Raw genomic sequence first — 129,474 nt, 5'->3', positions numbered from 1 at the left:
TTTTTAACAAATAAAAAACTGAAAAATTGGGCGTGCAAAATTATTCAGCCCCTTTACTTTCAGTGCAGCAAACTCTCTCCAGAAGTTCAGTGAGGATCTCTGAATGATCCAATGTTGACCTAAATGACTAATGATGATAAATAGAATCCACCTGTGTGTAATCAAGTCTCCGTATAAATGCACCTGCACTGTGATAGTCTCAGAGGTCCGTTTAAAGCGCAGAGAGCATCATGAAGAACAAGGAACACACCAGGCAGGTCCGAGATACTGTTGTGGAGAAGTTTAAAGCCGGATTTGGATACAAAAAGATTTCCCAAGCTTTAAACATCCCAAGGAGCACTGTGCAAGCGATAATATTGAAATGGAAGGAGTATCAGACCACTGCAAATCTACCAAGACCTGGCCGTCCCTCTAAACTTTCAGCTCATACAAGGAGAAGACTGATCAGAGATGCAGCCAAGAGGCCTATGATCACTCTGGATGAACTGCAGAGATCTACAGCTGAGGTGGGAGACTCTGTCCATAGGACAACAATCAGTCGTATACTGCACAAATCTGGCCTTTATGGAAGAGTGGCAAGAAGAAAGCCATTTCTTAAAGATATCCATAAAAAGTGTCGTTTACAGTTTGCCACAAGCCACCTGGGAGACACACCAAACATGTGGAAGAAGGTGCTCTGGTCAGATGAAACCGAAATCGAACTTTTTGGCAACAATGCAAAACGTTATGTTTGGCGTAAAAGCAACACAGCTCATCACCCTGAACACACCATCCCCACTGTCAAACATGGTGGTGGCAGCATCATGGTTTGGGCCTGCTTTTCTTCAGCAGGGACAGGGAAGATGGTTAAAATTGATGGGAAGATGGATGGAGCCAAATACAGGACCATTCTGGAAGAAAACCTGATGGAGTCTGCAAAAGACCTGAGACTGGGACGGAGATTTGTCTTCCAACAAGACAATGATCCAAAACATAAAGCAAAATCTACAATGGAATGGTTCACAAATAAACATATCCAGGTGTTAGAATGGCCAAGTCAAAGTCCAGACCTGAATCCAATCGAGAATCTGTGGAAAGAACTGAAAACTGCTGTTCACAAATGCTCTCCATCCAACCTCACTGAGCTCGAGCTGTTTTGCAAGGAGGAATGGGCAAAAATTTCAGTCTCTCGATGTGCAAAACTGATAGAGACATACCCCAAGCGACTTACAGCTGTAATCGCAACAAAAGGTGGCGCTACAAAGTATTAATTTAAGGGGGCTGAATAATTTTGCACGCCCAATTTTTCAGTTTTTTATTTGTTAAAAAAGTTTGAAATATCCAATAAATTTCGTTCCACTTCATGATTGTGTCCCACTTGTTGTTGATTCTTCACAAAAAATTACAGTTTCATATCTTTATGTTTGAAGCCTGAAATGTGGCAAAAGGTCGCAAAGTTCAAGGGGGCCGAATACTTTCGCAAGGCACTGTAAGTAAAAATTTGTATAGTAGCTGGCCTTGTTTTTTTTTTCCATCCAAAACTGATAAACTGAACACTATCTGACAACGCGATGGAAAACAGCACACAACAGGCACCGCCTCCCTCATCGATCCTGCGTTTCGTGCAAGATCTCTCGATATGCTGAAAATAATTGTGAAAGCTTATAAAACAAAGCAAAAGTTGTTTAATATCATATCAGTGTTTACAAAGACACCACACATCTGTTTTTATTAGGCTATAATATAAAACATATTTTGTCGTGTTTATTTTTTATTTGTGACCTGCTATTTTGTCTGATTTAAAATTATTTTTTGTATCCATTTTATTGCTTGTTTCTTATTTCTGTGATCTGTGATGTCTGTATGGTATTTATATTTTATTGTAAAAGAGCTTTGGGATACTGTGTGAAAAGAGCACAAGTGTTAGGCTAATATTGTCAGATTTTTTAAGCCTTCATTTATAACCCTTGGACACAGGAAAGCAGGCACTGTTGCTCCACATTGCGTAATCCCATAGAGTCCACTCACTATTTTCTGTAGGAGTCTAACCCTCGGTGGCGGTATTGTTTGAAGGAGCAGCTCCCTCCTGAATTTCAGCAGTACAGGAATGTAAACAAAGACACATTCTAAACTATTCCCGGTAAGCATGTTATTCCACTCATGTTATCCCACTCGAGTGGGATAACAAAACATTACACCATGCTAAATATACCCACACTTGTGGTATAAATTGAATGTATCACTGTGGCAGGGCAGAAGAAAGCCCTACACATAATTAGAGGGGGCAGGGCAAAACCCTGCATGTATATAATTGTATTTGTATATGTTTATGATTTGAAAAAGCATGGGTTATTGTGATTTAAAATATATTGTGGTGCATTGTATTATTATTTAAGAGAAATGTATTGTTTATTTAAATGGGTGATATCAGTGTGTTATGATTTAAAAGGTATTCTGTGTTTATTTAAAATACAAAGTGTTTTTGTTTTTTATTGTGTTCCAGCATGGATGGGATTAAAAGCTCCATCCCACTAAACCTGAGTAGAATGTGGCTGTCTCAGAATTAATTAATTGGTTGTTATTTTGGAGATGGCCACGTGTATATAAACATGTGTGTGTGTTTGGGGGTGGGTGTTCAGGAAGGAGGAACGGGAGCGAGCGAGAGAGAGACAGGAAAAACGTAACAGAAAGAAACAAAAACAGAAGTAAAAGTAAGAAGAAAAGAAAGAAGGCAATTGCTACTCGTGCTGGGCAGACCAGCACAGTATTTGTTTGGGTGTCAGGAGATTTTGTGTGCGTGACCTGTTTTTGTTTAAACCTTTTATTTTGGCTCTGTGAGCTGTGTTTTTGTAAATCCTGTTGATTTAATTCTCTTTCAATAAAAACAGAGCACTAGTGCTTTTTCACCCGCAAGTATCAGTGTGTTTCTGTCAGCTGTCTGTTCCTGGGACGTCATCACTCGGCCTTCCTGCCACAATCACCATGCCAATGCCTTTCTTTGTTACCTGCTTTTTTTTTCAAACATAAGTACCAGGCTTTTCTAAAAACTAGATTGAACTATGGATATATGTGGTACTTCAGTTTCAAGCCAGCAAAGCCATTGAAAAGTTAACATAAAAAAATGCCATTGCTTTTCAGCATTCAGTTACAGATTAATGGCATGTCATTATTTCTTTGTGATTGGGTAACTTTTGTTGCAGTGTGCATTCCTGCTCAGATGTAATCAGACTATTAATAGCAAAGCAGATTGTAAAACATGCTGACCTGCAGAACCATTCTCTGCTTAAAAGCATGGTTTCCAGCTCTTTATAAATTCATATACTGTAACTTTAAAAACCTCTCCAATTATTCATTGCTCCACAGAATCCCACTGGGGACAGTTGGATAAATATTTGGCTTGGGCTAGCGTGGCTAGTCTGTTTAAATAAAGCATGTCCAGCTTTGCCTTATTTTTATATTAGATAATTTGAAGTAGCATTGTTACAGAGCAGTATATATAGTAGTATATAGTGTATCTAGACTATATATAGTAGTTTAAAATAACTCTACTTCAAATGTAGAACAATCTTGAGAGATCTCTAAGGAGGTTGTTCTTTCATTGAAACCCTGGTTAGGAATGTGTAGACATGCTGGTTAAAAGCCTTGAGCAGAGGAGATGGTCATGGATGGTTTCATTATGGATTGTTGTAATAAATCACATGTCAGTGTATACTCCTGAGTTCTTAAAACAAAACAAGTAGTGAGGAAAAAGGGCACTTTGATGACAAAAATAACTTTATATTTCTATATATTTTTGTAAGCTTTTTAATAAATATTTGTAATAATCTATTCATTATGTTTAGTGGGTCACAGTACATAAAAAGGTTTAGTTTCTGTGTTAACCAGTAATGATTCCGCGGTAGCCGGATGTGGCTCCATGACACGGCTTCTGTGGATAGAAGTTGTGGCCTATAGTGAAGGCTCTCTCTGAGGAGGCAGAGAGCAGTAGCATCTGGCTGGTTGAGGAGGAAAGAGGCTGAAACCTCAAAAGAGGTGATGGAGGAAGTTAATATCAATGAAAAGGAATGGTTGGCTAAGGTAAGTGCCCCACCCAGCACATTCCAGATAGTTGCCATGCTGAGTCGCTAGGGAGGCCGCACTTTGGTTGATCCCTGGAGCCAGCATCGCCGTGCTGTGTGTGTTGATGCACCAGGGAGGCCACAAATAGGCTGATCTACTGGGCCTAAATAGTCAAATAGTCAATGAGTGTAATGGAAATGCATATAGTACATGTGTATGAACTGTACTGTTTGTACGTCTGTTAATCTAGCAATAATCATTACATATCACATGTTATTAAACCTTGACTTTAAAATCTGTCTTGTTATTTATTAATACACCATTACATGACAGATTATACACTATAGCCCCGAAGCCCTTAACACCGGTCTGTATTCACAGCAACGGTACATATTCTCATTGCACCGCTCTGACCTAGACTGACACGCTCACCTGTCACATCACAAAAATATGTCGGAAGCACGTTTTCCTCAGTGTTATGAAAATAAGCTTCAACAAATTCTAAACAAAAAGACACTAAAAACACAAAAATTGTAATAAAAAACATCTATCATCATCCTTCAGCAATACCTCCAATGTGAAAAAACACAGCCATGGAGAAATATTTCAGGTTTTATAGAAAACTGTTATCCCCTTGTGTTAAATGAGTGTCCTCCTGGAGACATTGTAGCCCTCAGCCTTTGGCTTTGGGAAAAGTAATCCCCTATAAGACACTATATCCTTCTTCTGGGACAATAGTTTTCCACTATATGCCTCAACTCCAGTCCATATTTGTATAATATGTTATTTTCCACTATTATGCCTGATCATTTGATTTAGGAACTGGTAATACATACATCTAACAAAGAAGATTTCTGTATGTTGTTTTCATATCATGCTGATGTGACGGTTAGATAAAGGTTTGAATTAATCTCTACTTTTTAAACTACCAATGAGACTTATTGTGTTCCACTACAGCTGACCACAGCACACTACAACAACAGCACTCAAGGGAGGCTCCCTATGTTCTAGCACCCTCCCACCTTTAGGGACCATAATATTCATGAAGTGTGTCTGCAGTCCCAACCCACTGCTGCTGGGCAGCTCCATTGGAAATCATTGGAAATGGCAGTGGCACATATACATACAGCACCACTCTTCAGATTCCTCAAAATCCTACTGGCTAGTTATTCTCTGGCAGATTCTGGGTAACTACAGGTGGAATACATGGAAATGACCTGTGCCATGATGTTACCATGTAATTACACCAGGTAACAAAATGTCCATTTCCATGTAATTGCACAGTAGTAACCAAGTATGAACAGGAATCATTGGCAATTACCTTTTTTTTTTTTTTTTTTTACAATATGTTATATGGATATGAAAATACTGTAATTGTAGCTCAGCCCACACAGGAAAAAAAAATAAAAAAAAACTCTTAGTAGGAGATGCTATGTCAAAAGTTATAATTAAGCGATGTGAAGACACATTACCAATTTTGTTTGATATAAACCTTGCAAAAACTACAACGGGTACAATAAAGGAACACCAGACACCCCTGATGCAATTATAACCTTGTAATTCACTGCTGTCCATCTATTATTAATTACATGGCTATTGCTGGGCTGTAACTTAAAGTGCTACCATTATTTTCTTTAATAACAACAGACATTAAAACAATTATTATTTTATTATTAACTATCCCATTTTTTTGATTATCCTGCTGACAATTAAGACAGTGTCTAATAAAATGTTGTGTCAAGAGTGTGCCTAATTAAAAAAAAAAAAAAGCATATTAAAGGCGTATTTTGTTGTCTGTATCTGAGACACAATGCCACAAAAAAAATCCTGCTGTGAGGAGCAGTGAGATACCACAGCATTTCCATCATTATCACAGATAAAAGGCTGTCTCTATTATCTGAATAATAAAACAAAATAACCTGGGGCTGAATACTACTTGTCTTCCCATGGCAGCTGCTTCCAGCTGACCTAAATGTAGCTGCTTATCTATTCCTCAGTGTTTGCAGGCTGATGTAACTTTGATCCTCTAATATTAGATGACTACTGTGCTGTATATAACTGGATTTGAATGTGAATCCGTTAGACAAATTCCCAGCCAGAGTACATAATCCAAACAGATAGGTGAGTACCTGAGTCAACCTACTCATGTGTACTGGGGGCCAAACATAGTTACCATCTCCAGAGCCGGCAGGTTCATGTGACATGGCAAGCACATGGCTTTGCCCTAAATATAATTTTAATACCAATATGGAGACACCAGTATCAATCCTTGCATTTTCCATTTAGACAGGAATAGATTGCTATCATGGTTATGATGCATTTAATGCCTAGGTTTACATTTAACATCTAATAAAAGTCAAAATCTGTAAGCAATATAACCTAGTTCTGAGATAGGGCATTTAATGTTGATGCTTAAATCTGAATTTATTGGCAACTATATTTTTTTTACGGTGCAGAGATAGTGATGCAGAATAACATAACATAATGCAACTGTATTGAGGTTCCCTTTCAATTCGAAGACGACCACCAGTATACTTTTGGGATATGCCTGCCATAGGTCAGGTATTTATGTCAGAGCTACCTCCCGAGGGAACAAATAGTCACTTCACGGAGCTCACTTCCTCTTTTGCTTCTCACCGCGGTAAGGTAAGGTACTAACCAGTTGCTGTGATTGAGTCTATATGAAAGAGCTCTCACTCGAGTTTACTGGAGTTCCTCTGCTTTATTTTTAAGAAAATATTGCTGGAAGTCGGCTTTCCACTTCCCTGGAATCAGCAACTCAGATTCTGTGAACTGAGCTATAATCGTTGCGTCACTGCACTTCGTTAAATCTTTCTATTTTTCACCAGTCTGCATCCTTTTGCGTCGCAGACTGCTTTCTAACCCCGCAGCATCTGCTGTTGTGTGTGTATTTCTCCTGCTATTGCAGCTAAAAAAAAAAAAAAGTGACGTGTGATTTCCTCCACTGGGGCCGGGCTCTGCCACGTCCCGCTGTTGAGTTGATTCCGCTGGCTGTCTCGGCCTGCCCACCTTGGTGCGTTGGGCCTTCAAAAAAAACAAACAAAAAATGGGAGTATCTTCTTTTTTTTCTTAACTGTCTCTTAGCAGTTCAGCCCACACCTACCACAGCTCTTTGAGCCTGTGCTCCACTCTGGTGTATGCTGTGCATTACCCAGGTTGTGTGACTGCACGCGGTCAAGGCCAGGCTATCGCCCGCGCTGCACCCTGGTGCAGCACCGTGAGCTTCTCTCTGTACTCCTGTTGCCTAACTGCAGCCACTGGAGCCTGTGTATCCACCCTGGCATATGCTACGCACTACCCCGGGTTGTGTGACTGCACGCGGTTAAGGCTAGGCACCTGTCAGTGCCCTCGTGCTTCGGTGCTCCAGAGTTTAGATACCCTCGGTGCTCGTCACCCCTCGATGCTTCAGCGCCCTTGGGGCCTCAGAGTCTTGATGCACGCGGTGCCATCATTGCTTTGGTGCCCTCAGTGCCACGGCACTCCAGAGTCAGATGCCCTCGGTGCTTGTCTCCCCTCAGTGCTTTGGCGCCCTCAGGGCCTCAGAGCCTCAGTGCCCTGGGTGCCTTGACGTACCGCGTTAGATGCACTAGTTGATCAGCACTAGTTGATCAGCACCCTCAGTGCTTTCAGACTCCCCGTGCTTCAGGGCCTCAGTGCCTCAGAACCTTGGTGCCCTCACTGCTTCGGCGCCTCTGTGCCTCAGCGCTCCACTGGTTAACGCCCTCCAGTGCTTTGCACCCTTGGGCCTCAGAGCCTCAGATCACTGATACCTTCGGTACATTTGTTGCTTCGCCGCCCCCAGGGCCTTGGTGCTTCCATTTCTGGACACCTTCGGTGCTTGAGCAAATGATTTTCTCGCTCGCTGGTGCCTTGGTACTTGACACTTCGTGCACGCGGTGTGACCTTGACGGCAAGCATGTCTAAGTTTCACGCTTGCACGTCCTGCGGAGTGACACTAACGGTAGTTAGTGGGACGGTAGTTCCTTCCCTTAGGATGAGGAGGAAGGAGATGTCCAGGAGGTAACCTTCAGGTTGGGTCCCAGCTCCGAGGCAACCTCAGACACTGGGCTTGAGAGGTAGTTGCATTACTTCTCAAACAAACCACCCGCCTTGTACAACCCACCTCCCAAGAGGAGGGGCTCTACTCAAGGTACTTTCTGGTGCCGAAGAAGGATGGCGGCCTTCACCCCATCCTGGACCTGAGACACCTCAACGGGTTCTTGAGGAAGAGGAGGTTCCAGATGGTCACACACCATCACATTCTGAGTCTGTCTGGCCGGGCGACTGGTTTACCACTGTGGACTTAAAGGACACAGTGGTAAACATCCCTATCCCTATTCGTCCTGCGCACAGGAAGTATCTCTGCTTCGCCTTTCAGGGAACCGTCTTCGAGTTTTCTGTGCTGCCATTTGGCCTGCACGTTCTCAAAATGAGTGGTTGCCATCCTGGCCCCCTTACGGCTGCAAGGGATCAGGGTGTTGAACTACCTGGACGACTGGTTGATCTGTTGCCAGTTGCAGGAAGGAGCAGTGGCCCACACGGTGATCGTGACGGAGCATCTGTTGAGGCTGGGTCTCACACTCAAACGATGCCAAAAGCCAGTTAGTACCGGTGCAAAGTACTGTTTACTTGGGACTCCGGCCAGACTCCATTGCAATGCAAGCCTACCTGTCAAACAACAGAGTGGCCGCCATACAGAATTGTCTCTCCCTGTTTAAACAGGGATCGATAGTACCTCTGGTGTTGTGTCAAAAGTTGCTTGCTCTGATGGCCGCAGCCTCATCAGCTCTCTAGCTGGGATTACTCCATATGCGCCCGCTTCAGGCGTGGCTCAATGCCTTCCACCTACATCCCAAATGCAACAGACACCGTCGGCTACTGTGTCTTCCGCATATTGGTAAGCCTCTCACCTGGAGGTGATCCACAGCCATCAGGTGGTGACGACAGATGAATCCAATTTAGGTTGGGGAGCAGTCTGGGCCAGCAGAGTTGTCCGCGAGTCCTTGTTGGCCTGTTGGACATCCCTGCATATAAATGCGCTGGAATGGCTAACGGTTCACCTTACTCTCCAGCATTTTCTCCTGGTCCAGACAGACAATATGTTGGTAGTGACGTATGTCAACCGCCAGGGAGGTCCCCGTGGTTACATCGCATAGCCTTCTGACTATTGACTTGGGCACAACGGAACCTGCTATCCCTCCGGGTTGTTCATCTTTCCGGAGTAGTGAATTGGGTGGCGGACCTCCTCTTGAGGGAGGCTCCTCAACTGTCAGAATGGGAGCGTTATGGGTCTGGCCCCTGAACAGGACCGTCTGTCCACTTTAGGGCTCTCAGACACGGTCGTAGGTACACTGCAGAACACTAGGGCCTCCTCCATAAGGTCATTGTACACATACAAATGGAGATATTTTCACGATTGGTGTCTTACCTGGGGTCATGACCTTATCTCTTGCCCCATAACAACTATTCTTCAATTCCTGCAAGAACTGCTGGAAGCGGGTATCCTCCTCTATGCTGAAAGTGTATCTGGCAGCCATATCTGCATGCCATGTCCCTGTTGACTCAGTGTCCCCAGGCTCCCATTTCCTGAAGGGCGCGCGGCTGTTACGTCCACCTAGAAGGGACGTCCTCCTCGAGTCTAGATGTTGTACTGGAGGCTCTCACTAAGGCCCTGTTTGAGCCTATACATTTCACAGAATTAAAATACCTCTCTATGAAGGCAGCCTTTTTGTTAGCCATCACCTCTGCAAAGTGGGTTAGTGAGCTACAGGCTCTGTTGGTGCACAGCTCCTGTATGCACGTCTGGGATGACGGTATCGTTATGCACGAACCCTGCATTCCTCCCTAAGGTGGTCACGGCTTTCCACTTGAATCAGTTAGTGGAGCTAGAGGCTTTCCATCCCCCTCCTTTTTCGTCGGAAGAGAATCAAAGACTAAACTCCCTCTGCCCGGTTCAGGTATTGAGATGTTATGTTGACAGGACGAGAGCTCTGCGTCAGTCTGATCAGCTCTTCGTCTGTCATGGTGTAAAGACCCTGGGTCAGGCTCACTCAAAGCAGCCTCTTTCTGACTAGATTGTGGGCACAGTTTTGACTGCATATACTAATGCCAGCCTACCCCCACCTAGGCGGGTGGCCGCACACTCTACCAGAGAAGTGGTTACATCATGGCCCTCTTTAGAGGAGCCTCATTGTCCGACATATGTACTGCGGCTAGCTGGGCTACCCTGCAGGTTCTACCGACTTAATGTGGTAGATCCCTCTATGCCTTCATTATGCACAAGGGTCCTTGAGGTTGCACGCTCGCACCACTAACCGTGGTTTTGCAGTCTTGAGACGTCACTCCTCTGATGTCTCAGCTCACGCTCCCCCGCGATGGCTTTGGTATACTTTTCCCAAAAGTATTGTTGGTGGCCGTCTTCTCTTTCAGGGAACCAGGGTTACATCCGTAACCTAACGTTAAGGTGCTGTCCTAAGTAATTTAATTCCCAATTTATTGCTCTGCAATTTTTCATCCACAAACATTACATAACTGTGTGGTTAGTATCTTGTATTTAGCAGGGTGTCTAATTTCTTTATTAGGATGACTCAGATTGCAAACGTAGCTTAAGATAATAATTGCCTGAGACATTTTGAATATTTGTTACAGAAGAAATTGGCTTCAAAGAAAAAAAATTCAGTGCAGACAATAAAGCCCCACAAAATACTGATATTGAAGTGTTTACCAAAGCATGACGTAGTGTATTTCAAATCAGTAAAATTGGTATACTACTTTATATGCTTTTTTAATAGCCATAATAATATTTTTTTTATTATTATTATTTATATATAGTCAATAATATTTATAAATCAAACTCTTTTAGAATCTGTTATTAATATTCATATATTCCCTTACCAGGAAAGTGTCTTATATTTAGTCTGTTAGAGAATACAACCCATTTTCATTCCATATCTATATAACTATGTGTATGGTGTACTATTACTGCAAGCACACTTCATTTTGCTTATTGTTGTGTATTTCATGAATTGCACTAGACTCATGTTGTGTATTGTATGACATATATTGGTTACATAAAAAATAGTCTATATGCATGATGAATTAACTTTGACTTTTAACCTGCAGAGGAACATTTTGTTAAACATACCTGCTGCTCATTATCAACGATGAATTTATTGATCCATTGTAAATGTTGAACCACTTTCAATCTTTTAATTGAATAAACTTAAACATGGAAGGCAGGGCAGAATAAGAAAATAACTAATAGGAGCAGTTTGAACATAGCTTGATAGGATATTATTTAGAGATAATATATTTAAGGGCAGGGAAACATTTGATTGTTTTAGCCAATTTGACAACCTCAGTAAGATCATCTGTATCCAGTCAAAGCTGCAGATGACGTGCATACAGGTGAAATGTTTGAGGCTGCCATTTTAAGCACAACATAAAATATCCCAAAATGCCACAGCTGCGTCGATGTAATATGATAGAGGAAGTGCAGTTGGTTGCTATGGTTTCCTCTCTCTTGACGTAAGAAAAGTTAAGGTGAAATGAGTCATCCATTTCAATGTCCAAGGTTTTTTTTCTATTGATTGCATTTCTCTGATAACAATGGTAGTATTAGTGTGTGCAGTATTCAAATGAGCTCACATGCTCTGTTTGATTTGGAGGGGTTTTATTTTCATGTATGCAAGGGAATGATTACAGGAAATAATAAAATAGTAACATTTACAATAGAGCCTCTCAATGAGTTACAAATAACAGGGTTTCTCAGAAACCCATACCAATACATCTTTATTATCAAGGCTAGAGAACAGTTAGGACGCTGTAATTCTGTTTTTACACAGCTGCCTAGTGATCTGTGAAATATATACTAATTATGAGCTGTTTTATTAATACATATATTGGTGACTATTACAGTTTTCCATAGTTCCAGTTTAGCTTTGAAGAAAGTTGAACTTGTGAACATCTCTAAGCTTAGAGATAAGCTAAATAATTTAGCTTACAAAAACAAACGCAATGGATAGTGTGCCATAAATGCATCACCTAGAATTTTAGGATTGAGACATGATTCAAAAACAAAATGTCACATTTTTCCATTTTTGTCAGTTTTTCATGAATATACAGAAAACTACAAAGTGGTATGCAATTCAATATGTTAACGTAACATTATTGAGCAGGTTTCATTCGACTGTAAGAAGCACAATGTGTTAATTCTATAGAGTGAAAACGTGTGGCCATAGCTGTAGGTGCATTCTATCAGTGTGTGATATATTATAGCAGGAGCAATATTGTATTATCTTTGTAATAAATGGATGAATAGCAGCGTGGCACAGATCCTGTTTGCTGGTACTTGATATGCTGTGTTATAAGTAGTGTGCTATTGCGTTGCAGTGCTGATTTGGGTAATTTTTCAATGAACACTAGGGATTTACTCACAAACCACATGTGGTCCCTGGAACCCCTGCGGTATACGTCTGTCTTCTGTAGTAAAATGTGTACCAGTTGTCTGTTTTGTCTTAATGTCTGAAGTTCATACTGTGTAAGGGGGTGTAATGTGAAATTGAATGGTTGTCACACCACAGGAACTAGTGGTGGGTAGTGAAAAGTTACATTTGTGTAAATAGCCTGTGCCTAAACTTTGAAGTTATTTAACTGCTCGAAATGTTTACATTTTATACTAAAAGGTATTTTAGTGCTACAGTATGTTATTTATATTTTTTTATGTGATAAAATTAATTATGAGTTATGTTTTGTATATACTATTATTAAGTACTTTTAATTTCATGTCAAAAAAATAAAATAATAATAATAATAAAAAAGCTATTCATGGGTAGAACCTGAACAAGGTCTCTTTGTACATTAATTACTGTAATATAATTAAAGCACCAAATCCTTGGACATTTCGTTACAGTACATCTTATGTGTTTTTTTCATTTTTAAAATCATTGGTGACAGTAAATTGCTGCTGATATAGATTGCAGTACACATGGTTATTGTTTTTTGTTTTGTTTTGTTTTGTTTTTAATACCAGCGTAAACAACTACAAAATGAAACCATTACCCTCTGCATTCATCACCACTGCTGTCTGCTGTCTTGGCATTTATTACAAACTTTAGCGGACCAAAATGTATTTTATAGCAGAACTATCATTTGCTTAATAAATTGATACAGTTAAGCCAATAACTATATAAATTAATAAAACCTGATTCCCCGTAGTATTGTTATTATTGAAATAGTGCTCCAGATCTACTTGCAACAAATTATTCTGAACTGACACATACAAGGCAGACTTTTAGTGATCGAGTTGTAATATATACAAATTTCTCATTGACTGGTTTAATTAACTGATCAAATTAGGTCATATAGTAATTGTATTTAGAACACTTTCAAATTTGTATTAAATAAACACCTTTGACCTACATGACCTTCTACTGTATATGAATATGCTTCCTAAACTACCAGAATACAGCTTTCTTGTAAGGGTGTCTCAATCAGTAATTTTACAGAAAAGATGCATTAGACTCAGTTACACATAGTTCATTCATATTCCCATAATCATGTCTAATATGCATCCCTTGTTAATGCACTACAATTCAGCAGACCAAGAAATAGAAATTACAAAGCAGAAGGGACAAATAAACCCTTTGACTAACTGAAAAAAAAAACATAAAACAATGGAATTGAGCTGATAGTGGGATCTTTCAAAAATACAGTAATTTGCTGTGTGAGTGCCATCTTGTGCATTATTAGAACATTGCACAAGAAGTGTCTTTGAGACATCACATCGAACTTCAGGTTTCCTTTTTCCTTATTCATAAAATGGCTGCTAAATAGGCAGTTACATTTGTATTTAAAACTGGCATTTGTAGCTCATTTCCTAGAAATAGACCTCCGAATGCTCTATATGATTCTTTGATTATTCACATAGGGAAGCTAATGGTATTTATACATTTGTGTTATTCCACTTCAGTGGGATAACGAGTGGGAAAACATGTCCTTACTGGAACTAGTTTTGAATGTGTCTTTGCTTACATTCCAATCCAGTGGTGTTCTGCTGAAATTCAGGATGGAGGTGCGCCTTGGTTGTTCAAACAATACTGCCAAATTTCTATTGTTGTTTTGATTTTGACTCCGATTTCCTTGAGAACGAGTTTAGTCAAGAAATGGCAGTGACCAATCTGCCTGCGTCTGACTTATCTGAGCATCCTGTAGCTCTTTCTTAACACTGGTAACTGTTGCAAACAACAGAGAGGCTGCAAACTGACAGACTGAGCTCAAGCTTCTATCTAAAAAGATGGTTGTGAAGCGGCCATAAACTGGGTTCAAAATGAATCTGCGTCGAAGCATAGTCTGTTGACAATGAAAGATCTGCGAGTAGAATAATCCATGAATTAATTGATTTACTGTAATATAAAAAATGTACACATTTTATTGCTAGTTATTTTAAATATATACTTGGAGGAGAAACAGAATACCCAATGACTATTTATGGTATATGGTTTTTATTCGTCCTTACATAAACAACTCGCCCCTCTCAGGGCTCATGTTTTACTCCGAAAAAAAACTTAAACCACAAACAATCATTCAGTATCCTCTCTCTATATAATTACCAAATATTAACACTCAACTTTAACTGTCTTTGGAATTGGAGGGATACATACAAACTTTGATACCTTCTGAATAACAGTCAAAAGGAGCAAGAAAGCGTGAGGGAGTGGCAATGAGTTCTATAAAGGGTAAAAAAAAGTTCAATTTCAGAATGTTTTTTTTTTTTTTTAGAAGGGGCACACAAATATTTATTATCTTTTTACTCACAAAAAGCAGCCTTTTGAAGAAGACATGCTGGAACATGTGGAGTTGCATAAAGGAGGGGTAAATATATTGCTGTTTCCTGCTTGGGTTATACCATTTCCATTATTCCTCCTTAGCCTTTGGTTAAAAATGGGGTCCTACAATTATCTCACTGCAGAGTAGACAACGAACAGATAATGTGTGCTGTGTAAGAATACAACTTTTTTATTTTAGTATTATTATTTTTAAACACATTAGTGTTCAGTGTTAATTTATTTGACTCAATTACTCATTTACACATTTTTTTCATTCAGTATGATCGATTGAACCCACAACCATGGATAGACGTTAAAGATGCCATTAAGAAGCACTGCCCCAAACATTAATGGTCATCAGTTAGAAAAATGAACCACAGCAGGAAGGGGAACCAAAACCGGCAACCCCAGTTTCTTCTGTTTGTGCTTACATAGCCACAAACGGAAGATTTTAATAAGAAAATACAAAATCTATATAGGTGGAATGAACCATAAATCCAAGGAACCGCATGCTGACCACAGTTCGAGTCTAACCTGCATTGTACAGGCAGCATGCACACCAGACAGGGCTACGGTTACAGGGTCTTCAAAAGCATATTTTTATTGAGAGTTAACGGTATAGTCAGAACAGGTGCGCTGTGTCAAGTGTTTTGCTTTTTAAAACCCAACTTTTAGAAACGAAATGTAAATTCAGAACAGATAAAGAAACCTCTTCAGTCGAAATGTCACTTCTCACTGCTTGTTAAATATGAATAGAAATAATAAAGTACACCTGAAAAGTATTTGGCATCATTCACTTATGTTGTAACATCATGTCTCTTAATAAAGCAAATCGAGCTGGAAAACAGTATATTGGGTCAAACTATTAAGAAATGCAGTCAAGAATATATACTGACAAAGGCACCTGCCGAAACTAGAGGTCTACCGAATAAAATGTGGGAATGACTTTGTTTGTATCTGCTACCCAACGGAAATAACAAGGATTACACAACAATGCTTTTATTTAAAACATAAATATCTACAATTAGATAGCCATTGCAGCTAGTTCAAAAGGCAATGGCAACTAAGTTTGGTCATTTCCAGTTTCATTTCTGCATGAGCTCAGTTTAGTGTTCTGTTGCAACACATAACGAAGAATCTTTTATGTCTTGATAATCAGCTTGTGTTAGTATAGCATTGCAATTCCATGTAGTTTGACAAATTCGGACATAACTCATACAAAGGCAGTCTGTCTAAAAACATGTGTTGAAACATTAGGGGTCCAGTGGCTTTGGAAGAAGATGAAATTACCAAAAGCATAAGGTCTGAGCTTCAATTCTTCAACAAAAGAGTAAGGACACATAAGGATACTTAAGAACATTTATTAAATATGACTGGCCTGTTCAAAGTTCAAAATTGCTTTGTCTCCTTGAAAACAAAAGTCATGCCTCAAAGATCATCTGCAATGGAACCCTAGGTTTATAAGTTTGCCAAAACTTTATAAGAGGCTTATCATTGTGTGAATAGTATTATTTATTATATTATTTGTTTATTTAGCAGACGCCTTTATCCAAGGCGACTTACAGAGACTATGTGTGAATCAGATCATATTGGATAAAGCAAGTTCTGATACAGTTTGCTCTAGAGACTTTAACCAATAGGAAGGGCCAGAAAGGGTGAAATAGAGCTCAAAAAATAAGCAACACCGTTTCACCCGTATTTAAACTATATTAAACAGAATTCAATTTGTTGAATTTCATCATTTCGTTTTGGTAACATGTATTTTTCCTTTGTAATTTCCTCTTTAGTATTTGTCTGGTTTATCTTCTCTTCAACTTCTCTTTTAGGGAGGTAGTATATTTTAAAATTTAAAAAAAGGTTGGGTCATCAAAAACTCGTCCTGAATCCTAGATTAACAACTGATTCACTTATCATGACCCACATTTGACCCAACACACTGTAAAAAGGTTAGTCACATGTAACTTCTGTAGCCCTTTTTATTTCTTTGATGGCCAATTATAAAGTCAAATGACCGGAGGGTCGTGGGTTCAGTCCCTTGTGGGGGACACTGCTGCTGTACCCTTGAGCAAGGTACTTTACCTAGATTGCTCCAGTAAAAACCCAACTGTATAAATGGGCAATTGTATGTAGAAAAATAATGTGATATATCTGTATAATCTGAAATAATGTATAATGTGATATCTTGTAACAATTATAAGTCGCCCTCGATAAGGGTGTCTGCTAAGAAATAAATAATAATGATACTAATGATTCTGACAGCACACTGCAGATATGTCACCATGCGTGGTGCTTTTTTTGCAAAACAGCCCTCAGGCTTGCAAAGATCTTGTGAACTCAAGTAATGTAGCAACCCAACCACACAGGACTCTTGGAATATGATATAGACTTCCAATACATTTCCAGTAGTTTATACTGGCAGCTGCTACACTGAATAATAAAAGAAAGATTCAGTCACATAGGTTAACAATTCACTGTAAAGTTATTTTGGTGACTACCTTAGTAACTTAGTGAATGTGAATGTAGGGCTGTTACATTGGTAAATTATAATTTCTACATACTTTTCAGATTAACTTTCTTTTTCCAGTTATTTTATTGGATCTGTCTTGCATATTTATCTTAAAAAAATCTCTCTCTCTCTCTCTCTCTCTCTCTCTCTCTCTCTCTCTCTCTCTCTCTCTCTCTCTATATATATATATATATATATATATATATATATATATATATATATATATATATTAAAAGCAAACAAAAGCAATATAACCCCATTTGCACATAATAATATTTGTTTTGTATTTGTTTTTGTTATTGCAAAATGGAACTGAAGCTGGCATCTTTCGGACTCCCGCCACCCTGTACTTGTTGTAATGCACCCATGGACAATAGAGTAGGAGAAACAGTTGTAAAATGGCTTAAAGATGGAACTTGCTTTAAATTAATACTGAAAATTATGTTATATGCTCTTGTCAAATTCAAATTATGAATAGTTTTGGGAGGGCTACATAAATTCTGGCCTGTGCAAAGTATTTCTTTACCCACAACTTCACAGCCGTGCTCCTTGTTTTCTGGCTGCCTAACAGCCCTGTCCATCTGCAAGCAGAAGCATCTCACCATACACAACATACGCCACACACAATGAATGAACATGACGTTGACTCTTTTACAATATGTACACTGAAAAACTTAGGGACGTTCCCCAATTATAGGGCACTATGACAGAATGTGCAAAGATGAATCCCTTCATCCTGAACAGTGCCCTAGCTAGCTGGAATCAACAAAGTGCATTGTGCCCACCCGGGCCATTGAAGGAGCTCAATTCGAACGTGTTTGGTAATGTTTGTTCCTTTCATATTGTACATTGCTGATGAATTAATCTGTGTGTATGTTGACCTGAATCCAAGTTTAAAACAAACTGAATGTCAGACTGCAAAAAACAAACAAACAACAAAACCCAACAACCCTGAAAAACTGGTAACGCTAACAGTTTCAAATAAAGTTTGTAGATTTAGAATGACATACTGTAACTGGCATGAAAAAGACATCAGGCCACGAAAGAGAAGAATCATGTCTTTTCAGGTTTTGTGCAATACCTTGCATTGTGTTTGGATATTAATTTAAATGCAACTCAGAATTATAGAACATCATCAAGATAGATGAAGAGTATGAACTACAGTTGTCAAGTCAGTAGGTTTTCAAAATTCGTACTGGTAACACATTGGGTCAGATGTACAAAGCTTTACCTCTGGAATTCTGCAGTTGTAACATAATTTTTCCACGGTTCCAATGAATTTACCATTTACCATACATCTTATGCTTATGCTTTAATTAGTTTCTTTTTTTAATGTATTTAACTGATATTTACTACACTTTTCAAATCTTTAATCGTGGCAAACTTTATAGACTGCTCAGAATCTTTCAGCCAGTCAGAATGCATGTTTCACCTTCTGTATTCCACGCCACATCACAGAGAAACCCTATTCATGATGTCATTTTTACTGTGCTGTAGTATCCATATCAGTGTGGTTGACGGCACCTGCTTTAATAAATCATACCTGAGGCACCTCTCGGAATTCCATTTAACTGTGAAGTCCATATAAAATGGTAACATCCCAATCGCCCACATACCTCAGCCACCGAACGGTATTCTCTTCTCTCTTAGATAGTGTTATAATATTTGAACCGGAGCTTAAAGAATAAGTAGCGGGGTTCCTAAGAATATTGTGTTATACGTGTTGCTACAACAGTTTCAATAATGTACCTGTAATTTTTCTTTTCGTTGTTAACATCCTGACAACTTTTTACACTTATAACTTTAAAGTCTGTTTCAAAGATATTTTCAAAATGGCCGCTGTAGTGCACTGGGGTTTGAGATTTGTTCCATACTACAAATCTGTTTCATACCACATCATGGATCGTTATTGCTGTGTTACCTGTTTGACAATGTGTTCAATAATCCTTACACTATCAGTGCACTAGAGCAGCCATTTTGAAAAGAGCTTTGAAACAGACTTTAAAGATATAAATTTAAAAAGTTGTCAGGATGTTAACAATGAAAATAAAAATTACAGGTACATTATTTTTATTTCTTGGAATCCCGCTACTTACTCTATAAAGCTTAGTAAATCAAATGTTTTTGAAATCGCAAATGTTCATGATAGCATAACATGTGATATGCATATGCAACAGTCATAGCTTTTGACTGCAGCATAGCCTTATAATAAGCTAGAGTCCTAAATGTAAGAACAAAATGATTAACTACAATGTACCAAATACAAAAGATCATTATGAATTTACATGGTTATTTTGCATTTATATATGTTAGGATCCCAGGGCAAAAATACAAAAATACATTGTAGATGATGAAAATATGACCTAATCTAATAGGTGTTAAGGCTTATAGCATTTTCTTCAGCTTTAAACATCGAGTCTGTGGGGTTATATTGTATTTCTACTTCGGATCCTAACATATGTTTATTTATGCTTTTTATATTGCACATATGATGCTGTCTAAACAAGAGCTTTAGTTTTTCTGCTTTATAAAGCAAGTTCACGAATAGTGTAGTATCCATGGTCACCATCAGAGGGCAACATGTTAAAGCAGAGAGTTATGTTTTTTGAAGCGCAGCAGCTCCTCTAGTGGCAGAGAAAGTAAACCACAGCTGCTATAATAAAGAAATCTGGAATAAAGGACACAGATTCATGTTCTTTCATCTATTATTAGGAATTATTAGGACATCTCCAAATACATTTCAATTTAACATTGTTCTTTAAAGCAACACCGTTTCCAGATTTGAATCTCAACATTTTCTTTCATTCTGTGGCTACAGATATATTCTCAGTTATTACATGTCAAAGTTAAGTGCTATAAAATGAGTATTACAATAATCAATATTTTTAGGCAATTTTGTAATTATTTTGTTAATCAAAAATACATATATTTGGCTTTTTGTTCACCTTTTCTCTCTTAATATTACTTTAAGAATTTATTGTAATGATAAAAATTATTTATATCTTCTCACCGTAAAAAAACCCCCAAAAAACCAGAAGCTGAAAGTGACAGTTGAACCGTTCTTTATAAAAAAGACCCTACTGTTAACAAATAATAAAAATATCCTATAACCAGGAGTAACAGGTGGTGAAATCGAGCCCCTGCTGCACCACAAGCATGAGGTGCTGCTCCCTGCCCTGCAGCTTCTTTGTATAAAAATAGGATCTGCGTGCCAGTTTTTTTCTTTTCACACAATATTTGGCTGAGATGGAAACATAAGGGTTGATATCACCTCAAAGCAGGCTGCTATCTTCTGACCAAACCTAATGAGCAAGGCTAGGCTGTGGCTTCAGCTACCGGCAGAGTGAGGCCAGATGAGATGACTGTAGACTCCCACAAAGAGTGGCTTGCTTCCGGCAGATGTCCTAGATATCAGGCCAGTGGATCCTACCACAAAAAGTTGCGTAAAATAAATTGTATTGTTTCTAACCTGAGAAATAGACGGACTCTTCCGTCGGCCAGGTTCGTGGAGACATTTTAAATGAAATGTGGTTTACATTCAGAAACCATCTTTTTTTTATGGAAAGCAGAATGTATGACTGAAACCAAATTTTTAGTTTATAGACTTTTTTAGAATTTAAAGTAGGTATTTCTAATAGAATGTAAAATAAACTTAGAATAACAACTTCATACAATGTGTTTAGTCCCCATGCATTTTCCATTAAACTCCATCAGCATTTATTGTAAAAACTCCTTTGAAGAAAATTGTCCATGTCCACATTTGTAGTCAAATTGCAGAATTGACATACTAATTAGAGAAAACCATGTCATACAAATATTAAACAAGGATATAACATTGTCAAGGCTCTGAACCTCTGTATTCTACATTTTGGTGGATTAAAAGCCACCTTGATTGCTGTGGTCCTGAGTACCTGCAACAAACCTAAAACATCAGATTGTTAGAATGGCCAGTAGTATATTGTAGGGCAGCAACAAGTCCTCTAAGTATAGGAATGTCGCAGACTGCTTGAAGCTGCAGCTATTAGGTACCTGTATCATGATATTCAATGATGCTTTTGTCTAAACATTTTGAAATTGTATAACCCAAGCCTTCCAATCAAAAACATCTCAATGAGGGCCTTGGTTTAAAAGTTGCAAGATCTTCCCTGGTGACAGACATCTTTTAGATTTTCAAGCTGAATCCTTCATTGACATTTCTGTATATTTACAAAAATGATCAACACTGTGCACTGGTATGGTGCATTGCTCTGGGAACTCGGTTTGATGTGGAACAGTTGTTCATTTAGCCAGGACACTCTAGAATGTCTAAGGTGGGCCTCATTGAGTAACTGTTGAGTTTGTCAATCATGAGGAGACACAGCTGGTTAGTCACAATAAAAATACATGTTGAAAAAGTTGAAAAATAGACCATTATTTGCCATATTGAGCTACAATACTGTACAATACAATGCAGAAACGTTTTGTAGGTATAGTTTGTCTGACGTTATCTTTAAAACCATAGTTATCTCACTTTAGTTGTCCAAAACCCATTAGCCACATTCTTTGGCATCTCTTCACTTGGTTTCAGAAAACATACTAAGAATGCCGCCAGCCACGCTCCCAAATCATTTTTTCAGACAACTGTTCTCCACATCACTTGTCAGACGAATGATGGCTAACGGCTAAAAGTGAAGAAATTGACCTCATGGCAGCTACAAAATAACCACTTCATAAGGGCACCTGCATTCGAAGTAGAAGGCTTGTTTCCGGAAAGTGAGCTGCCGGAAACCAGTTGTGGTTCTGACCTGCTCCTCTCTTACAGTGCGTTACCTCTCTGGTAGTTTGCCATGTCTGCCACTAGTGTACATTCACCCTTGGTCTATTTACAATTTACATGGTGCCTTAAAAAAAGGATTTAATTATGAATAAGCAAATGGTTGTGTAAAAAAAAAAATAGTGTTAATTACCAATAGACAATGTACGTTTCTAAGGTGGAGGGGTGTTTTTATTTGCAAAAAGGAGATAAGAACAATTTGTAAAGGTTTGATGACACTCATAGAGCAGGTATACAGCTTGCAGAAATGAAGCATTCTGTTACTATTCTCAAACTCTTGTATTTGTAGTAATCAGCAATCAATACTCAAGCATCTTAAAATGTACTATTGACATACAGTATATGGCTGTGACAGGACAGAAGCCCTGCACATGTAAATGGTGTTATTTTGGTACCACTTCATTTCCATGTGAGAATGTGGTGGGGATTGAAGAAAATGTGGACCTTGATTGGTGCTCCAATTAAATAATAATTGAATTTGTGTAATGATGCAGGTGTATAAAAGGCTGCACCGGGCCTGTGAGTTCAGCCCTGTAGAGACTGGTCCTTAAGGAGCGCCAGTGGGTTGCTACCAAAAGTACCCTAAAAAGAGGTGGCTGTGTATTGTTATTTGTTTTAGAATAATTTGTTTTCATTAATTGTTGTAAATGCTTTATTTACATATTTATTAATATCAGCACAGAATAGGAAAACTCTTCCAATAAGTTCAGTATTGAGATGTTGAAAGCAATTTATTTTGGCCAGTAGGCTACTGTGTCAATGTACATTTAACATACTGTAGTCAGTACCTGCAATAATTCACTGAGGGGTAGACTCAGTCATTGAATGCAGAACTGCTACATTGTTTTTCTGGTATTTGGTGCTATTTGATCACATTTCCTGGCACAAGACATTGGACACATCCAAAGACACAACTTCATAATATAAGTGTATATATACCATGTTTGGAAAGTTTGTTTTCATCCTAATAAGATTTAATTATGTTTTCAATAGCTTGTGGCTGTTAAATTAAAGGTATTTCCCTGTAACAGAGAAGTTCGCTGAATTACCGCGATGTAGTTTGATCTGGAGAGTTAATGTATGCATGATAGCTACTGTACCTTGAAGACTTTTGGAAAGTCACACAAAAAATGACTAACTACTGTCATCTAGTGGCACATTGTGTAATAGAATACCAAGGTAATGCATCTGGTGCTTGTGGTGTGAGTGTAGATTTCTGCTGATTTTGTTGTTATTATCGTTTTATTACTGCTTAAATACAATCTGGTGTTTTTTGCTGCAAACTGTAGGACAAAAGGCATAGTCAATAAAATGAATCTCATTAAATAACTATACTCTTTATGATAATCATAAACCATAAAGTTGACTTGCAACAGGGATACTAGAATAATGTCACAACTAATGTGAACTATTATTGACCAAAAAAAAAATCTCACCCATTTGTTTTGCTTTGGTAGTAAATGGATCCTGTGTAGTGTACTGCTGCACTTGTCGTACAGATTTCACATTACATCTTTTTAATTTATCTGAATATGGGATAATGATCTTTTCATAATTCCAAGATATATTGTTAAAAAGCGGTCCTAGTGGAGTCGCTGTGCATTATGTAACTGTGTCTCATGTGTCTTGTAGTTTTGAGATTCGCATGGTCGTCTCCTGTCTTCATTTAGTTCTGACTGCCACCTGGTGCTTGTTTCTTGTGATAATGGATAGCTTTTGGAAAATACATGGCAACCTACAGGGAAAAATTTAATATCACTATGGCATCTTCTTCCAGTCAATGAATATCAAGATTCATTGACCACTTTGCTACTAAAATATCTTCCTTATAAATGACCAATAAGACCATGTAAAGAATGTTTGATTTTTTTTAAAGAAAGGGTTACACTTACTTTGGGGAATTTTAACTTGTATAAATCACTAGACAGTTCTTTTGGTGGGTGTTTGGCTGGGGTGTGAAAGTGCGTGCACCATCTCTTTGTTAATCTCATTGGTTAAACTGTTGCTTCACTACAGAGCTTATCTTTTCTTTCTCCCCCTCTTCCTCTCTGCATCCTCTGCAGCAGCATCTTCCTTTAGTGGTCAATGGGTCCAACCCCCTGACTTGGTTGGTTTCTGCTGATGTCCACCCTGAAGGTAACATATCCTTGAGCAAATTGTCTAAACTATTCCCACATACAAATTCACAAATCCTGGTGGATTCAATCCTTAAATTATGTATTTAAATACATAGGATAATCCATTGGGACTTTTCCAAGGATAACCTTGACAAAATATCTCATAACCATTTTGTATACACAGCTCTGTTCTATACATAGAGACAGTACCCTTGATTTTGTATACGCAGCTCTGTTCTATACATAGAGACAGTACCCTTGATTTTGTATACACAGCTCTGTTCTATACATAGAGACAGTACCCTTGATTTTGTATACGCAGCTCTGTTCTATACATAGAGACAGTACCCTTGATTTTGTATACGCAGCTCTGTTCTATACATAGAGACAGTACCCTTGATTTTGTATACACAGCTCTGTTCTATACATAGAGACAGTACCCTTGATTTTGTATACACAGCTCTGTTCTATACATAGAGACAGTACCCTTGATTTTGTATACGCAGCTCTGTTCTATACATAGAGACAGTACCCTTGATTTTGTATACACAGCTCTGTTCTATACATAGAGACAGTACCCTTGATTTTGTATACACAGCTCTGTTCTATACATAGAGACAGTACCCTTGATTTTGTATACACAGCTCTGTTCTATACATAGAGACAGCACCCTTGATTTGTATAAACAGCTCTGTTCTATACATGTCTTAATTAAGTTGCATTACAGGTGTTGTCTAGTACAAAATGGCTGTAACAATTTCACTGCAACTTCGTTTTAACCTCTGGCCATAACAATGATACAGACAACAGTTTTGATTTATTCAATAGATCTACAAATCGCCACTGAGATAATATGCACTTGTGTCCCACGGTCTAACACTGCATGCGCATCTCTTTGGTGCATTTCTATCTGTAAACATGTTGAAAACGACTGGGAGAGTCTTTTTTGTGTGATTTAAGGTCAGTACTAGATCTGCCACTTTCTAGATCAATTGGTATACCATAAGAAAGGCTGTCCAGTACCAATGAAGTGATCTAATGTAATTATTTTTTGTTTCTGCAAATTATTTTCTAAACTGCCCCTTCAAGTGTTAAAAATCTATTCCTTTGAGACAAATGCTTTTAAATGTCTTAGTCATGCACTGGTAAATGCAATACAATTCTTAAATTATATATATATATATATTAATCATCAATGGAACACAGACATTATAACAGATTAATAAGTCATTTTTAGACACATTTTATTTTATCAAAATAAATTGACAAAAACTGTTTGTTTTTAGTCACACACGTACATTAGTTGCTAATAAAGAGCACCAAACATTTCTTACATATCAAAAACACATGCAATGCCAATCATGTAAATGAAACATCGCTCTAACCGAAGAATGTTTTTTTTTTATATATCTTTACTGTAAAACTCTTCATAGTTAAGATAAATAGATCTCAGAAAGCATATATCCCCTTAATCAGATATTCAGGCACAGTTTTTTTTCAATTTGACAAAGGTTTCCTTTTAAGATCTGTAAGTAGATGAGTGTGTACAAATGAGCTGACTTTCCCTGTGTTGTAGTTGTCTGTTTGTGTGTGTGTGTGTGTGTGTGTGTGTGTGTGTGTGTGTGTGTGTGTGTGTGTGTGTGTGTGTGTGTGTGTGTGTGTGTGTGTGTGTGTGTGTGTGGTTATATGTATGTCATAGTCCTCCACGACCATATTGTAAATGAGACGAGATAATGAAATCCAGATTTTAAATACAATTTAATTTTAAAAAGTCTCCTTTCAAAAAGTAAACTTTTTGACCAAATTAACATTCCTATAAATGTGTGATGCTGTGCAGTATACAGCTGTAATAAAGTAGATGATAGCTGGTTGCAAATCTTTACCATTTTTACTTTTCAGACTGATTATTAATTTAAGCAAATACGACACAAAACAATGGTTATGTGCTGTTTTTTTAGCATGTTGGTGACAGATGCATAATAAAAATTACTTTTATAAATAACTGCTGAAAGGTAAATGATATCAACATATTATTAACTACATTAACAGTTTTGCATTGACAGCAGCAGGAAATTGAATTTATTCTTAAGTATGTTTTTATTTTCTCTTAATATAAATCGATTAAGTAGCATGTTCATAGCTTTATACTTTGTATTGAAGATAGGTAGATAGTACTGCATTTGTAAATACTGTACATATAAAACTAAACTTACTGCATTACAAAATACCTTATTATAAGCAATAAAGCAGTGAAGCTAAAAACAAACAAACAAGTGGACAGTCAAACTGAAAATGTATTAAAAAAAACAGATTAGCCACCATGTGACTCTTTTCCTGTCAAAAGAGATATGACACATTAAGATACATATTTACATCACTGCAAGCACGCTGTGGGGACCACAGATAGAAATTTGATTTTGTTTATTATTTTGCAGTCATTGATTTGATTGTGAAATCATTGTAAATATATTATCTCAATGGAATCATGCAATCATTTTTGAAGACAGACAAATCGCTAAGAGGTGACACACCTAGGTTCATCCATGTAGTTGATACTGTATTCCTAATCCGAAACAAAAGTAATGAAAAAAGCAGTGCAGCAAGAATCTTACAGTATTGACATCTGCTGAAACGTTTTCTTTTTCTTACTGCAGATACTCCACTGTAAGATAATGTCTCAGGCATGGCGCCCATAAAAACTAATTATTGTGAAATGTCGTAGTAGTAGTCCCGTAGTCTGCGTTCAACAACTACAAAAGGAGGCCTTTCTTCAATTCTGCAAAGAGAAAAAAAAAAACCTTGTTGAATATATAATTGCATCTTTTATCAGAACAAGGAAAGACAAAAAAAATATGACAAACAATATTTTAATACTGCATACAAGAGGACCTGTGATTTAGGTCCCTATTCAGCCTATAAAGTGAAGCTTGGCTTCCCCAGAGTCAGATCTGCCAGTAGGTTGTCATGATGGGCTGTCAGAATTCAGACACAGATACAGTAGCACATACACACATCCAGTGCCTGAGATCATACACAGCCTAATATTCTGCTTAACCCTGTTAGATCCTCTGGATTTTCCTGAGGCATGTCAACATAGCTCTCCACCTCCCTGTAACTGGGAAATGCTCCCAGTAGGTGTCACTAAAGAGCTTACAGCAATGTTTAGAGGCTTATCATTCATTTAGTATGTTATTCGCCTGTTTAGACTGCACTTGTCAATCTCTTGATCTACCCCTCCAACTATGCACTGGACTTGCCTTGTTACTGGATGCTCAGCAGATCTCTGCACTGCTATTATTTCATTGTAGATACAAATTGTTTTAATTCTAAACTCGTTACATACTAAACTTCTCATATTATATTCTAGTAGTATTTGCACTTACTGTAAACTGTACTGTACTCAAATATTGTTTTTGCCCTGTAACCTTGTATTGCCCTGTAACATCTGTAAGTTGCCTTCTGTCAAATAATAATAATAATAATAATAATAATAATAATAATAATAATAATAATAATAATAATATCCAACCCCACCCACTTGCAAAACAACTGCAGTCTAACTGCAATTACATTTTGGAAGTGCTTAAATTGCCTGTTGAGTTACTGGAATTAAATGACACACCAATTTATGAGGCATTCTTTTTGGGTCAGGATCTATCAAGTGGACAACTGGTAAGTTACCACTGAACCTTTGTTGACTGTTGCCTCAGATGTTACAATGGGTGACTGTTTGTAATAGGGAGGGTGTATTGCCTAAACAACTGGGAAAAGTGGGAAACATGTATGCCATACAGCTGAAAAGTGATATTAAGTTTCAGACTCACTTGTAGGTCCAGCATTGTTTCATGAGGTCATACATTTCAGGCGGACAATCAGGGGGAGACTCCATCCGATCTCCACGTTCAAGCATTTGCATGACTTCATTTCCTTTCATACCCTGAAAACAAATGTATTTTGGATATATAAATAAACCATGTGCATGTTAAGCCACTTTACTTTATTTATGTGTTCAAAATAACATCAAAATAAAACTATTTCAATATTATTAATGATGACTTTGTGTAGATCAATTTTATTGATTAGAAACCACTTTTTTTTTTAGTATGAAAAAAATCTACTTGTCCTTTTAATTGGACTAAACAGTAAATGTTAAAAAAAAAATAAAACATATAATTAACTACATTAACAGCTTTGTATCAACAGCAGCAGGAAATTGAATTTCATCTTAAGTATGTTTTGCTTTCTCTTTACAATATAAATGTAGGTAGCATGTTAATAGTTGTATACTTTATATTGTGAATACAGATAGTACAAATAGGACATTGCAAAACCATATAAACCTATTACGGAAACCTTTTTAAGAGCTTGCTGGGTAGACTAGTTTCAGAGACACTGCATTTTACACACATTCCAGTATATGGGGGAACTCACTCTGTATGGCTTCTGTCCCAAGGAAAATGCTTCCCACATCAAAACACCAAAGCTCCATACATCACTCTTGCAGGAAAACTTGAAGTAGTTCATACATTCTGGAGCATACCATTTGACGGGCCATTTCCCATGTCCTTTAGCCTAAAAAACGAGGAAATGACTCTGAAGTAAGCAAACCTTAGTACTGTACAAAATAGTTCATTTTGCTAAAGCTTCCAGTAAAGTAAAATTCTTGAGTTAACAAAAAGATAACCAGGTTGTCATTTGTGATTGATTCACACTAATAAACAAGACTTACTTTGTAGTAATTCTCTTCCGCATTTAGTGCTTTTGAGAGCCCAAAGTCACTAATTTTGGCATAATGCTGGGTGACTAACAGCACATTTCTGGCAGCCAAGTCTCTGTGAACAAAGCTGTTCTCTTCAAGGTACTTCATGCCCATGGAAACTTGATGAACTAACTCTGTGATATTCTTTTTGGAAATATGCCTAAAGAGATTTTAAAAGGAAGCAGGTTAGCAATACAGTCAACATAAATACTCTACAAACTGCCAATTTCTGTAAACAATTGGGTTTTTTTTTATTCCTAGAAAACTCTTGACATGAGGAGTTATTATCTATAAAAGCATACTAAATTGCAACGAGCCAGGGGCTGAACTTGTGAAGTCCATTAAGAGGTAGGTAGTGCAGTTTTGTTTTGTTATTTTTGGAGTATGCTATCTGAAATTTAGAGTTATTATATTTTCAAGTACGAATATAGATGTTCTAATGTACATAATATACCAGAATGGAGGCTGTTTAACGTTTTACATTATTACAAAATATTTTTTTGAGCTCCTAAATAAAAAATATATTCCCAGTGTTCATTTTCACACTAAATTCACTGTATGGATATAAATAAAGAAAGCATGGAGGGCATACAGGGACCCAATCTGTAAACAGCCAGTGGTTAAGAAAGTCCATAGTCGACCCTGTTGTTCCTTGATGAATTTTTTTAACTATAGTTTGCCATCTGGTGGTAGGAATAATGAAGTGCAGCTGAATGAAAGCTTTCAAAAAAATAACAATTTCGGCACTGTTGCGTCAGTGGGCATAATGTAATCTGTGTCGCAGGGGTTAGAACATGTGGCTTCCACTGCGGATAAATAAATAAATACATTTCTGGCTGGCCCAGCTCTGTGCATTTGCATGGAAAGCAAACCACTAACTAAAACTGACTTACTTGTTTTTTTGCAAGAATTTGTTGAGGGGACCTAACTCTGCAAGTTCCATAACCAACATCAAATTCTCAGCTTCACAGATTCCAATCATTCGGACGATGTACGGGTTGTCCAGCCGCTGCATCACGTTTGCTTCTCTGAGCATCTCCTCCTTGACCGCTGGATCATTGTCCTCGTTCTTTAGGATTTTTATAGCTACTGTTTTTTCAGATCTGATAATAAATTGTAAAACACATCTTTAAAGTAAGTAGCTTCTAATTAAATGTCATTTTATTTTCACTGTCCCCATAACTTTTAGTTGTTTCCAATTGCAATGACTCACCATATCTGTTGTTCACTTCCATTACCTATGTAGATCTCGTGTTCATTTCTGAGATGTGTTGAATCTTGTGTTTTATATAATTTTTATGGGAAACAGAAATGCCATGTTTGTCTAATACTTATGTACACTAGTACTGAAAAACAAAGAACACTCAAAGTAATTGTAGCTATCAATATAGTTTCATACATTTTCTCCTCCATGTACATTCATTATATAGGTTTCAAATGTGCAGTTTTTAAAGAAACACATGTTTTTAATAAACTTGTATTTGTATATGAAAACATTATATCTGGTACTAGACTGGATTAACAAAATCTCTGCTTGCAGCCATGCTTTTAGAATGCCGCACCTCCTGGGTCATTTCACCTGGTTGGTGAAACTGACCCCACCCCTTCACTGTTTTTTTATTTCCTGTCAATAACCAGTCAACTGCTTCCCCTATTGATTGGCATGCTTTCAATCAGTAACGTGTTTTGACCCAGAAGACAAGAAAGTAAAGCAGAAACAGACTTCCTGGAACGCAAGTCAAGACAGCTTGGAATTCACGCTAACCTACTGTAGTACTAGATGTCTGTTTAAAATGAAAATACAGTAGCTAATGGACGTGCAAAATAGGTAAGATTTATGGCATTCTTTTGTGGCTACAATTACTTTAAAAGCTGATTGGTTTGTATTAATGTCCCCTCTTATGGTAAAATAAAAATTATTATTTTTTTTAACATTAAATCCATCTCTTCAGGGAAGCAGGCACAGGCGTTGAAGGTTGACTAGTAAGCAGGTTAATCTCATCTAACTTGTAGTCTCACATTGGCCCAGTTTCCATGGAGGGTTAAATGATCGTGAAGGTGCGCATGCACGTTTGGTGGAAAATCTTGTGAAAATTGAGTTTCAGGCCAAAAAAACAATGCTCACAGAGAAGGTAAAACCCAATTTTGTAAAAAAATGTAAAGCCAACACCCAATTTTTCATGAAAACCCCAATTTCACGTGAAAATAAACTCTTGTTATTTCCTAAGTCCCAGCACTACAGACTTAAGAAAAGACGTCAGCTGAAGTAGAGTCTAAAACGGCAGCAGGTAAGTATGCTTTTTGTTTGAAATATTTTCTTCATTATATTGGTGTTCAATTAAAAATGTAAAAAAAAAAACCCCAGCATTTTGCAACTGTGACATGGTTTCCTTGTGAGAAGGTGACATTCTCGTGTGCAAATTGTTGTATGCATGGAAACCACACTTTCAGGGACGTTTCTCTAGAAAAAACAGGATAACATTTAATTGGTTGTCCGTCCGTGCCTCCCCCTGGAAGGTGCAGGGTAAATCTATTTGGCCCCCACCCTAGATGTTTCAAGTTGGGAAAAAAAGCACTTGTTAACAGCTTCCTTGCAGGATAATGAACAAAAGCAAAGAGAACTGATCTTCAGTACCAAGGCTTGTGGCTTTTAACCTAGCTGTGATGAAAAAGATGTCATAAACCCCTTTCAAGCTTGTTGTTTAATGACAGATAAGAAATCCTTGAATGGAGGCAATTTGTAGAACTGTTCTAGTAAGGCAGAGGTAGGATATATTTTGCAGGTTGAAATAATTAATTAAGGGACAACATTCTACAGTAGAATGGATGGGAGGAGCCAGAGGATGCCTATACCTGTAGCAATTCAACAAGCTGACCACGTGTTGGCACCTTCATTAGAAAATGTTAACTCAAGTCACATGTTGATAAAAGATACATCAGGTAAATTTAGTTGTAGGTTTTTCAAGTACTTTGTTAACTAATCTCTCTTGTTCCTTACTATTATAAAGAATACTTACATTACAACTACAAAGCACAAACAAAAACAGTACATGTTATGTGATTCAAAAAACCGGGTCAACCTTAATTCTGCTTTACTGACGTTACAAGACTACTGCACATCAGCTAGCCCAGTGATAGGCCAGACCTCCGTGCAAAGAACTTTCCTACCTACATCCATTGTATTTGTTTTATTTTGAATTACACCCCAACCTCAGCATTTCTCCTTGGGGTGTTACCATTGAAGACAGGAGTCATACAATCACACATTACAAGACTGTATGTTGCATACTCAAAAAATACAGAATAACACAGTGCTAAAACCCCTATCACTAAGAACTAGGATTAGATTTTATTTCAATTACCCAAGAACTATTAAAATCGATGTTCAGATTGTGAGGAGAGCAGCCATTAGGAGGCTGTGTGGTCCAGTGGTTAAAGAGAAGGGCTTGTAACCAGGTGGTCCCCGGTTCAAATCCCACCTCAGCCACTGACTCATTGTGTGACCCTGAGCAAGTCACTTAACCTCCTTGTGTTCTGGCTTTCGGGTGAGATGTTGTTGTAAGTGACTCTGTAGCTGATGCATAGTTCACACACCCTAGTCTCTGTAAGTTGCCTTGGATAAAGGTGTCTGCTAAATAAACAAATAATAATTATCCTACACAATATCGGCAGTTTAGTTTGAAATATCCAAATGTAGTCCAGTGTAAAATAGTTTTAAAAAGAATTGATTTGTATGTAAAAACTATTTTTCGGCCCAGAACAGCATTAAGCGGACATTCCTGTTTGATAACAGTCTGGAATTTTCTTGTAGTCAAAAATCAAGGAGGCATGGTGAATGTGGCGGACATTAATGCTTACTTGCATCATGCGTTTAACATGTTGATAAAGCATCTTGCCATTTTAATATAGTTTTTAGAGGCTGGTAGTGGTACTTACTTCATCATGCGATAAACCCCTTTCATCACAGTACCAAAGTTCCCAGAACCAAGCTCTCCGTCTTCCAGTATAAGTTGCTTCCGGTCTAGATGAACAGTTTTGGGTTTCAATTCTTCTGGGTCGGCATACGGGCTTTCATAAACCGCAGTGTCCATGGGCATAGCCTCTTTGGAAACTGATGGTAGAATGAAAAAGCAAAAATCAGTGCTTAGAAAAGAAGCCCTACACATTATTAACACACTACATTGGTTACTTTTTGACCTTCAGAATTGTACTGTAGATGCATTCCAAGCTTGTATTTCAATAAACATGCAGTCATCATCTCTTGTTATACCTTGTTTTTTATTTCCTGGCCTCATTTCGTAGGGGTTGAGTTGTGCAGAACTCTTAGCACGAGCACCCATATCGCTCGCCTTCTGCATGGATGAAGAAAAATACATTTAAAAAATCTGCAGGAAATGGAAAGTACGTTTTTTGTTGTTATGTAGCAAAATCACATGCAACACGCGCGGCACATAAAGCAGCATGATGAATTGTTTTGAACACTAGATCACGCATTAAGCAGGATTGCAAAATATGCAAGCACCAAAGCTGTATTAGAAATTTGAAAAGTGGTGAAATGTAAATTAAGTCGCAAGTTAATACCCCATTTCCCTTACAAAAGTTTACCACGGTATTTTGGCAGTTTTACCATGCTTTTCTCTATATGTTTACCATAGTTTACCATTTATGTTTACCATTTACCATAGTTTACTCTGGTTTGCCATGTTTATTAATATGCTTTACTGTACCTTGCTATTCTGTACATTGCTTACCTACGCTTTACCAAGCGTTCACTATGCTTTATTACACGTTGCTATGATTTTACTGTGGTAAACTTTTATAAGGGTACCATAAATACATTATTTGTTGTGTTAAAAAGACAAACCATCCGAAATTCCATGAAAAAAAGAAAACAAATCTTCAGTCAGTGGATGGTGCAGTATATGTTACTGTTGTCATGCTGCATTCTGTTGTTTTTGACGTTTAATCTCAGTGATGGGAGCCTTCCTCCCATGCTCAGCGTAAAGTCACACTTAAACAACCCAGTAATGGAATGTAACACTGGCTAATTCAGCAAGGGAACCCTCCCAATTATTATCGTGACAGCGCTCTCCCAGGCCAGTCCCCTGTGAAGAAGAGCCGTGCTGCCAATACACAACTACTGGAAACATAACAGGGTGTACCCCCTTGACACGCTACAACACATTTCTTGTAGAAATACATTGCGTTTACTGTAATTCTATTCTGTTCTACTGTGTTATGTCAGGTTTCGAATTATTTCTACCCATTTCATTCATTCATTATTTCTTTTTTTAAGCACATACATTCTGACAAAATTGGAAATAAAATAAAATACAAAAACAAAGAGCTTGGTGTATTCTTGTTGTTTAGTAAAAATAAATCCATATAATTTGTATAGAACTGTATTCAACCAAAAACAAGTTTTGCACTGAAGGTGGGGGGCTGAAATGGTGTGTAAGTTGATTTAAAATGTCACCTTGACGCATCCACAGTTCCACATTTAACTAACAGATGGCAGTATAGTACACCCATTCAGGACCACCAGTATGTATTTTTGCATTACAGTATACATTAGAACAAATTTAATATAGAAGGAGTAATGGAAGAATGGCAGAATTAGTCGGGATGCAGAGTAAATTCCTACAGGCTCCTACACTTCATTCCTACATGACCTTCACTGCATAGCCTCAAATTTGGTTAGATGTTTTCAGCATGGTCTGGCTGGCTCCAGATTTTATACATTCATAGAAATTATTTTTTTTTTAAATAAAGGTATTTACTGATTTACTGGTTTGGTTTGTTTTCTTCTTCAGTTGATTTTATGGAATGACTTCTACTTGATTAGAAGTAGCTTTTCTTTTCTTTTTTAAAGTGAAGTACCATTTTCTAACCCTATAAGACTGCCAATAGGAAACATACTACAGGCTAATTAACAACTTAGGCTTAAAAACATCAGGTATTGATTACGAAACAACTTACATTAACACCGCATTGTTATAAAACTGCCATGACAACGAAACAACCCTGTCACCAACAAACACCTGTGCCATCATGATGAGGTCAGGATGTTAATGGGCCATAGGGCACTCGCAGCATCTGAAGATGTTTGTGTTTTTCTTGTGTACAGATATAACTAGGCATTGTACAGGTTTTGTTGTCTGAGTGATTTTGTTAAGAGGGTGAGTGGAACTAGATGTTTTACAGTGTAACCTGCATTACTATTCTATCCAGCTGTTTAGACAGATGAACACATCACAGACACTCCTTGATAATAAAAAATATGAAACGGGTGAACACCGGTATTCTGGACCATAATTCTAAGTTTTACCTACCTTTTGGTACCTGTTTGCTTTTGGGTCAATACTCTGCCCAAATTATAGATCACCAGTTTGGTGAAAGTATATTTAAAATATTCATTGTCTCAATTCTGTGTCATACTTATAACACAATGCAGTCGTTGAAACACTGACCACCATTTAACATCCCAGCAGTACACCTACTTTCATAACAAGGTCTTAGATTAAATAATAATAATAATAATAATAATAATAATAATAATAATAATAATAATAATAATAATAATAATAATAATAAATGCCCAGATCTTTGAAGAAAAGGGCAAGTGCCTTCATCCAACAGATGAAGAAACTAGCTAGTACAGAACCACCATGCTATCCTAGACATGTGAACTTGTCTTGATCGTACTTGGTTTGTGATTTAAAGGGCATCCTTGCTGACTATAGTATGATTGCAAAGGATTAACATCTATTTTACACGCATCACGCATGAGAATTTTAAACCTTTACTTTTCCAGTGAGTAGCCTAACAGAAAAAGACAAGAGTGGATTAATGTGCATTAGTAATAGCAGGAGAAATCCTACGTGCAGTGTGTCAAGTGGAAACAAGGTGAAACTCTACATGCACTGGTTTGGGAAGATCCTCACTCAAAAATGACACGGGCTGTTAAAACACTGGAACTGAATGCATGCAAATAAGTATTAATTTGCTCAGTAAAAAAGAAAGTAAATGAATTATTTCTTAGCATATGTGATGACGCAATCCGATATAAATGCCATTCTTGCCATATCAGACAGGTTGCCACTATCTACAGGTACGCTGAAGGTTTTATGCAGTATATTTTGAAGATGATTTTGATTCTGCAACAAGCACATCACTTTTTTGGACTCAAGAGTGAATAAGTATTCTGCAGTAATGATTGATAAACACACATGCTGATTAATAAATGTAGGCACAGATTGGAAGAATTAGGAAGAACACCAGCTGCCCCAACACCTTGTTAGTAGCAAACCACACATTAGTAGAAGGGTGTCAGATCAGGTTAGTTCATTGCATACATTTCCTACCACTTTAATTTCTGAGGGAAAACAATTGAAAATGGTGTGATAGTTGCACCTGTTTGCTGCCAGACTTTGGAAAGGAGTAGGATTTCATTCTGGAGAAAATTCCACCTGTTGCACCATTCTAGAAACCACAATTTCAAAGAGGAATTATTTTCTAAATGAAAAGGGCTCACATATTTCCATAACCAGCAAGTAGTTGGTTACATTTAAACACAGGAAATGGACTATAGTGTTAAAATGAAGCACAGTTTACATGACTTCTGCTGCAAGATTCCTCTTGGTTTACTCTTCTATTATGTTGTTATAAACAAAGTGTTTGTTAATGCCATGCATATCTATTAAACAGGGATGAGTACAAAGCTGTCCTATTTACTACTGTATGGATTATGGAATTCTTCATAATTTCCAAAGATTTAAAAAAAAAATGTTATGTGAAAGAAAACTACATTTGTGATGGATTGCATTTTAACTGCACTTTCACAATTTCTGTTTGTGTGGCCCAGCAGCATTCCCCCTAAACCAATTGTATTCTCAGGAAATTTCAAAAGAACAGTTAAAAAAGCAAATTATATTTTTGGGAAACTATGTCTAATTCCAACAGAATAAATAGCCACATATTTTATTTGCAAATAAATAGGCAATCTAACCCAAAGATACAGCGGGCACTTTGACAACACACACAAACTGCAAATGGAAACAGACTGTAAAAGACAGATAGGTTTGTTATAAAACAAGACCAGGGTCTCATTTCCTGAATATCGACACACCTTCATCAGGAGTTTGTCCCAATGTTAATGAGGTGGGAAAAAAAAACATTTTTTTTTTTTCAAAACTTAAAATTTAGTTACCAACATGAGTAAGCAAAAAATGCAGAGTGGCATTAACAACAGAAACACAGAAAAAAGTAGCAAGATTCGAGAGAAGAAAAACTGCAATTCAACACACCTGCAGTTCATGACCTCTACCAATACACTAATGGAAAAAAATGATATTTCTATTGATAGAGATTAGATGTATACTTACCCTGGGGTGATTTTGAGGAATGGGTGGACAGCTCAGATCTATAGAATCTGTACAAAAATAAACCGGCAAGTACAATTGTTTTAAATAAAAAAGCAGAAGTAAATATCATCTGAATGAAGATTAAGAACAAGCTTTCTACAGGGAGTCTTTTGGAACACAAAAAGAGGATCTTGAAAACAGCACATATTAATGTAATATGCATTAAATGAATATCTGTGCCTGTGGGCTCCACCATGTTTTATTTCCACTCGCTGCCTTTTGTGTATAGCAAACGCATCAGCATTTTCTCCAGCTACAGTATAATATTTATAACATTGCCCCCCTCGTGTTATTCTGGATTATACACACTGTATATAGAGAATTAGTCGATTGCAATAACCAGCTTCACTGGAATGAGCCTTTTAACATTAATGATTTGTGAACAACTTTCATTCAAGACCCTAACCTCAGCGATGACAGTAAAGCCACTATGCTGGTACTTCAGGACTAATGAAGTGGTTGTTTCTGTGTAAAGGCAGCATGTTTCAACATAGAGTCTAGCAAAGCATAAACACCATTTAATACATCAAAAGAGGAAGAAAACAAAAGCAGAACAACATACCAAGTGGCAGGTCAGGCCGGAGACATGGTTCTGTGAGAACCCTTAGCAGTCCATCAGGCTTATAGGAATAGTGCTCTACCAACTGTGGAAAGACACCATGGTGAGTGAAGTTATTTCTAGTAACAACAAAAATATTTCACTTATGTCTGTGTAAAAAATACTGTCAGCAGGATTTCAAAGAAAATGCCCTTGCTTAGATACTGCGGCACTATCCCAACATCGTTTTCACTCACTCTTTTTTTGCTAATAGTCTGTATGAGACCTTTCTATTCATCATAGTTAGGGCCCTGCGTTTTTCACTTAATTATTTAACCTGTAATTTAGTCTTCTAGCCACATGATGTCGCTATAGCCTCCATAGTAAGCCACATAATGAGCAATCATTAAACAATCATCCCATCACATTACTTTAACCATTTGAATTGCTCATCCCAGTACTACAAAGTATGTATTAGCAGATTAATAAACAGAACGCTGTAGATGGCTACTGACATTTATTTAACCCTTACATCCCTGTGAATATGTATAACAGGATTTTAAAAGGAAGTTTTTTTTCAATATTATTTCAGAGAACTCATAAGTATAAATAAATTATTAAAAGGTTTTAATTTATCAGTACACTTTTACACAAATCATGTGTTAAAAAACGAAATAACATTTCCTTGATGTCTGGATCTCACCGGCACAAATATGTAATTTGTCAACAGAAAGGGAGGTTTTTTTTTTTTTTTTTTTTTTAATGGATTTCCTGTTTCTAGCACCTATCCCTGAACAGTCTAGTTAATATAACCATTGATTGGAATCTGGGCATTTGATAGATTCTGTAACATATGTTAGCTGTGTTTTTATTATTATTATTATTATTATTATTATTATTATTATTATTATTATTATTATTATTATTATTATTATTGTTGTTGTTGTTGTTGTTGTTGTTGTTGTTGTTGTTTTTGTTTTGTTTTTATTGGTTTTTTAAAAAAATATAATTTAAAAAATAGTTGTTCATAAGTGTTAATTATGTTTGCATGAAAGACAAAAAAACAATTTTCAGTTTTTGTGTATTATATTTTGCTATTAAACTTAAGCATCGTCAGTTGGTTGGATTGACGTTGCTCTTGAAAATGTGTCCATATGAAGAAACACTTCTTTCAGCATCCACAAAATTGGTATCAACTGACAAATATCATTTAGCCTTTCTTGCTAAATTGGGAAATAGTACTGCATTTCTCCAAATTCAGTGAAATAAATTCCACTGCCATTTCCTTTTGCATATAGTTTATATCCCTCCGTGTAAATAGGGGGCAGGCCAAAGCCCTGCTGATAAAAAATATTGTGGGGTATACTATTGTATGTATTGTCTGGGTTATGTAGCATGGGTGATTTCATTTGTTACTGTTTAAATGTGGTCTGGCAGAGGCGATGTTAGCAGCTCAGCTCTGCCAGACAGCTCGTGAGTATGCGTGGTCGGCAGCTGACGTTTATTTGTCTGTCCTTTTTGTTTAATAAATACGTGCACCAGCGCTTTCAACCCGTAGTACCTGTGTGTGTGCTAGTCAGCTTCCTGGTCTGGGTACGTCACCACACAGCCGTCCTGCCACACCCTTCATTTGTGATTTACAGTCAGCATCAAACCCTGGAATAGAATCTGATGGGAGGGTTTCTTTATCCAGACTACAAACTTGTTGTGGGTCAAAAATCCTTTCTGCCTTCAGAAACCTGTGAGCTGGTTGAATAAAACATGGTTTTTTTCTGCATTGATCAGGGTTATAGTAGCTCGTCAATTTTTCATAAACCGTGGAACATTTTAACACACTATTTGTTTATACTGGCATCTGTGCTGTGCAACTCTTGTGCCAATGCTTGGTATGTATTTATTCATTTTGCAACTTTATTATACGCTTGATGAACTTTATCGTTACGGCTTTCAAACCTCTGTATAATATCCACTAGTGTCTAGTCATTTACCATGCATTGCAAACAGGGAGAGTGGAGACACCTGGTGGATATTGCTGTGTGCAATTTCTCAAAGAAATGTTTTTTGATTGTGTGGTGCATCCATTTTTTCTCGAGGTAAGCTTTTTCATTAAACGCATTGTAACAGGGCGAGGTGCCCTGTACATCGATTTGTTTATTTATTTTTAGAACGGGGTTTCCCCCTCAGCCCCTGTGTTATTTTGTATTTGTTTTGTATTATTATTATTATTATTATTATCATTATCCTCAGTATGTATTTATGTACAGATGACGGCGACGCGCCGTGGGTATTGTTTTGTATTTATGACTGTACTAGGACGGCGTAGCCGATTTGTTTTGTTTAGTAGCGTGGATGGGTAGTCCCATCCACAGAAAATTAATAAACTCGTGCAGATTGTGGCCGAGGGGTAATAGAATAATTGATAGCTAGTTAAACCCCTCGGCCACGATATATAAGCCTGCAGCTCGCTGCACTCAGGGTGGGTGTTACTGTTAGAGAGGAGAGAGCGAGCAGTGAGACAGAAAAGCGAAACTAAAATGAAACTCCAGGAACAGTGAATTGCTCAGCCTGACCTGGGTTTTGTTTATTACTTTTGTGTTCGTGATTTGTTTTTGTTTAACTATTTATTTTGCTCTGTGAGCACAGTTTCTTTTTGTTTAAACTGTTGATTTATTTTTGTTTTACTTAATAAAAACGGCAGCCAGCCGCGTCATTTACTTTAACTGCAGTACTTGCGTGGCGTGTGTTTACCTTCCTGCTTCTGCCTGACATCACCGCCCAGTCATCCTGTCACACGCATCCATTTCTAAAATGGCCATAATTGTCACTTGTAATTAGGGTGTATGTTCTAATAATCCAGAATGTAATGTGTTGATTCCTTAATTATTCTTTTGATCCGTTTAGCTGGAGTGGCTACACAGACACCTGGAGGTTTAGGACTGAATTGCAGGCTAGTCCTGTTTTAATTTTCCTGTGAATTTCTCAGGGCCCTAATCATAGTATCTAACAGAAGTCCTAAAAAGTGTCTTCTGTCATCCACGGCTTTCCTTGTTTTCTTCACAATCATTTTTGGTCTGTTCTCTTTGATATCCTGCTGAGCACTTGGTGAAATAACAAATTCCTTATACAGGGTTTATATTGATTTATTAACTTTACCTGCCAAAGTGTATCAAATTTCTTTCCATCAGGTATGGAGAGCTTGCCCGTCTTGTCCTTGTCAATCCTATAATGCAGCACTTTGCCCTCATGTAGCAGGCAGAGAGCAAACGAGCCTTTGTCGTCACGTTCCCTTAATCTAGAAAGAAAACAATTGAATATTAAAACATAGCCTGTTGACAACATTCCAGGAATATCATAAAACCGTCTAAGTCACTCGATCAGATCATTACAGCACAAGCAGTTTCAAATAGAGTATAAGTGTGGAGTAGTGGTTAGGGCTCTGGACTCTTGACCAGAGGTTGGGGACACTGCTGCTGTACCCTTGAGCAAGGTACTTTACATAGATTGCTCCAGTAATAACCCAACTGTATAAATGGGTAACTGTATGTAAAAAAACAATGTGTCTGTATAATGTGAAATAATGTATAATGTGATATCTTGTAACAATTGTAAGTCGCCCTGGATAAGGGCGTCTGCTAAGAAATAAATAAATAAATAATAATAATAATAATAATAATAATAATAATAATAATAATAATAATAATAATAATAATAAATGCTTTTCAGCTAACCAATTCTTAAAAACAGATACTGACCATTTGGTTTGTTGTCTTGTTCTTAGTTAATTTCTTTACAGTTCTAGGTTTTCAAGCTCATTCTCCGAATCGTTTATATGCCGTTCTGTATTATTAATTGTAGTAGGCCTACTAGGGTTTTGTAGCAGGTTTTCAACACCAGTAGCTGGATCGGGTGTTGTAGCTGAGGATGGTAAATTTACCCACTCTGGTATTGATATGTGGCCAAATAATTCAAAATGTACATGTTTTCAGTTTAGCTGTAACCAAGAATGTGATTTTAAAAAAGCCGATATACACATGGATTTATTTTAAATTTGATTCACAGTTTGTGCTGAGACGTTCCAGCGGGTATCTACCCTCTATTAGAGCTCGCTAGAACTGGAAGCTGATTGGCTGACAGTACTGAATCATTTTCTAATCGATTAAATATACAGATGCTCTGTTTCTATTTCAGCAGAAATTCTACTTAAAAAAAGGCTTCCCCAATGCTGGTGTGATAAACTGGAGAGCAGCACATACATACCAATCCTATGAGATACAGCTTTAAACTTGTGATCGTGGGTGCGTGTCTACAATAGTGCAGCCTGGCAAAATAGTACCTTTGTTTCCCGTGTTAGTTAACCAATGATAATGCATCTTCACATTTGTTCCAATATAACCAATGTTAAAGCTACCTTGTATAGCCAAGTTTGAAGCACAATGCTACAGAAAGAAGCTAGGAAAAATGATCAAATGACAATTTTCTGCAAAGGGCATAATGGAAAATCAACTGGTGTAAATATGCAGCCTTTCCAGAAAAATGTTCACGTCATCCTTTCTGCAGGTTTCCAAGGAAACAGTGTTCTTTAGAATACATTTCCCTTTGCTATTGTGACAATAAGATTAGCTTATTAAAGAGTGAAAAAAGAGCTGGAAGTTATTCAACAACAGTATTAAACACAGAGGACTGTAAACCCTTTTTTTCCCAATGTATACAATATATACCTATGAACAGCAGATGGCGCTAGTTTGATGCAAATGTCAGTGTGATACCAGAACACTACTACAGTAGTTGAAAAACAGAATCTCTCAAACTAATTAAGATATTTATTTATTTATGTATATTTTGCTCGCCTCATGAGATACTATACCACATCTAGTTTTTAAAAAGGGTCCCAGAGGACAGTAATCATGCATTCAACCTGTACATCAGTCACATCAATATTATAACTGCATAAGTTGGTATTTTTTGTTGTTAAATAAACAATAGGCAATAGAAGTAATCTGCAGAAAAGTATGTCCTAGTGGAAGAACAAGATCAAGCAATGAAAGGTTCAGTGGGTCAATCAGTGGGTGGTATTAATGGAGGAGAATTTAGAATTTAGGGGGTTTTGGTTGGAGTTCCTCTCTAAAATATTACATTATAGCATTATATTTTTTAAAGCACTAGTAAGGCTTTTATTTCAACTCTTATACAAGTTAATATGGACAGAGGAACACTGTTTAGAAGCCCAGAAAGCTAGTAAATGATATGTTCAGCCTTCAGTGTGGTAATATTGCCATGGCGGAAGTTTTTGTTTTTCTGTAATTCCTTTTTCTAAATATGCACATCTGAGTTGTAGCTTTTGTCAGATCAGATAATAATAGATAACAGCAGGACATGGTATCTTAGTAAATCTCACATGGGCCCTGGAAGGCCCAAAGATAGCACTCATATTAAGGTTGTTTATATAGTGAACACAATTAAAATGGTTCCCAACAGTTCTCACTGCACAAATTATGAATGACTACACATATTCAGGAAGCTGTGAACTTGCTTCAAATACATTTACTGTAATGCTACAGTGGTCATGATTTGCATAAAGATGTTACACGACATCTTCTAAAGTAAAGACTGTTGTAATGAGGATTTGTGCAAACAACTTAACATTTATACATATATAATGGGAATGCATGAGAGAGAGAGAGAGAGAGAGAGAGAGAGAGAGAGAGCAGCAAAGCCTTTACTGCAAGCAAGAAATGGTGCTTTTACCCTCCAAAAATAAACGGTGCCAATGTTTGCCATAAGAATGCTTGTTTTGTCAATATAAATGTATCTTTCTAAATACCTGTAAAATAGCACACTCGTTTTAAACAAAATATATTCGGTTTTCAAAACGTTTCCCAAGGTTTTAAGACGAGACTGCAAACAGCCACATTCTTTGCCGCAAGTCAGTGTTTTTTTCCACTCAAGCAGAGGCCTGTTTGTAAGCCAATGGTCAGTTCAGGAAGTCAATATGCAAAATGTCACTACGGAAACCACAGAAAACTTTTCTGCAGCACAGGCCTGAAAGCACTCTTGAGACGGTTTGCGAAAAAAAACAAGAAAAAACTCTATCCGAAAAACAAGGGTCTTAGATAAGAACGCTATATACTAAATGTTGTAACAAAGCATGTTTCTAACTAATGTACTTTATTGATACAAAAAGTAATACAACACTTCAGAAAAGCTGTATTTGTAATGGAATTGAAATGCATTTTAAAAGCAGATGACAGCAGATATATTTCAATTTAATATATACAAAACATTTAAAAGGTTAAAGCAAACATGCAAAGAATGTTCATTTTTGCAAAAAAAAAATATATATATTTTTTTCAAATCCAAAACTATTTCAGTAAAACAAAGTATACTATGGTCTACCTTCTCAAGGCTTCTCAAACCAAATTGTGATTAGCAGAAAGTAAAAGCACAACCAATATTGCTAGCAAGAAACGTAGACATTTAATTCAGTGGCTTAAAGATGTCTTAATTTGTTTGCAATTCGTTTTAATTGACTGTTTTTGCAAATAACAATTTAAAGTAAAAAGCTTTGAGAAACGCCCCTATGTATTTCAAGTTATATTACTGTATTTTGTTGTTTTTCATGTAGTGTGCAGTTTGGTTTTAGTACCGTGGTAGTACAGTACTATGTATAAAACAATCAATTTAAAATTATGCAATTTCTATATGACTTGAAGAGGAAATTGCATATTCTATAACATGTTGAAATAAAAATTTGCATTAATAAAAAAAATAATTCAGACCTGTTTTGACAATTAGACTACTTTGAAAAATATAGTTTCTGCATACTATTATGGTTATATACATTAGATTTAAGACATGTACATAACATTGTTATTGTGAAAAACAAAATAAAACATTTAAAACAAGAATGTGAACCTTAAATATTTATTAATAAATGTATTTTGATGAAAAAACTAAATGAGGATCACACAAAATGAAGTGATAGTAGTGGTTTAATTTATAGATATAATTCATTGTGATAGCTCCTTATCTGCCCTGAGCACGGTCCTACTGTCCTGATTTTGATTCTTTACCTCGGGTGCAGCTGACATGTACAGTATGGAACCTTGGCCCTGCTTCTAAAGACCTGGTCTGTCTTCTGCTTTTCATTTTCTCTGTTTTATTGTTTATTTATTTGATGTTTATCACATTTTTAGCTTTGAATTTTGAAACTGTATTTATTTTTAACTAAAAGATACAGTACAAGTCACACTTCAATTGATGCAGTTAGAACAAAGAACCAAAAATAAGTATGTTGCTCTGAGCATGAACCTGGGGTAGACCGTTTGTTTCTTTTGCTTAGCAACACTGGCAATGTTTCAGAGGACCTGGGGGATATTTTTATATATAATGTCTCTCATTGGTTTTGAGCTAGCTATGGCTCAAAACCAACTCGAGACATATTACTTGTGTGGTAATATATTCTGACCCATATATTATTCTATTTATATTACAAGTAAAGTGTTTATATGACTGGGGTTTTGTACATTATATACTTACATGTTTAAATATCAACCATGAGGTACCACAAGGTGCTCACCCTTATTATATGTGCTCCATTTTTATTAAAACATAAACACCATAACATTACATTGATCAGGGATTGATGAAATATAACAGATGCTAGGTTTACAATAACAGACTCAACTCCCAGGTCCTATTAACAAATGCTTCATATCACTAACACATGTATTTACTTTAAAAACAATGCAGATTCAAAATAATATAACTGCACTGGGATATATTTTCAAACTATTTATATATTATAGTTTTTTTGAGAAAAAGAGATTCGTAAATATAGATTGAGGATGGGAACAAAGATTGTGATGATCTGGCAGCTTTACAATTTTATGCAAAACTAACAAGTTAAATAGCAACTCATAGAAACTGAAACAGAGCTTGCAGCCCAAAATAAAAGCAAAAGTGTCTCTTTTGAAACGGTGCTATCGGTATGTTATACAGGAGTGTTACTCATACAAACATCATGAAAGGTGCTAGGGGATATATTCTGTAGGCTGGCAGTAACAGTAAATGTACAGCCATTAGTCATTCATTGTTGTTGTATTCTTTAGAGTTGTGAATAAGTTTTTTTAGCTTCCCAGTTTCAGTTTTTAATACAGCTAATTTAAACATTGTTGTGTTAAATTCCAGGTATTAACTCCAAGTAATGTTTCACATACCTCATACATATTTGTTAAATATTTTGAGATTCATTGAGCTTCAGACTCACCATTGACCATGAATCTCAAAGTACTGGATGAAGTCTTTATTGTCTTTGGTTAATCCATTTAACAGACATTTCCATGTTTCCAGGACAGTTGCTTTTTTTCAAGCTTTGGTTCTTTACTAGCAATTATTAATAAAAACAATTCTAAGACAAATGAATCAAATTAAGTTAGTTTGTACCCTGTTACTTATTATCTACCTACTGCAGCCAAATGCTAGACGTTTTTGTTATTAAAAAAGTACTGAAGGTAGGAGTGTACATTTTTGCAACAGGGGTGTGCATACACCGAAGTTCAGATTTTATATCCATATACTCAAGTCAAGATACAGTAATACAGACTAGCTTTCTGCATTGAAAACCGCAGCCAAGTGCTAGACTTGTTGGCACAAACCACGTTTTTGTTATTAATAAAGTACTGAAGGTAGGAGTGTACATTTTTGCAACAGGGGTGTGCATACACCCAAGTTCAGATTTTATATCCATATACTCTTGTCAAGATACAGTAATACAGACTAGCTTTCTGCATTGAAAATCTCAGGAATCCTTCTGTAAATACAGACTTTAATTGAATGTAATTTACTCAAACTTACAAAAATTTCCCATTGATTCTTTGCCCATTAAGGAGGCGAGGTTCTGACTCGTCCCGTGAGATGATGCCATGAAACCAGGGCATCTTCTGATGGGCAGTGGTAGCAATCAGTTTCTCCAGCTGAGGCCTTTGACTGATTATCGCCTGTTCAAGGGCTTCACCCTATTCAGAAAGACAAACAGAAAATATAATGCCTTTACTTAGCACTGTATTGATACGTTTGGCGTGTGTGAATAATTTGAGTACAGGGAAATTAAATGTTTCAAGTATGTTTTATGGAAGAAGAAAAGTAGCGGTACAGATTGCACAGGGTTCGAAATGCTCCATGATGGCGTCCGCTGGTTTGTCTTCTCGGATGATACACCCTTCATGAAACCAGAAGTGTGTCACATCCAAATCCAAGCCTCTTTGTTCCTGTGGCTAGAGAGTTTTTTTTGTTTTTAAAGATCTCACAATTGCGAGTGTGCTTACATTTTTCAAATAACTTTAAATATATAAGAACATAAGAAGAACATAAGAAAGTTTACAAACGAGAGGAGGCCATTCGGCCCATCTTGCTCGTTTGGTTGTTAGTAGCTTATTGATCCCAGAATCTCATCAAGCAGCTTCTTGAAGGATCCCAGGGTGTCAGCTTCAACAACATATTTAACACATGTTGTATTAAAAAAAGTATTAATCTTATCTATAGTTGTATGTACATTTACAGCTGGTTTCTCAGACCCTGATTTGTGCTAATCTTTGAAAAATAAATGTATTAACCAACACTTCATACTGTATAAACAGGAACACTGTAAATCAGTCAAACTTTTGGGAAAGTTTATGTGCAGCTTTTAATACATGTTATAGTAAGACTTATTTAATTGGTAACGCGTTGTCACTGCAGTGCACACTTATTGCTATTGTAAGAAGCTTACTCTCTAAATAAAACAATGGTTATTTCTGAAGCCCAACTACTACCTAAACCTGGAGATGAGGCCATAAAAGCAATGCTTATTGTAAGAGTCCACACCCTAAATTACAATTTTAACACCAGCAAAACCTTCTTGTCAGATCAGAGTTAAAATGTGTTACTTGAGGGTTGTTTATTTGTGATTCCATGAGCTGCATCACCTGTAAAGGACCATTAATGATCTGAACACAAGGTTCAGAAATCAAAAATCTGCTATACTGTAATAACTAAAATTATAAATCATGCCAGAGGCAGATCATTTCAGCCTTGGTCACATTGTAAAGGACATGAATATTTTCACTATATAAAAAAGATGGTCAAGCTTCATTTAAGGAAGGGCAAGCACGGAATGCTGCTGTTTGTTTTAGGTTTAAACATAACATTGTATATATATATATATATATATATATATATATATATATATATATATATATATATATTACTGGAACTCATTTTGGAATCTATCAGCCACAGAATGACTTGGTGAACTGCACTGCTCCAAACTAAACAACGTTGTTAAACAGATGCAGAGCTTGATATATGTAAAGTAATGAATCCAATTCAGCATAATTTCTGGTCTGTAATTTCGTTGGGAGAAATTCATGAACATTTGAACGGACACCTGGTTGGCTGAGCTATTGAATGCTATATTTTGGGAATTATAGTTAACTAGTTTATTGATTATTTTAATGCACTGCTCGATACCACTGAGCACTTTGCTTGACAGGCAGGGCCTGGAGTCAATCATTTCCTGCTTGACCAATCTGTAAGAAGGTATTTTTAGAGGAAGAAAGAATGTCTAGATAAGAGCTGGAAGGATCAATGTGTGTGTGTGTGTGTGTGTAGTCTGCTCCAGTGAGTCATGCAACTGCCATTAACTGCAGTTCAATTCTAAATTAACATCTGACGTGCACTGCATATTCCAAGCTATTTGTAAATACGAGGGCCAATCAAGATCGTCAAGCTGCTGTTCACTGACAGACCAAAAATAAAAAATAAAAGGGCATTAACATGTAGCTCTTGGCACATTGTCTGAGTATAAACAAGAGTGTCTTGAAGTTTTTAGCTCGTCTGTTGCCTTCCGATAGTCTTCTCCATTGCAGGAGTTTGTTCCAACCAGTTACTGGATTATTTTATTGAACCCACTAAAGATCTATTACATAACCAAGCACCTGGTTGGAACAAATACAATGGACTGGATTGGAAGAACCAAGGTTGCCTACCCCTAATATAGATACAACCAGGGACTAAAAGCTGGAAAATAGTATCACTGGGCAGGGGCATAAGGACTCACCTGTAAATTCCAGGTCTGTTTCACATACTCCCTTATCAGGTGTTCCTTTAAATCTTCGAAGGGCCCTACTTTTGGCTCCATTCCTTTGGGTCGATTACAAGGTTTTTTGAGCAAGGAGACTAGTCCGTCTGACTCATGAGAGTGATATTCACAGAGTTCACTTGGACTGTTGTGGGATTTTCCTCCTGCTATAACATAGGTGTTGTTCATTTCCCGCTCTATGGTATAGTGGTAGCATTCTCTGTTGTAGGCCACAGACAGGGCAAAGCCTCCTAGATTGCTACGGCTCTGTCGGATGAGATAGAGGCCATCGCTCATCCCGTTCTGCTGGAGGTAGCCTTCTGCCTCCTCGCGGGTGATGTTACCGTAGAAAAACGGCTGATGGGTCATTCTTTCAGCCATTTTGTCAGTCTAGTTTTTGTAATTTCTAAAAAGAATGCTCAGCTTCTTAACCTTCTGGATGAACACCTAATGGAAAAGAAAAGTCAAATAAGTCATAACAAGTAGAGCATATCCAATTAACCCAGTTAAAGGTCTGATTTCGAATAACCTCACTGTTTAAAAACATTTAAGAAATATGTAAATATATCTTTAACTTACCTTAAAATTATTATTTAAAAACATACACGACTAATATTTTACCTAGCAGTTGTGGAATTAAGTGATATACTTCCTCTTTCATTTTCATTGCTTTACCAACCTTTAGACTGTAAATAATCTAAAGGTTCTTCCCTTCGTTTCCAACACAAACCATGTGACCCGTCACAACATGCATTATGATTTACATTTTCAACAACCCTTTTTTTATTATTATGATGAAAGATTTTGAGTAAGGGTGTTATTTAAAAGTGTAATTATCACCATGTTTCTGGAAGTAGATAAACACCCATTGAACTTACATAACTTGAATAAAACAAATAAATTGAAGGGCTCTTAGGTGTTCTTAGGTTTGTATATTTTTAGATTTGTAACATTTACAGTTGTTTTGTGTGCTTGTACTAATGAGTTTGCCATTGCATTTGCTTTTGTTTTCCCGTTGATTAATAACTGGCATTGAAACAGCCTATTTAAAAAGCAAGGGACATATGAAATCAGCTTATATTGTAAATAGGAACAGAAAAAAGAAAAAAATATAGAGCCAGATAGTATCATTAACCATTAGTTTGGTTTAAACACTGCAATAGCAGATATGTATTGTGTAATGACTCTAGTATTTATTTGTTTCTCTAGTCTGTTCTTCTTTAGATTTAAGATTGGGTTAAGTGAAGTGGGTTATGTGGGAGTTTCAACAACCATTGCTTATGATTAAAAATGATGAAAGCAGTTCCTAAATAAGAAGTTAACAGGTTTACTATTATTATCTATAGATTGTTTTTATTTGACTTTGCACTTGTGCTATTGTACAGGGCCTTATAATGGTTTGCCATGAAATGAGCTAAAGAAATGTAATCTTGCTCAAATTATCAACAAATAAGTTGAGATACTTTGTATCAAAAGTAAACCAAAAATTGGCAGGTTTACATACTAACACATGCATTTAGTGACAATCCCATTTCTATAACATTTTCATCTAATGGTTGTTTTTATTTATTTATTTGAAATACATTTAGGTTTTCTGATAGTTATTATCATTCGGTACGGTCTTCCCTATTAAAAGTGGTATCCAGGCTAAATAAAGTTAACAGCACTTGCATTTCCTACAAGCTACAGTAGCACGTTGGCCTTGCTGTTCACATTCTTAACCTGGTGCACAACACTAAAGTAGATTGAACTTTTTTATTTCACATATTAACACATTTACTGACAGTTTCACTTCATGCAGCCAAGATCAGGTGTAAAAACAGATGGTTATGAGTGAGATTTAAAGGATGTGTGTTTGGACATGTGCCATTTGGACATAGCCTATTTATCTTACTTGGAAGTCAGAAAATACACTTGCTACAACCAGCTGTTATTTTCATGTCGTGCCGACATCTCAATAGGGCCTTTTATTTGTTTTGATAGTAGTTAATTACAGTAAAGTATATCAATCTGCACTCAACTGCACTCAAATGATTCAAACACAAACTAAACCTGCTGTAAATTCAAGCAATTACCAGCCCTGGCTCAAGAAATAAAAACTAAATTGAAAGTACCTTTACTGTTAAAAAAATGATGACCATTAAATTACTATATTGCTGTAAACCATCCAGTAAGAAACCAGTAAATATATATTCCCATGCCCAACGGTTGTTGATCACCAGCAAAGTACATTTTCCTCACAGTTTATTTTCAAGCCTGAAAAGTAGCGGTTTTTGGTCCCCATTTTCAAAGCCTCTTCTCATTTTGTGGCAATAACTATTGGAGTTAAATAAATACTAGAGAATACACATTGAAAATATAACCTAAAGTGAAAAAACCACAAGCACAGCAGAAATGGCGTATTGCATTTTGTTCTTATTCGACATACAGTGCTGTTCCTGTGCAGTGAGTTAGTTTCTCCTTTCTTACCCCATCAGCTTCCCGTCATATGAGTTCCTCTAACCAAGTTTAAAAAAGGCCCCACCAAACTATATTTGTTTCACACGCACTTCCAATTCAACAGAAGGTAGATTTAACTGTTTATTTTCAGACTATGCCATTGCACATCCCAACTGTTTATTTAATACGATAAATATGATGGAAACACACCAAGCTCAGAGTAAAACCTGTTGAATTAGTATCTGCTCTAGGAATATAAAACATCATCATAAATTCCCCACCCCTTTTTAGAATATTTGCATTCATTCCAACTTTATTGGGAGGGCTGTCATGTGCCAAGGGCTTCAGCAGCACAATTTCTCCAGAATCATCTTGCTCTTCATTCAAACTCAACCACATCTTTGATTATATTACTATGCAGTGACAAGCGCTATTATTATCGCTGTACAGGGGCAAGTGGCAGTACCAAAGCAGAGCTTCATATTTTTTCCCAAGTTATAGCAACTGAAGAAAGACTAGCAATGGTTTATATATTCATAAAACACCGCCTTTATTTAAAAACAGCCCTTCTTGATACTGCAGTATTACATTACATGTCATTATAGCTGCTATATAAGCAATTTGTATGCCCGAATTGAATTTTACTTAGAACTTTACACAAACAGGCTTGATTTGAAGATTGATATTATATGTATTTAGAAGTGTTTTTTATTGTTGTTATTTTATGCACCATTATTGTGCTGCGGTTTTCCTAAATAATTTCTTTATTAAATATAATTAGATTAAAAATAAGTCTTGGTGCTGTCAGCAAGGTTTACCATAGATGCCCATCATTAAATGTCTGTTAATGATTTCCTTTTTTATAAGTGTAGGCAAAAGATAATGGCTGCTAGAGTCAAGCTCTTGTTTGAATGTAAAAATACTGTGCGACAGAACTGCATGCGAGTGAAGCGTATGATTGATGATGTCAGAGGACACCTTGCCCACCCTTTTCCTTTAACATGTGTGAGCTTCAATTGTCAGTATTTAAATGGTAAACAATGCAGGTGTAACACTATGTGATAAACTTTGACGGAATCTCCTGCTAAGTATGTAATACATATACCACGTAGTTCTTTTAGATATTCACATGGAAGCTTTATGTTGGCTTACTTGCTAACAGTATCTGATTATATGAGTGCAGTATAAAGCATGCTCAGCTATGTTTGATGAGTGCAAATACCACAGTATACACTCATAATACTACATAAAAACATGTACTATATTACACAGTACATATCGAGAGCCCTGACATTAAACATGTTATATTTAACTTGCCCCATATGTAACCTTTAACAATAAACCTGTTTGGCCTGCTGAAACAAACTACTGTAATGTGCCTAAAGAAATTTGAGCTCCTGCCTTGACAGTCTACAACAGATCAAAGTTTTTAATTGGTTTGCTTTTATACCTTATCCACAATACCTAAATAATGTGATATCACAACACCCAAAGATCTGATGACTGACCTTCTTAGATATGTAACAATTTGGTTATGCTGCCTTTTAATTGAATTGACATAAACTAAATTTACTGTAATGGACCAGGAATTAGCATGCCGTCAAGCCACAATAACAGTCAGATGAAATGTTCTCAGTTATCATAACTGGTAAGTGGTCAGTAGTAGCAGTGTGAAATGATAAGCATACCTCATAGGTAGAAACTGTGGTCACATACCAAAACATTAAGAGCCTTTTTGTTAATTAATATTAGCAGTTAATATTAACCTATCAGTGCTCTCCAGGATGTTTTTTTACACTTTCTATACCTGCCAAGCTAACAGTTCAGCTGCCTATCCCTGTAGGTCGCTGCTGAAGATCAACAGGCACCTGGGGGCACTGTATCTCAGTGAGGCGAAACTCTCCCTGCCAATTTTGCCTCTCCAGACTCTCAGAGTGACAGGCCAGTGCAACATAAACTGTGGGATCCCTAGTGAAGACCTGTAACATGCGTTCCCCTGACTCTATGAGTCACACTGATGCACACCAATTTTCTTTACCAGATGTGCCATTCATGTATCTTAAGAGGAAAAGCATGTAGCTCCTAAAAAATCCCATTGAACTGCTGGTGTCTTGCATTAATTTGTTTCAGTCGGGAAACAACAATGTGGAAAACAAGAAACGAAACAAGGTGACATAGGGCATAGGGGGAGTGACAGGGAAGAATAAATATTATCCGTTGATTTGTGATTGGTTGTAAGTTACCTTTTGAAATGTCAATATACTCTTTTCTTATACCTGTCAGCCAACAAACTACATCAAATAAATATTAAATTGACTCTGGGAATCCAAGTGCTTTGCAGGAATTTTAACTTCAAAAACTCTCTGTGCACAAATATTCATGGATGCGGTCTATTTAAAGGCTAAACGTGACCTCTTGAAGTGAGCAACATTAAAAATAATTTTGTTTTTAGAAAATATTAAGAATCAGATTATACTTACAGTGTGTTAAACAGTCCTTTTCATTGTTGATTGAGAAATACATTTTGTGAAAGTTTAAAAGTCCTCCTTATTAAGAATATTGATCCATTAAATAAGATGGAATGGGCTTTGTGAAATGTATTATACAGGATCTAAATTAATGTTATAAGAAATACATGGGTTGATATGAAATTAGATAATATAAATATTTTACCATGCGGGTTTATAAGGGTCATAAATATAGCAAAAGTAATGTGTCCCTGGAAAATAGACTGCAGTTAGATTAACATCTATCAGTAGTTTGACTTTCTTTCCAGAACTAAATGAAAAACTACTTCCACATTTAGAGCTAAAGAAATAATTAACAAACTAAACAGAAAAAAGTTAATAGAAATGTTTTTTTTTTAGTTATGACTAGCACTTTGCCACCCCCCTCTCCTCTCCCTCACAACCCCCCACCCCACATCCCCCCCACACACAGTGTTTTTATGCATGTGGCTTATACTATCTTCTCTTTTACGTTAAAAACCTGTATGCAGGGTAAGAGGGAAAGATTGTGGGCCAGTGAGCAGCTAAATTAAACAGCTAGATCAGCTCACAGTTGTGATGTTAAAGCCATTTGCCAAAAGCCACAACATACAATATTTAACACTCATCTTGCTCATTCACAGAGCCTTTAGATATCAAATGACTAAACACCTACAACCTAAATAGTAATCTGCAGGTAAAACGGCTCAAATAGATCAAACCCCAAATAGACTTATTTTACAAAAAAGAAATGCCAACAAATAGAATGTCCCGATGCTATCGTTCTAATCATAGTTTATCTTATACTTATCTTATATCTTGTTTATCGCTGATATGATTTAGAACAGTTTTATATGCTTTTTTGTTATTTTATAACTATACAAGTTAAAACATAAAATGCGTTTAAATAACTAAATATCTGAGAACAACTGTTTACAAACATATAGCCTGAAAAGATGGTCTAGGCTAATATGAATAACATAATGTAATGTTCTGTATATGTCTCTTACTGGGGTTCTTTTCATATTACTGAATCCAAATGATTTACATTTAAGCAGACTGTCTAACGATTCATATTCATACTGTAGTTATTATACTGAAATATAGTAAGACTGATTCTCAAAATATAAAATATTTTACATATATGTTACTATAAAATAAAGCTGAAATGTAGCATTCTCAGTCATCAATTGTACTGGGAATAAATACATATTAAAGTGGGATTTGTGGAAATTGTAACTCCAGTTTTCTTCCCAAAAAGTAACATTTACCCTAGTTATATCTCTTCCCCATTTTGGTGAGCCCAAAATAAGATTATTTTTTTATTGATGCTCTGTAAGAGAAACTGAAAACTGGAAAGCTGCACACTTCTCGCAGCCTCTCAGAATGCACTCGCCACCTTAGTTTTAGATCTAATCTACCCCACTGTTGTTTTTGTTTTTTATAACTGGAGCCTTAATTCCCTGAGATTCCATATAAACCCCCCAAAATACATCTTCTCTGTGTTAAAAGCATCTTCAAGATGCATAGCAGCATTTTATCAAATAATTGTATTGTTAGAAGATCAATTAACAATAAGTATTTGTAATGCTGATAGAGTGGCAAAAGCCTTTTCGTCTGATATAACACAATTAATGTTTAAGTATCATAATATACAGCAATGGGAAACTGTATACTATAGAAAATGTAATACCAGAAAGACAAACACAGCCATACATAATTAGCTAATAAACACAAGTAACTCGTTTCAAATATTTCACCTTAAATGATCTCAATAATGATAATGTTTGAGAAAAGGTACATTGTATTGATTAGGCAGGTAACTATGAGTTCACTATAAATACACATAAATATACTAAATAAATAAATAAAGGTACCAATAGTACACTGAACCATTTCTATATTTATGGGAAAAATAGATGTACGGTGACTATGCAGCACGTTATAAAAAGTTTGTTCCCAGTGTCTGTAATTAACTTAAGCGATACTTTTAGCAATAGTTATGTACACAATATTTAAAACGTTTATACTAGAGAAGAGGGGTGATTTTCGGAGGTAGCCAGCACTAGTTATAGCAATTATGTGACAATTATGTCCAATGTACCTTTAAAAAGTAAATGTTGCTGACAAAGTATATGGTTCACATCAGTGAAGGTACCTGACAACAGTAGAATCTCAGTAAAATGCTGCTGGTTTTTTTGCGTTTTGAAGAATGGGATTGTAGATCATACTGGACTATATGGCACCCAATTGTACCAGTACTTGCATCAGATTGTACTTGCACTGAACTGCTCCACACCTTGCCGTATTCTACTGCTGCTCTTAATTATAACTACTTCCTGTATCTTGTATTGACTTTACTCTTATAGGTATCCGTATTCACGTTGTTATAATTGCTCCTATTTGAAATCGTTCTCATCCACTTATGGTAGGTACTACATGCTTTTAATGGACTTTTCTTGTATAAGCAAATATTTATACTATAAGTTAACTGCTCTTAGTCAAATTCACTCTTAAATGTAATTATTTACGGTATTCTTAGTTTATTTTGCTCTTATTTGAATTTGATCTTATTTTCTACTAACTTTACTGTACCTTATAACTGCTCTTATCTGTAAAGTGATACTTTATACTGTGATATTTTATACTGTGATATTTTGTAACAGTTATAAGTCGCCCTGGATAAGCACGTCTGCTAAAAAATAAATAATAATAACAATAGATCAGTTCGGTAAACATTGAAATTTCAAAACAAATTGGGTCATTTTTGTTTGAAACATTTACAAGAAAGACAAAGCTTTACCTTTGGGAGGGAACTGAAGTTACAATTTCCATGAAACCGCACAAGCACCCACGGCAGGAGAAAGGGAACAACAGAAGGGAAGAATACATGTATTTTGCAATTAATTAATGTAAGCATCTCGCCCAGATATTTACGTATTTAGAAGCATATTGAAGTATACTAGCCCTTTATTGTTGTTGTGGGTAGGCTATAGGATCGATAGCTTTTTCATTTAATAATAATAATGGGCAGTCTCAAGAATGTAAAAAAAGGTGAATAACTATTTAGAAGTAAGGGGGGCAATCAATTCAGCTGTTGTATACAATATTGTAACTCAGCAGTTTGCATGTTCATGGTTTCATTCCTCTAATATACACACTCACACTCATATTGGTAATAGGCTACAATGGGACTGGTTGAATTTCACAATATTAAGTGTTACAGGTGTAACGTCAGAAAACGCATCCCTTAGAAAAATGCATCCCTTGGTCATATGAGCATGCGCAATAGCTCTGTCGGTCATATGGGCATGCGCAATACCTGTTTCAATGATCCCCGCTTCACTCTTTTGTCCCGCCTACTTATTTTTTGCATTCCGGCCTCTGTCAAAGCATCTCAGTTGAAATAGTTGTATAGCCCTAAATAATTGTACAGGATTTTTCTTTTTTTTTTAATTGCCAAAATAATTGTACAGGATTTATATTCTGCCTTCCTGCTGTGTTAAGAAAGCTGGTTTTCTAGGTGTCGGGGGGGGGGGGGGGGGGGAACAACCACATTCTGAACAGATAAAACTAAATAATTATTCCCCAGATAAAACTATATATATATATATATATATATATTCACACTGCTCCAGTTATTCTCTTTAAAACTGTTATTGTTATTCTGTTTCTCGCTGGCTCTCGTTGGTCGATTCATGTATTAAATCATTAAGTCATGAATTAGCAAACTGACTCTCTTTAAGTAAATATGTTTTATAAGAGTTGTGTGGCAACTATCTTCTTTTGCTGCAACAGGTTTTTTTTAAAAAAAACTAACATTTTCAAAAATGAACTTTATACTATTTTAATGTTTTGAACGATACATTTTTTAAATGCTTTGTTATTGTAGAGGGTGCATATTTCCATTGTAACGTCAATAAATGAACCCGCATTATAGTACGGGATGCACTTGCTTTGACTGCGCCCTGTCTTGTCGATGTCTAGTACTGCAGAAAAAACTTGTACATGCTTTTGTTTCCTCCAGACTTGATTACTGCAATGCCCTACTTGCTGGGGTGTCAAAGAATGCTGTCCAAAAACTCCAGCATGTCCAAAATTCAGCAGCTAGGGTGTTAACCAGGTGTCGCTCCAGTGAACATATAACCCCTGTATTAAAATCTCTCCACTGGTTGTCGGTTAAATTCTGTATTGATTATAACATTTTATTGTTGACTTTTAAGGCCAAGAGGGAATTTCACCCCCTTATATCTCCGACCTGCTGTCTAATTACACTCCTGATCGAGCTCTGCGGTCCGCCAATGCTGGTCTTTTAACTGTTCCCTTAACCAAGCTGTGAACAGTGAGGGGTAGGGCTTTCTTCTCCTGTGCACCAAGGCTGTGGAACTCACTCCCGCTTGAGATTCAAGTTTCTGAGTCCCTGTCTGTTTTTAAATCTTGCCTTAAAACACATTTCTTTTGTTTTGTTGATATTTTACTTGTCTTCCCTTGCTTTGTTAAGCGCTTTGTGATAATCCTATATATAAAATAGATTATTATTATTATTATTATTATTATTATTATTATTATTATTGTTATTATTGTTATTATCTGATGGGATGTAATATTTGATATACTGTACAACGTCAGAAAATGCTACCAGGATGCCTTTTGTGATGTTACATCGGTGGTGATTCTGATTCTTTACAGGACAGTGACAACAAATATAATTTGCAATATCATTTTTGATTTCATGTGCCCCTTTCGTTTTACATAAAATTTCAGTTAATCCATGTAAACCGATTCCATTCGAGAACCAAGATTATCCGATCATGTAAACACTACTGGCACACTTCAAGTAACACCTCTGCATCCTCTTATTACCATAAATCGATACAATGTAAAGAAATCAATGAAGTGGGGATTGAACTACTTAGAAAAACCTCAGACATAATGTTATGTAAGAACAAATATACAGATGTACATTTTTGCTCTATGTGCAACTGTGACCACAAAAGATTCCAAAAGAGAGTAGGGCAGTCAAAAGTTAGAGTTACCTTGGTAACCAAAGCCACCCAAAGAAATGTTGCCAAAAGCCAAAGGAAAAAAAAAAAAAAAGCACAAGCTCTAACGGAAAATGTAGAAAATGTCATTCTGTGAGAAAGATTGAAATTCGTTGAATGCTTTTCAAAGAGACAGATCATTGTAGTGAAACATTGTTTCACTATCTACCTATTTAAAAAAAACTACTTCGCCTTTAAATTTTAAAAAAATGTGTACAAATACAAACCATGAATTGTTAAAAAAAAAAGAATAATAGAACACAGATACTCAACCTTACATGACTAGCATGTCATCCCATAACCTAGGACCAGTTTACATTCCACAGTCTCGACAAATACCTTCACACAAGGCTGAGGCTGAGAGAGTTTCCAGCTACACTAGAGTTTGATTTTTGAGTGAGAAACTCTCGTATGCCTTGCCTACACAAGTGCAGAACAAATTAAGAAAATTACACAAACACATTAGGTACACAGTGCTTACACTGAGTCATTGATCCCACCTGTATAAAATAATAAATAAAACCACTACCAACAAACATTTGCTGAAACAAACCAGCAAAGTTCAGATCATAAGATTAGTAAGCCTGCTAACTTAACCGTCAAATTTAGCAAACATATTTGAGTTACTGTGTTACATATCACACTTTCATTGAGCAGCAAAGGCTCCATTCCTCACATTGAGTACTATTTAACACATTTGTGAGGCTGACACTTAGCAATGTGCAAAAAGTGTATAATGTTCACTAAGTATTACTCTTATACTTTAAAAGAAGGAACAATAAATTCTGAGATAATTATTTTGGGTGTTCTTTTATCATTTTCTGGTTGGTTTCTATGGTAAGGAAGTGTTAATAAGGATGGGTCTAAATCTTTAGGTTTATACTTTTACTATGTTACATTCTAAAATATAACATTATAATTGGATGTTTGTAAGCAATAAGGCACGACATAGTGTGATAATTCTATCATTGACTATCGTTATAGGAATTATCTTTGCCTTTTAAATTTTGTATTCTATTGTAAAATATTGTAAAGTGCCTTGAGGTCCCTGTGATGACAGGCGATATATAAATGTAAATAAATAAATAAATACAAAAATGTATTTAAAAAAAACAAAAAATAATTTATAGATGTTGAATTGAACAATGCCATTGAAAGTGCAGTTTTTCATTATTTGATTCATTATACTTCTTGTAATTCTTGGTTTGTTCATTATATTTAAAGTAAAATATTACTGGCTGCTTTCATCATGACACAGCACAAATGAGTCTGCCACACAGGTGGCACCGGTGGCAGCAGATGCAGCCCACCAGAGTATAAGAATGAACATAGACTGGCGGCAACGGCAACAAAACATCCATTTAACCACCACAGGCTCTTTTAAGAGTGACCAAAATATTTTGTAAAAAGCTGAAAGTTTATTTTCAGAATGGGATTGGGAAACGCTGTAGTTCAGGAGAAGGAACAGAGAGCAATCAGAATGACGAGTTTTGAATTGATTTGAATACTTACTTTATTAAAGGTAAACATTTACATCAATCTCATCAGTCATGTTTATTACGATAAATTCCAAAATGTCTGCCATTTTTGCTTAAAATTCTAATGCTGTATGGATATATATCAGTGATTTTAATCCTTTGGTGGTAGTGTGCGTACCAGTTTTTTTTTTAGAGAACTTTATGATTAGTAGATGAAAAAACTGAACTATATAAAAGAAGAGTGCATGTAAAAACAGAACTATATTATTATTATTATTATTATTATTATTATTATTATTATTATTATTATTATTTGTTTATTTAGCAGACGCCTTTATCCAAGGTGACTTACAGAGACTATATAAAATTAGAGCGTTTTAACTATGGTGTCGTTGTGGCTACTGCGTGCAAACAGTCTGTACCATAGATATCCCACAATGCATTATTATGATATCTATGGTCTGTACTATACTACTTCCTGAAGTTGAGGACATGAGAAGCCTGGTGTATTAAGATGCTTGTGATGATTCAATTTGGCGTTGTCTTTCTATGAAAATCGCTGCTGTAGGCACTGAAAGTCGCTAGACTTGTCGCTAGTCGCTTTTACATTTTTTTGTTGCTAGGGAAACATAAAAGTCACTAGATCTAGTGAAAAAATCGCAAAGTTGGCACTGCCCCCTGAACGCGCTGCAGCACTGTCTTATAGGCTTAGCCCGCCACCTTATGCAAATAGATTACCAGGCTTCAGACACATCCCTTTGGCCCTCAGCCACACACCAGAACCAATGGGCACAGACAAACAAACAACAACCAATGAGGATGCACAGATAACCAATGAGAACAGACCAGGTCAGACAAACAAACCAGCAGGTCACATGGTACGGGAATACACACACAAAGGTAAACAAGCAATGGCGGAATACAGTAGGGAGGGATTAACACACACAGCATGCAAACACAAACAGACAGCAGGGAATACGGTACATAAACACAAATGCACGGATCACTACAATAACAATGCAACACTGACTTTGGCCCACCTCCTGTACAGGTCACAGAAAAGATGCACTGACACGCTGATTAAAACATTGTTGTCATGTGAACAGTAAACAAAAAAGTTAACCGCTTTGGAGAATTTTTTTTAAATGTTATTTGTCTAAGGTACATTATTTATTGATTTATTAATTTTTTTAACCAAAGTGCAATGCATACAGGATGGTAAAGGAATAAAAAAAAAAGCCTATCTACAGGTGTTCCTATTTGCTTGGTGCTGGCCAAGGTTGCCCCAATTTCCACAAACTCCACTTTAAATGGCTGGGCACTTTTGATAACCTGGCTTTTTTTCACATTTCCAATGTGTTTTTGTTTCAGATATCACTTCTTTTTTCACTTTTTTTTTTCAAAATTGTTCAACCTATATTGAGGCAATGTATTACTGTTTGGATATATATATATATATATATATATATATATATATATATATATATATATATATATATATATATATTAAAGTTATGTGTGCAAAAGTATGTATGTTCAATGAAAGTCATTCATATCAACTAAATTTTTTTCACATTATAAATGTGTTTGTTACACATAAATATAAAACATATATATATATATATATATATATATATATATATATATATATATATATATATGTTTACATATAAAAGTTTACAGTATAAATCCTGTCTGGGAATCAAACCCATGATATGCTTCTAATGCAGCTTGCATTGTAGACGCCCTAGCTTTCACGCCACAAAGTTTTCCCTTCCATTTTATTACATTTGCAAGTAGTATAGCAGTAAAGTTATAGTTTTTAACAAGTAACGAGACAAGATTTTGTAAATAATGATTATGTTTTATCCCGATTGTCTTGAAAGCTTTCATCTGACTTTGCGAACGATCATAATAAGCTTGATCCGTTCATTTAGTATATTGTAATATTTTAATTCTTTAGGAAGTAGTACTCAGGGAGACGGTGTTGAATTCTCAAAATGTTTGTTTTATTTGAAACTACAGATAATTCCTGTCGGGGCCAGAATTCATGGCACCAAAACAATAACCCTACATTTTAGTCTTGGCACTTTCACTGCACATTCTCTCCGGTCACAGCTCACATGCTCGCTCAGTCGTACCCACAGTTTCTCACTCAAGTAGAGCACTGGACTGTCTACAGTCCCCAGACTCATGCACCCCCTTATTATATAACCTCATGTTGTTTCCCACCGCTGTCTGGCTCATCAACCAGTCACATCCATGCTCTGCAGCCCCCAAAAAACAGCAACACACATTCTCCCCAATCATTCACTCACTCACTCCCCCTTCCCATGCTAAGTAACAGCGTGACCCATTCCCCTTACAATACATGTAACATTAAAGACAGACAAGACAAACTGAACAGACAACAAGTACTGCAACAAAGCAATTGTCCATATTTTTTTAATTTGAAAGTAAAAATATAAGAAAGCATGCTGTCCTTTATGTACAAAAATCTTCACTAATATACAATTGAACAAGAACTGTTGAGTATTTATTTTTGTTTCATACAGTATTAAATGGCAGTGTTTATATCTGATAGTGAAAAATAAATAAATATCAAAAAGATAAAGAAAGAAATGTCTATGCATTGATTTATGTATTCATTTATTTCAATATTTATTAATGTATTTATTTATTTATGTTTTACTTTTCCCAAATATATAGGCTATCCTTTAGCATAGAAAAATTCTCAGAAAAATGAACGTTTCTTTTTGTCCAGTGGGGACCACAAATAGCTTTACTCTCATCAACCAGTATCGAGAGGAAACCGTACTTCCTTGCGCCAAAAGGGACCACAATGAGCGTTACATTGACAGGAAACCAACATTTTTCAGAGATCAGGATCAGAATCTCAGAATGATGAGATGACGCAAAAAAAAAATCTTCAAAATGTAAAAAATGTCCAGAAAATTCTCAGCTGGCTGACTTCATCTTTCAAAATACTGCTTGTTTTCTCACCAAATCGTGTAGCACTGACAGTTAACACAACACGCTTGCAAACTGAAGGTCATAGTTTCAAATTCCATGCATTCTAGACCTTTTTTTATTTATATTATATATATTAAAAAAAATGTAGGCAAATGTTCCATTTTAAAACAGAAATAAATAATTTATAAGAATCACATCCATCCCAGGTGATTTGATTCTTAAAAGCGGTTGATTCTTAAAAGCGGACCGATAGCTTTGTGATGAGGGTATAGAGGCGTAAGGGAGCAGAAGTAACAAAAATAAACCAAAACTTGAGTAAGAGATCGAGTGTTTGTTCCACACGAAGTACTATTAGTTAGCGCTCCAGCTGAGAGCTAGGTTTGTTTTGTTTATTTTATTAGCGGTGGTTTCACCACCGCAGTGTAAGAAAAATAAAACCAACACCGATTAAAAACTCTAAATCAAGACTACAGCCTGATAATTTACACTGTCCTCGGCCACTCTGTCACATTACAATTAGCAAAAGTGTGCCATCAGCAGTTTAAATACAGTATACAGATGTCAATGGTGCTCAATCACTGAGGACAATACATCAAAACAAGTCCTCGTGGGTAAGCAGCTTGTTATACGATCACGGTTATGACTTCTGTTTACTCAAGGCTGCAGAATCCTATTTTACTACAGTATACTTGAAAAGCGATCGTCTCATGAGGGTGCCTAGTTCAACTGCCGTGCGATGTTACGTGTAATGGCCTTTGAATTTAAATGATATTACAGTACAGTATTTTGCTGTCAGGACTACCACTGCATTTAAACATCTATGGCTTACTTATTTTCTGTTATGATGCAAATCTCACAGTTTTTCATTAAGCGGAGATGCAAAGCGCTATAATCCCCTCCTCCTCCTCCTCCTCCTCCTCCTCCTCACCGCACCACACTGAAATCCCACTCCCTCTACATGCATATCACACAATAACACTGCTGCTCTCACTATGTATTCAATGAACGTGTATTCACTTTATTGAAACACATTTTTACTAACAGAGAACACAAAAAACATACCAGCACAATGCAGTGGCACAGTCACGTCTGATTACAGACAATGCAGTGTTTCCTGCATCATTGCACTATCCACGCTGCGTACGTGCCTAATCACGCAAGATGTGATCAAATTCAAATTCCAAAACAGCTTTTATTGGCTGTACACATCATTGCACTTGATCAAGTACCGTATTACATGTAGTCCGTTTGCCCCGAAATGATTCTTATAAGCGGATTGCTTGAGTCTTACAAGCAGATTATTTTACATTGGTTAGTATAGGATTGATTTGGTTCCAGTGGTTTTGATCACGATATGCGGTTGATTCTTATAAACGGACTGCACTGTATAGACGTCACAATTTTTTTTTGGATTAGATAGTAGATCAGATTATTTAAGTATGTCTGATCTGTTTGGTCTTACAAAATTGTGCTTTAAGTGGCCCCCATTTAGACTGTATGAACAACTCTATTGTGTGATGTCACAGCAACTTATTACCTTCCTATTGGTTATAAACAAATCTGTTTGCTTGAAAAAAGAACTCAGAATGCAATTGAATAATTTCCTGGAAAATGCTGCTTCATGGTCACAACATACAGTACCGGTACGAATATGTTCCCTGTAGCTGAAAGCTTGCTTTGTAAGGGAAGTATGTTTTTAGAGGGAAGTGCAGTAAGAAAGTTATGAAATGTCATTGCCTGGTAACCTGTCTGATGCCTCATCACAGAAGCTGGAAGTAATATCCTAACCTATCTACTACTTTCTCCCAGTGGAAAAATACAAAATATAAAATAAGTACACGGTAATGTAAATGCAACTATGTGGAAAAAGTGACATGTTCGGCAGAACATCAGCTCTCACTCTCACATAGACATATCACTGTCAACACATTTTTTTTTAAATATATAAATGTTTCATATTTTGTATTTATTCAAATACAATTAGCTTTCATTTTTCTGACAGCGAAATGTCAGATAACTGGGTAGTAAGTGTTATTTCCTAATTGCTTATGCCTCAAAAGTATAGAAAATGGCTATTATTCCCCACAAACTTTGCTTTTGTGACCTGGACAGTGATATTTTGAAATTTACCTATTTTCGAGAACATTCCAGATAGATTCAGTGCTGAGTAAACTTGGAGTAACTTCTAGAACTTTCTAGAACTTTCCAGTAATATAAATAGTAGTATAAATACAGGGGCCTTAAGCCCACCAGTTCAGTTTAGTTCCAGCTGCCTAAGTGGATACATATCTGCATTTTTCTGAGATGGCATCAAGGTCATAGGAGACTTCTAAATGGTGGCATTCCTGATGGGTCTCCAAGGCGGTTTTACCAAGTTTCCCTGCTATCTTTGCCTTTGGGACAGCAGGGACACCAAGGCGCACTACCACAGGCGGGACTGGCCACAGCGGACCGAGTTCTCTGTGGGGAGGAACAACGTCAAGTGGGAGCCACTGGTGGACCCCCGGAAGGTGCTGATGCCACCACTGCACACCAAATTGGGCCTTATGAAACAATTTGTCAGAGCTCTAGATCAGGAGTCGGCAGCCTTCAAGTACCTTCAAGACTTCTTCCCTAAGCTGTCTGAGGCAAAGGTCAAAGCCGGTGTCTTCGTCGGACCACAGATAAAGAAGATCCTGGAGTGCAATGAATTCCCCAAGAAGCTTACTAGTAAGGAGGAAGCGGCTTGGAACAGCTTTGTCGCAGTGGTTCGGGGCTTCCTGGGCAATCACAAGGCCAAAAACTATGTGGAGCTGGTTGAGACTCTGGTGAAGAACTACGGCACGATGGGCTGTAGGATGTCCCTCAAAGTCCATATCCTTGATGCTCATCTTGATAAATTCAAGGAGAACATGGGAGTGTACTCGAAGGAGCAAGGCGAGCGCTTCCACCAGGATATACTGGACTTTGAACGCCGCTACCAAGGACAGTATAATGAGAACATGATGGGAGACTACATTTGGGGGCTGATTCATGAAAGTGATTTACAGTATAATCGTAAATCTCGAAAAACTACTCACTTCTAAATCTTTTGTAGTCATTTTTATATTACTTTAGTATAAGTACATGTTAATTTGGATTCATATGTTGTTTTTTTCTGACTTCATGTGAACGAAAAGACACAAATTCGCCCGTTTTCTCATTGGAAATAGGTAAATTTCAAAATATCACTGTCCTGGTCACAAAAGCAAAGTTTGTGGGGAATAATAGCCATTTTCTATACTTTTGAGGCATAAGCAATTAGGAAATAACACTTACTACCCAGGAACAAAAATTGTGTTACATAGTGTAATCAACGAGCTTCCATAAAAAGTTAATTAAATGCTACACAACTCAAAACTTGTTGTACTGAATAATACTTTGAGATGGGCTCTAATTTTGATCCAGAACATCATCGTGTCATGGTGGGCATGTCTGGGTACATCTAGGGTGACATCCTCTCACATACATGGCCCTGGTTTTTATTCCCAGACCCATAAGCTCCTCTTTTATAAATTCAGACATGGAAGTAAAAAATATAAATAGAGACATCAACCCACAGATCTCAGCTGCACATACCGAACGTGTAGCTCAGCTCTTAAAAGATTTGCAGTGTCATCTGGGATTCTCGGCCTATACTTTTGAATGCGGATGTTCTACAGAACTGTGCTTTTGTGTAAGTCAGTGTATTCGACAAAAAGAAAAATCAGATTTAAAGTTACACAGCACAATTAGTGCTTAGAGAATATCAGTTTTAAATAGCAGTGTGTATAAAATATACAAATACCAGGTTTTAAAAAATAAATCAATTACTTACTGGCAGATGGATACATTTAATTATAAAATCCATGAAAATAAAAATAAATAAATAAGAAACTATGCATTTATGCATGTATTGTTAACTATATTAATTTACTATAAGCACAATAACATGCTTATTTGTGTGCAGTTGTTGTAACATACCAATAATAAAAGGCATTGGTTTACAACTTCACCAGAGGTGTGGTATATTACTACCCACCCTGTCATGTTTTCTAACTTACATAAACTGACTCTCCAAGTAATTGATCTTTTCTGAAGTAATATTTTAAATAATAATAATAATAATAATAATAATAATAATAATAATAATAATAATACACATCTAGTAAAACTATTATTTTCCATCAAAGACATTCTGGTGACAAGATGAAAGATTTAGAGTAAGCATTTTTTTTTCAAACACACACGCACACACACACACGCACACACACAACAACAGCACCTGCAGCAGTCGGCCATGTATGAAGCCTCAGATTAAATTATTAAGCAGGCCAGCTGTGATCCCTCAAGTTGAACAGAGAAAAACTTTTTTATGATTGGAGTGATATCATTATGACAATACGAAACCTGATGACGTTTTTTGTTTTTAAAGAAAACAGGAGAACTAAACAAGTGAGAATAAAATAACTGAACAATAACTGTTCGATTCTGCAGCACAATTAACATGCACTGTAATAAGAATTTAAATTAATAAATAGTAAGCATAATAATACAGTTTGTGGCACTGTTAATAATTGTCGACATATGGCATGACTGCAACATTGTTTCAAATCTCCAGTTTAATTTTTTTTTTTACATTTGTTTTTTCATAAGTTTAACTTTGATGTGCGTATATTTTAAATAAGTAAGTAGTAAAATAATTGTATGATTTTGTTCCTGTTGAAATTTCTTGTAGTTTTTCAAGGGTTTTGTTTAAATGTATTACATGAAAACTAAATTTTTTGTAATTAATGATGTCTGTTAAGATCTAGTGAAGTACAATGTGCAGCCCAGGAGCTAAATGCTTGCACATCTGCCCACATTTTATTTTTCTTCTTTTTTGACTCAACTAAAAAGGTAAATATTCCTATTTGAAAAGTAATTTATAAAGGAGCTAACAACATGTGTTTGAAAACAACAACAATAACAATAAATTCATAGGGCATGACGATGTAATGTATCAACGTAATATTTAAAATGACAGCTATTCCACTTTATTTGTTTTTTAATGTCTTCATATGGTGTCAGAAATGTCAGACACATGCACATCTGAACCGTTTATCTAAATAAGAACTAAGTGATCTAATTGATCTGACAGAAAATCTAAATATTAAAATACAAACAGAAATACACTAAAGTGAGTCGAATGTGCAGTTTATTCATTTATAGTCATGATGGCCCTATGTTAATAGACTTAACACTGGTGGTATTTCTATCCTATGACCTAACATACAACATCCTATTTTTTATAATGAACTCACATGCTGTAAGCATTAATTTGTATTTGCATTTGCATATTTTTGTTGTATGTATTGTGTATTGATATGGTTGTTTATTTTCATAAAACAACCACACAAATGTTACATGGCTTCTGCAGTGAAAGCTCTGCACACACCGTGAATGATGTAATATGCATTTAATATATCAAGCCAAAAATAATACATTTTAATACGGATAAATTAATTACGGTATATTTACAAAAAGTAAAGCTCTGTAGTTGTATAATATAGCAACGATGTAACTATCTACACAAATACATCTGTTTAAAAGTGTAATTACAGCTATTAACAAAGGAAAAGTTAGAAGCTAATATAGGACATGCAGTATAAAAAAATAATTAAATACAGACACACTCCTTCCGCATATAATACATTATATTATAAATAGTGTACAATAATTTTTTACTAGTGTTATGTCATTTTCCCTTGCTCTTAACATGCCAACGATGATAATGATAAGGATATTGATGCAAATTGTTTAAGGTACTTGAAAGCAATGGAATAAATACTGTAGGAATGCAGTTTGTGCAGTTTTCTTTTCATGCACCCAACTGTAATGATTAACACAGGGTTTATTCTCATTTGAATGGTAGTACATTCCATGTCATTACAGAATGCGCTCAGTTCCCCTTTTCTACACAGAGTTTATCATTGCATTTTTAAAGTTATAAACACGTAAAATGGCTCCACAGTGTAGGATAATTCTTTTAAAATATACTGTACTGCACACATATTCTGGGACTTTCCAAGCAAATAAAAACTGCCAGGCAATAAGTGACTGCTTTTACTGTATATCTAAATAATGTCTCAGCATTTGATGACCTATTATAGTTTTATTATACCACACGAGTAAGTAAAATAGTAAATGAACAACCTAAATTAGGAGTGACAGTGAAAAATGCATTTTCATGTACCGTGTTTTGTGTATTACGCCTCGTTTTAAAAGATTAAATGGAATCTCAGTTTTGGATTGGTTTCTGTGACTTTGGGTTTCCTATGAAAACCTATACAGAAGAAAGATGAAAGAACAGCTGTTGGTTCATCTTGGTAGATTTTATGTGTGTGAATGTTTCCATTCTACTGTTAAATGTTAATATTGTTAGTCTTCTCATACAAAATAAGATTGCTTGACATTTACATTACAGTGTAGACCTAGCAACCGAAAACTGTAGCCTAGCAAAACAATTATATGTAAGTTCACCAATTCTTTATAGGAAGAGATATTGTGGGGTATATGATTAATAGTCCCCCCCCCCCAAAATAAATCAATAAATCAATAAAATAAAAGCACCCCTTGCTTGCAGACAACAAATATCAAAATAGGTTAGACTATGTCCTAGATATTTCTTCTGCAAATTATTTCCAAACAATTAAATATTGTATAAATGCACTTTACCTTTTAAGAATCTCCCAGGCTTCTCTAGTTGCCTCTATATAGCCAGACAGGATGAACCATGTTCAAGCAAGGCAAACTGAACAGGATGTGGGCTGGTTCTTCTTGGATAGCTGAAATTATAACACCACGAGAGTTTGTTAATGTTTGATACTTCAGGTTAAAAAAATCTTTGCTCTGTGATATTCGACCTACAAAATAGTACGTTCTTAATTATGTTAAATTCTGTTATCAGCTGCTCCTAGAGACCTACAATACAAACATAGCATAATGTGGATGAAATGTTCTCTTGCTTCCTCATTTTCAGAACCTTGCAGCTACTTCCTTAACTGTTTTTTTTCATAAGCTAACTTCCCCTTTTGACCACAGTTTATATAGAAATAAAATAAAAAGCAAATTTACATGTAGCGTTCAAAATCATGTTTAATTCTAAAGGCTATATATTTAGAAAGAAAGTGCAAAGACAACATTGTCAGAGAGGAATACAATTATTTTAATTGTATGAAACTACCAAGAAACAACATTGTAACTGTTCTTCCCTGCTACAAAATCATTTCTTGGTAGTTTGAAATGCTTTGTACCAAACAAAAATAGGGCCCTAAGAATATCAGTACCTTCTCAGACCAGTTTCTGAGGTAAGTTTTCAGGATATATTATCAGGGTTAGGTTTGCACAATAAGCTCATTACAACCTATGTACCAAACTGGTGAGTGTGTGGGGCTTCCTTGAGAGTAATAGGGATTGGAAAATTGGCATGCTATGTGGTTGTCGTTATTGAGCTTAGTTTGTGAAACTGGGGTAGGCTGCAACTGGGGTAGGGGTGATGATAGGGGTGTTTAGACGGGGACCTGCATAGCAGTATGAGGAGCTAGCTGTATCCAGGATAGACAACCAAGACCACCAAGTTGTCTAGAGTCTCCTTAACCCCAATGCTACAGTACAACCTGTGTTCTAATACATGTTGGATGGGAGGGTATGTGTCTTTATAATAGGAGTTTGGGAATCTGCTGCAAGTGAGGGAGGGAATGCAGTCAAAATACCACACAAGCACTTAGGTTTTATTTACAATATTTACACAATTCTGATTGTAGCAACAGGTAGTCACCTCTAGGGTATCAGCAATGGTAGTCGTAGTGCAGGGTTGCTTTCTTAACATACATTAAACAGACAATGGAAAATGAAATGCTGTTGTAAAAGAAAGTTAAGAAAATAAAGGTTGCCCCAATTGTGGAAGGGCTCTATTTCCGCTATAAGAGAGGCCCTGCTCCAGGAGTCTTCTACACAGACACAGGCTGTCTGTACTTGTCAGATAAAAACCCTCTGAACTATTTCCCAATTTCTTAAACACCAAGGGTGACTTGCAACGATCCACTTAAACTGGTTTAACTGAGGTTTAAACCTGAAAACGAGTCTTAAAAAAGGCCGGTCTAAGAGCTCAATTGCAACGTGCCAATTCAGTCCTCAAGGTGTCAAAAGGCTTTTTCAGCTTATCAGCAGCGGCTTCATTTACTGTGGGTTTTCTACCTTTGAAGTTACTCACCGATGTGTAAATAGATTACAATGTCAGGTAACATGTTCATTAAACATAGTCGTATGCCATTTTTATTTTAATGGAGGTTTAACATTTTTTTCATATAAATAATTATTGTTGAAGTGGTTTTGCGAGCAATATGTACCGCAGCTCATGCTGTGCCTAATTGTTTCATTTTAGATTTTTTTATTTTGCAGAAAATGTGATTTTTGTGAAAAGGGGTTATATATATATATATTAGCAGGGTCTATCCAAATGCCCATCTGCTTTATTTAAAAGCAGTATGTAAAATTCTATAGGGGTGGGTATAGTTATAATGGCGTTGGTGTCACTATGCATGCGTGCAGCAGGACTATATGGTAGAATGCTAACCACAAACATTAGAAAATTGGGTTATATGCTGTAAATGACTGAGGAACATTTTATTTTGCATGTTACTGTATTTCACTGGCAAAAGCGGTTGTGTGTGAAAAAAAAAGTCTATTTTTATAAGGATGTGACACAGCCATTTCCTATTATGAATTAAATCCTATACTTCAGAGTACTATAATCTGCCAAGTGTTTAATCTGTAGTATTTTGTATTTAATTATATCCTGATGCAACTATCACTGACACTGTTATCTGCTGTATTATTGAATTGTATTTTGTCACACTTGTACTTGCTTGAACCAAAGTCATTGTATTCATCATTGTATTTATCTTGCTCTTAATTGTATTATTACTTGTACTGTGATTCTTGAAATGTATTTGTTTACGACTGTAAGTCGCCCTGGATAAGGGCGTCTTCTAAGAAATAAATAATAATAAGAAGAAGAAGAAGAACTAAAAGAACATGAATTTTGAACTGAGATGGCCGAAAATTGATATACATACATGATACTGAAGAGATCTTTTCAAATGTATTCATATAAAAAAAATCATGTTTTAGTAACTCACTACATATTTAAACATTCAAAAATGATTTAGTAAGTTGAATAACATCCACATTTAGCTTTTTTAGTACTCAACTTATAGGTCCTTGCTATTACCATGGATGTCTACATTAAATTAGGCAAAACATAATGGCAAACTAAATTTGACAGTTGTATTAGTTCTGTATAGTAGAATACAAATATATGCCTGCAAATAAAAAGTCCATTAAGCAGGTTGTGTAAAAATACATTCTCTATGCTGACCTCCAGTGGCTGTTATTGCTGCAAGGAATTTACAGTTATCAGCCTTATCCCCAAAGGAGATCAAATCCCTGGCAACAGGGGTATAGTGGAGGTGGGGGTGCGTATATACACACTTTATATTTTAACAGGTATCTGGCAAACAGCTTATCCAATTGCAATGAAGTTTATTAACATTATTTACAGTAAGTTATTAAGAGTATTAGATTCTGGAGCTATGGAGCACAGTTTGTCACACTTACATTTTAGACCTTTATAGAACACATTTTACAACAACAGCACACACACCCCACCCCTCCACCATTACTTGGAATTTTGTGCAACATAAACACACTTGCTGGAATAACGATGTTAGGATGTGTGTGTGTGTGTGTGTGTGTGTGTGTGCGCGCGTGTGTGCGTGTGTGTGTGTGCCTGTGTGTGTGTGTGTGTTATTTGTACACCTCTGCTCACCCATTGTACTGTATCTTCCTGACAAATCTACCGTAATTGATGCATTTCTGTCTGACTAATGTGAAACAAATGACAGCCTCCACAACTTTCTGTCTCATCTTCAAACAAATTGTGTTGGAGTCCATGGGGAAGTGCTGGTGCTTGGCCCTAGCTCTGGGTGCACAATAATGATCCACCTACAGGCTGTGATGCTGATGAGATACAGACACAGTGAAAAAGAGCAATTATAAATTTCACTGGGGAGATCATTTTTACTGAAAGAGGAAAATGTCTTAGTTCATGACTGGTTTCACTGTATCCTGTGATAAACAGGATGTACATGATGTGGCCACTTTGTTAGGATGGGGTTGTGGGGATTGTGAAAATCCCTCCTAACTCTGAAATGCTGCTGTTTATTTCAGTATACTGTAGGAGGCTCACTACCTCCATCCAATGCTTATCTCACTGTGTTGTGCTTATTGATTGACTTCTCAGATGCCACTATCCTCTGCTGCACTTGTATTCCCCTATCAGTCCTCTGTCGCTTTAGACTTTAAGTCTGGGAATTGATTTTAGTTGGGCTCCCAATGTAATTCTCATTTCAACTGTAGATACATCTTTACCTATTTTACTGCCAGCTTATAACAGCAGGCCTTATATACAGTCAATTACCGTAGTCCAGCTACTGTATAATAAACCGACCACACCCTGTGCATGTTTAGTCTTCCAATGTTGTATGGATGGCTTCTCTAGCAGTCACTGGACCATATTTGAAAAGCTTTTTACTCCATCACATTTTCCTAAAGGTAAAAAAAAAAAAAAACAACAATTCTAAAACAAATTTTTTTAAAAAAACTTAAGATACTTCCATGGTTTTAAATCAGATGTCTGAGTTGTTTGTTTCTGATTTAGTAACTTTATCAGGTGAATTGCTCCTAACGATAATTTGGAGTGAAGAGCTTTGAAATTCTAGCCCATTGTTATTATGCGCCCGTAAATCACCCACTACAAATGTTTTGTTGTGTGCATTGTGTCATGTTCAGCAAAAGATCATGTGCAACAATCATTTCTAAACATTTTCTGGACCCAGTATTAAAAAGCTGTACTTCTATTTTCTGAGAGGATAAAAAATATTAACATAATCAGAAATAAGGAAGTGGAAAATGATTATTGTATCTTAAACTACAGAGGTTCTAGTTTTGAAAAATGAACAGGTGTCTTTTTCACATTTCAAAAAACTGGTAAATTACCCTTAGAGTGGCCATTGGTCTTCTTTACAACCAGCACTGGGATTTAAAAAGCATTCTACTATACTGTACACACATGCCTTTGTGACACCCAAGTTGGATCTGGAATTCAATAAAAAAAAATAAAAGAAACATTTTGCAAGTTGCTCGTTGTTGCAGATGGCTTTCTTTTTTTATAGTGACAACGCCTTTTCCTGCCATTCACTTGCTTTGTGAAGCATTTAAGATTGTACCTGCTATTTTTAAATAACTATATTTAGTTCTAGTGTTTTACAGCTGTGTTTCGTCAGTGAACACTGTGCACAGGAAATGGTTACAAGCTGCAAGTAGAGGTATGATGTTGTGTCACATTCTAGCTATCGCACCAGCAGATGGCATGCTAAGACTGAGTAATAGCAGCATATGGTGCCAACCCCTGAAATTATCTCTCAGTTGCATAAATTGGCCAATGGTTTTCAGTTTTATTCACAGACCCCCACAAGCTGGACTGGACTGCAGTATCAAAACACAATTTTCATTTTTATTTTGAATAAGCTTGTTACCCACACATTAACTCTCCTGCCACTGCTTTATTACTGGTTTCTTATTGCTGCCTGCTGTTCGAACAGCCCTTACTGTTGTATATATTACAATACATTGCAATGTTTATGGAGCCTTTATTACTGTTTTAATGCAGTAATGTATAGCCATACTAAATATTATAGGGTCATTTATGGTTTTTTAGTGCTGGCGTAAAATATAAGGTGTTGGTTGTTTATTTTTAAATTATTGATTTTCAATTTGTTGCATTATTAGACTGGATTTTATTTCTAAATGATGATTTAAAACATCTACAGTTTATGTGTTTTTGTTTTGGTTTCAAACAAATATGATTTCCAATAGCTGCTACTGGGCTTTGTTTAGAAGTCTAAAGAATAAACACAAAAAAATCCATCTTATAAACCTTCACATAATGCAAAATATCAATAGCCAGTGGTGTATTTAACATAAGGTTTTACAGTGCATAGCTCCTGCCACAAGGCCTGCAAAACAGGTATATAAACAGATATAATGCCACCTTTGTTATACCCATAACCTAAAACAACATAAAGCACTCCAGTGTATTTCTTTAAAAAAAGAGGAAGCTGCTGCATAGAATTACAGCACAGTCGGCTGTTATTGCGAAATGGATCACGTGCTATCTGTTATCGGGCAGAGCCTCAATGTGGTGTAATCGAGTGCTTGCTGCTGACAGCATTAGCCCTCTGCCTGTGCCCAGATCAGCTAAATTCCACTCTAATGCTCACCAAGGGACCATAAAGGGTTGCATCACACACATCTTATAAAGCAGTACACTCCTCCTCCTCGACTTTCACTGGCAACAGTGATTGAATACCTTGAATGTGTAATGCTTCGAAAACTGCAATAGTATCCCTGTTCATTTGAACACATATTGATTTAAAGCGGTATTTATTGATCATCAGAGACCCTGGAATCTAGTTGATAAGCTGATTGCATCATTATACAAAACGGTACAAAATGGAGTGACAAAATAAAAGGTTCACAGTTTGTATGAGAATGATGCACACCTTTCTAGTGCTTTACTTACCTTGGAGAGATGTACAGTACAGATGAGTTCTACAGCAGCTTACTAAACACTGCCATTAATAATGGGAGGAGTTGATACACTTGTATACTGATTAAATGTATTTGAGTTTACACTAGTAGCAAATAAAGGTCACAGTGTAATAGGATGGGAGATTTAAAAAAAAATCCTATTGATTTGTACCTTGAAATGTGCTTGTGAAAAGCCTACAGACAACTTGCATCCATTTAACACCTTTTCTTCATATCCAACTTTTCTTCATATACTTTTTTTCTATACTATCATACCAAGCTAGAGTTTAATCTGACTACAAAACAGTTATTTCACAAGCACTATGTCAACCTAGTCTATAGCTTTTCCCAAGAGACTGCTGCCAAAGTCTTTAATCAATGTTAATTGTAATGGGGTTATAAAATAGTCAAATGGACGTTTGTTTGTCCACCAAGCACTGCGGCTAAGTCCAAAAGAGCTCTTATCACAACCCTCAGGCAGATGAGGTAAACAAGTGGTGATTATGAATGACCAGAGCTGGATTTGAATCCATAGAGTTCCACAGCTTCTAATTCTTCCAAGCTCCAGTTGTGTAGTGTATCTATCCTTATATCTACTTATCAAACAACACAGGATGACTAGCTTGTCCCATTGTTTCCATATATATATATATATATATATATATATATATATATATATATATATATATACATTTATTACACATTAATTCAGACAGGTGATCTTTGACCTTTGTGTTTGCAGATTGGAATGTAGACTGCAGATGGACCCAGTGGACAGACCCAGTTTAATATTGGAATGAGATTGGGTTTTACAGAATGGTTTAATGGTGCAGATGGAAACATGGCATCATGCCAATCCAACCCTACTGGTGCCAATTGTGTCAAAATGAGTGGTTACATTTTTTGATGTGGACTACTGTCTACTGAAGCCAAGCTGTGGTGGTCAAATTATTCCACATTAGTGCTTTAGCACACTGGCTGCACTGCATAGCCCTAATAGATCTTTGCTGTGATTTACTGCACTTCACCATGATTTTACCAATAGAAGGCCACCTATCCCCTCCCATGCGACATTTCAAATGAAGAATCCCTGATTCCAGCAATCGTACCAACAAAGAGATGTTTCCCATGGGTTTACTTTCTTCACATAGCATTCAGATGCCTACTGCCTATTTACCCATTGCTTACATTGAACACTGCATGTTAGAAATTCCATCACTGAAGCTCTTGGACTACCTTTCCCACCTGAAAACATAGCTTATTGTCGTAATTATTAATTCCCTAATAATAACCGTAACTATGATATCTTACCAGTGCAATGAAGTGACACCTCTAAAACTACAGGGTGAATGATATCATCATCTATGAGTAACAGCTATTTTACCCCTTCTCTTTATGCATTAACTTGTTCCAAGTTATAGACAATTCCACAAGTCGAAGGACATTAATTTCTTTGCAAAGCCATAGAAGCCAGGTGAGAAAGAGATATTATGCATCGTATAAAAACAGTCTGGCACTTTCTCTTATTTCTGGAACAGTAACATGCATCAGAGGTATCTTGCAGCAAACCTGAGAGTGATCTTATTCAGTGACACAGCCCTACTGGTGTTATTGAGTCCATGCATCATATTGATTGGTCTCAGAGTCAAATCCCAGTGGTAACAGTAATTCCAGATTCAGGCAAAGAATATTGTACACCATCTCATATCACTCCTCCACTGGGAGTTTGTTTCAGGAAAGTTTAGTTTTTATTTTGTTGGCACAGTATCTGTGAATTTGATTTCCTCCTGATCCACACCCACCCTCATCTTATATAGCAGTTCTATTAAAAAATCATTTCACACGGATGGGTGCAGAGCACATGCTAATGAATATTTTCTCTGCTTCGCTGTTTGTGAAACAAATCATTAGCATTACCAGATATAAAGCTGCTTTACAATTAAAGAGAATGAACTGGAAAGCAGAAGAGTCTAATTAATCTCAAGAGTCCTGTTTAAACAGTCTATCCTATGATCACCTTTGTAGGACTTTTGATAAAAAATAAATAAATAAAATTACAAAACAAACACTTGACCAAACGTGTTGACCGACTGGCAACTGTAAATTGATTAAATGGGCTGGTCATGTACAAGCAAGGCAAACTTTACTCTTTTTGTTGTGGATTTTCTTTTGTTTAGGGGTCAAGTTAGCATTAATGAACTGCTTGAATGCTTGGGAATGGAGACAATCATTCTCTCACAACATTTAACATATTTATTCTAATATCAACAATATTTCATTTTATATTTGTCAAAGGGACTTAAAGACATTGTGGTAACTGTAAGATACATAGTTTTCACAGTCTAGTGTAATTATAACTCCACAGTTAATTTTGCTCAATCATCTTACATAACAGCAATCCAGTATTTCTGCAATACAGACTTCAACTTCTATGGATCAGTAAGTAAGAATACTAAATTATGCTAATGAAGGCTTTTTAGCAGCTTTCAATTACAAAACTACCAACCTGGTTGCATTAAGTTGACTTCTCATTTTCATTATTATTATTATTATTATTATTATTATTATTATTATTATTATTATTATTATTACAAATATTAGATCAGCATTATTTCATATACTACTCTGTATGTTTCCCTCATAAAATTGAAAGATCAGCTGCAGCTTCAAGATCAGTAATACGTTGTATTACTTTCATGATGTTTACAAAACAATACACAGTAGTGTGGAAAAGATGCATCTCAGTCATTGTAATTCCGGTTATTTTTTCATGTGCACAGTTCTATCTGAAAGAGAATATAAAACACGGACGCTTTTCAAGGCATGTACTGCATAGGCTTGGAATGTTTGACTTGAGCCCTTAGCTGGTGTCGTGCAGAAGGGGAGGCGTAGAACAGCGTTACGTCACTAGGGAGTTATCACCAACAGACGTGAATCTCCCCATCCACATGTCTCTGCGCCTTTAAATATCAGAGAGAGAGCGCAGATGGGTTTGGATGGAAGCACTGCAGACGTAATTGTCGGTGATAAAAGCATGCAATCAGAGGACGAATTTAAGAAAAAGCGAATTTGTTGATTTGGAGCACTTGTAATATGAGATTTGAAGACTAAAATCGCCAATATATATATATATATATATATTTTTCAGTACTGTCACAGCACCGGTAAGTTATTCTGAATCTTTAATGGTGTCGTTTAGTATATTGTTTGTTGTCTTATGAAGCGTAAAACTTCACGGTATTGGATTTATATTACAATCTGATTTGTCTAGCATGGTAATTAAGCTTGTGTTATTTGACCGAATCTGTTGGATTGCAAGTTATCAATATGAAATGGTCTTTGTGTGTGTGTGTGTGTGTATGTATGTGTATGTGTGTGTATATGTATATATATATATATATATATATATATATATATATATATATATAAAAATAATAATAGTTTAGCTTGTCAATTTAAAATGCAATAATTATACGAAATTAGTATAGCAGGTCGTCTTTTTTTCATGTGCATGCATGGACCCGGCCAATTTGTATAAACAAAGTGTATTTTTTTAGACTGGCGGTGATCGGACAATGTTAGAATAAAGTGTTGATTTATGTTTTGTGTTAAAATTTAGCAGCTGTGTTAAGTTTAGTTGCTTTGCCTCGTTGAAAAGCAGTGGATGGTAAAAAGCACAGCAGTGCCTGCAGGTGTGATTTAATTACTCCGGACGCAGACGCAAGCGACTTCCATAAGATACACATGACCTTTGTATAGGGCAGCTCTTTCAATAAAAGTATTATTCTGAAATATAATACAAAAAATTATAGAGATTAGTGATTATTATAATAATCTTTAATATAGACAGACTCGTACAGCCATTGCGGAAACATTGAACCCCAAGCTCAAGTGTAAGGAAAGATGGGATCAGTAATTTCTTTGTAATCGATTGCTTCTTGTAGTTTGCTAATAAGTAATATTCGTCGTTGTTTAATTGCACTGTGTGTATAATCTCGCGTGATTGAGATCATTTTGTTTCCTCGTGATAACCTGCGTAAGAAATATATATTGTCAAGAGACCAGATGTGATGTGAAGGTCCCAGAGCATTCAGAAAATAAACTACAGTAGGCTGTCGACAGTGTGTGTAGATTTAGTACACATGTCTTAAGTTAAATCCATCCGTTTAATTCTGTTTGATATTCATTTTGACCTTTTTATTCTAGCTAGATTTTTTATTATTATTTCTCAAGTAAATATAGCAGTCACTTTACTCCGCTTTCTTATTTAACTCGGGTACTGCACTTAGCCATATGGAATTGCAAGATGGTCTTGACAGGGTGAAGAGATATCAGATTAGCCATTTATAAACTGTCATTAAATGTTAAATTACCAGAAGTGTTGCAACTCATTTAAAACTAGTGCTGAGACGAACACGGAATTTTCATGTTCGGATATTCACTCAAATTAAATATTCGTTCAGATATTTGTTCGTTTTCAAAAAGTAATAAAAGCCATTATATTGCTCAGAACGCAGGAAGAGACAGCATAGCAGCAGCGCGGGCAAGGGGGCGTGTCCCGTGTGTCTTATTTTACAGCAAGACGTTACAATGTGTAACGTTAAAGTTGAAAAATATCCCAGGAGTAAAGAATATGTTGTGTAGCCCGTATTTACCCAGTGAATTCACTACAAAACAAAGAATGCCAAATAGCAGTTAAAGTTAAACGTTGTTTTGTTTATTCCTGGAATAAATAGTACATAATGTTGACACCGCATTCCCCCGCCCCCATCCCTTGCCATTGCCGTTTCTTCGCAGTAAACAGTGGCCGTAGACACGTTTTCATAAAGTAGTACCGTCCTAAATGTAATAAAGTATTACATTCCACATAAGTCACAACAAATAGTCTACATATAAATCAAAACATTTCCAGCAAGCTGGGCACTGTTTAAGCGAGACATTTCAAAATAACAGGCTTGCCTTTTTTTCTGTCCCATGAGATTAGCAGCAGAACGCGTTTTTGACCCAGATGGCCTTCCATAGAGATCAGTATGCATGCACGAGCATAATCTGGTTTTACCTTTTGCTGTCACTTTTAAATAGAGGCTCAAGACCAGCTGTGTTGATCTTGTGGTATATCATATCACACAGAGCTAATTTTCATTTGCCATTTTTGAAACTGTTGCACAACTTCTGGTAAGGCGGTAAATAAGTGCAAGGTATTTGTCATTTCTAGCGAATACCAACATCAGATTTTTGGATCCCAATACGTGTCAAAAAATATTCAGATATTTATCCCAGCACTGTTTAAAATTGTAAATGCTGTAATTAAATGTCAAGGATTCTGTAATTCCAGTTTGAACACATTTTAACTTTATATTTAAGTAGATGGTCGACATCATTGTTGTGTATAGGTAGGTGATATATTGAAGCCATTAGTCTTAAGTATTGCACCACATTAATTTCTGTAGCGGTTTGTGGTGCATAGATTAGTGGTAGTGACAATTGCAGCAGTGGTGAAGTGCTAATACTATAACCATATGACATTAACTATACTATAATGGAATCGTTTCGAGGTGCTCTTAGATGTGTACAGCTGCATCTGAAAACAAATGGTGTTGCCTATTTAAAATGCAGCACTTTTGGATGCAGTAACTTTGCAGTACTATTACAAAATGCCTGCAAATGCAGTTCAATGCTGTACTTTACTGCAATTAACAAATACTGTATTTCTGCAACTGAACATAGTAGTAGTAGTTTTTATAAGGGTTTGAACTCACAAACTTAAAAGTAAATGCACCTTTTGGCATCCTAGGATTTATAGTTGTGTTCTGTCTTTTCTAGGTTATTACCAAATCTTTCAGAAGAATCATCATGCCTGAGCAAAGCAACGACTACCGAGTGGTGGTGTTTGGAGCCGGAGGAGTGGGCAAGAGTTCCTTGGTTCTGAGGTTCGTGAAAGGGACCTTCAGGGAAAGCTACATCCCTACGGTTGAGGATACCTACAGGCAGGTGATCAGCTGCGATAAGAGCATCTGCACCTTGCAGATCACAGACACCACTGGAAGCCACCAGTTCCCAGCCATGCAGCGCCTGTCCATCTCCAAGGGCCATGCATTCATTCTGGTCTTCTCCATCACCAGCAGGCAGTCCCTGGAAGAGCTAAAGCCAATATTTGAACAAGTCTGCCAAATCAAAGGGGACGTGGAGAGCATCCCTATCATGCTGGTTGGGAACAAGTGTGATGAGACTCAGAACCGTGAAGTGGAGACTAGTGATGGAGAGGCCATGGCCAAGAAGTGGAAATGTGCCTTCATGGAGACCTCGGCCAAGACCAACCACAACGTCAAGGAGCTGTTCCAAGAGCTGCTTAACCTGGAAAAACGCAGGACTGTCAGTCTCCAGATTGACGGGAAGAAGAACAAGCAGCAGAAGAGGAAAGAGAAGCTTAAGGGCAAATGTGTGGTCATGTGAAGCTTGTAGATAAACAAACCTCTGTGGATTTCACATAACTGAACTTTATTACCATGATGACCTGATGATGATGACCACCACCACCACCAACAACAATAACAAAAGTACTTGTAAATCAAGCTAAAAGGAGACGGGAGCTGTGTTGCTCAACCTATGTATAACCTTATTTAATTTAATGCAGGACAAAAATAAGCACCAGTTCCTCTGCCTCTGCACAGAAAGGCTTTGCATTAATCGATACTGTTAAGTGCAACAGAGGGAAAAATAAACTCACGGGCAAGTTTGCCATAATGCAAAAGATCAGATTACAACAGCAGCCACCCTGCCCCAAACACACTTTTGTTTGATCGTATGAACCAGTTATATCAAAGGGGGTGTAGAAGTCATCCATCCATCTGTAAATAATGTAACACCTGCCACTTATGACTGAGGAGTAGATGAGATGTTTGAGAAACTGAACAGAGCAACCCTGTTTCTAGAACTGTTTGACGGAACAGAACGAAACGTAGGACATCTTAGATTTAAAACCCCTTTTACGTCGTTTTCAGTAATACTGTGGTAGGTTATAATAGCAATACTTGTGAAGGGCTGGTGAGCTAAGCATCTGTTTGGAAAGGTGTAAATAACTGGTCATACAGGAGGATTTCAGAACTTTGTTTTGAAAATGTTTTTGGATTGTTTTTATCCTCCCCCAAATATATATTTTGTACAGCTGCATAACATTAAATAGTATTCATATTTTTTTTGTGAAACTACTAGAAAATTGTGAGCAACCACCCTACTGATGCTTATACAAAAGTGCCCAAAATGCAGAGGCACTGATGCTTTATACAATGTCATATGTGAATGTTGCTGTAAATTTGCAGCTTTTACATAAAGTGAATGAAGATAAAAATACAAGCACATATATTTGTTTATTTTCATGTATATATATATATAATGACAGTACAGATTAACATTTGCAACAAATTGCATCTAAATGCAATGCTAGAAAAGCCCAATAGTTAATTTTGCTAATGATAGACGGGGACTATGACTAAAACAGAGCTGTAGTTTCTGTGAATAAGGAACCACAGCCATAAGCAGGCAATAACAACAAGGAAGCTTTGGTAGAAATTAAACTAACAAAAGTGCTGTCACAGGCTTATTTTTGACTCAAACTTTGGTATATAAAATGATGGTAGTTATCAAACAGAGCAGTTTAAGACAGCGGTAAGTGATAAGAAGCATTTGCTGATGTTTAGTCCATCAGTATGCTTTTTCCTGATGCTTCAGGGAATGGAGTTCTCGATTTAACAGCAATAGTACATAGATTAGCTATTTTATTTTTAGTGATTTTATACACGCATTTCCTGAATAGTTAATGTATGAGTTGCCGGGAGTGTCTGTATAGCTCTTTTGTTTGTATTGTTTTCTAGTCAGCTGCCAACGTCAATATATTTCTGTGAATTCTGACTACCAGTAAGGGTACCAGGTATATGCTTTTACTGAAACAACAGCATTAAAGTTGGTGAAGCTGCGTCGCATTTCTCCTTCCATGTATTTAAGGCATTTCTTAATAGCTCTGTAAAGCAAAATAGTAAAGTAATAGAAAAATGAATTATTTATGCTGAAGAAATGAAAAGGGATTTGCCATTTTCATAGATTGAGGGGAATAGCACACCAGTGTATATATTTTTATTGTATGCAAGACCCTGTTTATTCAACAGCTACACAATTCTACTGCTAATTTGTATGGTTGCATTGGGTATCTTTGTAATGTCACTTTCAAACAAAAATAAATACTAATATAATGTATGTGCAACAATGTGAAACAGTTAATGCTTTTTAAATTATATAACGCAACCCAATTTTATTTTTTTAATGTATGTAGGGTTCATTTAGGACATTTATTCTCCAGGAGAAAAAATTAAGAAATTTATATGGACTGGGAAAGTGCTCAAAAGCATGATTTCTACAGTTATTATTATTATTATTATTATTATTATTATTATTATTATTATTATTATTATGTATTTTCTTTTTTATAAAGGATATGCATTGGTTTTAAAAGCTGAAATGGTGTTATTTATCTGAGTTCTAAGGTTTTATTTATATGCCTGTATATAATTCATGTGTGCCTACAAGTTTCTATATATTTTCCAGTTATATCTTGTATGTATCATGCCACTGAAATAAATTAAGTTATGCATTTAATAAATGTGTTTGGGTTATTTTTTTTTTTATTTATTCCCCAATGAATCCAAGCCTCACGTGCATCCATTTCTCATGTATGGTGATGGGTGTTATTCATGGGTGCTGTGTTTTTGTGAAGGAATAAATTACTATTTTATTTCAGATTCATGTCATTTATTTTATATTACGCCTCTGTTTTATTTTTTTTGGGGGGGGGGGTTAACATTATAGATGGGTTTAAAGAAATAAAACATTAACTCGCCAAATACACAGCAGTGTTACAGTATGCATTTACTAAAATGCTACTTTATCATTAGAAGGTGGGTTGCCATGTACTTCAGCACTGTAATGCACCTGCAAAAAGAACAAAAGATTTATTCCACCTTCTGGAAAGAAATAGGTCATTACCATTATTTAGCTCAACCTTGTTACTCTGCTAACCATTGTGGTTTTTAAACCATGTTTATAAACACAAACACATCATGGAATCAGGTGAGATTTGCCACCAGGAGGATGCAAGCATGGAGCGTCTTTTATCTGATTCTATGTAAACTGTCAGTGGAGGGGGGTAAATACACTGTTTGGATTGTCATTTGTAAAGGTCTCTTTTATAATGTACACATGTAAATAGAAGAGGAAATCACAAACACAATTTGTTTGTATTTCTCATACGAACACCAAGATTTTCCACAAGTAAATCCAACATACATTTAATTGAAATGTGTATTTTCTTTTTCTCTCAGTGCAAGAAAAAACACCCTTGTATAGATCGAATGAGAAAGCAAAACAAAGCATTTAAGATCCAAGCGTTCATAACAAAGTGCTCCGTCTTTCACTGAACACCCCATTACACAAAATCTCCAACCAACAAGTGATGCGAGGAGAACCCTCTGCAGGTGAAAAATGCAGTCTACTGTACGTGTGACTCAAATGAGAAACCAATAGGCAGAGTTCTTGCCAGCCTGACTCCTTGTCGCAGGGAAAGATTACTTATATGGGGGAGGGGGGAATGAAGAAGGAAAGAGAATGACTAGTTGAGCAAAACAGCCTCCATTACAGTATGACAGTCTGGAATGACCATTTATTACAAACCAGCACAGCCTTGCTTGGGTCGTCCCAGGTTGTGTTAATGTTTTTTGGTCAAAAAATTATGTTGCAATTAACTGCACATCCAGTCATGTGCCTTTCCTTTGTCTTATCAACATACATCAATTTATTAATTTATTTTTTTGGCATTTTAATCCACAGTAATCCTGGATTTCAGTTCTACCTATATTGTGTAATTTCATTTGTACTGTTTAACTATAATCAGATGAACAGAGCCCGGGGTGTACTCTTTACATGTGTAAAATGTTTATCAAAGGAGAGGACAGCTGTAAATGAGGCTCTTCCCATAGCCTGTTGGCAGCAATGCAATAATGTTTCACGCCTTTAATAAACTTGTTATACTGTCTGGCAAGGTTTTATAAAAAGTGGTGCAGTTGTAATACTACGATCTGCTTTAAGAGGACCCCTGTGACAAAGGTGGCCTAACATATTCCCCTGAAAATATATTGCATTTTCATTCGTCCATGGATTGCAAGATTGGCTGCGCAGACCTGTACTAACATCACTAAAATCAATTGAATACAGTAGGGGTGCCTTAATGCTGGTGTTGTGAACATCAATAAAAACAGCTGAATACCATGTATTGAGGACAGCATTATCCCAGTATTAGCGCCTAAGTTAATAAGATCAGTTGTATAGTGTTTTGCAAGAGCTTTGTCATTAGGCTGGCTTAGCTATAGTTGTTTTTCAATACTATTCCACATTCTGTGGCTTTAGGTTATAGGGACCTACATTTTCATCATACTGACACCTGTAGTATTTTAAAATCAATATCTCTGACAGTGTGTACAGAGTGCTACTTAAAAAGTTATTTGCATTGCCTTTTTTGTCTCTGAATAAGAAGCTGCACACTGCAGCACACAGTGGAGTGCCTGTTTATGGCAACTGGACTGTATTTGGCATTGCAGTTGGACCTGCGTGACAGCCCAGTAATTGTACTGAAGATCAAGCTCTCAAGGATTTGCACTGACATCAAATCTCTCTGAGCAAGAAGCTGTCTCTGAAGTGACACGGTAAGTGTTCCCCTAGAGGAATTTAAAATGCCCTTCTCGACATTCAAAAGGGATCTCGATCTCAGTTCCAAGTGCACACACACAAACAGGAGAAAAATCAATAGCATCCTTTGGAAAATGTAAGTAACCTTTGCAACAAAAAAAGACACTCTGCAGGGAATCAGCAACTGTAGGGGGATGTTTTCCAACATGACATATTCTAACACCGCCCTTCTCCTCACAGATTTAACAAAAACACTTTTTGATTTTGTCAATCAGTAAAAGCTTATTGCTGATTAAAATTGCATGGATTAATGTTATTCTCTATGCACAGTATTTTCCACATGGATGATAATGCTTTTCCTTTCTACACTTAAGCTGTGCTTAAAGGCCATGTTACGTGTATACCCCCTGGTCTCTTCTGTAGGAATGCAATGCTGTATATTTGATTCACTCAGTATTGCATTTATCTGTGGCTGCTATCCTTCTCACTAAATGTTTGTAAAACACTGCAGGCTGAAAGCAAAGCCCTGGTTAATTGGTGGTTACACTATAGATTTGATTTTCTTTTTGGAGAGAAAAGTATATTCAGCATGCCATACTGTTTCGTGTACTGTGTAAACCTTCCACTATGTAATTTAACAAATCCTGCTTTAGCAGACTGTTAGAGTAGACTTTAAAGAAATGCATTGTATGAATAATAATCAACCAAACTAAAAATGTATTAGTAGCAATCACAAATGATGTGGGATGAAACATTGTTTGTAATAATAAAAACATTGTTTGTAATAATAAAAACATTGTTTGTAATATCTAATATGAAAAATGGGCATCATTGCCAGTCTAATAATGATAGCCTTTGGAAATATTCCGCTATAGGGACAGTAGCTAACACCCCCCACTTATTCCATAATTTCGGAGCTCTACAAGAAAAAGCCCTACCTCCCGTGTTGCTTTTGTTGACCCTAGGAATAACCAGCACTACGCATCTTGTGATCTCAGAGTGTGGTTTGGAAGATATGGGGTCAGTAACACCTGCAAATAACTGAGTGATAATCCATTCAGGGCCTTGTAAATTAACAGCAAAATCTTAAAATCAATTCTATACTGCACTGGGAGTCAGGGGTAATATGTTCACGTTTCCTGGTTTTAGTCAGAATTCAAGTGCCGGTATTCTGAACAAACTGCAAGCGGGATACCACACGTAATTGGTCTAATTTTGGCCATATTTCTCAAATGGCAAAAAGATACTTTAGTAACTCCCCTAATATGAGTCTCAAATGATAGATCAGGATCAAAGATGACCCCCAAACTCTTAATTTCTAGTTTACGTTTTTATGAGAGACTGCAAGGGTCGAGCTCATGTAATCCCACATTTCCTTTTAGTTGGTTCTGTGATCCCACTAGCATAACCTCTGTTTTATCTCATTTCAAAATTAGAAAATTCTGTGACAGCTAATGCTTGATGTCTATAAGGCAAGCAGCTAATAACACCCAGGCAGAAGAAATTCCTGGCTTTAGGGACAAATATAGCTAGGTATCATCAGCACAGCAATGGAAGTTCACTCCGTGTCTGCGTATTATGTCACCTAATGGTAGCATATATAATGAAAACAAGGGACCTAGAATGGAGCCCTGTGGAACACCACAGAAAACTCCCAATAATGCTGATTTTACCTCCCCAATAGAGACGTACTGAAACCTATCGGAAAGATAAGATTTGAACCACGATATGACAAGACCAGACAGTTCTACTGTGCTTTCAAGATGATCCAGTAGGATGGAATGGTCTACAGTATCAAAGGCAGCACTTAGATCTAGAAGAATTGAAACTGATGGAAAGCCTGAGTCAGAGCTTATCAGCAGATCATTCACAACCCTGACAAGGGCCGTCGTGGTACTGTGCAGCACAAAAACCAGACTGAAACTTCTCGAATATACCATTAAGAGTTAGAAATATTTGTACTTGAATTGCAACAACTCTCTCTAGAACCTTATCTAAGAATGGTAGGTCGGATATTGGCCTATAGTTATTGAAGACTGTCCAAATTGTGTTTCTTAAGCATAGGCTTTACCACAGCTACCATACGTGCTGAGGGAACTATACTAGATGAAAGTGAACCATTTATCATTTTTAAAATGTGGGTATTAATAACATCAAGAACATATTTTAATAGTGTTGTAGGAATAGGATCAAGAGAGCATGTAGTAGCTCTTGTATGTTGAATTAGCTCTGTCAGTTCCTGCAAGGTAATCAAAGAAAAAGACCCCATAGTAGCCTTAATAGGTGTCTGTGGAATCTCATTTCTGATGTCTAGTATTTTATTTTTAAAGAAATGTAAGTAGTCATTGCAGCTGTGAGAGGAGCCAATGTCAAGGGTACAATTATTAGGGGAAGGATTCATTAATGTATCTAGGGTAGCACAAATAAATCTATGATTATTTTTATTTGTTTCAATTAAATTAGAATAATATGATGATCTAGCCAATTCCAGAGCCTTCCTATATTTAACCAGGTGGCCCTTCCATGAGATGTAATGAACATGCAGTTTAGATTCCCGCCATCTCTGTTCTAGTTTACGACTGTCATATTTAATTTCAGAACCACGGTGAGTTTTTTTTGATTGGCGCTACAGTATCTAAGATACCAGTCAAGGTGGTGTTGTAGGCATTAACTAGCTCATCTACTGATAAGGACTCAGAGAGTGGCTCAATACTGAGCTCAATACATCAGAAAGCTTAACAGCAGTTGAAGAATTAATTACCTGGGATTTAAATGTATGGTCCACAGTCTTTGTAGATACTGGCAGATTCACCTCAAAAAGAATGGAAAGATGATCAGAAATAGTAAGATCTAGGGTTATGACGTTCATAACAGATAAACCATGAGAAATTACCAGATCTAAAGTATAGCCACGATTATGCGTAGGACCTTTGGCATGCAGGACATAATCTAAGGAATCCAGTAGCCTGAAAAATTCCAAGGAGTTAGAATCAGAATCAATGTCAACATGAAGGTTAAAATCACCCAGTAAAAGAATCCTGTCAGAAATAGCGGGTTTGACTTAGGTGGTCGATAAATAATTACAATATGAATAGGTAATGGACTGTTTAATGTTAAGGTTAAAACTTCAAAAGATGAATAACCTTCAACAATTTCCTGTTTGATTCTAAGTTCACTACAGAAAACAGTAGCAAGTCCACCTCCCCGGCCACTAGAGCGAGCTTTCTGGAAAAAAGAATCGTTAGGTGGAGAAACCTCAATCAGGGAAACATTGTCATTGAGTCCAAGCCAAGTTTCAGTTAAAGAGAGAATATCAATGTTGTAATCCATAATAAAATCCCTAATTAACGGAGCCTTATTAAACAGAGACCTGACATTAAATAAACCTAGACGTAAATTGGTCCAGTCAAGAGCATGTGATTGAGCAGGGGTAATAGGAATTTGACGAAGGTTACTGTAGCACACACCTCTGTGTTTACTCAGCGGGTAGCGGGAATGCAGGATACTTTATCCTGAATTTTACATGCCTCTTTAGATTCCCTCCCCTCCCCAGTTCCTAGTTTAAATACCTTGCTAGGTAATGTTCGATGTTATCAGCTAGACTGCTTGCCCCTGACCTATTTAGGTGCAGTCCATTTTTCCTGTAATATCTACAAGATATGTATAAGACCTACTTTCAGGTCAGCAGCCCTGTACCACAAGCAGTGCTACAGCTGCTGCTTGACTATAAGGAACCCTGAATATAAAAGCAAGAAGGCCCGCAGCTCACTTAACCCCGCTGGGGTTGAAATCCCCTGCAAAGGGGGTACAGTCGAGGTGGTCGTACAAATGTATACACAGCTTTGAATTACAGCCTTGGAATAACAATACAGTAGGATTAACATTTTTCCTTGTGTAAGTATTCTCATTAAAATGTATATTTATGCAAAAATTAGGCATATTTGTTGCCAGCATTGTTTCAATTTAAAGGTTGTTTACAGGGGCAGTCTATTTATGTTTTAAAAGATCAAAAGATTTAAGTGACTCGAGATCTAATAGCTTTGTGGCAATTATCCTTTTGAGTGCCTGCCCAAAGACATTTGTATTGTTACTTGTTTAGTTTTATGAAGAGCCTCAGCATTTTAATGTGCTAATAAATGCTAATTAAAACAAAATGCTGGCCCAGTACCGTAGGTGAGTATGAACCTGATCAGAATGCAAAATATCTATACGATGCATTGAATATAAAACCACGGATGACTGATGCTCAGCTGATTCAAGGGAGACATCGGTTCTGTAACCTTTGGTGGGGGATTACACATAAATCACAATATATTACAAAAAATCCTGTGACATCTGTAGACAGCCAGTGATGTCAAGTAAAATCTTGACGAACAATCATAGCTCTAGATTAATAGGAAAATAAAGCTATGGGCGTTTTTTCCTCTTGGAGAAATCTCTTTGGTAAAACATAGAGGAGCAATCCCATTATAAATCATTATTAGACTGTGAAATTGGGATCTAGGATATGTAAAACTGTCATGTGCGGCTGCATGTGTATGTATAACATGCTTGCAAATTTGTAATGCATATTCATCAGACATAAAAAGTTAAGCTGGAAATACACACTCACACACTACTGCTCATGGTAATAATGCTTAATTTCACTAAACGGTTTATGTCAGTTGAATGGGTGGAATGGAAGGAAATGTGTCAGTGTAAAAATGTGAACACTGTCATCTGTTTTTGAGGCACTCTCTAAAGTTCTTAAAGTACCCATCGATCTTCCCCACTTACAGCTCTCTCTGGTGCTGTGCCCAGTGATACGTTCTTAACAAAGCTACAATCTGATGCCCTGATTGTGATAGTCTGGAAGCAAGCTGCCCCACCCTGTCACGTATATTGGGTTAGGGATCTTCTATATTTCATGAAACTGCAAAAAATCTAATACTCTGAGGGGATCCAGGGAACAATTCTTCAAGCTATGGTAACCTGTTCTGCTGTATATGACCAACTCAGGCTGACTCTAATCCCATAATTTTATAATCTTCTGTCATTGACTCTCTCTCTTCCTTCTTCTCTTCTATTCCCTTCCTTCTCTTTCTTCCTGTTTTTTTTCTTTCTTTAGTTTTTCTTGAGATAAGCTTGTTTTTCATCTGCCATTGCCATATATTAATGAACATTCAATTAAAAAATATTTAAATACAATTCACCAGAACAAAGGTTCAGTAAATCTGTAACACATAATCAATTATTTTTTCCTTTTTTTGTATTTGATGCATTGATGGTTTTGTAAATGTATATACAGGTGTATTAATGATTTTGTTATTTCTTCTAAAACAGTGAACCCCTAACATTAATTAAAGAAGAGAAAGACAGGCTCTGCAGGAGGGTAGCAACCAGGCAGCGTTGAGAGCTGCATACATGGCTTTGTATCGAGAGGTTACGAATTAGTTGCCCAACAAAAGGTTGAATTATTCCTATGTAGTCTGGAATTAAAACTCTGGGGCATAAGGCAAGGTAAATCCCACATGGAAACAAAACGATCGCCAAGGAGACCAGACGATGACTCACACACACACACACACACACACAAAAACGTGTCCTCCACAACTCTGCCTGATATCAAAACACAATTAGAATTCATGGAGAAATACTGTACAGATTTTGTTTTGTTTTTAATATTTAAAAAATATTTTGAACAAAATGTCACTGTTTAATAATTACCTTTGGGAGGAATTTGATACTGGCCCAAACGTTTGAATTCACAACACCAACATATAAAAGAAGAACACATTTAAAAAGAAATCTGCACTGGTCTTTTACTATCTCTGTTGAGGATGAAATCCCCTGAGAAGGGGACACTTCATGTGTTTCCACATATCTGGAGAACCACTTGCCTAATTGTAATGAAACTCTGTATTAACATTACTTCTCATAACTTATTGAGAATCCAGGAGATATATGGAGATGTTCATCCTGTATTTCACAATTACATTTTGCATAGATCCTGATAGCTGCTTATCAAATTGTGATTTAAACATTTAATTTCCAGTTATTATTCTATACTATTTGGTAAATACTGTTGATGTATGGCATGGTCAGCAATTATTTCATTATACTGATTTCATGCTCTAATTTTTAATTTACAGCAGTGACAAGGGATGTACAGCACGCTTTGATTTACCAAAAATTGGATTTGGTAAATCAACTGTGTCAATATTGTATAAGTAACACACGGCTCAATTCACATATGAATATAGTGAACTCTTTAGCACCTGGCACAACCAGACTCACTGTTTCCTAAAACAAAATGGTACCTATATTTTCCAGGGTTGTCTTAAGATCAGAACTCAGGGAAAGCAAGGGCAATTGGGGTCGACATCTCCTTACTATCTGAGGTTACTTGAGGCATTCCTCAGGGTTCTGTTCTTGAGCCAATTTTATTTTCATTATATATGCTGTCAAAAGATCCAAAAATAAATAAAAACATAGATCTGTCCGCCTTCACAGAGGATAGTTTCCCATACTCTCAGAAAACTGAAATGAGGAATCTGGGTGTAATTTTTGACCCTGACCTCTCCTTTGAGCCACATATTCGGAATATAATTAAAGTATCTTTCTTTCACCTTAGAAATATTGCCAAGGTGAGGAACGAGGCTGAGAGACTGATGCATGCCTTCATATCTTCTAGGATTGATTACTGCAATGCCCTGTTCTCTGGAATTCCAAACTGTGTTCTGTCACGATTGCAGCTTGTACAAAATGCTGCAGCCAGGGTGCTAACCAAAACAAAAAAAGTGTGCACATTACCCCAGTGTTAGCAGCCCTCCACCTGCTCCGTGCTGGCCAGGATTGACTTTAAGGTCCTTCTTATTGCCTATAAAGCCCTAAATGGTTTGGCTCCGGCCTATTTGAAGGATCTTTTAGTCCCGTATGCCCCTGGCCAGCCACTCCGTTCCCTAGATGCAGGGCTGCTATCTGTCCCAAGGATTTTAAAGCAAAGGACAGGTGGTAGAACATTCAGTCATGAACTCTGGAATGCTCTACCATGCACAGTGAGAGACACGCCTACATTGACATTTTTAAAAATAAATTAAAAACATACTTTTATAATAGGGCTTTTATATCTTTATAATATTTCTTTTTTATATAGTTTTATTCCTAATTATTTGGTTTGAGTTCCTCATCTGTTGCTTTTATTTGCTTTAATTTGAAAATGTTTTCTCTTGCTGTTTTTATTGTTTATATTGTTTTTATTGCACTAAATGTCCTTTTTCACGTTAAAAGCACCTTGGGATGGCTTGCTATGAAAGGCGCTTTATAAATAAAATTTAATTTGATTTGATTTGATCTATACAGAATATTTTAAACCTTGTATTATTTGTATCGGGTATGTAGAGGAATATAAACAAGCCTATTGTTTGGTATTACTATAACTGTCTTAGACTGTTGTTAAAGAAACCACATTTAGAACAGTTTCATGACTATCAAACATGAAGTGTTTGTTTATTAAGTCAAAACAGACAGAGCACTCTTTAAATAACTGCAGTGTGTACCTGAAATATGATGTGGTATTTTATAAACAAAAAAAACAAAACAAAAAAAATATTATATATCCTTCTCAATCCCTGTAATTGTGTTTATTGATGTTGGGATTTAAATAAATAATTGAAATAAACATAGATGTTTGTGTACTGGAACCCAGAATGCAGGATGCTTCCACTTAATCTCATCTTTAAACTGTAAGATATAGGCCAGACACGGCTTTTTATTTGGCCCAGACAAATATTCACTGCAGATGCTTACTTATTTATCTTAACTATCACATAACCATGATACCATAAAATGCAAAACACTGTATAAGTATTAGAGACATTCCCTGGGGTTCTTCCTCTCCTAAACCCTTAAGGCTGGTCAGCAGCGCACAATTAGGCAAACCTCACTGAAGAGGTCTGTAGTTCTCGATTATAATGTAAACCTTTAGTTTGTGAGACATTTTTATTATGAATGTCCTTTGAATGTATAAATCAATAAATTATTTATCAATTATGTTTTAAAAGTCCTATTTATTGAGGTTGTAGTCATAATTAACCATTTGGCACTGTTAATACATTTATTAAACTTTTTTTGGAATTCTACATGGGTTATACAAGTTTGTGTGGTGAAAACATTATTTGGCTTAGAAGTCACATGTGAAATGACATTGGGTCTGAACACCACCCTCAGAAGAAAGAAGTCTACATCACACCATTTGAGACATTTGTCAATAAGACAGGCAAAGAATTAGATGGATATGGAGTGAATCACCCCCCCCGAGATCGTCAAGGGAATGCTTGTGGCATTGTCTGAGAACCAATATTATCAAGAAATTGTAAGCACCATGAAAACATTCGATTTTTTTTATCAGTCTATCAATCCCAAGGGGGTGTCTTATTAAAAGAAAACATAGGGAACCTTAGTTCAGCATTGTATAAGTGTTCTAGCTGTGGTCACATTTGGCATACAGTAGCTACTCTGAATAAAGGATTTAAGCCTCAAGTGCTGTCAATGCAGTACCTTTTTTCAAAAATTCCAATTCAGAAACCAAAAAGTGCTGTCAGTATTGGAAAGTATTTATCCAATTAAATGTGAAAGTGTTGTTCGGGATGCACTTTTCACCCATGAAGGGCTTGTGTTCTTGGGTCTGCTGTATATTTGACCACATTTGAAGCTGTAGTTGTGTGGGTAGAATACATTTCTGTTTGCTCTTCACTTCTTATACATGGTTTGTTTTTTGTCACGACTAAGTGGGTGGGCCTACACTATATAATCAGCTTTGTGGTGTTAGAAAGAGCAGCGTGGGCATGCAGCTACAAGTTCGTGTATCTGCTGCATTTAGATTTAACTCATTGTACACTTATAGAACCTGCAATTTATTTTGCTTGAATGAGCCTGAAAAAACATTACATCTATACAGTGACCCAAAAAGCTCCATTAGAACAACAACTTGAGGCCAAAGACAAACTCCATTCTCGACAAACAATCCCTTCTCAGCAGTCAATGCCAATGCCAAACAAAAAACACATTTGTTATAATATGCTTGTTATATATTGGGCAGCAGTGTGGAGTAGTGGTTAGGGCTCTGGACTCCTGACTGGAGGGTTGTGGTTGTGGGGGACTCTGGTGCTGTACCCTTGAGCAAGGTACTTTACCCAGATTGCTCCAGTAAAAACCCAACTGTATAAATGGGTAATTTTATGTAAAAATAATGTGATATCTTGTAACAATTGTAAGTCGTCCTGGATAAGGGTGTCTGCTAAGAAATAAATAATAATAATAATATAGCCTGATTTATTTACCATGTAAAACATCTCCCTCTGAGTGCCATTACTGCAGACAATATCCCCATGCATGGACTTTTCTTTCACTATTTTTTTTTTGTGATGTTTTGAACAAAGAGGCTGAGAACTGTTAAATGTGAACCAGGAAATTTATAAGCAGTCAAACTGCCTTTTTCAATGCATGGCTGACAATGAGAGGTCCTGTATTAATTTGCTTTCTATGGTGTCCCAGAAATTGTCCCATGTGAACCAGGTTTGAAACTCACCACATAAAACTGCCTACATTACAGACAACCCCCTGTGTAATTGAACAAGGCATGACAAGTACTGTATTTCTGGGGCTGGATGCCATGGAAAGCTAATTAAAACATGAACAGACATCTTGTTACAACTTTGTGGAGCTGGTATGAATTTCTGCTGGTCAGGTGAAAACATAATGGCTAGCTGGACTGAACAAGCAGGAGGCATTGCTAATAAACATCTAGGTTCGGATATGACAGTTTACTCATTGGTGCAGAAGCTTTGTTCAAAATGCCATTGATTTCACAGAACAAAAAACAGGTTAAAAAAAAAGGACACACATGGCGATTCACCAGATATCCTTTGCTTAAGAAGTATTTAGAGAGATCAGAGTTTGTGTTGAGTTTTAATCCGGCCCGAATTGGGCTTTACTTGTCTTGCTTTGAGTTTGGCATAATGAAGTGGCGCAAGAGATACAGTAACCATTTGGATTTTTTATTCCATTCCTTCCTGTAATTCTGTCAACCACTGGTGTTTTCTAGCAATGCCATCCAACACATGGAAGCTCTTCACTTCAGTTGCTCTAGTGCCAAACTTTATAAGAGAGTCGTTTTCTTCTGTGATAGAGATTGTGGCTGACTTAGATTTGAACTACTTTTTTCCAGGTAAAACTCAGATACAGAAGTGACACTAGGAATAGGCATTGGCAGGTGGTGACTGTGGGGGCAACTGCAAATGCTCCAGTCCTGTCTGTTCCTGGGTGTCTTAAAATGGATAAAGCTGCCATAATGCTAGGTTAAAATCTCCTGAATTATTCTATCAATATGAAGAATGACAACCGAAGTGGGATGGGAGAACAATTGCAACCTACCTGCTGCTTGTACAACAAAAGTTATGTTTGTATTTGACTAGCAGCAAAGCCTCTTTAATAATCCCTTTTGTGACTGTTACATTAAAATTAATTAGTGTCACAATGTATGGATGCTAGATTGGAAGGTTGCACAATACATTTGTTTTCTATCTTTTGGCGAGCAAAACATTTTAAATGACGTAATGTATTTCCACCCTCTTGGAATATTTTACCAACCTGCCCTATTATTGTAAAGAGGTTTCTGCACACATCCTTCCCTTTTGGTTTTTCATTTTAGTGACCTGAATGTGAACTCCGCCTAGACAAAGCTATCTAACCTGAGAAAAGGTGTGGCATATATTTAGGCGTGGTACCCATTACAAAACCTCCAAATATTGTTTGTAATCAATGTTGCGAGCTACCGATGAATGAAAAGGAGTGTTTTCTGGAAGGAAGTAAAATGTTACAAGGTTTCTGATGGGTATTTACTGTATGTGTGACTATAGGTAGGTTTTGGGGATATGAATGGATATGCTTCTTTAAAGACATTTGTAAGTAAGAAAAGAACATTTAGAAAGGAAACGTCATACATGGTGCCAAACACTGTATAGCGATTCGGGTCTCTAAGGAACGTTAGACTCAGTTTGAGTACATTTGCTGGTATTTATAAACTGGGACAGAGGTATTGAATATGACCCCCTGGGGCATTGTCCTCTGCCTTTGGGTGGGATAGGGAAGCACATTAATAAAGACGGTTCTTCAAATAACACACAGCTCAGCAGTGTGCTTATTAGGAGACCAGCTTGACAGTTACTCCGGTCTGTTTAGAGAAACTAGTGCCACCTGAGAATACATTGACATTGACTTGCTGGTTCTGCATCAATCTGACATTGCTACAGCAACATCTACGTTAGTCTATATGGGTTTTTTTTCAGGGGCTCAGCACAATTAACAGTACTGTACATCAAGCAAGGAGTCGTGAAACTTCTGGCTGGTAAAGAAATGTACTGAAATAGGTATGCAATACAATTTACAACAATGGTTCATAATTAGGGTTAGGCTAACTGGCAGACTAATTTGTTGTTAAAGAGTATTTTAATTAGGTATTTTTGGCCCTTTGTGCAAAAAAAAAAAAAAAAAAAAAACCCCAAAACATTTACAGAAGTGTGTATGCTTACTAGTTCATTAAAAAAAACATCACAATTGCAAAAATGTAATATGAAAATATTATCATAAGTTATTTCCAAACAAGATTTAAGTTCTCTGTTTTGTGGAAAGTAGAAACTAGATACAGTTCAAATGTCACAAGTAGTAAAAAACCTTTTCTGTACTACGTTGTATAAAAATAACATATTCAAGTGTTAATACAGTAGCTACAGGTGGCTTTTTTTAATTTAAAGTGTTAGTGAACACATTAGAGAGTTTATAACACAACACATTACTTACCGTTGCTGCCTGCTGTGTTGTGTGTATAGATATAATATATTATCAGCATGACCACCATCTTTTCAAATCCCTGGCTATAAATCAGTGTTGACCTCTTTGTTTGACTTGTGTATTATCTTTTTCTCTGTTTAAACTTCACTAGGCCACCCAAACTACACTCAGAAATAAGGCATTTCAACAATTGCAAACAGTTTGCAGAGATAAAAGTAGCATGCCATTTCTATTTTATTTTAGATTTAAAAAAAAGAGAAATCTAAAGTATTTTGAGCGACTACAAATATTATTAATTTGGGTCAAATGACAAAAAAAAATGTAGAATGTAAAAGCTACTATTTATATTGCTGGGATGCCAAGAGGAAAAAAGGAACTCTACTTGCTTTGCCACACAGCAAAGCTATACAGTACATGTTGTCATGCATATTCATAAACCTATTCACGCCTCCAATCAAAACACTGGACCTGCTTGGCACCACAAATGTTTCTGATTAAAGTTTGGCTGCCCCAACAGTTTCATTGATATTCAGATAGACATATTCATACACCCGATATCATGTGGAAATAAGTGGTCAACCAAAAAGCAAGGATTTGTGCAAAAAATATTAAAACAATAGCACTTATGTTGAAAAAGATACTATAGCGATATATACAGTATAACACAGCAGGCATCGACGGTATACAATGGGTTTTGCTATACACACTAGCATGTTAAGTAACACTAACTATGGTAAAGAAGGATTTTCATATAACCATTCCATATGATTCTAGAACTACTCTGAACTTTTTTTAAATCAGGCTTCAAAGTCTTTTCTGACTGAGTTTATTGACAGCCATGTATATTTTGTCTACACAATTATTTTTGCATTAATTTATTTTTTTTCAGGCCTGATTTTCTTTATCATGCCACAAACAAAACCTGATAGATTGTTAAAGGTCACTTTTGTGACCTTTCCAAGTTAAAAATGAGCACTCTAGATACCTGCTGGTCACATATGTCCCTTTATTTACAACATTCTGTTGTTTGTGTTCCCAGTTCTCTGATAAGAAACAAGTGTACCAGATTTCCTTCATTTTTCCACATGCTTGCTCGGTGTGCCACCCTTTATAGAACCCCAGGAGAGGGGACCTGGTGGAGGCAGCAATAGGTTTTGTCTTACAATGAGCCTCATTTCTCATTTTAAATGACTGCAAAGTATGCCCCCATTTTCCATAATTACTGTGCCATCCTGCTGTACTGAATTTGGGGACAGCTTAATTAGTTAAATATTTACAATAAAAGAGAAAGTCTGGCTTCTTTTGTCTTACTCTTAGTGGCAAAAGAACAAGTGCTTTCAAGAGGTGACTACTAGATGCACAAAGCTATTTTATAGGCTGTTTCTGTGGCTGCCTGAAATAAAGTGATATAGTTTATTTCCCGAGAGCAAGTAGCTGAATCCAATATCTCAAATATACAGTATAGGAATTACAGAAGGAGCCATAAAACTATTGAATCAAAGGAGAACTGTCTAAATAAATAATACCACTATATACTGTACCAGTATGTAAAACACCAAAGTACCTTCTCTAAAGTGGACATAATGAGAAAGATGTATGCCAGAACTCCCCACTTTGGCAGCTGTGGTTGCCATAGCGATAACAGTGGAGCTGGGGGCAGGAGAAAACCATGACTCATTCTATTTGCTCTACTTGACTTCATTGGTAGCAGAAAGGAAGTAGTACACATCTGGCCTGGGATTATCTTTGATATCATTTTTTGTCATCTCTTAGTAGTGCCTGCTTGGAATATATATATGGCTTTTGTCCACCGAATAAATGAAATTTCACTTCAAACAAATGTTAACATGTCCAATCTCTCCTTAAAGTGCTACAGAACAGAGTCTAGTGTTTAGGAAAAAAAAACATTACTTTAACATAGTGAATGTTTTTTTTTAGTCATTATTCAATTGGGGGTAGCCAGAGACATACAATGCATGATTTACTATTCCAATCTCTTATTAATACATTTATTTTTACAAAATTACTTCAGTGTGCTTTATGCTCTCAGTTGAATATAGCAAAAGATAAGCTTTTTTATGCCACTTTTCGGATAACTCAGATGCTTTAATAATTATTATAAACTAGCATAAATGAAAATGTGGCAGTGGAAATGAAATATACACACACGCTGTGCAGAGTCACTGGTCATCGCTGGGAATTCCGAAGGGAGCGTCGCATTGGCTCTGGCGCTCTTCTGAGTTAGGGATTCAAAACCGCCAAGGACTGCTTCTCCTCATCATGCGACAGCAGACACCTACAGGGCTGGCCTTTGTCCTCCAGAGGTTGGTAGCTCGCTGACATCTGCTCTTGAGTTCCTGGGTATGAAAGAGGATGCTAGCTTGGTCGTGGGATCGGAGGACGGCCACCAAATCTTCGGATCTCCTGAGATGCGTGGGGAATTGCTGCAGTGAGGAGATAAAATTATTGGACATTCCAAATTGGGGAGAAAATTGGGGGTAAAATAACTGTGCATGCTAAATACATTTTTTTTATATATATATATATATAAAAAAAATGATATTGAACTGAAAAAACCTAGGGTGGTGATAATATTCCTTGTGCAAATAAGAGGTCAGGTTGATTGCAGAACAAGATGCATATGGTTCTCAGCTGGAAAGTCTTTCTATGGAGAATTGATTATGAGTCTTTCAAGCTGTAAGTGTTTAATGCTGTGCATCTAAAAATAAGTTAGCACTCATTCACTGATGGCAATCAGCTGAGGTATTTCTCTCACCATCTATTAGGCTCATTGTTTGCAAGTACAAACACTCAGAATTCATCACAGTGCCCAATTAGCCACTTACCTGAAATTCTATTCAAACAGATATGAATAACAGTGCAACAGGAGTCTGTATGGGAGAGTGCAGCTAATAACAAAAACGTAATGGTCAGTGGCCAGTGCTTAATGAGTGTTCCAAACAAATGTAGTCAATTATTTTCATATAACCATTCCATATGATGCAAGAACTACATCGGACTTTTTCAAAATCTGGCTTTGTTTTTCAACCAAAGCTTCAAAGGCTTTTCTAACCTAGTTTATTTTCTGTCCATGTTTCACAGACCCTGATTAGCTCTAATCTTGGATTGCCAAATGTTACTTTAGATAAGGAAGAGCAAGATTAGCAGTAATTGAGGAAACCAGCTGTTGTTTTATTTGTAAATCATACACAATTCTCCCTGTATGGTTATAATATAAGGCACATATATTTACCATAAATGATAAAATACAAACTGAACACAACAATAAATTAGCCAATCGTGTTTTCATGTGGTACCTGATGACAGTGCAACTGTAGAGCAGGCTCATTGGTTCCCTTATATGAGTAAGGCACATATCATTACCAATGGTCTCAAAATCTCAAATGCTATGTTACGTTTCCTTTTTTTATTGCTGGCAATACACTTTAGCTGTTTGGATGGTGCCAGCTCTTTAATTGCACTATACTTTATTATTTCTGAGAAACATATTGCAGGGCAACATCTTGAGAGAATGTTTATATTATTATTATTATTATTATTATTATTATTATTATTATTATTATTATTATTATTATTATGTGCTTATATAAGTTTATCACTTCAGTCCTCTTCAGACAGTGGTAGTTCTGGATGAGTTTAATAATGCTTTAATGTTGTCCGCCGCTGTTGCCCAGTCACGCACAGTCCCCTCTCCAGCACCATGCATCAGTGCGATAGAAAGCTCCAAATGCACAACATCAAGAAAAGCAAGGGACCACTGGCGCCAGGGAAGGGAGTGCGGAGGTTGCCAGCGCAGTGCAGTCATTCTCTTCGCAGCAGTAAAAAGTCACACGTTTTTAAAAATCTTGAGCACATAATGACTTTTTCATTACACTCTGCTTTCCACTCCAAACACTCTACAAACCCTGGCTATACAAATATCCTTACATCAATCCAGCCCTTATACAGTATACAGGTCATCCAAGGGGTTGGAATATTAATTTGGCCATATTGAAAGTTTGATTGATTAACAATAAAGGCTTGCACCGCACAACAAAATCATCAAACAAATATTACTCTGTTCCTTTGATGACATGATTTCAGCTCCAATGTTTTCTGATCTTTTTTTAGGTACTGAAAAATATTATGGGTGGGTATTGCTTAGTATTTAAGCAATAGAACCTGAAGAAGAAGACTTTACCAGGCATAACAGATGGTAAAGTCCCCCTATTGGGTTATATTGCTAATAGAAAATGGTTGTTAAAAAAAAATACATTTAAAATTGTTTTTTTGTTGTTGTTGTTTTTCGTAATATAATGCAGCACTAGTTGCCAATCAACACAAACGTTTTCCTCAGTATTTCATGTGTTTGCTCAGAGTTCCATGTGTGGTCTGGTAGTCTTTAGCCTTCATTATGCCAGTTGAAATGGTTACTTCTGAGGTCTTTACAATATTAGAATTGAATTCCTCAGTATTTGTATTGTTTTGACATACAGGTACCACCCGCTTCGCTACTGTATATCTCCATTTTAATTAGACGAAAATGGGGTATTATAGCAAAAGTGTACTATACATGTTGAACTAAAGCATCCTTCTGTTTTAATATTCTGAATGTGTACAGTTCTAAAGACAGCTATTAACCTTAACACATTATATCAGAGAGTGCTGCCAACTTGGAATGATGATTAAAGTTACATCATACCTAGAAGCATGTTCACTCTTGAGGCAAGATTCCAAGCAATCTTGCTCAGTATTTTAAGGTATTTACAGTATTTTTCATTTGCTTAGCTAGCAATTATTATCACCTAGTGGTAACCCTTGTTTTCACAGCCCTGAACAAACCAGTAAAGTTTCAATAAACATGTCACAGCTGTTAGTGACAGTTTTTAAAATAAAATATCCCCCAATTACCTAGGCAAAAAAAAAAAAATGAAATCCTCATCTTGTTTTTCCCACAGCTAAGACTTTCTAATTGACATGTTCTTCCCCAGATAAAAGCTGGAGTCTGTGAAGCGAAGGCTCCATGCAGCTGGTTTTCTAGGAAAGACAATGTTCGAGGTGGAAATTGCCAATTAGCATCTCAAAGAAAAAAAAACTTTGACTGAAAAAGCAGTCTATATTGCACATATCAGGCAATACTGAATGTGATTACATCATCACACTATCTCCTAAACTAATCTCCAGAACATTCTCAGCAGGCTCCCTCATGAGTCATAGAAAACACCCGCTGTACTCTCCTGCTTCATCTGTGCAGGCATAGGCGGCGCGTGAGTCTTTCATTTGGGGAGACTATTCCACACTTTTCTCCCTGCATTTATTTAACCCAACGATGTACAAGTCAGATACATACACACTAAATCTATAATTAAGACTTGCATTATTTTTTTTTATTATTACTCTGTTGCTAGTGAGTCTGAATACTAAGTTTCATTCATTGTCAGTTTGAAAAATAGTCGGACTGACGGACACAAATAAAAGCTGTAAACCGGATTAATTCTCCTGCGTCTTTTTGAGAACTTGTACTGTATAATAGTTTATAGCACAAAACAGACCTTGAAACCACTCAAGGATGATACATATATATATGACATTGTTTATTTTTTCCATCATAAGATGGCCAAATAAATGAAGTTTAACATAGCACTAGCTTGTACTTTAAAACATGTTATGCCTATTTAAGCAAATTAGAAAAACAGTAAGGATAACAAGCTGCACTGTTTTTAAAAACCTTTAAATCTGTTAACCTGTTCTGCAGTTCTACAGTACCTACACCAATTTCGAACACCATTTCCATCACTTCACACCAATTTAAATCAATTATCAATACTGTCTATTAAGCTTCTAAACACGCACTTACTATCGTACTTATAACACCGTGTAACAATATATATATATATATTTTTTTTGTTCCTGGGTAGTAAGTGTTAATTGCTTATGCCTCAAAAGTATAGAAAATTGCTATTATTCCCCACAAACTTTGCTTTTGTGACCAGGACAGTGATATTTTGAAATTTACCTATTTTCCAGAACATTTCAGATAGATTCAGTGCTGAGTAAACTTGGAGTAACTTCTAGAACTTTCTAGAACTTTCCAGTAATATAAATAGTAGTATAAATACAGGGGCCTTAAGCCCACCAGTTCAGTTTAGTTCTGGCTGCCTAAGTGGATACATATCTGCATTTTTCTGAGATGGCATTAAGAGGCTGCAAGCATCCGGCAGACGCATTTTGCTATGTCTGCGGCCAATTTATCAAGACAAGAGCGAAAAAGTACTCCGTGGAAGCATCTGCTAAGATGTGTGAGGCCTACAAGGCATATTTCGGCATTCCTGTCGGGGATCAAGACAAACCCTGGGCACCTTATTTCACCTGCGAGCACTGCAAAAAAACTCTGGAAGGTAAGATGGACAATTGTTGCTCGGAATTTTATGTTATAAAATTTGTTAAAATTTTTAAAATTGTAAAAGTTTTTAATTTTAAAATGTTTTACAATTTTCAATGTTATTGAAAAAATATATCATATATGAAAAATGTTGCGAGAATCTCTTACACATTAGTCATGGGTGAAATAAATGTATTTTTGTAGGATGGTACAGGAAAAGAGAGCCATGAAGTTCGCTATCCCAAGAATTTGGCGGGAACCCACTGACCACTCAAGCAACTGCTACTTCTGCATGGTGGACCCTTCCAAACGTCGGACTGGCAAGAATGCACCTGCTATCACATATCCGGACCTTCCTTCATCCATCGCCCCGGTGCCACACTACCATGAGCTCCCCGTACCCACTCCTCCGGAGAGAGAGCAGTCGTCTTTAGAAGAGAGCAGCAAGTCAGAGAGCGAGGAAGACGTCGTAGATCCAGATGACAATTTCAGAGGTGGAGCTGAGGAGAGAAACCCATACTACCCCAACCAAAAAGACCTCAACGACTTGATTAGAGATCTTGGTCTCACCAAGTCCAATGCCGAGCTTTGACGTCTAGGCTCAAGCAGTGGAACTTGTTGGATGAAAGTGTGCAAGTCGCAGATCAGAGGAAACGTCACCAACCTTTTTCCAGCTTATTCACCCGTCAAGATGGGCTCTGCTTCTGCCACAATGTGACCAGTCTGTTCGAGGCAATCGGAATCGCCTGTAACCAGAATGAGTGGCGCCTCTTCATTGACAGCTCATCCAGGAGCCTCAAAGCCGTGCTGCTCCATAATGGTAACAAGTACCCGTCTCTTCCCCTGGCTCACTTGGTGCACCTCAAAGAGGATTACAACAGCATCAAGACCTTGCTGGACGCCTTGAAGTATGATGAGTACGGCTGGGAGGTCAAAGGAGACTTCAAAATGGTGGCATTCCTGATGGGTCTCCAAGGCGGTTTTACCAAGTTTCCCTGCTATCTTTGCCTTTGGGACAGCAGGGACACCAAGGCGCACTACCACAGGCGGGACTGGCCACAGCGGACAGAGTTCTCTGTGGGGAGGAACAACGTCAAGTGGGAGCCACTGGTGGACCCCCGGAAGGTGCTGATGCCACCACTGCACATCAAATTGGGCCTTATGAAACAATTTGTCAGAGCTCTAGATAAGGAGTCGGCAGCCTTCAAGTACCTTCAAGACTTCTTCCCTAAGCTGTCTGAGGCAAAGGTCACAGCCGGTGTCTTCGTCGGACCACAGATAAAGAAGATCCTGGAGTGCAATGAATTCCCCAAGAAGCTCACTAGTAAGGAGAAAGCGGCTTGGAACAGCTTTGTCGCAGTGGTTCGGGGCTTCCTGGGTAATCACAAGGCCGAAAACTATGTGGAGCTGGTTGAGACTCTGGTGAAGAACTATGGCACAATGGGCTGTAGGATGTCCCTCAAAGTCCATATCCTTGATGCTCATCTTGATAAATTCAAGGAGAACATGAGAGCGTACTCGGAGGAGCAAGGTGAGCGCTTCCACCAGGATATACTGGACTTTGAACGCCGCTACCAAGGACAGTATAACGAGAACATGATGGGAGACTACATTTGGGGGCTGATTCGTAAAAGTGATTTACAGTATAATCGTAAATCTCGAAAAACTACTCACTTCTAAATCTTTTGTAGTCATTTTTGTATTACTTTAGTATAAATACATGTTAATTTGGATTCATATGTTGTTTTTTTCTGACTTTATGTGAACGAAAAGACACAAATTCGCCCGTTTTCTCATTGGAAATAGGTAAATTTCAAAATATCACTGTCCTGGTCACAAAAGCAAAGTTTGTGGGGAATAATAGCCATTTTCTGTACTTTTGAGGCATAAGCAATTAGGATATAACACTTACTACCCAGGAACAAAAATTGTGTTACATAGGGACATTCAACGTATTTCATAAGGTATATTTGCACAAAAAAAATAACTGCACTCTTACCGTAAACTTTCGAATATCCAAATGGGGGTCAGATCGATGGGAAGAATGGACGTCAAGGCAGCCAAGCATTGTTTCCTCGAATGACATTGAAATGCCAACTAAATTCTGTATTTTGGACCTTGGTGATACTGCAACAGGACCATCACAGCCTTGTTTACCTCTGTATCTGAAAACTGTCTTTGGTAAGCAAAACCATTAATTTTCATCAGAATATTAAAATACATTTTCATATTTAGAATAAAGTAAGCAGGCAGATGCGGTTTTCTGTTTTCCTTGCACTTTTTCAGAAGTTCAAAAGACCCCGCTTTCACTGAAAATGGAGTGAAGGACTGGAAAAATCTAAAGAAAAAACTTCAGAAACATTTGTAATCTGGCACCACAAACAGTGTTCTGAAAGGTGGCATTTGTCGAAGGAAGTAGGTTCTGACTGTAGCGTCACAGTTATCAAATTCTCACAAAACGGTGGTGCGTGAAAACAGACAGTATGATACGGAAATATTTTGCCACAAGTTCTGTAAAATCAGATTCGGATCAAGCTGTTTATAGATAACAGTAATTTGAATAAATGTAGAAATTGTGAAGAGGATATTCCAGGCAAGGGAATGAGCGAAAAGTTTTCGTTGACTGCAGCGGTATGGGGGGCTCAGATCAGCAGGAAGAATGGACAATAAACCAGCCAAGCATTGTCTCCTCGAATGACATTGAAATGCCAATTAAATCCTATATCTGTACTACAGTGTTGATTTTGATATCCCAGCTGCCCTAGCGGTCTGGCGGTTGTGCAGTAGGAAAAGTTTGTTAGACCTGCTTTGCACGCTTGTGGGAAAAAAAAAATTGATCTCTTCTCTCACAAATATTTTTTGTGTTGGTGTCACAAAGACGGCCAGAGTGGGTGGCGTCAGACCAGAAGCAGGAAGGAATACAAACACAGAGACTTGGATTTTGGTTAGGCTGAGCGCGTGATCGCGCTCAGCATTTAATAAACAGACAGAAAATAAAAGGTTTGAAACAACAAAAACACAGGACACGGCACTTGACGCCAAAATAAACAGACATACAAAACGACTAAACACTAAACAGACGGTGCAGGACAGACAGACGAACAAACACGGTGAGTGAAAACACGTTAACTACTACTTTGACTATTATTATTATTATTTTACTTCACCTCCGTCTCCAATCCCGTTCTCCACTCACCGAACACCTAACCACAAGTGACTAAAACGTGCATCTATATATACTGTTGTGCTGGGATTCAATTACTAATTAATTACTCACTTGAATCCCAGCACGTGAATTCATTACGTGCAACCCCGTGCCACACATTATACACATTTTATCTGCACGTGAAGTGATGTGCCATCCTCGTGCCTAAATATAATTATACACTTTAAACACACGTGAAACACAGACCCGTTTATATCCCGTGTACCAATCTATACACCAACATTAACATACGCACGCATACATACACAAAACACACAAATGCACACAGGGGCGGGGCACTTTGCCACAGTTGGTCAGAAGAATTTCTTGTGAGGGTTTGAGCAATTTATTTTGGGGAGGCTTAGCCTCCGCAGGCCTCTTATACGCACTGCCTATGTGTGCAGGATAGTTACTACTACCAGTTGATTAAAAAATATACAACATATCTTCATCAATTAAAAGAAAAAAATGACACCTTCCCTGTAAGTGTAACTTTTTTTTTTTTTAAATGTTTCTGTTCCTACTGGCGGTTTCAATATTTATTTCCCTCCCAATTAAGTCCTGACTGTCATTTTTGCTTCTTGCCTGTCTCGGCTGCCTACAAAGCTCCTGCCACTCTTGGTTTCTTCGTCACGAATTGCGAAAGGTATCAATTTCAATAAAGCAAATATTGACTGCCACTTTCGCTATATATCAGAAAACTATTACCCCTTTGGCTTTGGGCAATATAATCCCTGTCAGTCAGTGTTGCCCTCCCTCGGGGGCAATCATTTTCTGATATGTGACTCAAAGGGCAGTCCATATTTGCCATAGAAGAGCCATATTTGCTTAAAGTACGTTTAATATATCGTTGTCAAGGGGAAGTGTGTTTGAAAACAAACAGTGGAGGTACTTATAGGCTTTTGATGCCATGGTAACAACACTCACTTAGTTCTATTTAAATCTATTATTGTGTTTGTGATGTAATTTACTACATAGTTAATTATGTAACAATCTACTATTCCTTTCTATTTAAACCTTTAGGCATCATGGTATTGAGTCTATTGTCCATTTATTTTCCTTTATTCTTTTGTATTGTACATGATCTAATTTTATTTCTTCTAAAACTACAAATTGTGGGTCATTCATGTTCATTTTTTTTTTGTTTGGTAGGTGATACTCGGATACTGATGTTGTTCAGGAGAAGTTAAAACATCTGATGTAAAAATAAGGCTTGTGTAGTTGTTGAACAGCCACATGGCGTATGTACGCAAGTTCAGTAATAAAGTGAAATACCTGTGGCAAAGAGGATCGTAGATAATTTACCCTCTAATTGATTAATTATAGTCTACGCCACTCCCAAACAAGGGTGGAAGACCCTATCTATTAACAATGAAACCACAACAATGTATCCCCACTACAGATACTCTTCAATTAAATGAATATACAGAGACTTGAAATACAGAAAATATAACAATTTTATTTATAAATTCACAAAATATCAAAGCATGAGGCAATGATGACCAATCAGTGAGACTGCAGCACTCTAAACTAAGTTCCAATAGTGTCTATGTTATTCTGGTATTGCACAGTATACATGTAAAATTAAGGGGCTTAGTAAGAGGGGGCTTTCTAATACTCAGGCTCCAAATACAATCTCCATTCATTAATGCAGAAATGGTTCAAGGAGTCGCATACCCTTAAAAATAAGACAGAGTGATCAGTTATTCCAAATACACTATATTTACTGTCAAATAGCAAATGACAATGATTGAAAACATACAAGTGTCCCAAACAAGTAATGTGCACAATACTTTCTATAGTGCTGGTTTTAAGTGCAATCTCAATTGTGTGGTATTACATAATACCATAAATATGCAATTGTAAGCAAGGGTATATGTGTTCTTTATAACAGCTAGGCAAAATCATAAATCAATAGACCTCAACTGCACTCGTATTATAATAAAAGAAAAAAAACAATCAATCGAATAAATTAGTGTAAATAACAATAAAACTTATTAGAAGCTTAATTAGTCCAATTAATCCATTTAGGGTACAGTTGGAACAAAAACCAGGAGGGACACCGGCCCTCCAGGACTGGAATTGCCTCCCCTGGTCTAGCTGCTCACTCCTGTAAGTAACCTCCCCTCCTTAAATAGCACCACCAAGGGTTATGCTCTGCAAGCACAGGGATCAGCAGGGTCCTAATGTCCTACAAGCTACATACCTCTGAGTTTACTTACCCGACTCGTCTTTGAGAAGTGATGAAGAGCCACTCTAGCTGATAATCTTGCATATCAAAATAAACTGTAAGCAAACTGTAAGCAAAGCACAACAATTCTGTATTATTTTATTCAATGCTGTACCTGTCTCTTCCCTACATATTTTAAGTATAATAAATGAGTCACTTGGTGACTAAATATACTTATGCAATGGAAATTCCGTGCTCCAACAGTGAACAGCAGCAAAGTGTAATTGTGAGTAACCTAGGTGATTTTTATTGACACCAGATAACACCAACACTGGTAAGCGCTTTTCAAAGGGCTGTGATGTCACTGTATTTTCAAATAGTCTCAAATAGATTGTATGACAAAGGTCTTGACGTACTGTGGTATTTTAAGCAACAGACTTGGCAAATGAGTCCTATACATAATTGAGGTACAGAAATATTGACACTTACCAAATACTAATCAGATTACACAACTATAATTTCGAGTATAACTGTAATATTATCCAGAGAATAACACATTGTTTTAATTATTAATATACAGTATAAAAAGATAGCTCCCAGATATCATCCTATGTATAGTACAATGATGGATCATTGGTGTTAAGGTCAGATCGAGTTTGTTTAAATGAATTACACTGCATATGATTGGTTGAACATTCTAGGTGTATTTGTACTTTGATCTCTGTCTTACCTTTATGTTTGTAAATCACAATGAAACCAAATCTGATATAATTCTCCTTAAAATAATCTGAATTTATCACTAATTTTAAGGGAAAAATAAGTGATTTTTTAAAATTTGAATCCCTTGGTGGTGGATGGAATCTCCTACTTCCATCCCTTACTTTATTATTATTATTTGTTTATTTAGCAGACGCTTTTATCCAAGGCGACTTACAGAGACTAGGGTGTGTGAACTATGCATCAGCTGTAGAGTCACTTACATTTACATCTCACCTGAAAAAACAGAGCACAAGGAGGTTAAGTGACTTGTTCAGCGTCACACAATGAGTCAGTGGCTGAGGTGGGATTCGAACCAGGGACCTCCTGGTTACAAGCCCAGTTCTTTAACCACTGGACCACACAGCCTCCTGACTTGAGGTTTATCCCTTCGTCAGCAGCAAAGGGTGCAAATAATGCACCCCAGCATGTTTCAAAACACTCAAGACCCCATGCTATTGATTACCTTGCACTTGCCCAACTCAGGAAATGCATTTGCACTCCTTTCTGCCTTCTGGTGGTTGCAAAAAATATAAATTTTTTCACATATCACAATCACTGCTCCTGCTTACTGGCAGAACAGATTGTTGAGAGTTGTGGGAGAGCTGGGGGGGAAATGGTGTATCACGTCTAAAATTACTGCTTTAGCCCTACACATTCATTTTTTTTAGCCAGTAGTGATTTTCATGAAACATTGTGTTTATGTGTATACAATACCTGTTGTTTGTAAACTTTCTTATGTTCTTATATTCTAATATATTAGTTTTCAGCACTGTATTTGATAACGGCCTTTTTAAAGTATCCTCAATATTACCTGCTGCAGTACAGTATTGAAAAAATGATACTATTTTTTCCATCTTCAGGAAGATGCAAAAAAGGTACTGTATAGGCTACCATACGCAGCTCTTTTTTACTTGAAGAATAGATTGTTGAGAGTTGCAGGGGAGCTTGGATAGATGTGGAAAAGGTGTACCACTTCTAAAATGGTTGATTTAGCCCTACAGATTCATGTGTAGCCCTACAGTATAGTCCAATCTTGAGCATCTATGTGGGCATAATACATTTGTTTTCCAGCAATGTATTTGATAACTTCATTCTTTACAGTGTCCTGTTTATTACCAGATTATACACTATACTAGGCCACCACTACTGTGCATCCCTGTTGAATTGTAGAATGCCTGAGAAATGCCTGAGAAAGACATCAGGCAATTCAGAGTAAATGTGCCACCATCTACAAGACATTGAAACATTCATAACAGCGCTATTTGGATTGGCATTCTTTTTTATTTTTCAAGGGTTGAAGCCTCTATCTTTCTTTTTTGTTATGTATGCAAGTTCTCTTTGTGCATTATGTTTTTTACGCACAATGCAACTGCTTGATTTTTTTGAGGATGCAACATCGACAATGGATAATTGCAAAGCATATGACATGGTTTATTTAGATTTCCAGAAAGCTTTTGACAAAGTCCCGCATAAAAGATTAATCCTCAAACTGGACACAGTAGGGATTCAAGTACTGATTAAAGGAGAAACCTCAAAATGGAGCGAGGTAACCAGTGGTGTACCACAGGGATCAGTATTAGGTCCTCTACTATTCCTAATCTACATTAATGATTGAGATTCTGGTATAGTGAGCAAACTTTTTAAATTTGCAGACGACACAAAAATAGGAGGAGTGGCAAACACTGTTGCAGCAGCAAAGGTCATTCAAAATGATCTAGACAGCATTCAGAACTGGGCAGACACATGGCAAATGACATTTAATAGAGAAAAGTATAAGGTACTGCACGCAGGCAATAAAAATGTGCATTATAAATATCATATGGGAGATACTGAAATTGAAGAAGGAATCTATGAAAAAGACCTAGGAGTTTATGTTGACTCAGAAATGTCTTTATCTACACAATGTGGGGAAGCTATAAAAAAAGGCCAACAAGATGCTCGGATATATTATGAAAAGTGTTGAATTTAAATCAAGGGAAGTAATGTTAAAACTTTACAAAGCATTAGTAAGACCTCATCTAGAATATTGTGTTCAGTTCTGGTTCAGTTCATCTCGTTACAAAAAGGATATTGCTGCTCTAGAAAGAGTGCAAAAGAACAGCAACCAGAATTATCCTGTGTTTAAAAGGCATGTTGTATGCAGACAGCCTAAAAGAATTGAATCTATTCAGTCTTGAACAAAGAAGACTACACAGTGATCTGATTCAAGCATTCCAAATTCTAAAAGGTATTGACAATGTCGACCCAGGGGACTTTTTCGACCTGAAAAAAGAAACAAGGACCAGGGGTCACAAATGGAGATTAGATAAAGGGGCATTCAGAACAGAAAATAGGAGACACTTTTTTACACAGAGAATTGTGAGGGTCTGGAACCAACTCCCCAGTAATGTTGTTGAAGCTGACACTCTGGGATCCTTCAAGAAGCTGCTTGATGAGATTCTGGGATCAATAAGCTACTAACAACCAAACGAGCAAGATGGGCCGAATGGCCTCCTCTTGTTTGTAAACTTTCTTATGCATATTGAAGCACAGGTATGTGTCGACAATTTTTAATTATTAAGGGGATTACTCTGGGTTAAAATCCTGTACCTCCGTTACATAATGTACTGTGTTGGTAGTAAAGTAACGCACTAGCAGGTGTTCAGCCCTGTGATCGTGTGGGTTGCAGTCCACAGGTGTACAGGTGATGCAGGTGCTCCAACGACAACAGACACAAAGTTTACGGTTCAAAACAGTTCTTTATTTTCTTTATTTTCTGCTTGAGACCGTTAAATAATAATGCTTGCTCTACACAACAATGTGTATTGCCAGCGTATAAACCACAGGGTTCAGTCCAGAAATAATAATACAAAGAACAACACACAACACAGACACGATCACTTCTCCTGACAGTGAGTGCTCTGAGTGCAGGTCCAGTGACAGTTGGACTGTAGCGACAGCTCCCGGTTCGTGTTAGCCGTCTAACAGTGACAAACACAGGCAGTTAGTTTCCACAAACAAACAAAACACTTAACACTCATGATACGCTTTTCACTGTCTGTTTCCTTTCTCGATCATTCTCATAGCCACATCGTCACATCTCCAATTATACCCTTAGTCGTGCCCCATGCGATAGCTAGTTCAGTTACGTCTCCACCAATCCATGACTGAAACATCGCATACCGCTTTAGGGTGAAGACTTTGGGCATTGTGACTCCGCCCCCTTCCTGGATGGCTGGCTTCCGACTGACCCTGGAATGAACTGCCAGACCAACCAGTACGAGGCACTCTGTTCCTGTTATACAGCGCTCTCACAGATCGGGAGGGATATTGTTGACTAGGATTCATTCGCTCTCTGTCACAATCCCATTTTAGGTACCTGTGGTATTTATTAGAGGCTGCTTATGACAACAATTTGTTCAGGACACGCTTCCCCATAGGATGCATTCCTTACACCCCCACTAATCCCCTTCTGTCCACCACCACCATAGTGGCACCTTCTAAGTGGAATAATGGGGTGCTATTTTAAGGGCCATTTAATGAAAAAAGACAAGCTTTCCCTTTAAGCCATCTTGCTAGATCTGCAGCAGATGGATAGACAAATTTTAACCTACGCAGATCATAAATACTGCTCTCACTTAAATCATTGTTCACGGGACAGGAGCAATGGCTGTGAGGAGTAAGCCCTGGGACTTGAAATAGGAATTATGTGCTTGTGACTTTAGGAAGATGACATGCTTTCCCCTTGGCTCTCAGAGAACCTTCCTGCCTGAGGCCACAGGTTGGAAAGAGAATGTCACTTGCCCCCAGAGGGAGACCGCTGCATTTTGAAGGAGGAGGAGGGGAGGATGGAGGAAAATGAAAAATGCAAGACAAAGAATGTGTTCAACCCAGGGTTTAAATAGGGAGGTTTTATTGATAGATTGGCTGAATGAAACTAGGGAGGAGCCCTGGCTTCTGCCCCCTGAATCACACTTTCAGGTTATAAAACTATTAAAGTTTTTGAGATTTTTTGTGCACATGCAGCATTAGATTTTTATAACCTTGGACTCTATTAATGAACAGTGGTGGTATTTAGATTTGCCATTATTTAGATCATTTGAATATCTGTATGCATATCTCCAAGTCAAAGGCAATAGACATACTGTGCAACCTATATGGGCAGTGTGGGTGGAAGCACAGCAATGGGTACAGAGGCTTTGTGGTTTTACAACAAAAGGAGTTAGCAATTTTCAGCAGTAAAGGGTTTTGCAACACAGTCTGTGTTTTAAAAGCATTAATATAATGCCATTGTGTAGCTGGAGGCATTATCAAAATCCAATCTACAAAGTGGCTTGGTTTATTTTCGACTTACAGTATTGGATTGATGTAGGGGTCTTCAACTTAATGTTATTTTAGTAACCCTTCCAGAAGCTTAACTGTTTTACTGAAGAATTACTCAATATGAAGAATGAGAAGAGTTTTTCAAAATAACTGCACCGTCTAATGAGTTGGACAAATGTAAGCCTCTACAGCTAGTGTAGATCTCAGGAATGTCATTGGAGAGACAGTGAGCAAAAACTTTGTCAGCACAGTGTAATTTTAGTCAAGTTTACATGGAAGAGATGTGGCTAACAAAATGACACCAATATTGCTGTTTCATTCCCTTTTCTTAGCACACTGTGTCAGACTCTCGCTATTTCAAATGGTAGAGTTCACAAAATGATTCTCTTTTTTATCATGCAGATTATATTTGAAAACTCGAGATTCTGAGACAATTATTCTTGTGATCTCGATATTACATATTCTTTGTGTTATTTCTTTCCACGCCCTAAATAAGTCACTGTATACATGTACTCTGTTAGTATAAACAGTACAGAAACTGACTGACGTTTACAAATGCTTTTGGTAAAACTGACAGACAGGAGCGCGACATCACCAATATGAGACACCACGCAGTACCCCGGTCTCTCTCGTTAATTTTACAACAAGAGAATATTGCGAATAGCTCTCACATAACTGGTAAAAACACAAATCGCTTTGTAAGCAGGTGGATTCTCACAGTTAAAATGTAAACGTCATACAACTTGCAAGACACATCAACAAAAAATAGAAAAAGTTAGGTAAAGTTAGGTAAAGATACACACATTTAGCCATATAAGTTGTATTAAATGTAAACATTTACCATTTTATTCATAGCTAAACTAAATGCAATACAGTCAGTTTATTTTAATTTAGTGTTAACTGATTATTGTATTTTGATCATGGTTTTGGAGGAAACTGTTTCAGTCTCAATTTATATTAGTAAAGACAAGCAACTGCAGCGGGATAGCCTACTTACTGAGTTTTCAAAAAGTTTTAGATAAGTGAAGATTTTTTTTTATACAAACTCTTTGTAAACTACAATGGAAGCTTACTTGTGTGATGTCATGTGAACTGTAGACATAAATCTAAAAACAGACAGTATGTTAAATATATATATATATATATATATATCTTTTATGGTTTTGCTGTACGTATTTGTGCTCTGTGCCAAAAATTCATAATTCAATAACAGATGGTGGATTTGCACGAGGTATTCCAGGGTACCACGTTCAGTATTATTATTATTATTATTATTATTATTATTATTATTATTATTATTATTATTATTATTATTATTTATTTCTCAGCAGACACCCTTATCCAGGGCGACTTACAGTCATAAACAAAAATACATTTCAAGAATCACAGTACAAGTAATAATAATAAAGGGACTGTATCACTCAAATTGTATTTATATTATTCTCCTCCCCTGGTTAACTATGCACTGGTTTATATCTTGGTATGGCCCTCAGATTTTCAGTTTGTGCAACCACATGTACAGCCCCCAGTTAGTCCTTGCTTGTTGCCATGTGTAGGAAGCGTGTGACTTTCCTTCCCAGAATCCTACAGGAAGATTACGCTCTAGTGTGATCAAGAGTTCACAGGTTTTAGGGATAAAATAAATGTTATTTTCCATTGAAGCCTTCTGAGTTTCATGCACAGTGAGAGCTCAATGGCATAACAGGCCGGGTTCCTGCAATACAGGCGTCATGCCGATAGCTACAGTATATCTTGTAAAGGAGAGCACACATTTCGGATTTTCTTTTTGCATCTCCTCCTCGGGACAGGAGAAAGCGCCGACAGTAAATGGCATTGGATCAAAATCAGTAGCCTGACTACGCCACAGAGGGAATTGCGCCCTCAGAATTTGAGTAATTTTAATTCACACATCCAATTAAGTTCATTATAATTCAAAGTTTCTCAAAGGTTAATTTAATAGGGAGTGGTACATAACTGGGATGTAACCAGAGAAGAAAAGGCACACAGACGAGAATAAAAGTCATACAATGTTTATTTGGGACACAGGCATTAAAAGTAGGAGGGTCAATTCAAGTAGGATAGCACATTTTATATAAAATCAACTAATTACTGCACACAATCAGCAGCTTCAAGAAATACAGCAGTTTTGTGCTGTACTGGATAGTACTAATATAGACATGTGCAAATAACAAGCGCAAATATTACTTATCAATAAATACAAAAGAAAAGAACAAAGCTCATAATAATAGCAAATCAAAATGTATCAAACCAACAAAACTTGCTTCTCTTACAGATAAATTACAAACAAGCACATACATTACAGTGAGAAAAAAAATAGTAGGATATATTTTAGTTTTAACAGAAATCAAACCACTATTCAGAGGTAATATTTTTCGTTAAGAAAAACAACTGCATCACATTCAACAACCGTTCTCTCTCCTCCTCTTGTCCTGCCCCATATCAACCAATACACTCTCCTGATTTGCTGGTACAGTACTCCCCTGACCTCCCAACTCCCACCTAATAATCTCTCGTTAACTGTCAGTAAATGTACTGTATTCAAGCCCCAAAAACACACAAGAGTATAAGTGCTGCAGATCGGAGCCTCTCACTGCGCCGTTTTTAAAATGCCTTAAATCATGTAATAAAATACTGCAGCGTTTGTAAAACATAGTATTATTAATAAAGGCAGCCCTCGTTTAAGGGCCGCAGTCATTTTGATCAATTTAAAATAAACACAGCAGTGCCAAATTGAAGTAATACGGTAATTACAGAGACAGCTTAATTTATTTGAAGTCTTTCCACTGATGTTGGGAATGAGAATGTAGAGATGGGAGCCCAGCTAACAGATTTACGTTTTTCAGGTATCAGGCTTTTAAAAACTGTCACCCACACCTGTGGTGGCTTTGACAGACTCACTGAGAGCAGAAACTGACCCAAGACTGTCACTGCTACTGGAAGCAGGCTGATCTTTGGGATACAAATTGAACATTTATGAAATTTTATTAGCTTATAGTAATGTTGTAAGGATTCTGTATTCCTTTGGAATAAGTCTTGTAGCCAGTAGAAAAATATTATTAGTGAATCTGTGTAAGGTCTGAAAAGAACAGCTCCTTGTATCAAAAGGTTAGACCGACCTTCCAAACCTCCTTTATCAGGCAAAAGCATCTTTTTTAATTAAACTCAGAGCCTCAAACATTCAAATCCAGTGAGAACAGAATGGCAAACTCTATGGAGAAGAGTTAATATGCCAGAAGCAATCGAACTAGGATAGGTGTGTGGTTCTATTATAGTAAGCAAAAACAAAAGTATTTAAATAAATGCATGAGGATGTTAATCTCTATCAAAGTAAAAGCAGTCCTAAGTTGTAATATTCAAGGTTGCATTTGCTGCCAAGCAGGTGCCTAATTAAAATAATCTCTTGCCTTCTGTGTATATCAACAGAGTAAAATAAAATTACAATTTATAAAATAGACTGCTGTATTGAAGTATCTGAATTAGAAATACATGTTATAAAATCATTTAATGTTAAACTGTTATACAAATAAAATAATTATTGTTGAAAGAACATATTACAGTAAAAAATAAGAGTACAGTACTAACTAACAATGTTAAAATGTTGTAATAACTGTACTATGTTTTAAAGAATATAAAACCAGCAGAAATATTAAATATATTGTTAAAGCACACTGTTATAAAAGGTTATAATGTACTCTGTATTTGTCTATGAGAATATTGTAGGATTCTATATTCCTGTTTATTCTAGTATAACAGTAGACTTTATTATTATAGAAATAATTATAAGTCTGAGTAAAGAAGGAGCTAGGTTGGGGTCACGCTGACCAGAAATAAATACCTGTGAAATGAGCTAAACTCTCATTAACTGAGAGCTACCGGTGCCAAAAGGCTTATAGCCTTGAGAGAAAAGGCAGAAGCCAGCATTTCATTAATTAAATTAGAAAAGTTGTCTACAGTATAAATTCTTATCAGGAGGGTAGCGACTTTAATTGGGATGATGTTTGTGAGCCAAAAACACAGAGCCTTTTAGCTATTGCAAAAGAAAAAGCAGGATTTGACAGGATTATATTTTAAACTAAAAAAGCCACAGTGTTGCATTTATTTAAGTTTTGTTGTGATAGAAAACAGAAGAAGAATTTATTACAGGGAAACTGTCAAGTTTAAAAGTGAAAAAATGTAATGCAAAGCTGTAACCTAGTTTAACTTGGGCACATCTATAAAGCTACAAGCGTTTTGTCAGTAAATTTAATGCAAGGCACTCCTCAACTCTGCTTGCCTGAGTGAAGCAATATTGGGGCATTTAAAGTTGGTTTTCTGTTCAGTTGCGTCTTCTATCAAGACCATTGCCTATGTATAAACTGTTAACAAAAAGTATTGCAGGAGCGAGACAACTGGACACTAACAGAAAAAAATAACTAGTTTAGAAACAGGTTTTAAACTAAACACAGAACCTCTAAAGAATAACACACTAAGAATATAAGACAATATAGTGTAAACTGGATTTAATCATTTGAATATACAGTAGATTTACTGAAGGAATATCATTGATTGTTAACCTCGCTTTTGCCTGCCTATAGCAAAGTGGTGCCAGGTGTGGCTAAGACAGGAAAAAATTAGTCTTGGCAACTGAAGAGAGATTCAGGGGTCATCAGCAGTTTAAATTCAAGGTTTCTATAATGAGTGATTTTTTTAAAATTAACTAACGAGAAGTAAAGAAAAACAAAGTTACTGTCCATGACTTCATTATATTATAAGAAAATAATGAGAGCTTCGTTATAAAAAAATTAGAATGTAAGTTTTTTCCCAGCTGAAGAGATACCGTAGTATAGTAATCTTAAACTGTCCCCAATGATACTTCCCCTTTAATCCATAAGCATATTATAAACCAAACCATGTTTTAAATGAAGACATTTTTTCACAAAACTGCCACGCAGTTGGAGAGTAATCTGACATATATCCTATATTTAGCCACTGGTGATTAAAGAGCTCTCCCATTAGTTTTAGCCATATTCTTAATCTGTATCCATATGTTCAGTTGCCTGAAGGAGACTATGAGGACCAGGGGTTGAGTTTCAATCAAACTGAAACTTAATTTAACAGCAAGCATGATTACTTCGGTTTCATGGTTTTTATGTAGCTGGGAAGAGTTACTAAACATGACACTTCAAAATGATTGCAAAGGTTGACATTTTCTAAGAAAGCATTTTCAAGTTGACAATGGCAGCATGTAACACAAGAAGTAAATGGTGCCATCAAGCTTGGGCAGATATCATAGTACTGTAGTAACATTTTACAGGAAACACCTAAAAAGATTAGATTTTCAAAATGTTCATATACGATACAAAACTGTAATAATATTGAGCTGGATTACAATAAATCAATGTGGTTAGAGAAAGCTGTTGAACTGTTACGTGGACACCATCCTTTATAACCAGCAACACAGGATGCAAGACTTACAATTAAATCACCTGATTCAGGGGAAGTCAGACACTGGGAGACATCTTACAATTAAATCACCTGATTCAGGGGAAGTCAGACACTGGGAAATATCTTACAAAATCTGATGCTATGGGTTATTGGTTTGTAGCTTCAGCGATGCCAAGGATTCATCTTATTATTTGTTTTTTTTTGTTTTGTTTTTTACCAATGAATGTGCTTTACAGCCTGGTAGCACTCTGTGGGGCCATCACAAGGCACCTAGCAGGCAAAGCTGGAAATATTAAGGACCAGGTGTCAGGCCCCTGGTTAGTTTTTATGTTTTTATAATGAAAAGTTATTTTTGCAGATAAAAACGATGTCTACCCTCTCTGCTGATCTTTTTGTCAACCGTTAGTCCTGTACAAACAGATCTCACAGTCGATATAGCGCTTTGTCATTTCTCACCATATTAATAAAGATTAATTATCTGAATGCTGCCACCATATCAGTAGGTGTGCATACATTCCATCAAATGGTTAATTTTGCTCAAAATAATATATTTAACACTATATATAACTGTATTTGATTTACAATGTGTATGTGATAAAATATTCTACAATTACTGTAATGTATTTCAATTGTATACCATATACTTGAAAATCTGAACCTAGGTGGTTTATTTTCTCCATACGTGATAGCTGAGATCCAAAGCAACCCCTTTCTACCCTGATATCAGATCCTGCCATTTGGCTCCATTTGGTCTTTAAGCTTGGGGCTTTACTGGCACAATCGCCATGGCCAAACATATTAAGATTTTGAGTAGTGTTTGACAAATAAAAAAATGATACATTTTGCTGAATATCTCAGGGGCCTGAAGTCCTTAATTGCCAGTATGGTGGAGAGAAGATTTTAAAAGTGTTGAGCCAGAAGTGCTTTATCTTCAGAAATTACTCAGTGGTATGCGGTCACTTTTTAGCAAGGCATGCAACAACTCTTAGATGAAAAAATCTTATAACGTAGGTGACTAATAGCGATTCAATAAACCAAGTACCACAGATCCATTCACAACTGTACACAGCTTCGCTGAAATACTGTTTCAACTCTTTTCCTGCTTTTCTGTAAGTACTTGCTACTTGCAATTTTGCCTTCTGTTTTTTTTTTTATCATTTTTATAAAGTCTCTTGCACTAAACGGATTAGTCAACAAACTTTTCCAAGTTTGTTAACTAGTCCTAAACTAAATTTCCATTTAAATTTTGACGAAAAGAGTGTGCGCTCCAATCAGTGTTCAACCAAGGAGGATTCAATTCTACAGTTGCATGCCTTGCTTATGTTTTCCAACACACGGCCACCAGGAAGTGAAGGGCATGCTACGTCGTGTTGCCTAGGCAACACGATGCAACTTGGAGCTTTGCATGCCTTAACCAACAAAACAAGAAGTCTGACAAGGTGAACAGATTACTTGCATACAGGGCTAGCATATACTTAAAAATGTTGTAGAATAAAATATATTCCAAGGTATGCAATGCAGGCGTTGCATACATAGACACCATGCCAATGGATGAACCCTTATTTCACAGCTGTGCCTAAGACAATTCTAACTTCACGTCATGTGATCTTATTCAGCCAATCACGGTGTTTCAAGCCATTTTAGAAATACTTTTACAATGCCATACTTTTCCTTCATTGTTAAATCTTTGGTTCAAATATTGCTAATGTGGTTGTATTTAAAGTTGGGCAATGAGTCGGTTTGATGTGAATGCATAAATCTGACAGATGTTAATACATAACAAATTTCACCAAGCTTTGTGAGGTGTATTTTAGAGTAAGGAGATTGAAATGCCATTTACTATTTAAAGTTTGTAGGGGAGGTAGAGCTGGCAGAGTTGACAGGCTGTGTTATTTAGATGGTTTATATGGAATATGGAAGTCTAGAGAAGCTTAATGGAAACTCAAAGCCTGGTGAAGGATTTAGAGAAACAGAACCCATAAGCAATCAAGATGATTGCAAGCACCATAACATAATGAGGATGATGTAAAAAAAAATGGAATTAAAATGTCATCTGAATGTACTTACTCTTTAATTTGCCTGCTTGAATACCACCAGAAGGATATTTGCATAAACTCTCTCTCTCTCCTGAAAAACAATACAGAGGCATCTTCTCAGCCGCCGATAATCGAGTCACTGCTAAAAGCTTTTCAAAGTTTGGAGTTTTCCTTACAACATTCCACAAGTAGTTATTGTTTGGCCATTGCTGATTAATAGTTTATGGATACTAAAAATTACTAGACAGAGAAATAGATTTCGGCAGGATATTCCAAAATCCATTAGGCATTAGAGTTTATTTATATGCTCTTTGTTTCTTTTATTTGTTTTTTTTTGTTAGGAGGGGGAGTGCCTAATCATTTAAATGCAATTTTCATATCCATTACAGTGTATCAGCTTTCTGGTCTGGCAACAAAATGCATTTACTGTTTTGGGATAATGGGTGGAAACAGTGTGGAGTAGTGGTTAGGGCTCTGGACTCTTGACTGGAGGGTCATGGGTTCAATCCCAGGTGGGGGACACTGCTGCTGTACCCTTGAGCAAGGTACTTTACCTAGATTGCTCCAGTAAAAAACCTAACTGTATAAATGGGTAATTGTCTGTAAAAAATAATGTGTAAAAAATAATGTAATTGTATGTAAAAATAATTTGATATCTTGTAACAATTGTAAGTCGCCCTGGATAAATAATAATAATAATAATAATAATAATAATAATAATAATAATAATAATAATAATAATAACTCCAACTGTGTTTCCCCAACATCTAGTTAATAATGGATTTACTGAATTGTGTCTTAGTGCATTTAAGTAGGTATCTAAGTATCTGTGGATTTCAGCACTGTCTAATTTCCTTAAATTGAAAACCATTAAGGAGTTTTAGGAGCTGATATTTCATAGCCATCTGAGTAATGAGTGTTTATGCTGTACCTTTTCTCTGTGCTATTTTCTGCATACTTACTCTGAGCTGAGTGCTCTCAGGATTCCCTGTCACTTTGTTAAAATCTCTTTAATGAACAATGTATTTAATCTAAACTGTACTTTGTTATCTTTTTGTAATATCCTTCTGATATCAAATTATCATCTATGGTGATCTAGTGGTACTACATGATAATGCACATACACTAATGCAGGGGTTCCCAAGCTGACATTCTATGCATTTTTTTTTTCTATTAAATAGTGAAAAGCAGGCGCCGGCAGCATCTGTAACTAGAAAAATAAACCTAAGAACTCAATATTGATTTGAGCCAATAATGATCAATACTTTGAATGTTTCATAAATCAATGTTTTATTCATAGCAGGCAACTCTTTGTTTTGCATACGCGTGGATAGATATATTTGGTTTATGAAATATTTAAAAGTCGACGTACCACTGCGAATATCACCAAAATAGTTCTCACATCTGTGGGGGCTGTGGGGGCAGGGGGGGCAGGGGGGGGTTCCACGATAATTATCCTTCCAGAGACCGTACATCTTGGAGGCATATCCTGAAGGACAATAATATACTTAAGTATAGTAAAAGATTTTGATTTTAATTTGTTTCACATTTTGCTGCAAAAGTAATTTTAGTATATAAACACACCAAGTGGGTTGGGTCCTGGCCACAGGCTGCTTAAACACCACTGTCCCCTCCTCAAAAATATCAAGTGACCAATACAGGGGTGACTGGGGCCTCCAAGCCACATTGGTTTTGCTGATAGTAGAATGGTATTCTAACATACTAATGGTATAAGAACGGGATGAACTGATACATTATGGTAATGCATTGTAGTACCATTGTACCATACAAGTGCCAGTGTCCTACTGTAGCATGATACACTGTGCAATACTAGTTTCAAATTGAGTGTTGCCATTGCTGGGAGTGAAACCTGACTATAAATCAAACAACCAGAAGATCAGCATCACAAAGACAGACAGACATATTGGTGTTACTAGAATTATAATGTAGCCGGTTTTATAGTGTTGTAATCTGAACCTATAACAAACTTTGTGCAACTTGCAAAAAAGGCTTCTCTAAAGAACAAAATACAAATTCTAATTAGGTCTGATATGCCCTTTTGTCTAAAATAGTTCATGAGACTACATTGCACCTATTCTGCAAGGGAATATAAAAAAAAAGCTCCTGTTGACAGATACTGAAATGTTGAAAGGAAAAGGTCTATTCCTGGTAGTGACAAAAGTATATCATCTTTCTCCTGTTTAATTCAGCAGGTGATTTTCACTTCATACAGCGTCATAGACACTCACAGACACAGAGTTGTTGGTGTTGCTAACAAAATCACATTTCTCTTTTTTAAAATCAGGGAATAAGTGGAAAGTTGTCTTTGCTTTTGTTCACTTCTAATTTAAAATTGTACATACAGCGTTTTATTTTAAAATATTTATTCATATATATATCTACAGACTTATTTGTTTATTTAGTCGCAAGAGTTCAATAAAATATAAGTACAATGTACATTCACCCACCAGTCATGTTTTTAAATACCTTCTTCTTCATATCATTCTCATTTTGTATACTCTCCAAATGAGAAGATAAGGAAACAACAATTAATATTATAATATAATAATTAATAAAACAAAATATTGAATTTAATAAATCCTTTTGCTTACATGTAAAATGCAGATAGAATGGAATGTAAGTAGGAGAAGACGCTATGAATGATTCATCTTTGTTCTTTGTACTTCTAAATCTGTATTGCGGACGGACATATAAATATAGAACGTATATATATGTATATTTTTTAATTTAATTCCTTTATACATCTAGATCTGTATTAAAAAAAAACCCACAGATACACCGACCTGTAGTGTAGCACCCCGGTTATTAGAAAGAATGAGACTCAAACAGTTGTTCTCACTGTGTTTCACTAATCCCATGGATAAACAATCATAGAACAGCTGCTGTAAGTATTATTGTTGATAAACCCGAATACAACTGTTCCTGCTTTAGAACAGCGAGGTCATGTGATATTGGATCTAGAAACATAAACATGTAATATCAAGTATTTCTAGGGCCTCTGAAGAGGAATTGTGTTCTGGGTAGTGGAGGAGGGTTATTATCACAGCTGGAATGAGGTGCTTAAACAGATTAATTATTTGTCTTCTTTTTTATAATCAAGCCTGAAGCAATTGCACATCATTATTCATCCTTAACGAAAGTATCTTTAAAGTTGTTTGCTCCCTTATGAGGTTCTCAAGATGCAGAGAGGATGTGTGGATAATGTGTAGTGTGTGCAGATAAATGCAAAACAAAAGTATCTCAATTGCAAATACTTCTACAGAGAAATATAACCTTTTGGCTACCAAGTGGAAATAGAATATAGTATGAAGGTCAGGAAAAGTGTGCTCCTTTCTGTTTATCTGTTTCAATACCAAACCTTCCATGGTTTTTAAAAAGCCTGTGCTTGGCTAGATGTTACAGTATATGAGAAATAGCTTTTCACTCTTCAGTAACAGCTCATAATATTTGCATGAATATTTAATTTCCGTGCAGGTTATGACATAGTTTATACCTACAATACACAAAGGGCTAATGAAGCTGCAACATACTCCAATAGAATTTCATGAATGTGATTTATGAATAGTATAATCTCCTTTCCTGTACCTTTTCACTTGAATGGAATAATGTACAAAATATAGCCAAACTATGACCAAATCTAAAAACCCATACAGTACTTAAGGTTCATGGAACAGTTTCTTTTTTTAGGGACCAGATTATTCAGTGCTTGTCTTTACGTGATCTGGGGATTACATACCTACAGTATACTACTGTACTGAAGCCACAGCAATGGTGTGACACAATCTGTAGTAATACTGAACTCTCTGCTTATATTTTGTACATTACCCAAATTTCACTTTTGGCTATAATGTATCAATGACTAAGGCTAAACTGACTAAGCACAAGAGCTGGGTGATTCATTGGTTTGCTTTAATATTATTGTAATTTATGTCTGCTGATATACAGTATGTCCTGTGTTTGCATTTCATTGATAACTGTAAATTTAGTTATATAAAAAGATACTTATACAGTTGTATACCAGGTGGTTATAATTTACTCTATTTCAGGTAGTATATCTTGGCAACAACTGCATGAAATATTATGAAATTTACCCAGCAGCATGAAAACTCAATACAAAAAAATATAACAACCACAAGGTGACAATGAGTATAAAAGACTAACTGATTTTAAGTGTTCAGTTGGCATCACAATGCTGACTATGCATGTTCATTCATACTTAGTGAAACTTTATTATCTCAACAACTGTGATGAAGGTACAGCAACCCTAACATTAATACGACTCTCAGCGGTACAAAACATAATTCCTCATCTGCAGGCAAAAATAACTGAAATGGAGGACGTGCGGGGCAATTACAGTAGAAGCACCATCTGACAAATAGATTCCAACTGCTTTCACTGCTGCCAGGCTTGACTCCAGATTGTAAGTCTACAATAAGGTCTCAGGGGCAGGAAGGAGGCTTAGCACAGGAATCGCCATGGGAACCAGAGTTTGCAACATGGTCCAATAGATCCCGCTGGGGCACAACATGTGTTGGCAGTACTATTTGCATGTACAAACACAGGATGTAGTTTGCATCACAGTGCTTGTAATATGACACTGATTTTATTATATCATTATAGCATTTTTTTATGATTCCATCTGTTTTTAACAACAACACTGGGATAGATTCATTAGGATATGTTTTCACAAAATGCAATATTATATTATAGTTTTGTTTTGTTTTTTGTTTTCCAGAGCAGTTTGTTAGTTGTTTTGTTACAGCGTTATTTTACTTTCACAAAAAGTGGTGACAATGTAATTTCGGTGTAAAGAGCTTTAAAAATCTGGCCAATATATATCTGGAATATATAAGGAATATATCTTTCAAAACTTTTGGTAATGTCAGGAAAGAAAATACTTAACCTAATATAAACCTAACCACTGGTCACATTTTGCTGTTAGTTTATATGCATTTGTTGTGCTTGTGTGTGTTTTTTCTTTTGCTTTCAGTAAATAAAATGCTTTTTTGGAATGGTGCTATTTAAAACCTATTTTAAAACAGCGATGAAACGGCCCATATTGTGCAAATCCTTCATATAGTCACAGCTGGCTGCATCCTGTCAAAGCTGTTCCTCCAGTTCTGAGAAAAAAAGATATTTGACATATTTTGGTCTTTGACAAATAAACACTAGGTTTAGGCAAGTTTTGACAGAGTAATGAAAGATGGAGTCTTTTGTCTTTTTATTTCTTCTTCTAATAATCAGAAGCAAAACCTACCTTGGCAGACATGAAAAAAATCCCTAAAATAATCAAGTTTTCTTGTTGTCAGACTAAATTATTTATGTTGGGCTATTAAAAGATTCATAATATGCCTCATTCCTAGAGGCTAATTTTGGTAGCTTGGAGACTTTATCTAAGTAGATTTTCAGAAATTCCTTTTGTTTGAAAAGCTTGATATAGAAACTCTATTTAGGCCAGACGATATTGACACTATTTAAAATCTACAAATCTATATAGACTGATTAGGGGAAAATACACTGCCCCACATTGCACATAGATCCTAACTGCAAGGCTTGTAAACACTGGATCACATATCTGAGATATGTAAAGTCCTGTTATAACTTGGGAGCCAAATAATAGATTTTTCTTTATTTGATTAACATTAACATCAACAGAGAAAAACTAGTAGTACGTAGTCAGAAAACCATTTACATAAAACAGAACATTATACTGCTAACTTATTAACTTCTCTGGTGCAGTAATTGCAGGAACTTTCCAGATAAACTGGAGAGAGTTTCATTAATTGTAATTACCAGCATACAGGGCATGTCAGATAATTGTAGAAATAGCACATTGTGCTTTTAGCTCAATGTTTAAAAGGTAATGAGCCATCAGTGTAAACAGTGCAGAACATGCCGTACCATCAGCATTACTTTATATGCTTTCAACAACTTTCGAGTGTTTTAATGTATCACAATTCATTTTTAGAGCCCAAATATATAAAACAGCCATGTTTATAAGGCACCTAAAAGTGCTACTTAGCCATGTAAAGTATAATTATAATAATGAAATGTAACAACTTCAATTCCATATATTTTGGAATTAACATTATTAGAATCATTATTCAGACTGCAGACGTTTTGTGAAGTAACAAGAAGTAATTTGCTCTTGACAAATTTTATAATTTTATAATTATTTTCAACTGATAAACAGAATACCGATAATGTATTTTTTATGCAAACAGTAGTAACCGTTTATCTAATAACTAAACCAAATACCTGTAAAAATAAACTTGTTTCAATGACCAGAATGTCCTGCAACGAAGTTTTTGTTTTGATAAGTTCTACTG

General features: G+C 36.5%; 2 protein-coding genes across 3 annotated transcripts; one reads left to right on the top strand and one right to left on the bottom strand.

Moving 5' to 3' along the window:
• Positions 1-25,551: 25,551 nt before the first annotated feature.
• LOC117409334 (tyrosine-protein kinase SYK) lies at positions 25,552-70,591 on the bottom strand. 2 transcript variants are annotated; one of them, XM_058992246.1, is made up of 14 exons: positions 70,290-70,591; positions 49,137-49,604; positions 46,895-47,055; positions 41,195-41,333; positions 38,066-38,147; positions 37,465-37,511; positions 36,494-36,562; positions 33,351-33,432; positions 33,017-33,191; positions 29,974-30,183; positions 29,051-29,240; positions 28,753-28,893; positions 28,146-28,258; positions 25,552-27,097 (listed from the first exon to the last, which is right to left on the bottom strand). In XM_058992246.1, the coding sequence occupies exons 2-14, from the start codon at positions 49,536-49,538 to the stop codon at positions 27,025-27,027; spliced, it is 1,884 nt and encodes a 627-aa protein (XP_058848229.1). In that variant the 5' UTR covers positions 49,539-49,604; positions 70,290-70,591; the 3' UTR covers positions 25,552-27,024. The 2 variants fall into 2 exon arrangements, with proteins under 2 accessions (XP_058848229.1, XP_058848230.1); XM_058992247.1 differs by lacking the exon at positions 36,494-36,562.
• An 8,530-nt stretch (positions 70,592-79,121) lies between these two features.
• LOC117971930 (GTP-binding protein Di-Ras2) lies at positions 79,122-84,918 on the top strand. The gene is made up of 2 exons (XM_058992238.1): positions 79,122-79,429; positions 82,089-84,918. Exon 2 carries the CDS (start codon positions 82,119-82,121, stop codon positions 82,716-82,718), a length of 600 nt encoding a protein of 199 aa, XP_058848221.1. The 5' UTR covers positions 79,122-79,429; positions 82,089-82,118; the 3' UTR covers positions 82,719-84,918.
• Positions 84,919-129,474: the final 44,556 nt, after the last annotated feature.

Source organism: Acipenser ruthenus, chromosome 2 (assembly GCF_902713425.1).
Source record: "Acipenser ruthenus chromosome 2, fAciRut3.2 maternal haplotype, whole genome shotgun sequence".
NCBI classification, from domain to species: domain Eukaryota; kingdom Metazoa; phylum Chordata; class Actinopteri; order Acipenseriformes; family Acipenseridae; genus Acipenser; species Acipenser ruthenus.
Note: the sequence above shows the minus strand (reverse complement) of the source record. Positions and strands in the feature narration are given on the sequence as shown.

Coding starts and splice junctions, on each gene's coding strand:
- LOC117971930 (XM_058992238.1), top strand. CDS start 82,119: ATGCCTGAGCAAAGCAACGACTACCGAGTGGTGGTGTTTGGAGCCGGA.
- LOC117409334 (XM_058992246.1), bottom strand. CDS start 49,538: ATGGCTGAAAGAATGACCCATCAGCCGTTTTTCTACGGTAACATCACC. Junction 36,563..37,464: donor TTCCTCAAAATCACCCCAGG/GTAAGTATACAT, acceptor TGTGGTTTCTAG/AATGGTGCAACAGGTGGAAT. Junction 28,894..29,050: donor CGGAAGAGAATTACTACAAA/GTAAGTCTTGTT, acceptor CTCGTTTTTTAG/GCTAAAGGACATGGGAAATG.